Source organism: Zingiber officinale, chromosome 5A, assembly GCF_018446385.1.
Source record: "Zingiber officinale cultivar Zhangliang chromosome 5A, Zo_v1.1, whole genome shotgun sequence".
NCBI classification, from domain to species: Eukaryota; Viridiplantae; Streptophyta; class Magnoliopsida; order Zingiberales; family Zingiberaceae; genus Zingiber; species Zingiber officinale.
Window position 1 is genome coordinate 134,053,070 of NC_055994.1, and position 144,179 is coordinate 134,197,248.

The 144,179-nt window shown below is 40.6% G+C and overlaps 7 protein-coding genes, 1 long non-coding RNA gene and 1 pseudogene across 11 annotated transcripts; 3 read left to right on the plus strand and 6 right to left on the minus strand.

The window, feature by feature from the left end:
• Positions 1 to 4,173: 4,173 nt before the first annotated feature.
• On the minus strand, positions 4,174 to 7,230 carry LOC121981919. The gene is made up of 8 exons (XM_042534703.1): positions 7,085 to 7,230; positions 6,529 to 7,009; positions 6,369 to 6,455; positions 6,058 to 6,276; positions 5,585 to 5,749; positions 5,071 to 5,124; positions 4,848 to 4,994; positions 4,174 to 4,751 (listed from the first exon to the last, which is right to left on the minus strand). Exons 2-8 carry the CDS (start codon positions 6,745 to 6,747, stop codon positions 4,374 to 4,376), a joined length of 1,269 nt encoding a protein of 422 aa, XP_042390637.1. The 5' UTR covers positions 6,748 to 7,009; positions 7,085 to 7,230; the 3' UTR covers positions 4,174 to 4,373.
• A 3,330-nt stretch (positions 7,231 to 10,560) lies between these two features.
• Positions 10,561 to 16,804, minus strand: LOC121981920 (single myb histone 4-like). Its single transcript, XM_042534704.1, has 6 exons — positions 16,495 to 16,804; positions 13,237 to 13,436; positions 12,267 to 12,351; positions 11,450 to 11,533; positions 10,908 to 11,190; positions 10,561 to 10,818 (listed from the first exon to the last, which is right to left on the minus strand). Exons 1-6 carry the CDS (start codon positions 16,642 to 16,644, stop codon positions 10,787 to 10,789), a joined length of 834 nt encoding a protein of 277 aa, XP_042390638.1. The 5' UTR covers positions 16,645 to 16,804; the 3' UTR covers positions 10,561 to 10,786.
• Positions 16,805 to 17,481: 677 nt separating this feature from the next.
• On the minus strand, positions 17,482 to 38,225 carry LOC121981922 (vesicle transport v-SNARE 13-like). Of its 4 annotated transcripts, none has more exons than XM_042534707.1 (7): positions 38,041 to 38,225; positions 37,905 to 37,910; positions 37,696 to 37,820; positions 37,566 to 37,624; positions 37,295 to 37,483; positions 21,662 to 21,832; positions 17,482 to 17,796 (listed from the first exon to the last, which is right to left on the minus strand). In XM_042534707.1, exons 3-7 carry the CDS (start codon positions 37,787 to 37,789, stop codon positions 17,644 to 17,646), a joined length of 666 nt encoding a protein of 221 aa, XP_042390641.1. In that variant the 5' UTR covers positions 37,790 to 37,820; positions 37,905 to 37,910; positions 38,041 to 38,225; the 3' UTR covers positions 17,482 to 17,643. The 4 variants fall into 4 exon arrangements, with proteins under 4 accessions (XP_042390641.1, XP_042390642.1, XP_042390639.1 ...); XM_042534708.1 differs by having other exon boundaries at positions 37,905 to 37,913; XM_042534705.1 differs by having other exon boundaries at positions 37,905 to 37,959.
• Positions 38,226 to 44,951: 6,726 nt separating this feature from the next.
• On the minus strand, positions 44,952 to 65,483 carry LOC121980046 (ferrochelatase-1, chloroplastic-like). The gene is made up of 7 exons (XM_042532017.1): positions 65,412 to 65,483; positions 65,098 to 65,199; positions 64,680 to 64,783; positions 64,427 to 64,553; positions 45,769 to 45,921; positions 45,511 to 45,611; positions 44,952 to 45,383 (listed from the first exon to the last, which is right to left on the minus strand). Exons 1-7 carry the CDS (start codon positions 65,481 to 65,483, stop codon positions 45,053 to 45,055), a joined length of 990 nt encoding a protein of 329 aa, XP_042387951.1. The 3' UTR covers positions 44,952 to 45,052.
• Positions 65,484 to 66,318: 835 nt separating this feature from the next.
• On the minus strand, positions 66,319 to 76,218 carry LOC121980047 (annotated as a pseudogene).
• A 283-nt stretch (positions 76,219 to 76,501) lies between these two features.
• Positions 76,502 to 77,248, plus strand: LOC121983271 (signaling peptide TAXIMIN 1). The gene is made up of 2 exons (XM_042536217.1): positions 76,502 to 76,799; positions 76,935 to 77,248. The coding sequence occupies exons 1-2, from the start codon at positions 76,687 to 76,689 to the stop codon at positions 77,056 to 77,058; spliced, it is 237 nt and encodes a 78-aa protein (XP_042392151.1). The 5' UTR covers positions 76,502 to 76,686; the 3' UTR covers positions 77,059 to 77,248.
• Positions 77,249 to 80,028: 2,780 nt separating this feature from the next.
• On the minus strand, positions 80,029 to 103,951 carry LOC121980048 (protein FAR1-RELATED SEQUENCE 5-like). The gene is made up of 3 exons (XM_042532019.1): positions 103,167 to 103,951; positions 80,259 to 80,316; positions 80,029 to 80,166 (listed from the first exon to the last, which is right to left on the minus strand). The coding sequence occupies exons 1-3, from the start codon at positions 103,949 to 103,951 to the stop codon at positions 80,029 to 80,031; spliced, it is 981 nt and encodes a 326-aa protein (XP_042387953.1).
• An 18,461-nt stretch (positions 103,952 to 122,412) lies between these two features.
• Positions 122,413 to 123,489, plus strand: LOC121983272. The gene is made up of 3 exons (XR_006112444.1): positions 122,413 to 122,986; positions 123,054 to 123,185; positions 123,426 to 123,489. It is a non-coding gene; the product is annotated as an uncharacterized LOC121983272 (long non-coding RNA).
• Positions 123,490 to 138,987: 15,498 nt separating this feature from the next.
• Positions 138,988 to 139,689, plus strand: LOC121980049 (glutathione S-transferase T3-like). The gene has a single exon (XM_042532020.1). It carries the CDS (start codon positions 138,988 to 138,990, stop codon positions 139,687 to 139,689), a length of 702 nt encoding a protein of 233 aa, XP_042387954.1.
• Positions 139,690 to 144,179: the final 4,490 nt, after the last annotated feature.

Below are 144,179 nucleotides of genomic sequence, written 5' to 3' on the forward strand. Positions count from 1 at the left end.
ATTAACTCCTTTCCATGGTAATCATAGGAATTATAAAAATTGCTTTTATCATTAACATTCACTCAATTTTCAATCTTTAATTGCTCCTTAACTCTTTGTCATAAACGGACGGTCAGTTACAAGTTAACTTTATAATTTATATTTCTTCATACAATTTGGGAGCAGTCTGTGAGAAAATATAATCATTTTTTTTACTGAAAAAGTCATAAACTTTATGATAAAATTTATCATTCACTCGTTTTTTTTTTGTTAAACTTCAAGTGAATTTCGTCTTTATTCATCAAATATCTAGTTAAATGATACCTTAGTTGAATTTGCATTGAACATGAACATTAATTTTTTTTCTTATGCTTACCATAGTATAATTAAACCGATATAAATAGAGATTTATCTAGTTTTCGTAGGAAAGAACTTGTTGTTAAATAAGTACTTTTTCACAAATAAATTTAAAATTATCAATCAAATTTAATATTATTGATCAAATTTAATTTTAATAGTAAAAAATTTAATATTATTGACCAAATTTAATTTTTATTAGCAAAAAATTTAAAATTATTGACAAATATAATTTTGATTAGTAAATAATTATGAATTTCGTCTTTATTCATCAAATATCTAGTTAAATAATACCTTAGCTGAATTTGCATTGAACATGAACATTATTTGATTAGTAAATAATTAAATACTATTGTTCAAACTTTAATAGGTAAAAATTAAAATTATTAATAAAATTTAATTTTGATCAGTAAATAATTATAATTACTAATTAAACTTCATTTTGGCATGTATTTTAACATATTTATCGGCTAAACTTATTTTGGATTGAAAAAATTTGCCCATAATCCTATTTTTCCGCTAGTGAGTAAAGTAGCCCGAGAACTCTTTTTAGATAGCAAGGACAATTATCTTTTAAAATTTAGTTGTTTTTTTCTATCATATTACAAAAAACTTATATCTCCCGGCATTATATATATATACTTTTTATTCATTTTTTTAGGTAAAATTTGAAGGATCATTTTTTTTTGTCCGAATGTAAAAGCAGCATTTTATAAAAATATTTTTAAAAATTAATTTGTAACTAATTTTGCTAAAATTATCATATTTCATATTTACATTTCAGTTTCTTTTTTGAAAAAATTAATTTTATTCTAAATTTACAAGTTTTACATCATTTTAATCTCTCTTATTTTTTAACATTATATTTTTCTAAATAATTATATTTTTATTTTTTAACCTGATAACTAGTATTTTTTTTTGTTAAATGCATATCACTATGTTTTCTATTATATACATATATACACCTACTATATTCTGATTTGCATATTAGATCAATTGGCCAACTCATCTATTTGATTTTATATTTAAAACCGACAAGACACTTGGGACTTTTGATATTTTACAAGCAAAAAAAAAAAACTCTTCTAATATTCTAAAAAAAATTGTTCCTTTAATTTCTATTCATTTTCTTTTTATTATCTCGATGAGATTGAGAAGCGGCCATCTTTCTACTGCCGCCCTATAGAAGACGACAAGAGAAATGATTCAAGCTCTCACCTTATTGGACCATGCAATGATTCATTAAAATGTGGATGAGCAACGCCAAATGGAATTCACCCCTGACCATCATCAATCTTGAATCCCCAAAAGTAAACATATCTGCGCGAGGAGTCTTTGGAAATTGAAGAAAAGATGGCAGCCGATCATTTTGCTAAAAGATTAAAAGAGCTACTGGAGAGAGACTGAGAAAAAGCTTCTTGGCTCCACTTTTTCCAGCACTAGTAGTCATTTATCACCTCAATCTCTCCACACTAACCGGTTAATTTCCAGGAATCGATCTACAGTAAATTCTTTTCGGACAATAATACAGGGAAGCCCAGACAAAGATGGCCACAATTTGCATGGAGTCGTTAATTTCATTTCCCTCCGAAAATCCAAGTGTGTGCATATCAAACTGCAAGTAATTGACGGGAAAGCAGGCAGTCATGTTGCCACCGGCTTTGGATAGAAAACAAAAGCTGCATGAGATACTGCAATAGAGGATTCAAAGAACCTTTTCTTTCTCAGGTACACGACTTCCATGGCTTTATGCAGAGAGGAAGAGGAGGAGGCGAAAGGGACCATATATGCACCGTCCGCCTGCATACGGATATGCTTTACACGACACGAGCAGCACTTCACGGATTGGCTCCTGCAGTATTTGCTGCAAAAGGGGAAAAGATAGCTGCAGTGTCCTGTTGGAGTATCTTTGAAACTGGATTACCATTTAGCAAAACTAACTAAGAGCAGTCTTAATTTGTAACCTCAGTCAATATCTTGTATGAGTCCTTGCAACTGAGTGGCGCATGCATTGATGAGTAGTGCGCATGGTCAAAAGCTAGATAGATCAGGTCTCCAGTACTTGTTGGGCTCCTTCGTCCAAACAGAGCAACAGAAATAGGATGGGGATGCGAAAGGAACTACTCAGCTATCATCAAATGGAAAGTGCCTGATCACTTTTTCCCTTGGTTGATTCTCTACCATTCAAACTGATCATAATCCTCCATGTCTTGGAGCAGTTCGTCACACATCATAATTTCTTTTGCTTTTTTTTTTCCTAACTAGCTAGATGACGGCTTCAGTTGTTTCCATGGCTACGGGATGTGTGCTTTTGTAAGAACGAATATTATTTACCGATGCTAGTTACAGTCACACTTCCTATGTCGAAAAAAACCTGCAAGTGAGCCCACAAAGATGCAAAAAGCGTAAAATGCTTTTGTATATTTCGACCGTGAAAATGAAAACGTTGATTTGCTTAAAGAGATAGATAGGAACCTAAAATAATAGCATATGGAAAAAGTGGAATAGCAGAAATGGAGATGGAAGGAGAAAATTGAGGTTATTGGCTTCTGTTTGCTGTTGTAGAGCCAGGCCAAGACAGTAATCAGAGGCTTAATCACAGTAGAAATCAGAGTCTCATGCTTCTATTAGAAAATTTCAAGTTTCGAGTATTTTAGTAGTCATTCGAGGGGACGAAAAAGGCTCCAATAAGCATTTGCTTTACTATTGTAGTTTCAAACAATCAAGTGACTCCATACATCAGAGTAAAAACAATGAAATTCGTTTCTTAAATCTGAATGTATGCCTATTTCAAATGACAAGAACTTCAAAGAGCCGGCTACTTCTAGCCTACATCACCCGCAATTAGAGTCAATTTTCGCAAATGTACTAGAGATGCAAGTGACCGAACAAACAAGATGAACCAAGTAGGTCAAATTAGCAGGAAGAGACAAATGGATCAAACATAGAATGAAACATTTATACCATTCTCAGTCTAGTTTTATTCCATTTCACCATGCCAAATGTGCCATTTGTGAAATATTTTTCATTAGAGTTGTAGAGGATACTAAAAACAATAATTAGAAGTAAGCTCTTAAAGAGAGTGAAAGATCTAAGTCAACAAATAACAAGTGAATAGATTTCTAATTCTAACAAGATACCTGGCTTTAAACAACTGCATAATGAAACACACACACGCACACAAAGAAAATAAATACTACATTACCTATGCTCTTTTCAAAAGAAATAAGGATAGTTCAGTGCAAATTCTTGTTTATGTGGAGTTTTGATTATAAATTTATTGTACACAGCATTATCCTATATTCAAGAAATTATTTCAATGATTTAAATTCCTAACCATTAGGTTACATGTTTTACCGTTTCCCTTTTATCTGTGCTCTTTTCAGATTTTTAATAATGGCAAGCCCAATAAAGTATTAAAGTGATTAGACATATCCAGCCTTTTGAACAATGAGAAAGGTTTTGATGAACTATGCTACTAAAATGTAGGCACCCTCAACAGAACACTAGTTGACCAAATTACATCCACTATTTACAAAAGTCTGCATAACCATTCTTCACGTTCTAGATTTTCTAGTAGGTATCTTCATTGGCATCAAGAAAGTATCCAACATGGTAGAACTGATGAAGCAAATGGTAGGCCTGCCGACGAACTAATCTACATACAAGATATTATCATTTAAATCAACCACTCATTAAAAGGAATTTTAAAAAGTTATGTGGCAGATTGCTCCGCGTAAATTCATCAATTTTCCAAATAAGTTTTAAAAAGATTCGTGTAGAGGCCAAACATGCATGCACAATATCACAGGATTAAGATTAAAACACCTTTAAAAGGATCGATCAAGAAGAATCAAATATACTGATCTCCGGCCGTTTAATTCCTTTTGCATTTACAAAACAGAGCCATCCAAAAATACGCTTCTATGAGCAAAACAAAAAAAAAAAAAGAATGAAAGGAAGAAAATTTTCCTTTTCCAAAAAAAACAAAAACAAAAAACAAAAAATACATTTCCATGTAGAATCAATCATCACCGTTAAGGGCACCTCACGTTCCTTCCTGGTCCTCCGTAGTAGAAATAATTCCCCCACACCCGGTTCACCCCTCCTTGTATACTGTAGCAGTTAGGGTGGTCAGCCAAGAGCCTGAGGTTGGCCAAGGGGATCAAGCTGTTGTCCCAGTCAACCAGTTGCAGGTTGCGGAAGTAAGCAGCTCTCCGGAAGCCTTCTTCCGCGAAATGGCCGCTGCCCATCTGCGTCGACGTGTGGAAACCGGACGACTGCGTGTTCACAATCTCTCCTCCAAACTGCACCATGTTTGCATGCTCCGCCAGGTGACTGAACAAGAACGTCGGCCAGTACCCCACCAGCAATCCTGGCCCAAATTCTAGCCACCAATGCCCGTGCTTTGGATCCTGTAATATATTTTTATTTTTTCCCCATTAATTGTTCATTCAGTATTTGTAAACATTAAATTTAAAAGCAAATTTATCAGGAAAAAGAACAGTTACCTTCCATACAAGAAGATCAATGTCAAATTGGCCAGCGTTTAAGGCTGACGTTGGTGAAATAGCTGCTCCAATGGCTATCTTATTGTTTGTCTGAACAAAGCCTGAGCACAAGAGATTGTAGCAGCCCGTCTCCTGATATGCATCGGTCTGCATAACAAAAGATCTCAGAAGTTGTAATTATATCCCACTGTGTCAAGAACTGTGTTTGGTAGTAATTACTTACAGTCCAGTAAGTGAAAAATCTGGGTCTGCCATCTCCATATAGTTGAGGACTTACCTGAGAATTAATTAAATACATCAAAAATGAGAACATTAATCTATAAAATAAATAGCAAGTACAGGCAATGGTTGCATTTTTTTTTCTTCTAAAATTTCCCAAAGCATCAGCTCACTGTCTTTTTCTGGGGTAATCATATCTAAGTTTGGTCTGTGTGTGTCAGTGCATGGAAATAGATAGATTTGTTTTCCTTTAAACAAAGACGAGAACCAGATGATTAATAAATAATACATTGCTAACGAGGCCAGATGCTTTGGTCTAGAAAATTTTGAATCAAAAGAGGCTCTGTCTATTCATTGGTTGGATGAACTGGACTCACCTGTTTATCCAACCAATGAATGAATAGGGGACCAGGGATGATCCAGGGATTCTGGACCAGAGGATCCCTAAATACTAATTAAGCCGGTGAAAAACTGATGAGGAATTGAGAGTTAAATACTTGTTTCTTTGGGAACGTTACCTGCCATCCAGCTTCAATGGTGTTCAGATCATTGCCAAAGGAGCCAGAGATGACCCAGATCTGCGACAGGCTGAACTCGGAACCAATGGTCACTCTCGGTGCCCAGACACTGAGGCTAGCTTTTGCACCATAGTACTGATCTCCCATGGCGTAGCCAACAGCATGCTACAAATTAATGAGCATGAGGTAGTAGTAATGGATGTTAACATCAATACGAGGTTGACGGAGATATGCCTCGAAGGGACATGGAGATACGTTAATTAGCTCAAGACAGAATAGAGCACTTTTTGAGGCTCCATTTGGCGTGAAATGAATGTAAAAAATGCTATGATCTGGACTTCAATTAATACTTCTGTAGCTGCACATGATTTATCTCTGTTTTTTTTATATGTATAATCTATTTTCAGGAGCTTGGTTCAGTGTGACTAAAAATGGTTGCTTTAACTGAATGGAGCAGGATGAAGGAGAGGAACCTCATGGCCGCTGCTGGTTGAGTCCCGGCGCAGTCGTACACCCGCCGGCTTCCTTCCGAATAGCCGGAGTGAACTGGCTCTCAGAACATCTCCCGGCGTCGTCCTCCTTATCGGCACTGTGCCTTCAGGACATGACTCCCCTGAGATTGTCCATGCTTGCAGTTTCACATCATTTGCTGCACTACTCCTGTTGTAGCCTCTTGGTCTCTCAGGAGGATCCTGAAATTAGTCATCAATATACCAAAAATCCTAGTTTTCCTTTTCCTTTTCCCTTTTTTTTTTAAGGTTGAAACACAAACAAATAAACTTACCAGGGGCTTTTGTCCTCTGAGCTTGGGATGATCAAACGCCGGCTGGAGATGAGAAGGAACGCAGTCTATGACATCACCATCAGGACTCTGCATCCACCACGAAGAAACAAAATTAAGAGGAACACCGCAACATGTTCAGAGGAGAAGCAACAGGAACTGCCTTAATCATCTTCACAGCAGGCTTATTGACCCTCTTCAAATGCGCCGTAATCCACTGATTCCGCGTGCGGTTGACCGCCGGCACCGCCGCCGAGGGAACAGGACAGACAAATGCGAGGAGAAAACACCAAATGGTTATTAGGCTGCAACTAGAAGCCATGGCCGAGGATTTTGGAGCTGAGATCCTCCTCCTTCTAGAGATGTCTGTTTCTGGTGGCATCGGTGTGCTTGTCCTCTTCTTGTATCTTTCATTTGGCCCCTTCAATAAAAAAATTCTCCATCCCTTGGCTCTTTTCTAGTCACTCCCAGTACCAAATAGCACTAGCTCAAAAGCCGAGAAGCCTAAAACAACGAAACTAATACTTTCTTCATGTTTGATGTCTCCTGGCTTTATATTGTATGGCGTCCCCCATTCTGCCTCCCCCGCATCGACTATGTATTGTATCTTCTTCTGACAAGAGAACTTTTTGAGCACGAGCTAGCTGTTAAGAAACCAATCAATGATGCACATTAAGATGAAAGAAGAAAGATTTCAGGCTTTGTCAATAAGCATGCACCTTTTACTTTTCTTCTCTTCTTTTGATTTGAATTGTCGAATGCAATAATAGGGCCATGGCATTGTGGTTCCCGTCGAATGCATCTAGACTTTCTTTCCCGTCTCCCTAGATGTTCTTTGGCCTCTGAAACAATTTTAACCAACTGTAGTCACTGAGCTGTCCTTCGTACCGCACTAAACAAAACAATCTCAGAGAACCAGTGACCTGACATTTTGACTGTAAGATCATGGGCACGTTGGCAGCTGATGCACCAAATCAAAATGTTAGACCGGAGTCAAACCAGCTGGTTTCAAGTTCCATCAGTATTTCATAATTACCTAGAGGGTTGAATTGTTGCCTTGTAATTAATTCAATGAAACACATGGGTGAGGAATTGCCCTTTGCGAGATCAAACACACTGACTGTGTGCAGTGCATGCAAGCGGCAACGTATGGGTCCCTTCCCTTCCCTTCCCTTCCCTCTGCCATGCAACCATGTCTCCCACCTCTCTACCTGTTCCTCCACGACACACCCTTTGTTAATTAAACAAGCACTTATTCACACAGATGGGCCCAAAACTCCACTCATTTATGATCAATCAAAAGTTTGAATCGATTAAGATATCTCCTCCCTCGAGGCAGTGCTGTCCAGCAATAGATTCTATATGTTTGAGTATTTTTTCCTTTTTTAAGAAGAACTCCACTCGTTGTAAAGAAGCAAAGAGAGGCATGGGAAATTAATATACTGTTCAGGTTTCAGCATGTGTTATATACAGATTTATAAATGAGGTTTCAGTCTCTTGCCTCCTGTCTTCTTTGGGTTGGGTTAGTTTCTCCATTTACCAATACAGTAGCAATTGATGAGAAAGATTCTGATTTGATGAAGTATGAGCCAAATCGATAATATATATATTTATTGACGGTGTGCATATACCTATATAGTATTTTAGTCAACTGAATGTTTACTGAAGACAAATAATTCCCCGCTAATTATGGTAATTAATCAGTACTGAGATGGAGTTGGTGATAGTACGATAATGATACTGTGCACATGGGATTTTTTTATTTCTTAATCTTAATTGAATGCATCTAAGCAAAAGTTAATATCCCTTATCCAGTATCAGCTCCATAATAAGATATAGACTAGTAAATCACTAGGACATTTTACCTTAGTATAATAGTTCTTTGTATAAGGGAGATCAAGCATCCAACAAGATATAATTGATCTCAAGATCTATTAAAATAAATATCCATGTAGATACCAACTGTACTAATCGGTAGAGATAATCTTAATGTATCCTAAACTACATAATCCGTGGGATCATTGATCTTTTATCTTATCTTGATGAGGATGCACAAAGTGTATGCTAAACTACATAAACAAACAAGAAAATCAATGCGGATCCGGATTAGTTCAAGAGTAATTCAAACCCAATAGGATCAGCATTTTCAGCTCCAGGACTTGATCAACGCATTCGGATTGAGTCAGCCGACTTATAGTTGAACTCGGATTGAGTCAGCCAACTCATAGCCAAGCTCAAACGCGACAACACTTACAATGGCATGAAGGATAGGTACAATAGTCTCAGTTCTAGAAGGTCACACCTTGAAGAGGAAAGAGATATAACCTTTGGGAATCCAGTGATGACAAATAATTTCCCGCTAATTATGGTAATTAATTAATCACTGACATGGAGTTGGTGATCGTACGATAATGATAATGATGTTGTGCACATGGGATTATTGGATTTCTCAATATTAATGGTACGCGAATGAAGTATGAGATCATTGATCTTTTATCTTGAGGATGTAAAGTGTATTCTAAACTACAAAACAAACAAGCAATTCCATGATGTGGCGGAGACCATGCACGTGGCGGGCGATCAATGTGGATCCGGATCCGTTCGTGACGAATTCAAGTTCAGTCGGACCACCTTTTAATTTTGAGTTCAGCTCCAGTGAATCAGGTCTACGACTTGGTCAATCCACTCAGATCGAGTCAATCAACTTATGATTGAACTTGAATCGATTTAGTGACTCATGGCCGAGCTCAATCCGAGTAAGACCGAGCACATCCGATTTATGTCCAACCCTCCATTGCCCAAGCGTGACATGACAGTTACAAAGGCACGAAGGAACCCGACAATTACAAGAACACCGGTTCCAAAAAGATCACATCCTTAAGTGAAAGGAAAGAGATACAATCTTTGAGAATTTTGTATACCTTTTGACTCCCTATATAACGTAATGGAGGTAGCGTTGAAGGTACATGATATTTTACAACTTTCGTTTTGTCAACTATCTCCAACAAATTTTGACTTGAGCATCATAAGGGTCTTGCCAAGACACGCTTTGACCTCCTTTTTAATCCTTTGTTTTTTTTTCCAATCTTCTGGCATAGTTGCCATGAGCCTCTACCAGATAGAAGTTGATCCAATAGAGGCCAATCTTCCGAAAGAACTTGGACGTGGATACATCAAGGAGTCAATTCATCTCCTAATCTCGGCTCCGATCACTCCATAAAGACCATTTTTTCATAACCTTACTTTAGAAGTATGATTATATATGTTACAATGCATTCAGCTTTTTCTAAAAAGAAAAAGGAAAAAGAGTTTTTGTTCTTTTTCTTTCTATATATCTAATGAATTTAAAATTATATTTCTTTGTTGTTTGAAAAAAAAGTTCTAACATTTAAGCAGTACATCAACTGTTGATAGTGGAGGTTGGAGGCCAGTCTGCTGCACACTTTCGGTGGAACCTGGTGCAGAAAGCATTAACTATATCTACAGTGAGAGGAAAAAATTATCATGAGGAAAGCTCAGCTCAAAACTGGGTTCATTTTCATTATATGTATAGTTAGATTTTACTAATACGGTAGAAATTTTCATTATTAGTGTTTATGTCTGCATAATAATGTTTTTTGCTTTTCTAGATTCGCAAATTCTGTGGACATCTCGTGGAGTACTATGCATTTTTTATAATATTGACGCGAATGGTCCGACGCTGAATGCAACGAACTTGATACCATTTAATCTTTCCATCTTTTTTTTTTAACTTTTTGTTTTTTCTGGTAAAAGTAGAATAAATGGAACTTTGTGGACAGTGAGCTTCGTCGTAAAGTATGGTGGGAGCATAATGTACAAACATGTTCATGCCGGTCTTGATGATTCGCCTTTGGAAATGGAGGTGGAGCAGCACTGCCGCTGCAGGAAATTCCAGGCCTTCGAGCTCACAGGTCTAGAAAGAAGAGGCGTGAATTATAAGAGAAGCATCAGATAGTGGCGAGCACACAGCTATGATTCGATAAGACAAAGCCAATGGTGTGAGAGTGGAACCCATACAGGCAAAATCATATTTCTATTTAGATTTGTTTATGAATCACCAAATTCATGACTCGAACGAATACCATTTTTGCACACCAAGGCAAGTTGCCATCATGCAGGCAGATGGTGAACTCAAAGAACATCCCAAATCAATGTAACTTGGCTCAAACTAGGATTTGAAATTTTTTGTTTCACCCCGTGCAGCTCTAGTGAAAATTGGATGAACAAGTTCGTGTATATACAATGAGCAGTCCAGCATTCATGTTTATTTACTAGTTACAATTTAAAACAATAGCCATAGCTTGCAGCTTTCAGCTTTCAAGCTACACTACAACAGAGCAGTTCAATAGCCAATGATCCCTGGCGAACTGGGAGATACCGTCCTTTTTCACTCATGTTGGTTAAGAAATTGTGACGATCTCACCTCTTGAACCTGTAGCATCAAATGATCAATTGGGCATTTAGTACAAAAGGAAACCGGAGGAAAACACAATTAATGAAATATAAATTATATAAAGTTACATCTCTGGAAGATCTCTTTAGCTAGTAGCAATAGTGCATCAGTCTCTTCAGCCATCTGTGCGATCTTCTCTGCCTCCTTGACAGCTTCGGAAGCTAAAAATGATTTGGCTTCAGAATCTGCTATTTTATAAGCGGCAGTTATTGCAGCTTCCTCTATAAGGTCCATGGATTTCGATGAACTGGAATTCAGAGGTACCCTAGAACGATTTACTTGGTCTTTTGGTTTGGGAATAGGAGTTTTTGTTGCAAATGATGAATCTTTCAGCCTGTATCCGTTTTGAATCTATGACATGAGAAACCGACAAATAACAAAGATCATTTGTACTAGAACAAAAGCAGTATTTCTTTGTTTTATCCAAAAAATCTAAGAAATAAGTTCTCATTCTAATAGACCTAACAACTAGTAAATGCTACATACGAAAAAAGTAATGCATGCCACTTAAACATTTGCTTCATGATACTGACTTTGTTGTTGCAGACATTCAATAGAAAACGTTGGGAGGTTCATCAACCATTTGAGGGTGAGGTTAAAGAAGTGTTACCCTTTCTATTTTGTTCTGTGCGACAAGCCGTCTTAACTTGGAACTAAGCACCCTACGGAAGTTTTGTGCCACTTCTTGTCTTTGCTGCATAAAAAAACGTAGGAATCAACAATCCTTCACTATTGCAAAAATTATATATGGTCAAAGATACAAGCCTACAGGGGATACTAGTGTCAAAAGATTCCATAATAGTATAATACACAACTTTAGTGGAGTAACTTTTAGCAAACATGATCTGATATTCCTCAGTGGTTTCACATAATGCAAGGATTAATTGAAAAACATCCCAAAATGTCAGGAGAACTATTGGATAAGAAATCTTATTTAACACCATATTTTAGTTTACTGTGCTTGGAACAACACCAGAAGCCAAAAAAAGAACATTACCAACAAGTTAACAACAAAGACACCAAATATGAAGTTGAGATCAACGAGACGAAAGCAAAGGAAAGATAAACATAGAAAAACTTGCAATGCCCACATTTAAACATCGATGCAAAACTACACAATGTCTCCTCATTTAGATTTGCTTCAATAAATTTCATAGTTAGGTAGGGCCAAATATTCTCTACACAGATGATGATATAGAGATTAAAATATTTATTAAAAACTAACCATGTAAATCAAAATGCCACTTAACATATGAAATCCTAAGCATACTTCGAAATGCAATTGGCATATCTAAAATTCCGACCATGACAAAAATGGATTAAGAGCATGGATCTTCCAGTCTTGGAAAACCAAAAATAGAAAAGGGACATTTTTTTTTTCAGTTTAACCAAATTCATCCAAGACAACCAAGATTCTAACCACAAACCTCTATAAAATTGAAGATAGCACCAATTTCCACTCCGTTCGGTTCTTGCATTGAAGTAATTGCTTCAATTATTAAAGCAGCGTATCTGACAAACAACAAACAAATGATTGATATAAGAAAAATCTTCTATAAAAGAGACAAAGTGCGGAGAGTTCATAATTAATATCGCATAAGCAGAATGAGAAAAGAAGACAATTAACATTCATGAATCATCGTAAGCTCACAAAAGTCATCCAAATTCAGATTCATCCAAAACAGAATTGGAAATCAGGAAAGAAGGTAGAACATAGAAGTTATTCATCCTAAAATATCAACAAAAAATCAGTTAGAAATAGACTATGTTAATCAGATTTGACACGAGTAAACAATGTGAGAGTGGTTTGTTCCACACCACCCAACTATTTTAGACATTTTTTTTTACATATGATCAATAGGATGTTAGGTTGGATGTGTAGGGAGATGGTAGTTGAAGAGTCCAAAAAACAGATATCCTACACATTTCCTCCATGCCAAAAAAAAAAAAATCAAAGAAGAAAATACAACAGGATAAAATTATATCCATATTTGTGAATTTGATTAAGCAGCAGCACTTAGGCAGATCTAAGATATCTTATCTCAGAAATGAGTTATCAAAATTGAAGCATCACCATGCTACGTATTATTTCGCATCATTTCAATGGCAGGTTAAAACATGGCCCCTCTATATTATATACTAATTCAAGCATATCAAACAAAGCTTCTTCTCAATCAAGATAAACCATTATATTGCTGTATAGAATTTTATAGCTTATGACAATGTGCAAGCCTCATACTCTAAAGTAATTTTTTAGATTGAAAAAATAATCCAGGAAGAAATACTAGATCATGGAGGAAAAACAATTTAGACACAAGAGAAACAAAATTGTAATGGAATATTCAAAAGGATAACAGTAGAACAAAACTATTGTCAACCAAAGATCATGTTCTGTACCGAGGGGGAACTTTTCCATCCTCTGAGTTTTTTGTAGCATCTGCAGTTGTAGGTGCTGCATCTTTATGTGGGAAGGGAGCAGGAGTGACGCTTGGGGAGTTGGATACTGGAATGCATGGAACGTCCTTTGGCTTTGGTGTTCTCATCTTCTCCCTAGAACCTTGGCCACTGGCACTAATGCTCATATTCCTCCATTTGTCCTAATTACATATCTAGTTAGTCAAATATAACTTATACTACAATGATATATGGGAAAATCTAAAAACATATCATACATAAAAGAAGTACATGTAAAATGGTTTGATGAAATAGTTATCTTTCTTCCAAAAGATAAAAAAGTACATGCAAAAATGAAAAGTTTATAAGATGATAAACTTATACTTGATTACAAATTTATCAAGGTAAGCTAAATGCACACATATAAGAAAATTTTGTCAGTACAAATGTTATGACTGTAGCAAGCACACGAGGATAGGAAAAGCACCCCAACTATTGTGATTCCATTCCATGAATGAAAGGATTGAAAATTTATCCTTGATCACAACTTCACTAGAACAAACTAGATTCACCCATGGAAGGAAAATCAATCAGTACAATTGAACACTTTCGCAATTGCAAGAAGTGCGAGAGGAAAGGAAAAGGACTTGAACTAATATGACACACAAGAGGTATGGATTTGATGCAGGAACAATTGAACAGTTTTAATCTTTTTATTATTTTTATCGAGTTTGGTTTTTAAGGTATTTTTGATGATTTCTAACTTTTATATTTTTGGATTTTGAGTCCGTTTAAAATATTTTGAATTTTTAATATGTTTACAATTTTTCCTTTCAGTCAATATTGCTTTCCTTTCTTTGCGTCTTAAGGTTTGGAGTTTATATAAACAATTGTTTGGGTTGATGTAAGGAAGTTTTTTATTATTTGAATTTGCGGCCGCATACGTTAAGTTTGGTTGCTGCAAAATCTACAAGGTTTAGAAGATCGCTTCCAGTATTCGTGTGCGAATCAACGGAACTGATAATTATCCATTGCATCAGTTGGTATCAGAGCAAGGTAGATCTTGTGGAGTTAGTCATCGTCTCCTTCTTCAAGAAGGACGAGTTTTGTTTTTCTATTTCCTGGTATTCGTGCGTGAATCAATAAGGTTTAGAAGATTGCTTCCGATATTCATACGTGAATCAACGAATTCAATAGCTTTCATCACACCAAGAAGACCACAATGGTGATGATATGTCAAGCAATTTGAGGGCGAATTTTCTCCACTATGGGGAAAATGATGCGGGAACAAAAGAACAATTTTAATCTTTTTATTATTTTTATCAACTTTGGTATTTAGGGTATTTTTGATAATTTATGTCTTTTATATTTTTGAATTTTGAGTCCATTTAGAATATTTTAGATTTTTAGTCTTCAGGTTTGGAGGGTTGATGTAAGAGAGTTTTTGATTATTAAGAATTTGCGACCACGCCGTTTCTTTCCAAACGTCGAGTTTGGTTGCCTATCTCCGGGCATTCTGCGGAATCAACAGGATTTAGATGATCGCTTCCGGTATCCATGCACGAATCAATGGAATTGATAGTTATCCGTTGTGTCAGGATATAACATATATCTAGGAAATATAAACAATAACCGTCATCTTAGAGATCACAGTTACCTCAGTATTGTTCAAACCATAGTTGGCAAAATTGTCCGATAAAGATACAAATCATTTGAGTTGGATCAGTATCAGCAACAGACAATTTAATTTTTTCTGACAAATCAAGATTTTTACAAAGATTGGAGAGAAGTTCAGGAAAAAAAAAATCAATGAAGGTAGCCAACTATTAGATTACAATATAAAATTGATGGAATTCACTGAAATTTCATCAAATACTGAGTGAAAATGAATGAAAATAAGTTAAAATTTGATCAAATTGAGGTAACTTTTTTTTTTAAAAAAAGACCCATCTAGCCTTCCTTTTAATCCTAACTTGATTCTTAGATAACTCGCATGGGAAGGAAAGAGAGTCTCCTTATCCCTCTAAAATTTATTGACCAACTCGACATTCGTTGCAAGATCAAAGATTACAAGTGTTCACCCTTGTCATGACTCGTTAGTGTTAATGTCTCATTCATCTTTTACCTTATTCAATATTATTAAGCAGGGTCACTGTGGACTGAGAGAGAGGTTATTAGGGACTGAGAGAATACAATAGTCTCAATCGTCAATAACAATCATGAATCACATTTCCTCCAACTATAACGTAGGTAGTGACTCAATTAGTACTTATGGTATTAAATATTAAATAGTACTCTTTTAGAAAAAAAATATATAGATAGTGTTATTTGGTAACCTATACTAAAATATGAATTTATTGCCGGTTATAATCTATTTTTATTATTTACTAATATCTATACAAATAAATGTGACATTATTTGTATATTGTATTATTAATAATTGAACATATAATGACATAAAATAGATATTCTTTTTAAGATTTTAGAACATCTATTGTAATCTCATATGAAATTATTTTTATATTTATCTTATTTTTTAATTTTCTGATTCCGATTTCACCACAATCTGACAAACGGTTCCTAGGCAATCTAAAGTTCAGACTAATATTGTTATTCAAACATTATGCCCAGTGACACATTTGATTGAAAACCAAGGAACTCCTAAAACAAGTCTATAGTGTAGAATTTAGTTTTACGTTTTATTTAAGGTTTTCCTTCATGGTTCATGTCTTAGAGCAAAGTGCAGAGAAGGACAAAATTTATTGGACAAAATTAGTTTCTGTGTCCTAATTTTCTCTATTTTTTATCATCAAGTATATAGCTAAAGGTCTGATCACCAAAACATTGTAAATCTACAAGGTCAAATCATCAAGGTATCCAAAATATATTTGAAGACGTTTTAAATATCCATTAGCAATACTCGAAAGAAACAATAACGGTAGAAAGATAACAAATAGCGAGACCAAAATATCTCTGGAATAAAGCCTGATTTTTTGGATGAATAAACCTATAGAAAAGCCGAACTTACAAATATATTGATAAAAAAAGATGTTGAATCCTAAACACTGAAAACATATTCTTTGCTAACTGTAGTGATTTTTCACTCTGCATTACCTATTTCTGCTCGAGAATCAGACAAAAAAGATCAAAAAACCATCAACAAGCACTATACCAAGAAACTTACATACAATGGAGAAAAGAAATCAAGACAAACCAGCAAAGCCGAAAACCAACTATATAGCCAAGAAAGTTGAAGCAGACCTTGAGGTCGATGTTCGATCGGGTGGACAGGCAGTGGCTGAACTCGGGATCCTTTTGGATGGTCCTCCATTTCCCGGCACCGTGTTTGTCCACGCCAGCTCGCAGCGCCTCCTCCTCCTCCGAGGTCCACTTCTGCTTCGGGGCTCCCATGGCTATGCTTAGTCTTTCACCACCTCAAAGCGTACTTCGATGACTCGTCAATGTTCTCTCTGCAACAACCCTAATTCTCCTCTTACTCTTCTTCCTCCTCACGATTAGGGCAGGACTGCAGGACATCACCAAGACGAAGAGGGCTCTCAAGCCGAACCCACGTGTTTATAAGGGTGCAAAATTCGGTTTAATTCGGTCGGTCAATTTGAAATTTTATTTTTTTTTAAAAAAGTATCGATTATTTTAATTTAGTTATGAATTTTTAAAATAATTAAATTGATTAATTTTATTTAAATACAAAATAAAAATATTAAGATTTTTTTATAAAAAATATTAAAGTGATTAATTTTTATAAAATTTTTAATAGTTTTTATTTTTTAATCGAATTAACTAAATTTTTATTAGTTTGGTTTGTTAGACTTTAATAATAAAAATTGATCGCTTCGTTGATCTAAAAATAATTAATTAGTTAAAAAACTTATTGAATTAAATTTCTAAATTAATTCCCTTTGATCCGTTATTTCTATCTTTTCGATTGGCATTGCTACAAGCAATAACTCGAAACACGAAACTTGGAAAGCGTTTAAAGTTTGCTCCAGGATTTCATCGTACCTTATCCATTAAAAAAAAGGTTGATTTTTTTTCGGCTTAGGCCGTGTTGTATATGTATCTGGCACAGGACTTGTAGAAGGCTATTACTTGGACATCCTTACAAGCATGTCTGTTTGACATCGTGTTGAAACTGGATGGCTTCACATGAAAAACACATCCCGTGCGAGAAGAATGAAATAGTTTCGTCGTCAAATCTAGTAACTTCCACTCCGAGTAAACAGCGAATTAACAGAAAACAAACACGTAATAACACTATATATCCATCATTACGTAACCTGTTACATGCCTTTCATAATGAATATCAATGTACATGTATGAAGTGATGGTTCACATACGAGAGCATATGATATGCAGCGGAACGATGTGATGAAGTCTTCTTAGCAATTCTTAGTGGGTGAGCTTAAAATACAGAATTAGTAGAATTGCCAAAACCAGAGCAGTAATGATGCAGCCAACTATCCACTTGTTTCGGTCCATTCTTTTTATCATGGCTGCCAAGATCTTTCTACTCTTGCCGATATTATCATCCACGCCGTGAAGCTGCAAACCAATTCAATTTAGAGGGAAACAAGTGCCGTATCAAAATGTGACGAGCAATCCATGACGAATTTCAAGCTCTAGAGAAGCATGAGGGATGAGATGAGAAAAAGGAAGACACACACACAACTACTATTAATTTAAAAAAGCATGCGTTTGTTATTCCAAGTGACAGAAATTGAATGCAGTTATTGCCATATTTTTTAGGAGCTTTATAGTTCTGGGTAAAATTGGTGATAAAGATGTCTTACCTCAAAATCAGAAGTAACAATAATATAACTTGCTAATGTTTTCCCTAGTGAATATTTCCATTATGTCATCTATGCAAACAATTTGTTTAGAGCCAATTACATGTTTAACTTAAGAGGGCAGCATATCTATCCACAAGGGAACAACACTACATCAACTCTCAGTCTACTGACAAAATCAAGATTTTTAAATGCCATAGCTCATTGAAATAGTCATTAGACCATCTCCAACCACAAACACCATATTTGGTATAGTTTTCACACCAAAATGGTGCAATATTAGCACCAAATATTTCAACTCCAACCTACTCACACCAAAAAGGAATATTCATTAAAATATTCTATTTTTTTCTTATTCATAATTTAATTATCAACATACATTTTAATTTATTAACATTTTTATATGATAAATATTATATTTAAAATTAAAACCTCATTGATATTTGATAGGTTAATTTTTTAAAAAAAAATCTGCATCCAACTAATATATATAAAAAATTATCATTTTCATTTTAAATTTTTATTACATAATTGTTCAGGCATAAATATTTTTTAAAAATATTATAAATCACACACAATTAAGATAAAATATTTTAGTAATTTTTATTTAAATCAAACAATGACACTTACTTAAAAATACAATATTATGAGACTTTAACTTTAAGAATTACTATATTGTTCCCATAAATACTGAATTAATACATTTCGAAGGGCAATATGAGCTTCTTTACAAATATGCATAATAAAATTAAAATATGCTACTAAATACACTTAATTTAAATTTATAATAAATAATTAATATTACCATAAGTGACGAGGACAAAGAAAATAATAATTACAAATTAATTTTTTATGATATTTAATAATATATATTACATTTGATTTTATTAATTATATAATATAATAAGATTAAAAAAAAAGGAGGGTCCTCCCCGCACCAAAGATGGTGCGGGAATAGTGCAACACCAATTTCCGCACCTTCTTTGATGAGGGAGTTTGATGTATGGGTTGGAATAGTTTGGTGTTATTTCTACATCATATTTGATGTATTGGTGTATTGGTTGGAGTTGCTCTTAAGGTTATCTTCATCAATTGTTTTATTTATTAAAATGGACAGCATCTAGCCAAGGCATATACTTTCAGAGGTCTGCTTCTTGTTTCCTTTGAGAGAGGGAGGCGAAGAGTTAGCAACATTTTGATGGGCATTAGAAGACAACATAGCATGCAGAATGTACGCAGATTATCTTGGACAATGTTAAGACCGCACCAAAAATCCTTAGTGGCAACCTCCTTCTAAAGAACTATCCACCCAACTATCTTCACTTCAGGGTGAATGTTTTGCATCCAAAGAGTAAGGTTCACACTCCCATCAATGATGCACAATATTTCTTCAATGCAAAGGAGTTTGTTGTGTTTCACTAGTACTGGAAAGAGTTTGTGCCATTTATCTAGGTCAAGGGAAGAGAAACAATGATGTGGTTGAACACACACACACACACGCATGCATGCCCGCCCGCCCACACGCCCGCACAAACAAAATAAGATAAATGATAAAAAATTTATGTTTTTATTAGACTTTATACAGAAAATCGGGTAAAATGGGATGGAGTGGGATTTGTAAATAAGTAGAGGAAGAAAAACTTGAAAGATGATGCATAGTCTCGCATGTCAGGTCTATTGGTCTACTCATAATCTCTCATGTGAGGTTTATTAGTCTATGGAGAAGGAAATGGACATCTAATCTCCCCTTATCAGATAACCAAAGATGGAGACTGTACTCTTACTGGAGATAATTCTAACCCAAGGTTGACAAGCGTAAGGGGAGGCCAAGGACCAATGAGTAGTTGCTGAGGGGAGTAACTCTAGCACCTGCAACCACCATTTAAGTTGTGTCCATTTGAGAGGAAAAGAGATCAAATAGAGGGAATGGCAGAGGAAAAAGCGTCACTTATTTTGCCTACTTTGGTAGAACAAAAGTAACATTATGGAGTTTCTTTTCTCACTTTCAATTCCTTTCAAAAGTGATGGAAGAGGAGAGGAGAGGAAAAAGAATGAAAAAATCAATTATACTATAAAATTCTTGTAAATAACAATATCAGGGTTATTTTTGTCATTTTCCCCCTCATTTTCTCTTCTTTCCTCTCTTTTCAAGCAGAAAAAACAAAGGAAGATTCTCCTCTCCCTTTCTTCCCTCTTCCCTTCCTCGTTGTTGTTCCTTTCCTTGCTCCTCTCCCTCTCCTAAAGTAGATACAGCAATAGGAATGAGAACGGCATTTTGAGCAATGTCACTGAGGCCCAGCCTCTTAACATAGTCATGTGAGAACATAAAACCGTGCATTGAATGCCTCTGGCAATCCAAATCTCACGTTTTTTTTATGATGGGCCAATCTTCCCTGCAAAGTGGATTTGAAGATGCTCGTGAAGTGCGGTGAAATGGTTTTAAATTTTTAATCTAAAATCCTATAGCCAAGTGGAACAACTTGAGAATAGCTCTTTACATAAGTGAAAATGTCATGTTTTAATTAAAGAACCTCCCACACCAAAGGAAGTCTCATGATGACATCATAAAAGCATGTAGCACAGCAGACAAGTGGGTAGGGAGGAGGGAAAGAGGGTTCCCCAAGTGTACACAGCAATAGGAGGTGTTGGAGAACCATCAACAAGTAAGTTCATTGAGTAGAACTATCAACTTTCCCATGTCTATGAGAGAGTGCATTTAAAAACATCATTGCTCACCAAAAATCATAAATCTCACACCCCTCTGAAGAGTTTCCCGTGCATTGAAATCTAACTTGGCAATGACACGATTCAAAGAAAAACATAGCAGTCCACATCCTTGTAAAGATGTAGTCTCATGGGTTCAATCATGAAAGCTTCTCCAATTCACCTGCCTTTCACGTGCAATTTTTAAGACTAAATAAATGATGGCATAATTAACCTTTTCAAGGAGGAGAGTGTAATGGTGGAATTCTAGAAACGATCTTCTCAAGTTCTCCAAATGTCTTAGGATTGGTAATATAACTCAAGTGAGAATTTGTTTGCTCCAAGGGATCTGTTCTCTTCCTAATTGGAAAATGGTGTCTTTATATTTACTCCATGGATAAAAATGTCCCCAAGTCACGAGAAGTGAGAGGAGGGAGGAATTCACATTGATGTTGATTAAAATGGAGTGCCAGGTATCCATAATGGAGATGAAATGGGATAGGAAGACAAATGAGTTCAGCATGCTCCAAGGTTCATGACTTAATGACCTTGCAGTTGCAGGGGGGCATTATTCCACCAGAAGACCCAAACTGCTGAGACATGAAGGTGCTCTAATATTGTATCTATTTCTGTTGAGTGAAAGCTTTGTGATTTACTTCTGACAATGCGAAGTTCTTATCCTCTATTTGCAAACTTATAAGATGCAAGTGTCTAGGGAGCGGAGCAACTTCTAACTGCTGTCATTTTCTTGAGGGAAGGGAATATCAGGAAAGCACTTTATGTAAGCACAAATTATATTTCTCATCTTTTCACACAAAAATAATAGAGAGCTAGAGAGATCAAAGAATTGGGGGAACGTGGAATGTATCTTTCAAGCTATCATAGAAAATGTAAGGATGATCAGAATGAGAACATACTGTGCCATGCGCATGCAACAGAGATTGACGTTGTTGATGTAGGTCTTGCAAAATTGAAACACCGAGTTCTTCTGTTTCCAACATTGTTCTTCTGCTTTCATTTATTCTTTCTGTAGATTGATTCAATCTCTCTGTTGAGAAAGCCAATCTTCCTCTTTGATCAGCAGAGACCTATAAAATAACCTTCCCCATGAGATGCCCATAGAAACTATCAGAAAGGACAAGTTAATAATCATGCGATGGAATCGCAGAATGGATGAACAAAAATCTCCAATAACGCAACAAAAAAAACGATAGTTTAGGTTAAAAACATAGGTTCACTTTGCTGATATTATTGAAAAAAAGGCATCACCAATAGTTCTAAGTGTTGCGAACAAATTCGCAACTACGCTCAGTCAATTTTGCTTGAATTATTATAATATGGAGTTATTCTAAAAGCCTATATGAGAGGCAGTATAACATTGTCTGATGCATTCATTACTAACAAAATTTTCCATGATCCTATTCTCCTTTCTCTCTTCCAATGTGGGTTTGCAAACTGCAGTACACAACTCATTATTATTTCAGTAAGAACACAAATTTTTTGCCTTTTAACTGAAATTTATCAACCAAGAGAAAACAATATTGGTGTTCAAGTTAAAATCATGATTGAAGGCTTGAATGCATAAAAGTAACCAACATAAAATGAGATTTTGGAAATATTTGATTAAATCATGATTTTAATGTATAAACGTATTTCCAATAACAGATTTGAAATTAATATGATCTTTTCTGCATTACCCACACCTTTAAATGTCTCTCTATAATGCACAACACAAGATCAGTAAACAATGATAAGTAAAGTGAGACTGATTATTTCAAACCAAGTTATTAAACATTGTAGAAAGAGATAAAATATTAGTTACGATGTGTTTTAATTAACATACAACAATAACAACATCAACAACCAAATTTTATCCTACTAGGTGGGGTCGGCTATATGGATCCTTTTACGCCATTGAGCTTTATCTCCTACTATATCATCATCCACACTTAAATAAATTTTATCTTGTTTTATTATTGCTAATCAAGTCTTTTTTGGTCTTCCTCGTTTGATATGCATGTTTGTCATAGTTTCACATCACCTAACTGAAGTATTTATTGATCGTCTAAGTACATGTCTGTACCATCTTAAATGTGTCTGTCGGAGTTTTTCCTTAATAGATGCAACTCCGACTTTCTCTCTAATGCTCTCATTTTTTATTCTGTCCATTCTCGTATGTCTACACATCTACCTTAACATCCCTATCTCTACAACTCACATATTTTGCTCATGTGTTCGAGTCATAACCCAACATTCAGCTCCATATAACATAGCAGGTCTAACTACGATTTTGTAAAATTTTCTTTTAAGTTTTAGAGGTACTTTACGATCACGTAAAATACCTGGCGTTCTCCTCCATTTCAACCATTCTGCTTATATTCTATGTAAGACATTTCTCTCAATCCCTCCATCATTTTGTAAAAATAATCCTAAATATCTAAAGCTCTCGGTTCCCGATAACTCGTCATCTCCTATCTTAACAATTGTCTCATTATGTCTAATATTGCTAAACTTAAATTCTATATATTCTGTCTTTATTCTACTAAACCTAAAGCATTTCTCTTCTAGCGTTTACCGCCAAGATTCTAATTTAGCATTTACTACTTCATGTGTTTCATCTATCAAAATGTTAGTATTAGCCCTAGTACCAATTATGAGATGATTGTAAAGGGCTCTGATCCTGTCCGAATCGCCGAACCAAAGGACGCTGGGCACGTGGCGCTCTCCTAGTCGATGACGCAGGCCTCCGAAGCTCCGGCGATCCTGCACAGAAGTCGAGCCGGGCAGGGGTTCCCGGCGGCGATCCTCCGACGCTCAAGTCAGGTAAGTAGTGGAAAAAGGAGCTCCCAAGCTTGTCCAAAAATTGCGTACCTCCGGCGAAGTCTACGGCTCTTTATATAGGGCGCTCTGTCCATAAGCGTCGTCAGCCAAAGGCATTGGCTCCCAAAAGGATGTTGGCACACATCCCTCACCGGATTTGTCGGTCGTTAGTCTGATTGAACTTCCCTAACCTCTTACGAGTACATTAGAGCCGAGCAGCGTGAGTGACTTTGGTTTCAATGCATAGCAGGCTCACCCAACCCTTCTCGAATTCGTCCGGCCGATCGACAAATTCTTCCGGCCTACCGGCTCGAAGTGACTTCCGCTCGGCTAGTCCTTTAGCTGACCACCTCTTGACTTTGACGACCACTAAGCGTTGCACTTCCTTGGAGGTGGGCCCTCCTAGATTATCACTGGATCACATGCCTCCCCTTTAAGTCTAGTCGAAGGAGGTTGTAAGTTCGACTGACTTGACCCCATGTTGTGAAGATGTGATTTCCTGCGAGCGTGTCGGTCACCTTGCCGGTCAAGGAGGCAAAGTCCGACTGACTGGACTGCCGATCTGCCAGAACAACGATCATTGCATTGGGCCGCTCGGCCAGGCCTAATGATGCTCGTCCGTTCGGCGATATCTGATCCGTGCCTTGTGGTCTCTTGAACTCCATGTCCTATGCTCTCCCCTACTGTTCATCACGTGCACTGCGCACGGTAAGGGGAGCTCATTAAATGCGACCAGTATCCCGCTGACACGTGGCGATCATGCGTTTGTCAGCGTATGGCGGTGGCGTCACTTCCGATGGGACAGACGGCTGGATGATGACCTCGTTATCGACGACCTGGATCGGACGGTGGAGGTTGCTCCCGGGCGGCGATATAAAGCCCGCGACTCCGTTTCCGCCGCCTTGTTGCTTCGTCTTCATCCGGCGCTCCTCTGCTCGTTTTTTCTCCGGCGACCTCGCCCCTCGATTCTTCGGCAACCCCCAGGCCCCCGTCGATCATCTTTCTTGCTCGTAAGACCCTCCTTCTCGTTCCCAACGTTTTCTTCTTTCTGTTAATCGTTTCCTTCAGTCGGTTTTCCTCCATTCCTTGCTTGAACCTTCCCTTTTGGTCCCGTATCCTTGCACATCGACCATGACTAGCACCTCATGATCGGCCGGTGCTCAGGTCTTTGGTATTCGACATGGAAAGATGGTTCGACGAAGAGGACGCCTTGCGCTGACCTGCTGACCGACCACCAAATAGTGTTAGCCACACCGCCGATCGGCCTCACGAACCGCCGTCCGAGACTGTTCTTTTCTTCCGAGACCATTTACATGATGCGTTTTCCTCCCCAAGTTTTTCTTAGAAGTTTGCAATTATTTTCATTCCGCTCGGCGGTGGTTCCCAACTCTATTAATTTCTTGGCGGAGTGATAGTTTTATTCAAACTAACGGCATCCCCTTAGAACCAAAAATTTTCCACTACTTTTTTATCCCAGGTCGGGTGGGGTACTTTTGTTTTTCAATCTAGGATAGGTTTTGTACTCTTCGATAACATGCCGAGCTCCAACAAACATTGGAAGGAGCATTTTTCTATATCGTTTTCCGGCGGCCAACTTTTGGACAGTGGCGGGGCGATCAGCTCAGAATTTAGGCGCGGCCTACCTTGCGGCCGAGCGGCTGGTTAGTCGTATTGACAATCTGCTCCTCCGGGAGTAATGCACGTATTCGGCTTGTCCTCTACCACAGCCGCCTGCAGCATGAGTAAGTTCCCTTATCTTCCGTTTGTTTTGTTCTAAGCGGTTTATTTTTGCTACGGTGAAGTCGTGTGGCGCTAAAGCTACGAGAAGCTCAATTGAAGGCTCAATCGAGGCGGTGAACAAGGAGGCCGCGAGCAGGGCCTTTCTCCGGTGATCCAAGCCGGCGAAGAAGGTGAGGGGACACCAATTGTCAAGCCTCAGACGCCCGCCTCTCACGATGAGGCCGCGGGCGACATAGAACCTCCTACCGAGGTGGAGGTGGTTCGACGTGCCGCTACGCACTCGGAAGCGCCGCCGGCCGGAATCCGCATCCGCCTCGACTACACTTGATGAGTCACGGCCCGGCGGGCGCGGATGCCGGTCTGTCGGACGGTTTCCCTCGAGTACCACCCTCGTGGTTCTCAGGGCCCGACTCTGGTGCCGCCGTCCGGCCCTTGAGAACTGCGCCGTGTCGCGCTTGGTGACTTCCTCCTCGTCCACGGTGGGCGTCCGTGGTAAGCCGGCCTTCAAAGCGAGCGGCGGCGGTTAATTAAACCGTTCTGCGCCTTCCCGGAGGCGTACATATTCTTGATCAGCTGTGGTCCCGGCGCAGATTACCTTAGCGAGCCCTCGGCCTGAGCTTGGGTGGACGCCGGCGTCGAATAGCCGGTGACTCGGGCGGCTCGGCGGCAATCTGACAGGCCACCGGGTATGCTCTGTTTCTTTGTTTGCGTATTTAAATTGTGTTTTTAACCTGTCCACATTTGCTAGCGAACTGGGTCGAGCAAATCGCCATTAGCGATCGATTGGCGAACCGGAGGACGAGTTGAAAAAACAAAAAGCTGCGAGGGGCACCGAGCGGTCGACGGCCGCTCTGAGAAGGTCGAAAAACTCTTTGGATCGACGGAAAGGGCTTCCGATTTGGCAGCAAAGTCGTTCGGCGAAGCGATGATCAAGCGAGATAAGGAGATCAGCGGCGACCACTCGGAAGCAGGCCATCAATGATATGGACCGCGTGAAGGTGGAGATCGGTTGGAACAACGCATCAATTTGGGCGCCTGCTAGCTACAGAAAGAGGGCTCGGCTGATCTCAGATTTGATGGAATTTGAAGGATCTTGGATGCCACGCGCTCAAAGAATATCAAGAGGGGAGTCGGCTCCGAAGAAGGGAGGAAGGTGTTCCTCCGCTCGGAAGACTTCGGAGAGAAGTTCTGACAAGATATCCCTCACTTTCGAGGAGGCGATCAAGGCGGTGGGCTATCCCGAAGACCAGGCCACACTGCCGGTGACCATCCGAGGACCTCGCGAGCGTGATGGAGTCCATCCCCGACGCTCTTTTTGATTTTGATGCGTGAGGAGCGTTTTTATGAACTTTTTTGTATTCCCGTCGTTCGGCCCAACTTATCTCTGTAATGACTTGTTTGATTTACCTAATGAGTAATAGATGACCTTCTGCTCCTTTCACTTCTGTTTTAGCAAGGCATTTTTCCCTCGTCACGCCAAAGTGTTCTTTATATCCTTTCCGCTCGGCACAACGGTTCTGTCCGGCTCAATTCGATCCTCTTAATGACATCTATCATGCGACCGCGCAGCCGCTAGGCTTTCGAACGTAACCGCTCGGCATTTCCATGCTAATATCCCTAACTTTCACTGACCAACTTTTTCTTTGTGCCTTACCCCAAAGGGGTTTTCCGTACATTTTTTATGAGCGAGCCGCTCAACCGTATAACCAGGCTATCGTTGATTGCATCATGTGACTGGCCATCCGCTCGGGCGTTTATAGACGCCGGCTCGTCTCTCAATATTTAATGTCGGAGCTCGACGGTCTTCCGCTCGGCGATATTTAACGTCGGAGCTCGACAGCCTTCCGCTCGGACGTTTATAGACGCCGGCTCGTCTCTCGATATTTAACGTCGGAGCTCGACGGCCTTCCGCTCGGACGTTTATAGACGTCGGCTCGTCTCTCGATATTTAACGTCGGAGCTCGACGGCCTTCCGCTCGGACGTTTATAGACGCCGGCTCGTCTCTCGATATTTAACGTCGGAGCTCGACGGTCTTCCGCTCGGACGTTTATAGACGCTGGCTCGTCTCTCGATATTTAACGTCGGAGCTCGACGGCCTTCAAGGCTAATTTTGACGCTGCCGATCGGCATAACCCTTGCCCATCCTTTGAATTAATTTTGCTTCCTGCATTACAAGGACACGAGCTACTAGCATATACACAAAAATGAGTTACATTCGTGCACCTTTCATCCAGCTCGATAAGGCTAGAGATGATTTGCACTCCACGGTCGATCTTGCTGCCGCCCGTCTTCATCCTCCAAATAATATGCGCCCGAGCGGAGCTTTTCAATAACTTTGAAGGGGCCCGCCCACGGTGCCTCCAGTTTGCCGACGTCGCCGACCGGCTTGACTTTCTTCCAGACAAGATCGCCGACTTGGAATGATCGGGGGATTACACGGCGGTTGTAACTTTGTTTCATCCTTTGCCGATACGCCATCAGCCGGACGGACGCCTTGGCTCTTTCTTCTTCGACCAGATCCAGCTCCATGTTCCTCCGCTCGGCATTGTCCTCATCGTAATGTTGGATCCTAGCGGATTCGACGCCGACTTCGACCGGAATGACTGTCTCGCCACCGTACACCAAATGGAACGGCGTGACACCCGTCCCTTCCTTCGGCGTCGTTCGAATGGCCCATAAGACGCCCGGCACTTCATCCGGCCAACTTCCTCCCAAATGGTCGAGGCGAAGAATTTCCCGATTGGTTACTTCGGCTTGACCGTTGCTCTGGGGATAAGCCACGGACGTGAAGTGTTGCTCGATGCCGTAGCTTTTGCACCAATCCTCTAGCATCTTCCCTGTGAATTGCCGCCCATTATCGGAAACCAATCGGCGAGGGATGCCGAACCGACAGATGATGTGTTACCAGATAAATTTTTTGACCATCTGTTCGGTGATCTTGGCTAGCGGCTCGGCCTCCACCCACTTGGAAAAGTAATCCACCGCCACTAGCAGAAATTTCCGTTGCCCGGTCGCCATCGGAAATGGACCGACAATATCCATTCCCCATTGATCGAACGGACATGAAACGGTTGATGCCTTCATTTCCTCTGCCGGTCGGTGGGAGAGGTTGTGATACGGCACGAAGGCACGTGAATCTTGTCCGGCGGCGTGCGCATAAACTTGGCGAAAGTACGGCGAGAGGATCTTCTGACGGCGATCGTCGCCGGATGTCCTCCGCACGATCCTTGATGTACCTCTTGGAGGATGTAAGCCGAGTCTTCCGAGCTCACGCATTTCAACAGCGGGCGTGAGAAAGCCTTTTTGTAAAGCTGATCGCCGATGAGTGTGAACCGACCGGCCCTCCTTCTTAACAGCTGGGTTTCATTCCGGTCGGACGGCGTGGCTCCTGAGCGGAGGAACTCTATGATGGGTGTCCGCCAGTCGCTTGGAAATGTGAGGCCTTCCATCCGGTCTTCGAACGCCCGGTCGCATTCTTCGTCCCAGTGAAATTTTGTAGCCTTGCGTAGGATCTTGAAAAACGGAAGGCTCCGGTCGGCGGTTTTGGAGATGAACCCGGACAGAGCGGTTATCCGACCGGTCAAACGCTGCACTTCCCTTGTATTTCTTGGAGGCGGCATATCTTGTAGAGCTTTCACCTTGCTGGGATTTGCTTCGATTCCCCGCTCGGTCACTATGTACCCCAGAAAACGCCCCCCTTTTGCTCCGAACAGGCACTTCTGGGGATTTAGCTTGACTTCATATTTGCGCAGCGTTCGGAAGGTTTCCTCCATGTCTTTGAAGAGATCTGCCGCTCGGACGGATTTGATGAGAATGTCGTCCACATAAACTTCTAGGTTCCGCCCGATCTGCTCTCTGAATACTTTATTCATTAAACGCGATATGTGACTCCCGTTCTTGATCCGAACGGCATTACATTATAGCAACAAGTGTGTCGGTAGTCACGGTGACTTTTCTTGATCTTCAGGCGCGGTGATATACAGTAGCGTCGGCGTCTGATTAATTCACGGTGGCGTAGAGTCCACCGGTGATCTATCGAGGCGGAGGATAAAAGTCTTTCGGCGAGCTTTGTTGAGATCCCGAAAATCTATCCACTTGCCGCCGGCTTGGAGACTAATACTCGTTAGCCAACCAGCTCGGGAACTGTACCTCGCGGATATGGCGGCCTCGAGAGTTTCTCCACCTCCGCTTGGATGATAGCATTCTGCTCGGCGCTGAATTTTCCTCTGCTTCACGGGCCGTGCGTCCGGTCGGACGTATAGTTCATGCTGCGCTATACTTGGTGAAATTAAGGGCTCGTGTATCGACCAGACGAAGACATCGTGATTTCTTGGAGGCTTTGGATCATTCTTCTTTCTTCTCTTCCGGATCGGACGCTATAAAGGTTATGGCCTCCGATCGGTTGAATCTGCACTTCCTCTTTTCTTCATAAATTAAAGAGGTTGGTTTTCGGTGATGGCGTTTACCTCGATCCGGGCGCCTTCCGAGCGAACAAGCCTCTGCTCGGACCGTCTCGATGTAGCATCGCCGCTAGCTGATCTCCCGTACTTCTCCACTTTGTCCTCTACGGGAACTTGATCCTCTGGTGGAAGGTTGGGGCGACCGCTCGGAATTGGGAGCCGGTCGTCCCAAAATAACGTTGTAGGGCGAGGGAGAATCGACCACCACGAAGTTTGTTGTCTGGTCCTCTGGCGGCTCTTCTCCCAGAGGTAGCCAGTAGGATCTGTCCGACTGGCTGAACTTCATTACCGGTGAACCCGTAGGCGGAGTTGTCGTGGGTATGACTCGGCTCGATCGATTTGCGATCGAATGCTTTCACGAAGATGATGTTGAGGAGCTTCTGTATCTCAAGCGGTGGATAGTATAATTCGCTATTACCGCTTTGATGAGCGAGCATCGTCGTGGGGCACTTGACTCCTTCCAAGTCCCACGGCGATTTCGGTCCGTTCGCGGTTCTTGGGCTGCGACCGGCGTGGATTGGAGGCTGGGGACGCTCGCCTTTCTTGCTCATAGAGTCTCCTCCGGTCGGCCCGCCGGAATAACGTTGATCTCGCCTCGGGAGGTATTGCTTTTATTTTCCTCTTCCGGCGGACGGCCGAGACCGTTCTCTGGGCCTCGGCGATTCTCCGCCTTGAGGAGCGGTGCGGTCGGGAGTCTGCTTTGTCGCTATCATCGCGTTCGATTGGCCATGAATTCTCATCGCTGTCGTGAGGGAGACCGTCGTCCGGCGTTCCGTAGTACGGGATGAGACACGAAGGAAGACTTGACAATCCCTTGTGTTGTGCGTGTCAGATTCGGGGGCGACATCGGAGTCCATTTCTTTTTGGCTTGGGGCGGCTACCTCTTGACGTGGGACTGGCATGGGGATCGGATTGCTTGACCCTTAGTCCTCTGGGCGGTGATGGGTTGCGTGTTGTTTCCGCTCGGGAGGAGCCCGCTCGGTTGAAATTTCTTTTTCGGCGCTTGTGCCTCTTCGCGTTGATGTATTCGTTGCGGTGTAGCGTGTGATCGTAGTCTCGGGCGGCTTTCGGATGGCGATCGGAAGAAATCCCCATCCACCGGGCCTTGTGTGAAGGCATTCGTCATGGTTTCGGGTGGCCGTTGGAATGTCCATCGCTAGTTGGTTGAACCGTTGGATGTAGTCGCATCGATTGAGCTTCTTGCTTGATGGCGAGCAGGCTCACGCTCGTTTTCGGTAGCGTCTGCTGCCATGAAATGGTGGAGGAAGGCCGTTCGAAATCTTTGAAGCTTGTGATGGATCCGTCCTCTCCGAAACCACCGTTGAGTCGAGCCAGGAGGTGGTAAGAAAACTCGGCACTTTACTCCATACGTGTATTGATGGAGAGTAATGACGAATTTCCCGGATGATCATTCGGGTCGGTTGTCCCATTGTACTCATCGATTGTTGGGGGTCGTAGTGCTTGCAGAGGGTCTCGTGGGATAGCCTGCGAAAATTGGCGATTGATCCGCTCGGGCGATGAGTCCGCTGGGGCTTTCCCTTCCTGTCGTCTCGCTAGGCATTTCATCAGAAGAAGATCCCTATCCGGTGGTGCCACGCTTGGGTGCGAGCGAGCAGGTGAAATGCGGCGGTGGCGGTGGTGCCAGCTCGGCCAGCCTGCTTTGCTCCGGCTGCGCCTTCATTTTGCTCCTGACTTGGCGGCCCTTATCTCAATCAGGCGTCGAGTTCCTTAGTTGAAAGTGTCACCGCGTGTTGTCGTCCAGCCTCGTCCATTGTTTCGATCGGATACGGGAGGCGTTCCAGACGGCGCCAATTGATCTGTCGAATCGCCGAACGAAGGGCGTTGGCGCGTGGCGCTCTCTGGTCGATGGCGAGCCTCAAGCTCCGGCGATCCTGAAGTCGGTAGGCGGGGTTCCGGCGACCCTCCGGCTTCAATCGGGTAAGTAGTGGAAAAGGAGCTCCCAAGCTTGTCCAAAAGTGCGTACCTCCGTGAAGTCTCGGCTCTTTATATGGGAAAAAGCTCCTGCGCTATCGAGGCACGTCGTATCCGCATGCCCATGCCTCGGTGTGTGTTTGTCAAAACTTACGGCCGTCTGCAGCGGTCCATCGCACCTTTGATGGGACAAGAACCCCGTTGTCGGACTAGGGTATGGCTTAGTCGTATGACTTGCGGTGTCGGAAGATGTTCTGTTCTCCTTCAGCCGTAGGGACGTCGTCCGGCCATTGGATGGAAACATCGTCGAGCACCCATCCCTTCTCGAATTCGTCCGGCCGATCGACAAATTCTTCCGGCCTACCGGCTCGAAGTGACTTCCGCTCGGCTAGTCATTTCGTTGAACCCGACCCGGTCAGGGCGCCTTTTACTACCGAATGTCCATTGGTCGGCCGATCGGTCTTATCCATTTCTTCCAAGTCCGGTCGGCTCACCCTTCTCCGGCGGCCTCCCTGGCCATTTGACCTCCACGTGACGTTGACCCCTCGTTAGGGGGTCCCGGGCTCTTACCACCGGATCAGGCTCATTTTGTATCATATATCATTATTAATAAAAGACAAAGTTGGTTATTATATTTTTTTCAGTTCAGTGTCAATTGAATAAGTATAATAATGTCCTTGGGTAGTAGGTTCTTATCTACAGCATATCAATTGGTTGAATTGATAGTGAGATATTATAGATATACATAGAATACTACTCTTAACTATTCCTAATCGAGCATTAATATACAAGGACAAAATTAATGTGTTGAGACTAGCATGTAGGTCAACGGATGACTTAATCTCACAAGTCATGGATATGAGATATCAGGTTGACACATGGGTATATATTAGAGAATATATACTGAATGACCCGCCATGAAAATATTTTATGGATCATTATATGAGTGTCATAAACATTCTCATGTGACTATTGGTATGAATAGTCCTTAGACCTGAAGTCGCTACAGTTCTCTACATAAAGAGTTGTGTACTTTGATATCGGCAAACGTCACCCGTAACAAGGTGGACAATAAAGTCGATCACTGGGTATACAATGAATTATGCGGAGGGATATGAATGATGTAGATGAGATCTATCCCTTCCATATGACGTAAGCGATATCTGTGGGCCTCTTGATTAGTAGGACACAAGAAAGCATGGTTATGCGCAAATAAGTCAATATGAGATATTGATCTTATTTGATTAAGTTTGTCTACTTAGAGATCAAGAAACACAAAGGTTGATAAGAGGATGACACGGTCTATGTCTCATTGATCAATCTAGATATCAAGGATAGAGGGGCAAAGTCATACAAGATAATAATCACGGACAGGTTAGGTCGGATCTCGACTTTCTCGTCACTTGGGTAGCAATGATGTCTTGCTAGATGTCACTCATTTCTTATGTATCTAAATATTGATTTGGGTACATTGCCAACGTTATGAGAACCTATTGGGTCACACACAAAGAACAAGTAGATTTGGAGATGAGTTCATATGATGAATCATTGGATTAAATCTTATCCAAATTGGACTTATTGAGTTAGACTCAATTGGATCTAATTGTTGGATTAAGTCCAATTCAAACTAGACTCAAGGAGTCAATTCAAATTAATGAAATGTGATTCATTGAATTTGAAATTGCATGAGATTAATTGAGTAAGACTCGATTGAATTAGACTTGAGTTAGACTCAAGTGAATTAGACTTGAGTTAGACTCAAGTGAGGAGACTCAAGTGAGGATTAATGGAGAGATTTATTGAATTTCGAAGTTCAATGATTCATTTCATTCAATTTTCGAAATTGAATTTGAAATGAGGAGTTTCAAGTGTGATCCTTAATAGAGTGTAAATGCTCATTAAGGCTATTAATGCTAATTAAGTGTTTTCATTGGATGAAAATACTTAAGCAATTTTCTCTTCATTTTTTGAGATACTTCTTCATTCTCCTTGCTCTTCTCATCTCTTGGCCGAAATCCTTTCTCTAGGTTGCTAGCACAACCTATCTCCATTTTGTGAGTTTGTGAGACAAACGAATACTTGTTCGTGTGGATATCGTAAAGGCGCGAACGTGTGATCGTGCTGAGATCCAAGCTGTCTAGAGTCCGTGAGCACGCACTAAAGGTATAACCCTCTTATAATCTTATGAAAAACTTAATATATTTTTATTTCCCTTCGCATGAATCTCCTGGGAGGAACTAGATGGTTTCCATTGCGCATAAGCGTGTTTAGCGCTCTAGTTCCTTACACAAAATAATATCATCTATAAATAACATGCACCACGGTATGCAGTGAATTTGTCAATAATTAGTGTAAAAAAATAGGGCTTAGAGCTGATCCTTGATATAACCCTATCTTTGGAAATGCTTCAGATACTTCGCTTGAAATTTTTACTCTAGTCGTTACATTCTCGTATATATCTTTAATTAGTTCAATATATCTTACGCTGATACCTCTCTTTTCTAGAATTTTTCATATAATTTCTCTTGAGACTCTATCATAAGCTTTTTCCAAGTCAATGAATAGTAGATCTTGTTTTTGCTCATATTTTTCAATTAATTATCTAAGAAGATGTATAACTTCTATTGTCAACCTTCTAGGCACCCAAATTGATTTTCTGTCACTGTGGTCTCCTTTATTAATCTTTTTTCTATTACTTTTTCTCAAAGTTTCATGGATGACTCATTAGTTTAATACCCCTATAGTTTGCATAATTTTGTATGTCTCTTTTGTTCTTATATAAAGGAACTAGAGTACTTATCCTCCATTAATCAAGTATTTTTTTTCGTTTCAATATCATGTTAAATAATTTTGTAAATCATTTGATACCTTATTTCTCTAGGCACTTCCATACCTCTATCGGAATATCATCTAGCTCAATAATTTTTCCATTGTGTATCCTATTTAAAACTTGTTCTACTTCTGAAGTTTGAATTTTACAATAAAAATTTAAATTTCTATACTCATTTGACCTACTTAAATTACCTAAGTTAAGTCAGTCACTTAAACCTTCATTAAAAAGTTATTGAAAATACTTCTTCCACCGCTTTTTTATTTCTCCATTGATAAGATCTCTTGTCTTCCTTTCTCTCACTTTAGCTATTCTATAAATGTCTCTTTCCACTTCTTTTGTATCCAATTTTTGATATAATCGTTCAAAAGTTTCATTCTTTACTTCATTCACTATCCTTTTAGCTTCTTTCTTGGCTATTGTATATTTTTTAAGTTTTCCTCTTCTTACAAATATATAATTTCTTATAAGCTATTCGTTTTTTCTTCACTTTCTATTGTACTTTCTCATTCCACCATCAAGTTTCCTTAGTGGTGCATGTCCCTTTGACTCACCGAGTACACTCTTAGCTACTATTTTCAATTTTGATACCATGTCGTATTAGAATCACTATATATATTTCACCTAATATTTGTATTCCTACCTTCTCCTTAAATATATTTTGTTTCCCATCCTTTAACTTCCACCACTTAATTGTAGGAGTCATATATATTTTTTTTCTATTGATATTATGTTTGAGGCGTATATCCAACACTACTAACCTATGTTGGATAGTTAAGTTTTCTCTAAAGATGACCTTGCAATCTTTACAAATCTTTCTATCCTTCTTCCTAACCATAAGAAAGTCAATTTGTAATTTATTATTCCTACTTTTGAATATAACTAAGTGTGCTTCTCTTTTCTTAAAAAAGGTATTAGCTAATATAAGATCATATGCTATCGCAAAGTCTAATATAGTTTTCCCTTCCTCATTTCTCGTTCTAAACCCATAACCCCCATATACCCTCTCATATTCCTCATTTTTCACTCTGACATGCACATTTAGATCACCTCCTATTAAAATCATTTCATTTAGCGGAATGTTTTATAATATTTCATCTAAATCGCCCAAAAACCTTGATTTGGTAGCTTCATATAATCATACTTACAGTGCATATACACTAATTATATTCATAATTTCTTTCGCCACTATTATCTTAAGGGCTATAATTCTATTTCCTTTTCTAACTACTCCTACAACTTCATCTTTTATCGAACTATCTACAACTATACTCACTCCGTTTCTTGCTTTACTCTCTCCTATGTACCATAACTTAAAACCCGAATTCTCTATCAGTTTTGTCTTCTCGCCTACCCATTTTATCTCTTGTACACACAAAATACTAATTCTTCTCCTAATCATCGTATCTACTACCTTCATTGATTTACCAGTAAATCTTAGATTATTAATTTTTCTATCATATTTGTTCTTATATAACCTATGGTGTGAGAACTCTTGCCTATTTAATACTACATTCAAGTTCTCATGGAGATGTAGTGGTTCTTGCCGATACATTACAGTCAGACCCTACAACACGAACTTTTGCATATTTAGCGCCACATCCGTGGTCTAGAGATGTAGCCGTTCTTGCCGAGATGTTAGACCCTGCAATGTGTTCCTTCCGGGGAACAATCTAGCATTAAGACAATAATTTAATAAATCCATTTATTGAATATTTATCATAGTTTTAACGCTGGCTAGCAACCTAATGCAACCCTCCTCCTTTATCCAGGCTTGGGATCGGTCATGACTCATGACTGGTTTGTCACGGTCAGAGTTGGTTTGAATTAACATATGGTCACATATTCATGCTCAATCTAGACACCAACATGACAAGCTAAAACACAAATGATGTACAATCTTTGATCATTTGAATATTCAACTTCTGGTGAATACAGGTACATTTTGAAATAATTATATTGGAACACTTATGAGAATTTCTCTTTTTTTTGTTTTAGAACTTTTACATTGTATGTCATGATTCCTCCTCTTTCTTTTTTGTTTCAGAACATGTGCATCCAAAAGCACCAACAAATGCAAATCAGGTGCCTACAAAAAACTTGAAACTACATCCTACAATCGAGTGACTAACCATCTGAGCTAGCAGGTTCGAACTCCTCTTTCTGCATTGCTTACATCATCTTTTCTCATTTTTTAAATCAAAGCCGTATTAAGAGGGTAAGGTCATATCAGAACACTTAAGCATAATGGGTTTTTATCATTTCATTTGGATAATAAACAAATGGAAAGTACAAAACTGATAAACAAAATTGCTCTTCCTTTGAATATCAACTACACTTCTGTGAGGGTTGTTCACAATGTCTGAGAATACCTCCTGGTTATTCAGTATTCTCGCTAAACAGAACTAAACATGCTACTTTCCGTGAAGAGAGTAAACTCAGTAAAGGAGTTTATAGGGGGAAAAATCAACTAGGCATGACAAACCTTGCTAAGTGAATTTACATACAAATTATAACACCATCAAGGAAACATACGAGTCCATGACACACATAAGCAGCTAGAAAAACACAATGTTTTGGTTGAACTTACAATTACAGTACAGGAAAAAAAACATATTTTGGTATAAAGTTACGGACTTAGTGAAGTGACAATCAGAAGCATTCAACCACATTAATCAACTAGCAATCAGAACAAATAATTTCTGAAAATGCACACAAGCCTGCCTTGTAAAACAATAAGCATTAAGGAAAAGCAAAGAGCTAGTACCGCAAGTGTATCAGCCATTCCTGATTCCAGCAACTCCTCTCTTGCTGCTTGATTAGAGTTCACAGTAGTAATCCTTTTAAGCCCACCTTTCAGATTATTCAGATCCGACTTGTATTCCCTCAGCTTCACCAATAATCCAGCTTTGACGCTAGGCTGCAGACTTCTTGCCTCAAGGTCCATCTTGCGAATCTGCAAACCGAGGCGTCCAGAGCATTTCGACACTAGAAAGGGCAAACCTAGAAATCCAGTAGAAGGACCAAACGTATCTTACCAGGGACTCAGCATCATCCAAACCAATTTTTATTTCTGATACCTTTTGATTCTTTTGTTCTACGAAAAGAAGACAGATAAGAAGCATGAACTAATAACTCTCGATTACATAAATGGTCCGTACATCCCACCTCCACTGAGAGGTGCAGTAGATGTCAACTTATGCGAGAGAGCTGCCGATATCTCGCAGTATTGGCGCTCGTAGCCTTCAAAAACTTCGCTCATCGTGAAATTTGGCTATTTCACGATTCAATTCCTAAACTTAAAACCAAATTAGCGATCCTCTTTGCAGATACTAACTAAATCCAGCGTATGAAAGAAAAACAGTCTGAAAAGAAACCTTGATCTTCTACCAAAACAAACAATCGTCAGCAAACTGATCGCTCCTAAGCAAGCTTGAAACATAATAGAGGAAAAAAAATAAACTAAATAAACAATAAAAATCAGGAAAACTATTACAGGACTCGACATCGTACCTTACTAATTCCTGCAGAAAACAGCAAAGCAAACGGATTGGAGAAGAAATCGAGAACAATAGAAAGGGGGAGGAAGTAGGAATCGACGAACGCGTCTATTAATTTTTCTTTTATTCAGCAAGAACGAAGTAGAAGAAACGAGTAAGGAACAGAAGATCCTCCGCCCATCAGCGACGGCTCGATCCCACTCGCACATCACTACCGTTCAAGTATGATCCAAGGAGAAATGACACAGCACCCGCCAACTAACCATGGTTACGCTAACCGCAGTTCAAATCTAGAAGAAAACGGTGGAAGAGTTGGTCATCAGTCGTTGTATCATGACGATCCTGATCGTTCATTACAAGATCAGAGGACGAGACAATGATAGATAGGAGAGCAATTGTGGGAGAATACCCTCTGCTTCTTGTCTGTAGGAGAGCAATTGTATTAAAAAAAACGCTCTCTTGTTTTTTATCTTAGGACATTTTGTTTTTAAAATTATTAAAAATATCTCTTAATTATGAAAACAGAAATATTAACAAGGTTGTGCATAAATTATATTTCAAATTTATTTGATAAATAAATCGAGAAAGAAAATCATGAACCTCTAAAATTAATCAACCGATTAAAACAAACACTATCATAGAATCATTATTATTCTTCAAATTTCAAAAGTTTACCTAATTACTTTAAAATGATCGTGAAACTATTTAAGCACAAGGACCCCTTTTAATGTTTTGGATTAATCCATTTGTAATCAAATTAGCCCATTTACAATCCAATTCAAAAAAAAAATGATAAATTGACGAGTTATTTATAAATCTAGCATCTTGTGATGTCTATTTAAAGAAAAATTTTATATAAATATATTAAAATTATGAATTGAGTGGTTTGCAAGGACCAAATCACTCAGAATGATTCAGACTATCAACTTTTTTGCTTGTGCAAGTGAGAATTCTAGAAACTAATAAAAAGAATAAATTAATTATATTATTAAATCCAAAATTGATGATGAGAAATATAAAGTATAAGGAACTCTAAATATAAAAAAAAACCAAATTACTCTAAAAATTATAAACAAATAAATAAATATAATATACTATCCCCCCTCAAACTCACGATGATGCAGCTAGAAGCATTGAGAGTTTATTAGATAAGAAACGAAAGTGTGAAGCAGAATATGGTTTGGTAAACATATCAACAATCTGTAGTTTTAAAGGAACAAAAAATAATGTGATGTTGTCAATCTGAAGATGGTGACGAGTAATGTGACAATCAATTTCAAAATGTTTCGTCCGCTCATGAAAAATTGAATTAGGTGTTATTTGAATAGCACTCTGATTATCACAATATAACGGAGTAGGTTAATGATGAGAAATACTCATATCCATAAGCAACCAATGCAACTAAACTATCTCACAAGTAGTTGAGGTCATGACACGATACTCAACTTCTGTGGAAGATCTAGAAATAGAATCTTGCTTCTTACTCTTCCAAAAAATGAGGGAATCATTAAGAAAATTGTAGAAATCAGTGGTAGATTTACGATCCGTAGGATCACCAGCCCAATATCTGCATTAGAGTATACACGTAGTTCAAGAGAAGAAGTAGAAAGAAATAACAAGCTTTGAAATTGAGTGCCCCGAAGATATCTGTGAATACGAAGAACAACCGCCCAATAAACTATAGTTGGTGCAACAACAAATTGACTAACCACATGAATAGCATACACAATATCTGGATGAATCATAGTGAGATAAACCAAGCTTCTAACAATAGTTCTATACAAACTAGGATCCGACAAAGGTGAGCCATTAGATAGAGAATATCGAGCATTAGTCTCAATAGGAGTATCAACGACTCTATTATCAGTAAGACGAGCACGCTCAAACAGATCATATATATACTTTGACTGGGATAAAATATAACTTTTCGAGGAATAAGCAACCTCAATACCCTGAAAGCAGCGTAGTATACCCAAGTCTTTCATAGCAAAACAATGAGTCAACTCAGACTTCAGGGAAGCAATTCCATCAGAATCATCACCAGTAATGATCATGTCATCAACATATAATGATAAAAGAATACGATCTGCACTCATACATCTAACAAACAATGCTAAATCATGATTATTAGGATGAAAACTAAGCGAAGTAATCACTGTAGAGAACTTCTCAAACCAAGCACGAGGTGCTTGTTTGAGACCATAAAGTACTTTATGAAGTCTGCAAACTTCACCAGGTGGGTGTGAAATACCAGGAGGAGGTGTCATATAAACTTTTTCATGAAGATCACCATTTAGAAATGCATTCTTGACATCCATCTGAGATATTCTCCATTGGCGAACAGAAGCAACAACAATTAGAGTACGAACAGTCGTCATTTTTACAATAGGAGCAAATAATACCTCATAATCCATATCATACTTCTGAGAATAACCTTTAGCAACAAGACGAACTTTGTATCGCTCGATAGATCCATCAGATTTAGTTTTGATCTTATATACCCAACGAGAATTAATAGTGTATTTTCATGGTGGCAACGGAACCAAATCTCATGTATAAGTCTGATGCAAAGCAGTTAGTTCCCTAGCCATAGCACTCTGCCAAAGTGGGTTACAAACAACTTCTCTAAAGGATACAAGCTCAGAAAGATAATGAATAAATACAACAAATGAAGTAAGCAAAATATGGCAGTTTAGAGTTTTATGAACACGAGTGGATTGACGATGGTGGAGAGAAGGATCATCCATAACCTCAGGAGATGATTGGGTAGTAGCAGAATGAGGAGCATGTGGTGCGGATATCTCATGAACCAAAGTACCAGATTCAATTGAGCTACCAGTAGGAGCTGTGGGTGAAATTTCCTCAGTGCCGGTATTGAAATGATCAATACAAAGTAGATCTGACTTTGTCATATTATGCGAACTAGCTAGAATAGAAAAGGATGGAATCTGCTCAAGAAATACAACATGACGAGAGACATATAATTTTTGACTAACAGGATCAAAGCAACGATATCCTTTTTAAGTAATACCATAATCCAAAAAGACACAAAGAGCAGACCGAGAGGCTAATTTATTATGCTCAACATGTGGACGAAGGACAAAGCAAGTACAACAAAAAAACATGCAAAGAGAAATAGAGATGAGCATGCCCATACAATTTTTCAAAATGTGACAAACCTAAATTGTGTGAGGTTGGAATTCTATTTAATCATGTGAAAAGCGGTAAGGATTGCTTTCCCCCCAAAAGGTACTAGGAGCATTGACAGACAATAAAAATGAATGGGTTGTTTCAACAAGATACCTATGTTTTCGTTCAGCCACACCATTCTGTTCAGGAGTATCTGTACAAGAGGTTTGATGAATAGTACCATCAGAAGTAAGTAATTGTGAAAAATGATTCGAAGTGTATTCCCCCCCCCCCCCCCCCCCCCCCTCGCCCCCCAAATCACAACGAAAACATTTTATGACACTAGAATGTTGAGTTTTCACAAGAGCTATGAAATTGTTAAAAATGGTAAGATAATTAGACATGTATTTCATAAGATAGACTCAAGTGCAACGAGTGCAATCATCAATAAACGAAGCATAATACCTTGACCCACCCTTTTGTAGGAATATGAGAGAGTCCCCACACATCAGAATGGATAAGATAAAGCAAAAAAAAAAAGAGAAAGACTTTTAGAAAATGATAAGACAGAAAATTTTGCCAGTTTACAACCACTACAATCAGAAATATCAGAATTTTTTAAAGATCCTAATACTCCTGTAAAAGCTAAAAACTATAAACAAGATGTTGAAACATGACCTAAACGAGAGTGCCACATATAAAAACCAGAAGATAAATGATTCAGATGAAAAGATGATAAATCCACACTTGAAGCTACAACTTCTAGTACTTTGAGTTGATCTAAAACATAGAGTTCTCCTTGCCTACGACTTATCTCAATCAATCTCTGAGATTGCAGGTCTTGAACATAACAATTAGATAAAGAAAAAGAGATTAAGTATCTAGACTCACATAATTGACTAACAGAAATAAGATTTAAACTAAGACTCAGAATATAATAAACATCAGTAAGAGATAAACAAGATGTAACAATTAAATCAACACCTACTACTGACATAGGAGTACCATTAGCAGTCATAATAGATATAGATGAATGAGGAGAAAAAGAAACAAAAGATGATAACTTAGATGACATATGATGGGAGACACCAGAATCCAAAATCCATAAGGATGAAGATATACTTAAAATATTAGACGATGATAAACCTATATGAGAGGAAGCTGACATGGCAGAGGGCTGTGAAGTAAGGAATTGTTGAAACTGCTCCAACATATACGGATCAAATTTCTATGAAGCATCTGCACAACCAGACATGATGACAGAGCGAATAATGTTCAGAATAACCAAACTGTAAGGATACACATCTGTAAAATTCGTAAAAACTGGTGTCAGGATGACCCATGGTCTCACAGAGAGTTTGAAGCCGAAAAAGATGTCAAACATAGAAAATCGACAATACAGGGCGTCAGTGTCGAAATCAGTAGAAAAGGGCGTCAATACTAAAATCGGTAACACAGGGCGTCGGTACCGAAATCGATAAAAAAGAGTGTTCGTGCCGAAATCAGCAGCATAGGACGTCAATGCCGAAATTAGCAGAAAAGAGCGTCGGCATCGAAATCGGCAGAACAGAGCGTCGGCGCCAAAATTGGCAGGGCAAGTCATCAGCGTTAAAATTGATAGGACAGAGCGTCGGCACAAAAATCGACAGCAACAGGAGGAGACGACAACGACAACAGTAAACAATAACAGGGGCAATAGAAAAAATTAGATCATAGAAAGAGAATCTTGTAGGTGCAGTGGAGGCCGACAAGAGGGGGGGAATTGCTTCTGAAAAAATAAAGTATACCCTCCTCGGAGTTTTCAACTCAAAATAAAAGCAATAGTAATAAAATAACTAAAACAATAAAACAAAACAGAAGGACAGAGAAGATCGGGAGTTAACCTAGTTACAACCAAGAAGGTTGTTACTCCAGGGCGATGAGAAGCGCACACTAGAAAAATCTACTTCTCTGAAGGCGGAGAAGCCTTTTACACTTTGGAAGCTTAGAACTATTGCTAGAAAAGACTATACAGTTGATTGCTTGAGTTGTTGAATATTTTCTAGCTCCAGGGACCTTTATATAGCTCCTGAAAAGTCTATCCCGAGGGTCTAAGACGCCTCCAATAAGATTCAAGGCGCCTCTAGCTCGGTCAGCAGATAAAACTTTATCCGCAGTGCAAACGGTCATTTTGACCAATCGGAAGCGCCTCAAACTAGATTGAAGGCGCCTCGAATGTGGAGGTGCCTCCAATGCTGTTTGAGGTGCCTCCAAGGTGGAGGCGCCTCCAGCACTAGTTTAAGGCGTCTTGAGCTTTATTTTCAGCCCACTTTCTCCTTTGTTTTGACTTCCGACGCTCCGATCTTTTGGGTGATTACGGCCAACCAGAATAGAGCTCACCCGAACTCAATTCCCGACCTTCTCCTCGAGCAGTCTTCCTCCCTGGCTTAACGTCCCTCGAATGTCGCGCACGTTCTTCTCTCCCACCGGTGTACTCTTCCGCAGCTCTCTTGTCCTTCGGACGCACCGAGCCCGTCGACTCCCTTCCCGTGTCGTCCTTCTCGCTAGCTGCGTCTTCCACTAGACTTTCTGCGCTCCTAAGCTCCTGCACACTCAGACACAGAGATCAAACACAAAGCAGGACCTAACCAATTTGGTTGATCACATCAAAACTCCACGGGATCTAACAAACCTTACTTTGATACCATGTAGAAATTAAAAAAAAAAAACTAGTTATATTATTGAATCCAAAATTGACGATGAAAAATATAGAGTATAAAATCATTATATAGTTTAGTTAAAAAATCTTAAATTTTAAATATAAAAGGAATAAAATATTTTTAATATATATATATATATATATATATATATATATATATATATATATATATATATATTTATTATATATATATATATATATATATATATATATATATATATATATATATATAATGGAGCGAGAATGAATCATTTGGGCGAAAGTTTTGTTCTGGAATAGGACAGGATATATATATATATATATATATATATATATATAATGGAGCGAGAATGAATCATTTGGGCGAAAGTTTTGTTCTGGAATAGGACAGGTTGAATTTTTTTAATTATATTTTATAATATATTTTCATCATAGTAAAATATGAGTATGCCTAAACGTCCCTTACCCTCCATCTTTATATTATAAGAAAAGAGATACATTAGGGATTAGAGTGACTTTTGACAAGGATGGATGAGAATGAAAGCTTAATTATGGATTTTATTTTCTAATTTTAATGGTGTAAAAAGTCATTTTAGCTTAAAAAAATTCCTTTCTCTGCCAATACTAATAGAGAGGGCATTTTTATTGGATATTATTCATTTACGCGTAATAAATATAACAAAGCAAGGTCATACGGACAATTTTAACTTAGGAGGTCATACGGACAATTTTTTTTTTTTATAATCTCATCTTATTTTTACCTGTTAAATTATTTAATTCCTTTTTATTATCCTGTGTTTGGATTGCTTGATATTTTTGATACATTTTCAGTTAAGTTGCTTAACAAAAGAACACTATAATTTAGTTCCTTGGGATGTTAAATACAAATAAATAAATTTTGTATGGAACAAAATCACAATATCTTCCTAATCATAATCTCGCCATACTCGAAAGTATACGATTAAGAGTTGACGACCAATTCAATATGATGTTTATGCTAAACTAACCCGCAAGTATAAACTAGGTTAATCTCCTAAAGAAAAAGGAAAACACAACATTGAAAAAAACGGAATCAGCCTATAGGGAAGCTTGTTAATTCCATTTACTATTCTCACTTATCCAGCATATTAACGCTGCAGAAGTTTAACAAGGTTTATCATCAACTTCACATATTGAAAGAAGACGGGGTTCACCTCAAAAGCTAAAGAAACGTAGAATGTTAAACCAAAAACCAAGGTTTCAGAAAGTTTCTAGAATGCAGAGAGACTCTGAGCGACAAAAACAGCAAAAATGCAAAGATTAAGCTGAATTGCGAGATAATTGCATAAGGCACAGGATCCGGATCGCCTTCCGCTTCCATGGACGAGTTCCTGTTCGATATCAAAGCAGAGGGTAGGGCTTCAATGACAGCATCAGCTAAATCAGAGATGAACTTAGGGTTGCAGCACAGAGCAGGCACCCTGTCCCAGTGCTCAATGCCTGACTCCAGGGCCAAATTCTTGTACTCCATATCAATCTCTTCTAGTGTTTCAATGTGTTCGCTTACAAAACTGTTAGATAACAGCCAAATAAACTTGTAGTTATGGCTGGCAATACACGAAATCTGAGTGCGTGAGTTAAATATCATTTGCTTGCCACTTGCCAGAAAAACGTGTTTTGATGGATAGAATGTTATACCTTACAGGGACCACGAGGAGGCTTTTCACTGCTTGCTTACCAAGCTCGGCGATCACTTCATCAGTGTAAGGCTTCAACCACTGAACAGGACCAACTCGCCTCTGACAGAAATTTGAAAATTGAAGAACACTTTCAGAAACAGCCATAAGAGGGATGCGAGTTGATCAAAAACTGGGAAATTTATCAAATGAATTTTACGGTCCGACGAAAGTACTGAATTAAAGTTCAGTAAAAAATTTCTATCGAAAACTCAAGTGCCTGATAAGCAAGAGTGTGCTCGTTGTTAATTCCCCTAGATTTTAACTCAGCAGTGATCAAAGAGATGCAGTCCTCCATCTGATCTCGGTATGGGTCTCCTGCGTCTTCAACAAAACTCAGCGGGACACCGTGCGCGCTAAAGAATATCATAACCTAATTTTAAACCATATAGAGTCAGTAATCTGAGAAATGTGCAACCAAAAACACAGCCTTGCTACTACGAGAAACAAAAGATACAAACATGGAGCAGGAATATTGAATCAATAGCATAATGGATCATTTTGCCAGCAGCTACTCAGCCTTCCAAGTCATTTACCAGATCGTCTTCCATCTAATCTTAATTGAATAAGTTGTAAAATTGCACAATAGTGGCAGCAAAAGATGTTCAATTTTTTGATATAGAATCCCAAATCATATGTGTTGTGAGTGGACACAGAGATAATGTGAAATCAATCGTCAAGGTGATGTGATGGTTAAAGTCAAGATGAGATGACAGTCAAAATAAATGTACACATATCTAGATGAACCACTTCTTAGAAGTGAGACCCTCGGTACAAACATGGGTGGACTTTAACCCGATCGGAGACACAGGGCATAGCTCCTTATATCTTATGGGCAAGTCCCTCAGCATAAGGTTGGTCGACCTCATATCCAGTCGGACTCAAGGGACTTAGTTCTCCATTCTTACAATACAACTTTCAGTATATACCCGAACTGACTAAGAGTCGGCCGGATTTATGAGGCTTAGACCCCTCATTCTTCAAACACAAGTCTCTCAGCATACGATCGGTCACTCTCATATCTAGTCGGACTTAAAGGACTTAGTTCCCCATTCTTACAATACAACCCTTAGCATACAATTGATCAACCCCTGAATTGGTCGGACTTTCGAGACATGGTTCATCATTTCTCAGTGCTGAGGTACTCTGCATACGGTCGGTCGGCTATGAAGTCGGTCGAGCATTCGGGGCTCGGTTTCCCACTTCTTATGTACAAGTCTCCTAGCATACAGTCGATTAGTTTCTAGGTTGGTCAAACTGTCTCCAGAGACAATATTGTCAGAGAATCATAACAACCTTTTAGAGAATAACAGCTGCTCAATAGGAAATATTCCGTCACCAAAGCATATACAGGAAATGAAATCTTTCTCCGAGAATGGTCGCATAACTTCCATTTGTTGGTTGATCCTAGGAATATCGTACCGGTTCCACTATACAAAAATTTTGTACAAGTGTCGAACCTTTCCTAACAACCTATTGTGTTCTTTAGAAATTAAATTCGGAATCGCAAACGGAACTTAACATTATTGATTCCAAATTTAACTTATCTGTTATTATTGGTTTAGACGTGGATCGTAAACGATGCTTAACATTATTGATCCAAATCCACCCATGTTACAAATTCAATTAAATATTAATTTCAAAAATCGGCTTCCAGGTTAAACATGGCGAGGCACTAGGCCTTCTTGGATATGGGAGCAACCACCACTTCCTAGACAAAGTCTTTCAATGAAATCTAATATTTAATTTCCTTATATAACCCTAGGTTTAACCAAAAGGAACAATCGAATCACAAATTCGAAAAACAAAAAAAAAACACAAACTCGAATCATAAATTTGAAACCTAGAATTATATGCCTCTTGTGTTTGGAATTCATACAAAGAAAAACTAATATGATGCGGAAAATAATTACTACTTATACCTTTCTTTGTAAGCAATAACCTTTTGATCTTCTACCGTATTTCTCTTCTTATCTCGGAACGTCGTGTGGGCGACGATCTACCGAGATAAGAATCACCCAAGCCCTTCTTCTTCCTTCTTCCAAGTTTCGGCCAAGCAACCTTCTCCAAGAGATTATAAGTCTCGGCCACCAACCAAGCTCCAAGGGAAAACTAGGAAACAAAATCTCCTCCTTCTTCTTCTCCAAGCTAGATTCGGCCACCAAAACAAGCTCCTAGAGATTGAAGAGGTTCGGCCACTAAAGAGGAAGAAAAGGAGGAGATGAGGAGATGATATGGCCGACCACCACCAAGGAAGAGAGGAGAGGAAAATAGAAGAGAGTTGTTGTCAGGTGAAGGCACCTCTACCCCCTCTTTTATATTCCTTGGTCTTGGCAAATAAGGAAATTTAATTATTATTAAAAATCCCTTATATTCTTTGCCTTTGGTTAATAAGGAAATTTTAATTAAAATTTCCTTTAACCCTTTATATGGTCGACCACCTTCAAGAGCTCCAAATAAGAAAAATTTTATACACAAAATTAAACTTCCTTATTTGCTTCCGGAAAATTTTAAAATAAAAATTTCTCTAATAATTTTTCCCTTCATGGTTGGTTATAAAAGGAAACTTTTATAAATTAAAATCTCTCTATTAAAATATGTGGATGATTTACAAAAAAGGAAAGTTTTCTCTAAAATTAAAATCTTCCTTTCAATCTACAAATAAGGAAAGACATCAAATCTTTTCTTAATCTTTTGTAGAAACTATAAAAGGAAATATTTAATTTTAAAACTCTCTTTTAAAATCATGAGGATCGTTTCATAAAAGGAAAGTTTTATAAAAATTAAAATATTCCTTTTAACTATAAATAAGGAAAGATATCAAACTTTCACTTAGTCTTTTGTAGAAAGTTATAAAGGAAAGATTTATAATTTTTAAAACTCTTTTTTAAAACCATGAGAATGGTTACAAAAAAGGAAAGTTTTCTCAAAAATTAAAATCTTCCTTTTAACTACAAATAAGGAAAGATATCAAACCTTTCACTTAATCTTTTGTAGAAAACTATAAAAGGAAAGATTTAATTTTAAACTCTCTTTTAAAACCATGGCTTCCACATATGAAAAGATTTTAAATAAAATCTTTTTTATTCTTTACATGGTCGACCACACCAAGCTAGGGCCAACCACCTTGACTTGGCTCAACCTTTGGCTTGGCCGGCCCAAGCTTGGACTCCAAGCTTGCTTGGCCGGCCACCTAAGGTTGGGTAAGAAAGTGGGTATAAGTGGGTATCACACTTTATAAATAAGAGGCTACGATAGGGACCGAGAGGAGGAATTAGTTTTGGTCTCCCGATGAAATTAAGCTTCCCGTATTCGCCCTGAACACTCAATTTAATTTTATCAATAATAATTCATTCCACTAAAGAATTATTATTGAACTACCACACCAATCCCAAATTACATTTGGGCTCCTTCTTATCATGAGTGTGTTAATCTCCCTGTGTTTAAGATGTCGGATGCCCACTAATTAATTGAGTTACTGACAACTCATTTTAATTAATATCTTAGTCCAAAAGTAGTATCACTCAACCTTATTGTCGTGTCGGACTAAGTCCACCTGCAGGGTTTAACATGAGAATCTTTATGAGCTCCTCTTGGGGACATTATCAACCTAGATTACTAGGACACAGTTTCCTTCTATAATCAACAACACACACTATAAGTAATATCATTTCCCAACTTATCGGACCTATTGATTTATCGAGCTAAATCTCACCCTTTGATAAGTCAAAGAAATAAATACTAAATATATGTGCTTGTTATTATATTAGGATTAAGAACACATACTTCCATAATAACTAAGGTCTTGTTTTTTTTATTAAGTCAGTATAAAAAAAAACTTACCTTAAATGGTCCTGCTCAATACCCCGGTGAGCACGATTCCCCGAGCCCTCATTATGGGCTCCAAGATTCTGCACTTACCATCGGCCGGAGATGCATAATACTCAAGATTATTATCACTACAATCAAGAAAAGCGTCGGGTGGCTAACCAAGGGTTCCACCAGCGCTCGTCGTCTCCCAATCATTGACGTTATCCATGGCCGAACAAACCACCTTGAAGGGACCACTGAGATGCCGAGTGGCGCCGAAGAAAGCCCCAACAACAAGAGAATCGGACCTAGGCCTTGTTCGAGTTGAACCGAAGCATCCCCCAACGCGGCAAGAAGAAAACCACAATAATGTTGCTCGGGGGATATTAGTATGATTGTAGGAGGTTCGACCGACAGAGACTCCAATTGAGCAAGAAAGTCACACGCCCGCCAATTGGAAATCCACTTAGTCGATTGCAACCATGAACAATCACAAGGGCTTGAGATTAGTTTTGGACCTAAGGATTTAGAGGGGGTGGAAATACCCCATGACGATGCTTTAATTATTAAGGTTGTTATAGACAATTATAACATATACCATACCTTTGTTGATATAGGCAGCTCAATCAACATTATCTTCAAGTAGGCGTTAGAGCAATTGTAGATAGAAAAAAATGAGGTTTAACCTATGATGACGCCTTTGTACATATTCACGGGCAATGAGATTCAGCCTCTCGATCATATTAAGCTGGTAATAGCCTTAGGGGAGGAGCTCCTAATGAGGACGTGCCGATCGACCTTCATGGTGGTGAACGCACCCTCAGCATACAATGTAATTTTAGGCCAGCCGACTTTAGATGAGTTCCAGACAGTTGTCTCAACTTTTTGCCAGAAGATTAAATTCCCCGTGGATGATCAAGTTGGGGAAGTCAAAGAAATCTAGTTGGTGGCACGTAAGTGCTATGTTGATATCATGAAGATCGAGGTCAACGCAGCTCAGAAGAGTCAACGAATAGAGGTTAACACAATTCGCGAAGTGCCCCGAACACTGATCTACGAAGAAAAGGAGGAAGTGCATATTTAACTAGGTCTGTCGGAAGCCACCACCCAGATAGCAGCGACATTGCCCCAAAACTTAAAGAGTTCATCACATGTCTCACGTGCAATAATGACGTCTTCGACTAGACGCACAAGCAAATCATGGGCGTATCACCAACGATTATGGAACATGTGCTCCATGTCCACCCGAACACCTGGCCAGTCAAACAAAGGAAGCAAGGCTTTGGGGCCTATAAGAATAAAATCATTCGAGCTGAGGTAGATAAATTGTCGGAGGCTGAATATATTCGCGAAGTACAATTCCCAAGTTAGTTGGCCAATGTAGTCCTGGTGTCTAAGCTTAAATGGAGAGTCTGGATCGACTTCAGGATCTAAATAAGGCATGCCCTAAGGACTATTATCCCTTGCCCCACATTGACAAAGTAGTGGACTCAACCTCCGACTGCGAACTGATATGCATGCTGAATGCGTACCAAGGTTATCATCGGTCTCACTTGTCAAAGACGACTAGGAAAATATTAGCTTCATTACTGCTGAAGGAATCTATTGTTACAATGTTATGTCGTTCGGAATAAAGAATACAGGAACTACTTACCAATAACTCATGAACAAAGTATTTCGAAAGTAGATCGGATGCAATATGGAGATATACGTGGATAACATCCTAATAAAGTCATTCCGGGGGATCAATTTATCCGCCAACATAGATGAAACTTGTTGAACATTACGAGAGTACGAGCTCAAACTCAACCCCAATAAATGTCTATTCGGAGCCAAGAGTAGGCGTTTCCTGGGTTACATAGTTACAGAGCTAGGAATCAAGCTAATCTGAGTAAGGTACAAGCTCTACAAGACATGACTCCCCCGCATAATCTGAGGGGGGTATAATAATTGACCGCATGGATCACAACATTATCTCACTTCATATCAAAATCAATCGATCATAGCTTACCCTTTTTCAAGATACTCCGCCAAGCCATCAAATTTCAATGGGATGCTGTGTGACAAGATGTTTGAGGAGTTAAAAGACTATTTGTCTGCCCTACCTATACTTTCTCAACTAATAGTGGACGAGCCTTTGTGGGTATATTTGTCCACTATGGAGAATGTCATCGGATCAGTATTAGTAAGACAAGAGGAGAAAGAACAACAACCTGTATATTTCTTGAGTCATTTATTAAAGGATGATGAATGTCGCTACACCGCTCTGGAGAAATTGATGTATGGGCTAGTCTTAGCTGCTCGAAGATTGTATCCCTATTTTCTCTCTCATCCAATCATTGTGTTTACTAACAACACCTTGAGCCTAGTGCTTATCAACCTAGAGAGATTGATTAAGTAAACCACTGAACTCGGTGAATATGACATACAATACCAACCCCGAGTAACCATTAAAGCTCATATTTTAGCAGATTTTGTAACTAAAATGTGAAACCTAGAGCCAGAGAAAACTGGAAAATATATATAGATGGGGCACCCATCCGGTAAGGAAGTGGAGTGGGCAATCTTATGATCTCACATAGGGAGGACAGATTGCAATTATCCGTTCGGCTAGATTACCGGGCTACTAATAATGAAGTAGAATATGAGGTACTAATAGTCGGTCTGTAGGATGCAAGGCATATGGACGTTGCTCGAATCTTAATTTACTCAGACTTTCAGTCAATGGCTCAATAACTTTTGGGTAATTTTGAAATCAATAATGAATAACTCAAGTTATATGCGAAGGCATTCCAGAAGTTAAAAGCAGGATTATAAGAAGGTATTTTACAAAAGATTCCTCGATCAGAAAATCATAAGGTAGACGAATTAGTCAAATTGGCTGGCTCCCTAATCCCGTGGACTCTGGATAAGCTTATAGAACAAACGCTATTAATAGCTCACATCAAAAGACAGATCAAGCTGGAGTTACAAACTGATTGGAGAGTATCGTTAATTTCGTTTATCAAGCAAGGAATCTTACCAGTTGATTGGGAACAAGCAAGTATGATCAAGAAAAGGGTCAGCCATTTCACTTTGATTGGGGATCATCTATACAAGAGAGCTTTCTCTTGCCTTTTACTTAAGTGCGTCAGATAGGATAATGTGCAGTACATTCTATAAGAAGTTCATCATGGTTCGTGTGGAAGTCGCTCAAGCATTCAGTTACTTGCTAGAAAAATTTTACTGGTCGGGTACATTTGGCCCACTCTGCAAGCTAACTTAGCTCGATTGGTAGTAACTTTCATATCATGTCAAAAGCATCAAAATATTCCTCACCACCCTACTGAACTGTTGAAGACTTCAATCATTTCCTATCCACTAATAGGGTATGAATATTGTAGGGTCTTTCCCTAAGGCATTCACTCAGAAAAAATTTCTTTTTAGTGGTGGTAGATTATTTTTCCAAGTGGGTGGAAGTCGAACCACTGGCTAAGATAACCGATCGCATGGTCATCAAGTTCCTCTAGCAGAATATTGTTTATCGGTTCGGAATTCCATACAAGTTTGTTTCAAATAATGAAAGACAATTCCAGTCCGGAAGATATATGAATGGTGCGTAAGTTATGACATCTTACAAGGTTTTACATCAGTAGCCTATCCTCAAAGCAACGGTCAGATGAAAGTCACTAATAAAGAAATCATCAGAGAGCTTAATGTTGGAGCAATCCCAATGGTCCGCGGGACCATGTATTTTGGTATTTGGGCAAAGGGTTTAAGTTAGGTTCACCCTTGTATTTGATATGTGTATTTGAGTTGTGCAGGTTTGCAGGATACACATATGACTCAGGTTGATGGCTTCAGATCCGGTGAAGGATAGAGCATCCGAGGGACCGTGGACAAGGCAGCGAGGACAAGGGCCGAGGGAAGCGACTTCGAGGCATACACGAATGATGGCATTGGGGACGAGCCACGGGCTTGAATGCATCCGAGGGACGAGAGCCAAAGGAAGTAGGCTTGAAGGCAAGAGGTCAAAGCTACAAATGAAGTGTCAAATGAGTCGTAAGGGTGAGGGTACGAGTGCATGAGAGATTGTACTCGGAGTAAAATCCTAGTTTTAGGGTTTTACTGTAGCATTACTGTAGCAGTCGACTGCATGTTTTAGCAGTCGACTGGTGTAGTCGACTGGGGCAGTCGACTGACAGCGAACAGAATGTCTCTGTTCGCTCGGTTAGTGTGGAATCGAGCCGTTGGGATGTAACGGTCGAATTTCCACAGAGGGCAGTCGACTGCATGTTTTAGCAGTCGACTGGTAGGCGGGGTTTTCCAACCCGTGGCCTATATAACCATGCCTTGGGAGCTTGGTTGAGGTTGACAAAATAGAGGTGGTTAATCTCTATTAGTAGTCTATTTGTGCCCTAGCGTCAAAAGAGTTCTTGTGAGGGTTGTGGTGAGGTTTCTCCACCCACAAGGAGCTACGCGAGCTAGCCGGAGTTTACCGGGGAGTAATCCACCGAAGGATCGGGATCGTCCACCTTACGAACAGCCGTGGAGTAGGAGCCCTAATCTCCGAACCACGTTAAACGATCGTGTCAATTGGTTTGCTTGTCTTTCTCATTCTTAGTCTTTAGCTTTCGTATTTGTATTTGTATTGTTTGTATTCCGCTGTGCTAACAAATACGTAGGAAGCGAGTATTTGGGGGTGTCGTCTATCCAACCCCCCTTCAAGTCGGCCACCGATCACCCCAACACTTAAGACTAAGTTTGATCATATGGGAGGAAGCTGGGTCGAGGAATTACCTAGTGTATTGTGGGTTTACCATAGCACTCCACGAGAAGCGATATGTATAAATCCTTTTAACCTTGTTTATGGTGGTAAGCTAGTTGTCCCGGTCGAAGTTAGCGTGGAATCCGATCGGAGGCAACTATACGACAAAGGCAATGTCGATCAGTACCTCATGAGCTCGATCTGATAGAGGAGGTCAGAGACAAAAGAGCAACTCCGCTAATGGCATACCATCAACGAATGGAGAAAAATTACAATTAAACATGTATCCCAAGGTTTTTTTAGGTGGGGGACTTGGTTTTGAAGCAGATCAAGCTGGTTGGGGATGTCGGCAAGCCGGAGCCACAGTGGACTGGACTATATAAGGTGTTGCAAAAGCTCGCCTCGAGCTCCTATTACCTGCAGGATGTAGATGGATAGAATTTGGAATGACCTTGGAGCGCAAATCATCTGCAGGAGCATGCTTTCGCGCCTATGCCCCAGACTCGTGCCGTTTGGCCGAATTATAAGCAAGCATGCTTTTGCACTTATGTCCCAAACTCTGGAGTCGTACGACTGAGTTATAAGCGAGCATGCTCTCGTGCCTATATTCTAGACTCTCAAGCCATCCGACTAAGTTATAAGTAAGTATGCTCTCACGCCTATTTTCCAGACTCTCAAGCCATTCAAACGAGTTATAAGTGAGCATGTTCTTATGCCTATATTCCAGATTCTCAAGTTGCTTAGCCGAGTTATAAGCGTATTTTCTCACAGGCCTAATTCCCATAGTCTCAAGCTGCCTAGACAAATTATTTCATCCGGTCGAGTTATAAGTATGATCACTCACGTGCATGATTTCCTGACCTTTTAATCAACCAACATTTTTTATATATATCATCACTCGCTCGGCACACCACATGAAGTGACGTTCACTTATAACTCACAAACCCAATTGCCCAATCAACAGCGGAAAGTATAAAATTAATCAGAAATCAAAGATAATACAGTGATTGTATATACATATTTTATAGCTTCCTACCCTCCCAAATGAGTTTAGGTCACAAGTATTGTTATGTTATTTTATCAATCAAGTTTGGTGAAAAGGTCAGACGAGAGTTCATCTAAAATTCGTTGGCATTTTAAGAAGCATTTTGGTGGATCAACCGATAAGTAGCCCGCCTCGCGGAGTTGTGTGATTGCTCCTTCGGCTCCATATGAAAGCATCTTTCAATGTGCTGGTCGTGTTTCAAGCCAAACTCGCGAGATTAAAGGTACGCTACTCATCTAGCCTCAAATTGTTCATCCTCTTCGACTTTATAAGCTGCTAATTCTGATTGGGAGGTTGACACTTCAAACTCGACAGACTCTAGCTTCACTTGTAGAGAATCTATTTTACTCTCTTGTGTATCCAAGCTCCTCTATTGCTCCAATATCAATGGACCCTTGGCCGATGCTCCTTAGCTCTCTCGACTGACACGGTAGCGTGTGAAGTCTTCAACTCCTCCAACAGAGCAGTCTTTTGTGCCAAATCAGATACTGCTTTAACTCTCAATACAATTTTTGCCTGGAGTTTGACCTCACTATTTTGTAACAGGTTTTCCAGTTTTTTATTTGCTGCCTGATAGTCATCGATTCCCCGTCGAGCCCCAGTATGTGTTGTTTCATCTCTAATAATAGTTTCTTTTGGGTTTCCCCTTATTGGAGTAGTCGGTTTACCTTCAGAATCGTGATCGGAGCGGTGGGGGACTCCAATTCATCCACACAGTCTTTCAAAATTTTATTGGTCCATCCAGGTCCACCGCCAATTGTCTTATGGTCAACCCGGATGTAAGGAACTAAAAGAAACAAGGTTAGAAATCTTACTAAAAGGAATGAAGTTAAAGGTTTGAAACTTAGTGTGGTGTTGTCCTGAGTGAACCCATCTGCAAGATCAGAGACAGCGACTCTTCATTCACCCTGCCATGTTCACCCAAGCTTCTGCCAATAGCTCTTTTAGTTTTACCATCCCATAGGGTGGTTGGGGATCGAGATTCATTCCCTTTCGGGGCATCCTCTGTCTGGAAGGCACATCAAAGGAAAGAGAAAATTGTTGCTCAGGCTCGTGAGACACATTATACCTCGAAGAAGAGGCACCAAGAGCTGGTTCCACTGTTTGGGGTAGGCATGTGGACGATGAAGCCACACAAGTTAAGGCAGCTAGCCGAGGCGGGCACGCAGACAGTTTGGGCATGTAAGCTGGTCAAGTTGGCCTCGAGGGAATAAGCCCAGCCAAGGAAGGATGGTCAGGTCCAAGCAAGGTTTTTCCTCAAATAGAAGGAGCATGAGGTGTATTTGCTCGCTCAGCCCTCGCTTATTCGGGTGGAGCCTGGGCATCTGATCAACGTCTTTTCTGCCAGAACTTAGGAGGCACATTTGAGTCAGGGGACTCAGAGGATGCTTCTGGCACTTGAGGGCAGCTAGACGATGAACTTTCTCAGTCAGCATAGATTACCTTGCCTAGCCAATTCAGCACGACTTTATCCATTTGTGTGGTCTTTGAGGTAAGAGCCTTAGAGAAAGTCTCTGTTGTGTAAACAAAAGGAGGGTCTCAGTTAGAGTAAGGTAGAAATAAAGTTGGAGTTTCTTACCGACGAAGAATTGCAGTCTCATCCGAATGGGGCTCGACCCAAAGATGTAGAGGACCCCCTCCAAAAGGATTTCATGAATGCCAAACTTTAGACCAACCAGGCGTTCTGAAGCTTCACTGAATGTTAGCTCGGTACGGAAGTCACTCAACTTAGGTGTAGGAGGAAGGGACAACTTCCACATGGTCAGCCACGATGCTGGCTTGGGAACTTGAATAAATAAGTATTTGTCCCTCTAGTCAGTGCCCTAATAAGGTATTTTATCGAAAAAGGCAGTCTGTCAATGGGCTTGAAAATGAAAAATGCCTTCGGTTACTTGTTTCGGGTAGTAGAAGTAATGGAACACCCAAGGAGTCAGCGAAACTCTGAACAAGTGAATAAGATGGCAACTCCACATAGGAGGCGAATGAAGTTGGGAACTAATTGCTAAAGAGGAATGTAAAAATACTAACTCACTTCAGTAAAAAAAGGTTGGAAGAGGAAAGTGAAAGCCTGCTACTACTAGGACTTGCTCCTTAAAAAAGGTTATATCACCCGTGGGAGGACGATGGGGAGGATCCTGGTCAGTGGGCATAATCATGTGTAGGGAGTCGGGGACTTCATAAGTAAATCGAATGTAGTCCAGGTTTACCTTGTTAAAATCTGAAGTAATCATAGTATACTATATGCTAGGAACATTCATGAAGGGATTTAGGAGGTAGGATCGAAGAAGAATAGAAGAAAGGCGGTCTACGGGAACTTATGAAAGTAGGGAGTTAGTTGCCATTGCAGATGAAGAAAAAGTAAGGAGACAAAAGGTATGTAAACGAGGGAGACATTAGGGATTCTTAAAATGAAACCCTACAAGCCTCTTCAAAAGTGACCGTTGGATCATTTGGGTAAAGAGGCGGGTTGATTATCATAGCCATTTGATTAGGAGAGAGAGAGGCATGATTTTCTGTATAAAAAACCATGTGTTAGATGCCATATCATCGAAAAGACGGCTGATAGACATATGGCGACAATAGAGAAGAAGCCTTTATAAAGGATATGGCAGGCAAATCGTTATCCAATACACTAGGGCGTGTATCAATATGAATCCTTCTTCCTTCATTTATTGAGTATGACGGGCATCTAAAGCCGGTTAGACCTTTGGGTCCTCGTCTTTTGCGTCTCATGAGCACGATTCACGATATTAGCCCAGTCAGCCTCATAAGTCAAGTTGGAGCTCTAGGGTTCTACCACCTGTACAGGTGCGTCCGGTCTTATGAGTCACTCAGTAAATACATAGATAAAGACTAAGTCATCCCACCACTCAGACATGCAAAATACTTATACACACTTAGAAAAATAACAGCGCAGAGTCATAAGGCAAGTAAAGTTTGAATAAATGCAAATTACATGCATAAGTTCTTTTTTAGCCTACAAGAGGAGTTATAGTACAAGATATATATATCACTTAAAGTTCAGAAAGGCACTTGGTGGGAGCTCATCTAAAAGTTTTTGACAGTTAAAAAATTGAGCAAGAGGTTTCGACACTAGATAGTCGACCTCCCGAAGTTGTTTAATGACTCCATTTGCTCTATAAAGAAATATCTTATTGACAGAGGTACCAAGTTGCATGTTGAAATCGTGGGATTAGAGGTAGGTCAGCTTCATGGCCTCAAAACGCTGGTCTTCTCCCACTCAGTAATTCTCTGGCTTTGCCCGGGAAGCCACCAGTTCAAATGTGGTCCCTGATAACTTAGATTTGGAGGCTGTCAACTCAGATTGTGTAGCATCCACTTTCACCAGTAGAGACTCTAGTTCTGCTCTCTGGTTTAGGGCCTAGGTCATCCAGGCTCTTTTGCTGCTCAGACATCAATAGGGTTTTATTCTGGAGCTTAATTTCTTTGGCCTCTAACTCTGAGGCATAGGAGGTTTCTAGCTCCTTTAATTTGTTGGAGAGACTCTAGGTTTCAAGAATCTTATCTTCTACCAGCTGGGCCCTCTTTGACATTTCCGATAGGAGCTTATTTTCACTAGTTTTCAAGGCGGTCTTCAATTCATATGCCTTCCCCGCCTCAACCCTCGCTAGCTCCTGAGCCTCTTGGATTTTCCTTTCTAGCACGCTCAGTTGATCGGTCGGGGTGGCGGTTAGCAATGACTCCAATTCTGTTACCCACCCCTTCAGCGACTAGTTTTTCCAGGCCAAGTCCACTAGGGCTCGGGTTATATTCATCGTAACTCCCTAAAACTAGAGAAAAATCATTATCAGCATTAGTAATATTTTAGTTAAGAGGAAGTAGGCCAGCAGAAACTTATTATGGTTAAGTCCTGGGTAAACCTATCTGCCATCTGTTTTGTAGTGTTGCCCACTGGCCGGGTCATCACCAATTCCTAGGCTTCTATTAATGACCCCTTCAATAATATTCGATCACAGGCTAGCGATGGATCCGAAGGAAGGATCACACCTTGAGCCACATCATAGGCAACCGAGAACTGATAGCGGCTCTTTGATCTGCTGGATGAAGCCCCCCGTAGACAAGGTGGTCGATGAGAAAAAGGGCAAACGAAGAGTTGGGGTAGCAGGAGATCCGCTCGGGTGGAAGATTGCTTCCTCTCGAACCGGGCTACCAGAAGGAAGGGATGAAGGTGTCCGCTTGGACGATGGAGCTAAGTGCCTTCCCTAGTGGGTGTAGGTGGGTGGGGGGAGGAGGCGTAACAGGAGGAGACCTCCGCCCCGGAGGGGGTTGTGTGATAGGGATGAGGCGACGTCTCTTGTTTCTAAGCATCACTGGTGTTTCTGCTTTGACGGGAGAAATTTCTTCTAGTGTTGTTGGAGAATCGGAGGGTGGGTAGCTGTCCTTCCATAGCTAGAGCCTCACCAACATCACCCGTCTGAATGCTAGATGCCTCTTTAGAAGGATCGGCTAGTTGATGCTCCTGTTCAACTAAAAGAAGTTGCTCTTACCGATCTAACTCGACCTCCTCCAATGGTAAAGATTCGGAAGTTAGAGCCAATAAAAAGGTGTCCACGACATAAAAGAAAAGGGACCCTAGTTAGTGATAACATGAAGGTTAAGTTATTAATCCTTACTAAAAGAAAAGGGAAGTGTTATTCGAACTGGGCTCAATTCGAACAAGTAGAGGAGATTCTCATGCAGTAGTTGGGAAATGTTGAATTGTAAGTCGGTGAAGCAAAAACAAAAGCAAGATCATATTTATAGTCTCCTAGATCAAGAATAGAAGGTTTGACCGTCATTCGGTTGGCCAAGATACGAGATCAGTCATTTAAATGAAAAAGAAATGAGATTTCTATCTCTTATTAGCGAAAGATAGTTTCTTAAATAAAATTGTCTTGGGGTGTGATTGGAACAAAAAGACCCTGGGTTCTGAATTTTGGGGTAAGAAAAATAATGAAAATTATGCTGTGGTCATTCCACACATGGAGCGGAAGGCATTAGGCGCGATTTGTTGGAGAGGAATATTAGAGTAGCGACTTATTTTGAATAGAAAATGGGGGATTGGAAAGCGAAGACCTGCAAGAAGCTGGTCCTTGAAGAAGGTGACATAGCCTAGTGGAGGATGATGAGGACGATCTTGCGGAGTTGGGATACGAATGCGAAAGCTCTTAAGGATTTCTAAGGCTAGGCGAATAGTCTTCAGATTGTCATTGTCGAAGTCAAAACGAGTGAATGTATACCAAGGAGCCAAAGTTTCTTGGGACATGGATGGAAGAAAGAAAAACGATGAAGGATTGGAGAGGGAACTTACTAACATAGGTCGTGAAAAAGGGAGCCTAGTTAGTAGAAATCACCGGAGAAGAAGAAGGAAGAAGATGGACCACAGGTGGTTTATGTAGGATCGAAAAGAATTTAGATATCTCCACAATAGCATGATATTATCCACTTTGGGCCTAGACCCTCATGGCTTTGCTCTTGGGCTCTCCCCAAAAGGCCTCATACCAATGGAAATATCTTTCTCTTTATAAACTCATGATCTTTCCCATGTATTTTCAATGTGGGACTATGTTTGCTACCTTGCAACACCAACGATCCCCCCCTCAAACAAAGGACCACAGGCTTCCCATGTCAGATCCTCGACCCACCAGGTCTTCCTGCCCCTCGGTCCACCCGACCTATTAGGACTTCCTTGCCTAGCCGCAACTAGGACTTCCTGCCTGGTGTCTGGTCCTCTTGATCCGAACATAGGAGCCCCCACTTTCTTTGTTCGAGGTCAATATTGTACCCACATGGCTCAATCAGACCATAGCTCTTGTGCACAGTCGATGGTTAAACCTTCTGACAGTCCGGGCTCTGATACCAATTGTAGGATCGAAAAAAATTTAGATATCTCCACAATGACATGATATTGTCCACTTTGGGCCTAGACCCTCATGGCTTTGCTCTTGGGCTCTCCCCAAAAGGCTCATACCAATGGAAATATCTTTCTCTTTATAAACCCATGATCTTTCCCATGTGTTTTCAATGTGGGACTATGTTTGCTACCTTGCAACACCAACAGTTTATCTTTGAGGCACTTAGAGTTTTTTAAACATGGGTCATAAGAGATTCTTTAAGCTTAATCATTCGATCACAACAGCCTGATTGGTGGTAGCCGTCAGATCATAGTGGAGGGAATTAGCCAGTCTAAAAGTCATGCGTTAGCTGTGATAGTAGTAAATGAGGAGTTCGTAGGACACGTGGAGAGTGCCCAGGAAATGCCATTTATGATGGACAAGACACTTAAATCATTTCAATGAAGAATGTCTTCCCATGTATCATCGATGCACTACCTAGCCCATTCAACATTTGACATGTATTTTTCCAAGAAAGATAAAGTTGATTGTAATACTAATGGCAGAGTATGAAATGTCGTTCCGTGCTGCCCGGCACGGACAATTTTTACCGTTCCGTCGGGAGGTCGAAACCGCCACGAGGGCGTCCCCGTCTCGGCGGCACCGGAGGAGACGCGGGACGCCTCCGTCGGCACCGGAGGAGATGTGGGGCGACTCCGGCGGCATCCCGCGATGCCTTCGGCACCGAAGGCGTCATGAGCGATGCCTTCTGCGGCGCCGAAAATGTCCGACAGGGTCACCGGACGCTTCCTGTGACCCTTCCGGTGTTGCTGGACGCCCCCCGCGGGATCGCCCGCGATGATCGCGGGCGATCTCGCAGACGCAGGTTTTTTTAATAATTATTTATTTTATTTAATTAATTTAAACAATTCCTAAAGAGGATGTGTAATATTTCGAAGAGGCTTTTATAAACTCTAATTAAATTATTCTAATAAAATATATATTTAAAATTAAAATAAATTAAATAAATTTTATTAATTAATATTCTAGAAAAATAATGTTTTAAATTTCATTTAAAAATTTTAAAAAATATATAATAATTCTTATTTATATTCTAATATTTTTTATTATTTTAAATTTCATTTAAATTTTTAAAAAAATCTAAATTTTTTTTAAAAAAATCTAATAAATTATATTTATATTCTGATATTTTTTAAAATTTTTTTACTTGATATTTTTACTATTTAAAATATATATTATTTAATTAATAATTAATTAAATGAATAAATAGTTAATTTATAGAATTATTATTAATATAAGGTAATATCTTGTGTTAATTTATATTATTATTATTATTATTATTATAGATACTTCCATTTTAATTTGAATTATTGATATATCAATTTTATTTAAATAAAACTATTTTTTAATTATTTTTTCTAACAATATTAAATTATTCAATAATTAAGAACTTATAATAGATCAATATACAACTTATTTTTATATACACAATAAATATATTTATCTTATAATTACTATAGATAAATAAAAAATACCGAAACTGTAGCGGCACGACATGATACGATACCGAAACCGTATCGTTCTGGTCTGAGACCGAAACCTCGGCACGGGTCGAAATTTTAAACCTTGGCTAATGGACAATTAAGAGCATGGCTAACTGGTCAGACCAGCCGATCAGACGATCAGGTGGAAATAAGACTTGGGTCTAGTCAGTCGGCCACAAACCTCCTTCGACTAGACTTGAAGGGGAGGCCAGTTATACAGTGTGTTGTGAGTAAACCCAGATATAATATGAAATTGATGGTCAAGATGATGTGGCAGTTAAAGTTAAGATGAGATGGTGGTCAACGTAATGTGCACTTATTCGGATGAACCATCTCTCAGAAGCGAGGCCCCCAATACAAACTCGGGCGGAGTTTAACTTGACCAGGGCCACGGGGCGCAGCTCCTTATATCTTATGGGCACCCTTAACATACGATCGGTCGACCTCATATTCGGTCAGACATAAGGGATTTAGTTCCCTATTCTTACCATACAACTCTCAGTATATACCCATGCAGACTAAGAGTTGGTTGGATTTATGGGGTTTAGCCCCCATTCTTCAATCACCAGTCCCTTAGTATACGGTCAGTCAGCCTCATATTCGGTCGGACTTAAAGGACTTAGCTCTCCATTCTTACGAAACAACTCTCAGCATACAGTCGGTTGACCCTAGAGCCGATCGAACTTCCGGGACGTGGTTCCCCATCTCTTTGTGCCAAGACACTCTGCATATAACCGATTGGCTATGAAGTCAGTTGGGCCTTCGGCGCTCAGTTTCTTACTTTTCATGTATAAGCCTCCTAGCATATAGTTGGTCAGTTACTAGTTCGGTTGGACTACCTCCAGGAGACAATATTGTCAAGGAATCATAACAATCTGTCAGAGAATAGCAGTTACTCAACAGGGAATATTCCGCCACCAAAGCATATACAGGAAATAGAACCTTTCTCCTTTCTCCGAGAATGGTCGTACAACTTCCATTGTCTGGCGTTACTTGACATAGTCTGACATTAAACATTGTCAACCATTTCATTAATATAGGAGTTACAAAAGATAGCTCATGTGCATTAAACGGAACCTTCCTCGAAAGATAGTCGTACATATTCTATTACTCGACATATTTAGACACCAACCATATTCTGACACCACATAATTTGAGGGTCAGTATCAAAGGGGTTCTCTCTGTTGGTCAAGTATGTCCTCACACTCTGAAAATACGCACACATCTACTGTTCATTTTCTTCTCCACTTTTCGCTCAGCTACTATACTGACCTAAGCATTAGAGTGCTTGCGCTCGGACCCCCTCCCTAGTTCTTGCTCTAACGCTCTCCTTTGCTCTCTTTGCAATGTACGCAAGAAAGAGGGTAAGGTGTCATCTCTTCTCTATATCGGAGTCTTCTCTTAGTCAACGATAGAGTCATCTGCCCAACGTGTCATGTCTATCACTTTCAAACAGGATCAATAAACTAACGCAGGACCTTAGTGTTACGCTAAACATCAGCAAATCCTTTAAGGCGGTTTTGAAGGTCAGATCTATATGTACTTTGTTACATAATCTAGTCTTGATTCAACATCCAATTCGCTGTATCTCTTCATTTACAATGTCAAAAGCTTTGCCAAAATCATGTTTGGATAAATTTTGTTCACATCTACCAATAGCATCACATCAAATGCTCCCTAGAGTCTAGTTAAATTCAGTTAATTTCGTTCATGCATACATAATATTGAGATAGAGATACTTTGCCAACATGTTGAGATAGAGATAAAAATTTAATTTTACAAAATGAAATTGCCACCTCTAGCATACATAATATTAGAAGATGAACACTCCATAAAACAAAAGATGCATCAAACATGTTAATGTCAATATGGAGTACCTCCTCAGGCTTGGAGAATCTTTGCAGCTTTTTTTCTATTGAGTCTGCCATTGACTTGATATAGCCTTCCCGATGATACCATGACTCAATGATAGAAATGGGCAACCTTGCAAAATAAGCATCTTCCCTGAAGTATAGTTAATGCCCAATAAGCTTTTCTAACACAAGCCAAAATATTCTTTAACAGATTGAAGATTGATGCAAAAATGGATAAGAAATCAAAAGGTACCCATAAATAAATAAGAATTGCTACCTGATGATGTTATGAATGACATGGATGCTTGAACCACTAGTAGATATAGAGAATTGAGGATAAAGTGGAAGCACAACAAGTTTTGTTATTTTATCCTTTTTTATCTGCAATATAAATACTAGTCAGAATGGAATAACCAGTAGCAGAACTAACGGAGTACACTAAAACAAACACAATAGTATATGCACCAAAGGAGACATAAACACTATTTATTATAAGGAATTCTACAATGCACAATTAGGGTTTGCAGAATGCATGATTATCACAAAAGAATCAACAATAACGAAATTCTTTGCTATAAAGATAGGAGATAATTTCGAAAGTTTAACATTTACTGGTCGACACTTTAGCTAGAATCATTACATAAGAAAAACTAGGCATTTTTCAATTTACAAGCTTGCAAATTGCAATTACAAACCTGATTAAGAGCCTCCTCTGTGAAAGGATGCCAGTATCGCATTCCAACATATACATTAGCATCAAGATCCTTATCATTGAGGGCAAGTTTTAATGCTCGTGCCTGAAAAATTTTCCATTTAATCAGCTTTCTATTGGAGGATTCTTCGAGGAAAAATGAGTCGTTTAGATTCCTGATACATAAAACACTTCCAAGGAAACTGGCTCGAGTAGATTTGAAGATCATAGTGCCTTCAAAAACAAAGGGAAACCAACAACCCTTGAACTGGAGACCATCTTTTATTCCTCTCTTGAACAGGACCAAACTGAACTAACAAGTTTAGATCGAATCGGGCCACATATGAGATAGTCTGTGATACTGGAAGAGAACCTCCCGACGTCGTCCATCTTCACGTTCCATAATAGGTGAAGAAGATTCCCACAAACAGCGCTAAATTGATCTTGTCCGGAATCTGAGTCAGATGAACCGTCAAGTGAGGTGGATGGAATGATGACCGAATCGCGATGTCCCGGAGGGGGAAGGGGGTATGCTGAGATGGCTTCTATGTTGACCAAGTCGTCAGAAGTCCTCTAATCAACGCTACCTGCAGTCACCGACCGGGTTGCCCCGGTCCCTGGTACCCCGATGCTCAAGGTAGATCCAACGAATATATAAGTAATAGACTAAGACATAAAATAATGAAATGTGTATATGATAAGAATGGAGAACGTACTCTGGCCCAGGGGGCGCTGTCGAGTGGATCGGTGAACTGGTTGGGACGCTGCTCGAGTTGTCGTGACCCGGAAGTGTAGATAACTCTAAACAAGATGCAGAGCTGGATTTGACGACGCGAACCCGAACACGGTGGCATGAAACCGGATGCGACCTCGGCACGCAGGCCGGGATATGACATTGGCACGTAGGCTGAGATATGCCATCGGCACGTAGGCCGAGATAGGGCATTGGCAAGCAGGTCGAGATAGGATATCGGCGTGCAAATCAGGATAGGACTTTGGCACGTAGACCAAGATGTAACAACATGAAGGCTACACACGAAGCACACAGTCCGAAATACAACCGAGGCTCGCAAGCCGAAACATAATAAACCTCAGGGAGCTGGATCGGCGGTTGGATACCGTATATAGGATGATGACAACTAGCTGTGGCAAGAAGTCGACGACCCAGAGTGCAAAGGCAGCAACCCTGGCGCTGGATAGAGTCGAGATTGACCGGCAACAATCGCTAGAGGACGACGTCGGCAATCAGAGGCGCCAACAACAGAGGTGAGGAGGTGGCAGTGTTCGTGGCGAAGGCCTGATCTGCAACGAGAGATGTGAGGTTGGTCGACGGAGAGCGCATTGCGAAGGAGATGACGGAGAGCACCGGTGGCCGACCGTTGACGATCGAGAGAAAACCAACGGGCAGCTGAAGACGCCAAAAAGGAGGGGGACCAGGCTGGGTGGCGCCAGCGCAGAGAGGAAGAGGTGGCACGATGGCCCCGTTGAGGATTGGCTGCTGCAGCGAGGAAGAAAGGAGAACGACGGAAGGAGCCGATCGTGGCCGGCGACGTGCGTGGCTGCAGTGTGAAAGCCACGGAGTGCGACGACAACACCCTTGCCACTAGAGCAGATTGTAGGTGGCCAGCGGATGGCCAACGAAGGCAACGTCGCTGGAGGGAACGACGTCTCGCGAGAGAGAGAGAAGAGGAGAGACCGATATGGCGCCCGACGGTGGGCTACGTGAGGAGGGCGGTACCGACATGAGTCAGGCGGCGAAGACAACGAAGAAGCTGGAGAAGAGGAGGCTATCGCAGTCCCTCCCTCCTGTGATGCGGTGGCGGCGATGAAGAAAAAACGAAGCCAAAAAATCCCCTCAAAAGCCGTAGCGAGCAATTAACCAAAATGTCCCTCCTCTTCCCCTAATTCCTTTAGGTCCTAAGACATATCTACCTCAGTAGCCATTGCCTGTATGCAAGTAGATGAGATCCTTGTCTAATAACAGTTTGACCGTATGTTCCTTCTCCCTGTAAGCTTTTTGGGCTGACGTGTCAGCTTTCCTGGCTCGTGTTTGGGCATGTCGAAGTGCTTCCAGCAGCTGAGTTCTCTTAGGGTCAGGCTTCTCAGTTGTCTGATTGCTTTCAGGTTATCTATTTTCTGCACAGCCTCCGTGGTAACTGCATAAGACCACAGAATCTTACTACTAGCGTGCATCAATCCGAAGCTTATAAAACTGCCTAAAGTTAACAAAATCGTACACACGACCAATAAAATAAGGTCGAGTCTTTTCTTTGGATGTAAAACCAATCATTACATAGATATGTTGTGATGGTAACAAACTAGTTAAACCTACTGTTCAAAAGCTTCTCGAGGCACAAATAGTTCTAATGAATTTCATGATGAGCATGGTAATATGCAGTGGTCAAACGAATTGTATAGTACGTATGCGTGTTCTTTGTGATACCATAATTTGTATTCTAAAAGAAGGATCCAAGATGTTGCGTATGGTTGGATTTAATTTTAAAAATTAGCACTTGGACTGCAAAGGAATTTGAGTGCCTAGAAATGAAAAAACAAAGCTTGGAAAGATTTCTATAGATTCTAGTTTTGCTCCTTGAGACACAGGGCATACTTACAACTCAACTAAAATCAAAGAATTGATTCATTAACTTGATTAATCACTAATCTAAGATGTCTAAATATTAACAGCTTGCTCCTTGAAGCAAATATTGTAGCCCTAATGTTATATGTCCAAATCTAACCAATAGAATCTTTTTCATATTCTTGGTCACAAATCTATATAAACTAGTGTTGTTCTCGGTATCTCCCGGAGTGCGCAAACTGATACTGATCGTCGAGGCTAGTGTTCAACACTATCTCCGTAAACGATATTGCTCGCCTACGGTGCTAACGGATAGCAGCAATTCGTTCCCAAGATACAACGACGAACGTCTCGGAATCGTAGCACTCCGAATTCCGAGACTAGCGAACCTTATCGTAGGCTTTTTGGACTCTTAAATGCACAAGATGAGATGAATACTCAAGAGAGAGTAAAATAGATGAATTCGATGATTCGATTGATCTTTCCAGCATCTGGAGGGTTTTATTTATACCAAATGAAGAGGTTGAATGCCCTTTGGGTGAGAGGATGTGTTCTTTGGGTTGAATCGATCTGGATCGTCCATTCTGAAGAGTTATAACCCTTCACATATCCCACTTTAATCTCATCCATCAGATCTGAAGAGTTGTGACCCTCTGATCTCGCCTTTTGTCATTAGCCATCGGATCTGGATCTACTGATCCATTTGATCTGACGCTTCAGATCAAGTCTCATCCCAACGGTCAGATCGTGACTCTTCACGATTCAACGCTCTAGATCGCATCACAAGCGATCCATCACACCTCTTTGATCAACGGTTGCCATTCGTTTGCCCAATCAACAGTCCATTCATCTCTTCTTGCCCACGTGGATGCCACATAGGTATTGCCATGTCAGATACGAGCTTGATACGTCACCCGAGTGCCACGTAGGTACTGCAATGTTCTCTGGAGCATAAATTTAAGCTTCTCGCGTACGTGCGAAGTGCAAAGTGCACCTACAAAGCGCCCATTGCGCACGTGGCGGGTGGCAGGCTCACAGGTGCGAGCACCTGCTCGCCCCTGAGAAGAGAGCACCTGGTCTTTTGTTTCTGAGTTAACTCCATTAACACAACATCATTAATAAGCAAAGAATGCACATCAAAAATTTCCGATGTGGGACTATTCTCCCATGCATTTCCTTATATATATCATTAATGAATAATTAATGTTTATTTGGGCCGACTTTAAATAATTAATTTCTCATTCACCTTTAATCGGTTTTGAGCAAATTAATAGTCTAAATTTATCTACGCGAAACGTAGATTTCAATTTTGAAGTCAATTACGACTTTTATCTATTGATGGCATTCCGATTTTTCCACAAACCCGTATTGGTCCATTAAGGCCCCAATATCCAACAATCCCCCACATGAATGGAAATTAATGCAATGCGTGTATGCATGCTGACACTTTACAAGAGTTTAATCGATAAGTCACTACATCGGGAGAGGTAGCTTGTGGCTTTGAACCTTCCGTAGTGGAATGCTATCGAGTATACTAGGCTGCGCAGTGAACGTGATGTCTTGAACTGCTCAGCTGTTGGTGTATACTAAGACAATAATACCCACACAGAGACCTATCTCACCTACTTTAGGTTCTCATGGTTGGTTCCGTTTCGGCCATGGACACCATCTTAGATTCATGAGTGTTTCATTGAAGCGGTCTGTCTACACACTTATATAGGTGACACTTCTATCAGGAGTATCCTACCATACTCCACCTTATAAGGTATAAAAGTCACTAAAAGCATAAGCTTAACCTCACTGCATGAGGTAGGACAACACAAATTCATCCTAGGATTGGGATAGAGATAAAATATCTCATGCGCTATAACACAACTTCTGTAACTTCGTTATCCCATTGAACCAAGATCTTGGGATCTCCAGTCAACAAGGTTGGATTACCGCTACAGTCATTTTTTAGTTGTAGATTTTTAATCTCATTCCTCTTGATGAGCAGTATACTTGATCTCGACTCAACCCTTTCGTAAGAGGATCTGCCAAATTATCTTTGGACTTAACATAGTCGATTGCAATCACTCCATTCGAGATCAACTACCTAATGGTATTATGTCTATGACGTATATGTCGTGACTTCCCATTGTACATATTACTCTGTGCCCTTCCAATTGCTGATTGACTATCACAGTGGATCAATACGGCAGACACAGGTTTCGTCCAGCTCGGAATATCTTCCAAGAAATTCCGCAGCCATTCAGCTTCCTCAGCTGCTTCGCCTAGTGCTATAACTCGGATTCCATAGTTGGCCGAGCAATGCACGTCTGCTTAGTGGATTTCCAAGATACTACTCCCCCACCGATCGTGAAAACATATCCACTAGTGGATTTGGAGTCTTTTGTATATGATATCCAATTAGCATCACAATATCCCTCCAGCACAGCAGGATATTTTCCATAATGTAATCATAGTTCATAGTATATTTCAAATATCTAAGAACTCGCATCAATCCTTTCCAATGAGTGTCGTTTGGATTACTCGTAAAACGACTCAGCTTGTTGACCGCACAGGCAATATTCGGACGTGTGCAGTTTATGAGATACATCAAACTGCATATTATCCGAGAATATTCCAACTGCGATAAGGTCTCACCATGGTTTTTCACTAAGTGTTGACTTAGATCCATAGGTGTTTTTACTGTAGAAAGATCGTACACATTGAATCTTTTCAATACTGACTCTACATAATGGGATTGTGTCAGAACTATCCCTTCTGATGTCCTGAGAATTTTAATTCCCAACATAACATCTGCTTGACCCATATCTTTCATATCAAAATTTTTTGTCAACATTTTCTTTGTAGTCATGATTATATCATGATTACTGCCCATTATTAGCATGACATCTACGTATCGACAGACGATTACATAACCTTTAGGTGTGTCTTTGACATAAATACATTTGTCACATTTATTTATTTTGAATTTGTTTGACAGCATTACTTTGTCAAATTTTTCGTGTCATTGTTTAGGCGCTTGCTTAAGTCCATATAATGACTTAACAAGTCGACACACCTTTTTCTCATTTCCTGGAGCCACGAACCCCTCGGGTTGTTCCATATAAATTTTTTCTTCCAACTCACCATTTAAGAACGTAGTCTTAACATCCATTTGATGTATTTCAAGGTCATACAGTGTTGCAATGACTATTAGCACTCGTATGGACGTAATTCTTGTCACTGGTGAGTAGGTATCGAAGTAATCAAGGTCTTCCTCTTGCTTGTACCCCTTGGCTACAAGTCTGGCCTTATACTTGTCAATTGATCCATCAGCTTTATACTTGCGTTTTAGTATCCACTTACAACCTAATGGTTTATTACCAGAAGGAAGGTCTACTAATTCCCAAGTATGATTATTCATGATGGATTCGATTTCACTGTTGACAGCTTCTTTCCACATTGGAGCATTGGGACTAGAGAGAGCTTCACTTAATGTTCTTGGGTCCATTTCCCACATGAAAATCATGAAATCTGGCCCGAACGATTTCTCAGCTCTAGCCCGTTTGCTAAGACGTGGCCTTTCGCTTTGATCGTCAATAGTCCTTTTATAACAGTTAAGTTCGGTAATGTCATTTTCGTTTGAACTTCCGTTGTTATCATTTACAACGTTTTCCTTCTTATTTGGGAATTTGTTTTCAAAGAATATCGCATTTCGAGATTCTAAGGTTGTTCCTACATGAATATTAGGAATGTCTGATTTGTGAACTAGGAAACGATATGCACTACTATTATGGGCATATCCGACAAATACCGCATCGAACGTTTTAGGTCCGATCTTTACTTGCTTTGGTTTAGGTATTTCGACCTTTGCCAAGCACCCTCACACTTTTAGGTATTTGTATGATGACTTGCGGCCTTTCCATAGTTCGTATGAAGTTTTATCACTTTTCTTATGAGTGATTTTGTTGAGAACGTGATTTGCCGATAATATTACTTCCCCCCACAAGTTTTGAGGTAAGCCTGAATTTATCAACAAGGCATTCATCATCTCTTTTAGTGTTCGATTTTTATGTTCAGCAACGCCATTCGATTGAGGTGAGTAAGGCGCCGTTGTTTGATGGATAATGTCAGAATCTGAACAAAATTCATCAAACGGTGCACCATATTCTCCACCTCTATCGCTATGAATTATTTTAATTCGTTTGTCAAGTTGATTTTCAATTTCTGTTTTATAGGTTATGAACGTCTCTAAGGCTTCGTCTTTACTTCTTAAAAAAAAGACATAACAGAACCTCGTGCAGTCATCGATAAAAGTAATGAAATACTTTTTACCTCCTCTAGTTTGCACAAATTTCAAGTCATATAGATCACTATGTATTAACTCTAGAGGAGTCGTTGACCTTTCCACCGAATGAAAAGGTAGTTTCGTCATTTTAGCTTCCACACACACTTCACATTTGTGTGTTTCGTCAACATTGACGTTCGGTAATAAATTTAGTTTGACGAGACGTTTCACAGTATTATTATGCACATGTCCGAGTCGATCATGCCACAAATTAAAACACTCAACCACATACCTGGAAGCAATTATTTTATTACCATCAAATTTTCGGAGTACAGTCATTACAACCATTTTGAATAGACTTTGTTCTAAGTACCCCTTTCCTACGAAGACATCATTCTTCGTAAGGACAAAGTTGTTGGACTGGAACACTAGTCTAAACCCGGCCTTAACAAGTGCCGATCCAGAAACTAGGTTCTTTCTGATGTCGGGAACATGGAGCACATCAATCAGAGTTAGCTCATTTCCAGACATCTTCAGAACAACTTTTCCGAGTCCGACGACCGGAGATGTCGTGGAATTGCCCATATAGAGCTTCCTTCCATTTATCAGAGTATACTTGGAGAACATCGCCTTATCTGAACAGATATGACGAGTTGCTCCAGTATCGATCCTCCACTGTATTGGATTCAAACACGACCGCAGTGAGATCCAAGTCCGCAAGAGAGGTTGCGACGTGGTTTGCAGCATCTTTTGGCCCCTTGGTTGGCTTCTTCGGGTGTCTGCAGTTCTTTGACATGTGTCCTGACTTTCCACAGTTGTAGCAAGAGCCCTTGAACTTCTTTGCTTGAGACTTCTTCTTGAACTGCTTCGGCTTTTTGGCGTTTGGCTCGACTAGGTTGGACATTTCGTCAATAGTCCGCTTGGTTCCTCTAGAGTCGGATAATTTTTGATTATCCTCCTCTATTCATAGCCTCAGGATCAGGTCTTCCAGTCTCATCTCCTTTTGCTTGTGCTTGAGGTAATTCTTGAAGTCCTTCCACGACGGAGGGAGCTTCTCAATTACCGCAGCTAGTGCGAATGACTCGTTCAGCTTCATGCCTTCGGTGTCCAGATCATGCAGTATTAATTACATATATTGGACTTGAGCTGAGATGCTCTTAGAGTCCACCATCTTGAAATCCAGAAATCGGCCGACGATGAATTTCTTCAATCCGGCATTTTCGGTCTTGTATTTCTTCTCAAGTGATTCCCACAAAGATTTCGCCGTCTCCAATGAACAATACACGTTATACAGCATGTTGTCCAAGGCATTGAGAATATAGTTGCGGCACAGGAAATCTCCGTGTGACCACGCATCGCAAGTAGCCTTACTACCTTCCGTAGCGGCTGGCGGGTTTTCCTGCAAAAACCGTACAAGGTTTAGCGTCGTTAGATAAAACAGTATTTTCTGCTACCATCTTTTGAAGTCGGCTCCGCTAAATTTCTCCGGCTTTTCTCCGTGCGGAATTGATGTTGGCGGAATGGCGGTCGGAACATCGTTGGAAGTAGTCATATCAGTTTGCACAATATCGTTTACGACTGTTTTTCCCGATATCTCCCGGAGTGCGCAAACTGATACTGATCGTCAAGGCTAGTGTTCAAAACTATCTCCGTAAACGATATTGCTCCGCTACGGTGCTAACGGATTGCAACAATTCGTTCCCAAGATACAACGACGAACGTCTCGGAATCGTAGCACTCCGAATTCCGAGACCAGCGAACCTTCTCGTAGGCTTTTTGGACTCTTAAATGCACAAGATGAGATGAATGCTCAAGAGAGAGTAGAATAGATGAATGCCCTTTTGGGTGAGAGGATGTGTTCTTTGGGCTGGATTGATCTGGATCGTCCATTCTGAAGAGTTATAACCCTTCACATATCCTACTTTAATCTCATCAATCAGATCTGAAGAGTTGTGACCCTTAGATCTCGCCTTTTGTCATCAGCCATCGAATCTGGATCTATTGATCCATTTGATCTGGCGCTTCAGATCAAGTCTCATCCCAAGTGGTCAGATCGTGACTCTTCGCGATCCAACGCTCTAGATCGCATCACAAGCGATCCATCACACGTCTTTGATCAACGATTGCCATTCGTTTGCCCAATCAACAGTTCATTCATCTCTTCTTGCCCATGTGGATGTCACATAGGCATTGCCATGTCATATACGAGCCTGATACGTCACCCGAGTGCCACGTAGGTACTGCAATGTCCTCTGGAGAATAAATTTAAGCTCCTCAATGCGTACATGTGAAGTGCAAAGTGCGCCTACAAAGCGCCCATTGCGCACGTGGCGGGCTCACAAGTGCGAGCACCTACTCACCCCTGAGAAGAGAGCACATGATCTTTTGTTTCTGAGTTAACTCCATTAACACAGCATCATTAATAAACAAAAAATGCACATCGAAATTTTCGATGTGGGACTATTCTCCCATGCATTTCCTTATATATATCATTAATGAATAATTAATGTTTATTTGGGCCGACTTTAAACAATTAATTTCTCATTCATCTTTAATCAGTTTTGAGCAAATTAATAGTCTAAATTTATCTACGCGAAACGTAGATTTCAATTTTGAAGTCAATTATGACTTTTATCTATTGATGACATTCCGATTTTTCCACAAAACCGTATTGGTCCATTAAGGCCCCAATATCCAACAATTAGAACATTGTCTCCTTAATCTTGATTTTATCCATCAGGTAAGTCAATGGTATTAGAAACTGATACCATCACACAAAACTCAAAGTTGGAGTAGAAATAAGCTAAGCAATCTGATATAAGAACCATGGAGTTTTACTAATCGAGAAAGGAGTTGTGCATCCTATTAAAATCGAGGTTAGTTCAGGTATAAATGCGCTAAGCAATCTACTAAAACAATCAGACTTTCATTTATTAAAAAAGGAGTTGAAAAGAACCCTTGCCTATACAATTTCCTTGAATCGTGCTCCCCGTAGCATCTCTGACGAGGTGGTATATCCTTGTTGTTGAGTCTCCCAGAACTAGGAGTATCATGTGAATACTCATTGGCATCACACATGCCTGTTGTAGGATTTCTATCAAGTGATGATTGAAAAACTCCATTGTCATCTGCTTGTTTATTAATACCAATTATCTGTGTGGGTTTAGGCAGATCACAATTCTCAATGCGAAGCAATGATTTTTGGGCTACCAACAAATACAGATCATCTTTATCCGTAGAACGCCACCATGGCTCAGACTTGTTAATGGTAGCCCAAGGTGACCCAAGTTCCGACGTCTTGTCTATTCTTCTAGATGGCAATTGCTCATCCAGCTTCAAAACTAAAAGTTCTTCTTTCTTGTAAGCAAAGTTCATGTCTGCCTTCCGTTTTAGAGGTTGTTGAGGATAGTTGGTTGTCATCGATATCTCTTTCACCAAAGTTTTGGAATTGTCCTTCATGAGATCTGTCCATACCATCCGAGGAGATTCCAGAAAAGACTCCTCCTTTTAAGAGCATCATCAATAGAGTCAAATGGCAAAGGTTTCCCATCGAACTTTGATGCTGGTGATATAGTTTTCAAACTCTTCTCGTCAGTTTCATGTTCTATGGAGCTTAGATGACTGAAATTAATGTCTTTCAAGCACTCAATGTTGGGTTGCAGCTGAAGACACCATTTTGTTTCAAATGAATTGTTACAAGGAATGACCTCTGGGACAGAAGTTGTATCGGCACCACTTGAATCATGTTTTTCGGTAGATGACGGAGAAGAAGCCAAAGTAGCATCTTCCTGGACTGGACAATGGTTTGCAGTGCGGTGCCAAAGAACCCTTGCTTCGATAGCCGCCATTAATGGCTCATCTTCTCAAAATAGTTGCTTTGTTATCAAACTACCAAACAGAACAAGAAAACAAACTACTTAGAGACTTTTTCTGATATAAAAAACTCTAGACTAAAGGATTATGACCATCATGAGGGAGAATACAGACGATATGATGATTGTTCGACCAAATCTTGTAGTTGAAACAAGAAATGAAGTTAGAGAAAACATAAGCCATGGAGATGATTAAGAAATTGTTAGAGAAGAACATGAGCCACAGTGTATAAAACAAATACGAAAAATATTTTCTCAGACGCGAATTACTATATGTGATCAGAGGTAATCAACCGAATGTAGAGCCACTCATGAGACCTTCATCTAAATAAAGCCACCACTTCCTTTCTAACAAGGAACAGTCGTTGATATGTTGGACTTGGTTCAGCTCACCTGTCGTAATCAATTTAGGGAACAGGCTGTTCAATGCACGGGTGTCCAGTCCAACTTGGTGTGGTTTAGACACGTGCCATTTCTCGGAGGACAGCACATCGTCGACGGTCATTGTACGTGCATCGCCGTGGCAAGTCTTGATTAATTGATGATTTCATTGGTTTTTTTTGTTTTTTGTTTTTTATTTTTTATTTTTACAATCCAGCTATCAATCTAAAAATTTTCCATCCACACGAGGAAAAATCGGCAAAGCTCGACTAAACGACAATGGCGACGCTTCGTTTTCGTCTTTGACTTCGCCGCCAACTCACGCACACAGAAGTTTACTTTTGATTCCTTTCTCTTCCAATCTCAACCATCCTCATCCTCATCCTCCACTACAAATCCCATTCTACACTCGTTGATTACCAGTCTGCTGTTTCCGCCAGAATTAGGATCAAAGCGTCGGAGATCGAGGGAGAAAGAAGAAGGATGTGCTGCGACTGCGACTGCGAGTGCCGGCCGCTGGGTTGGCTGCTCGGCCTCCCCTTCGCCTTCCTCTCCCTCCTCCTCTCCATCGTCGGCGTCCTCATCTGGATCGTCGGGTAAGTACCTTAGTCGAAAAAACCCTAACCACCACCTTTCCTTCGACATTCCTTTAGTTTAGATCCGTGTTTTTGGGAATTCGATCTAAAACAGCCAATTGAATGTAAGGGCTTCTGGATTGAAACTGGTTGCAGGTTGCTGCTCTCGTGCATCTGCCCCTGCTGCCTCTGCGTCACCATCCTGGTGGAATTGGCAATCGAACTCATCAAGGCACCTCTCCATGTCATGAGGTGGTTCACCTCCCAGATCCCTTGCTAGTCTTGTTAGATCCATCAAGGCGCCGTTCCACGCCATGAGGGATGGTTCACCTCCAAGATCCCTTGTTAGTCTTGTCAGATCCATAGCTATAATATCATGGAGGTGGATTGTGTTCTGGCGTTATGATCGTTGATTCATGTCGAAACGATGTTTTTATTTTTATTTTTACTTTTATTTTTATTTTTTGATCTGTGCGATGATTCTTATCTTCCTTTCTGCTATGATCGAATTCCTTCATTCTTGCAAGCGATTCAAAGCATCTCCTCTATTGTGAATTTTGTTCTTTAGTGACGTGTTTGGAGTGTAGTATCAGAAACTCCCTGTCCAAAATTTACTCCTGTAGGTCTGAAACTTATAGCAATCTGTACCACAAATCTAGAAAGCATCCTTGATTTTTATTATTTTTTTTTTAGAAAACTTTACCCACTATATATATATATATATAGTTTTGATATGCTGGGCGATGATTTATGCGTGATTGTGAGCAATGCGCAGACGTGACATCGCCAGTTCGGTTTCATTACAAATAAAATAATCCATGGAATATATATATATATATATAGTTTTGATATGCTGGGCGATGTTTTATGCGTGAGCGACGCGCAGATGTGACGTCGCCAGTTCGGTTTCACTACAAATAAAATAATCCATTAATCCATGGAAGTTACTCTCTCCCTTTCTCGCCTTTGTTCAAAATTTCGACGGCGCTTATTACCAAAAATAAAATGTCCCTCGCCACTTTCTCTCTCCCTCCCTCCCTCTCCCTCCCCGCTCTCTCTCTCTCACTCCCGGTCTCCTCCGGCGTCCGTCCTCCGGGCGACCTGACGCTTCCCCGGAAAGTTCAAAATTTTTGGTCTAGCTCGCCGCTCCCCCCCCCCCTCGATCCCTCCGTCGAAACTTGTCCCTCGCGCTCCCGGTCAGAAAGTTGCTCCGGCGTCTTCAATCGCAGGTCTACTGTGAGATCCTACCACCTCACTCCAATTTAATTTCTTAATCCACATTGTTATTACCTTGTGAAATCGGTATAAAAAAAGCTGTAATAATTGTATAAAGATGAATCGCGGCTTTGCTCCCATTTCTAACCGTTGCATCAACTACTACGACTGATGAAACCGTGCTTGTAGGATATGACTTGGATTCGTCGTGGTAAAAGGTCGGAAGGACTTATGCTACGACCTGGATGGTCGACGGCTCCAACAACCGCCTGCTCTCCGGTGGACTTTCATTTGTTGCTACAAGGTGTAGCAGCTTCATGGGGAGGAAGCTGCTACAACGTGTAGCAGTTAACTGTGCATGAAGCTGCCACACCTTGTAAAAGCTACCTTGTCATTTTCTAGCAGAGATTAACGTATTCGGTACCCATAGTTTTCATATTGTCTTTATCAACCCGATTCAAAAATTATTTTCAAAAATTTTTTTCATAGCTTCCGCGCCTTTCCTGCTACAGATTGATTGGAATTCTCCCTCCTTCGCTCCCTCCGTCTCCCTCGTCTTCGTCGAAGGTCGTCCGGCTGACCACTTGGGCCCCTGCCAGGAAAGTGAAAGGTCGGCTGCACCAACCGCCTGCTATCCGGTGGACTTTGATTTGCAACTACAAGGTGTTGCAGCTTCATGGAGACGAAGCTGCTACAACGTGTAGCAGTTAACTGTGCATGAAGCTGCCACACCTTGTAGCAGCTACCTTGTCATTTTCTAGCAGAGATTAACGTACTCGGTACCCATAGTTTTCATATTGTCTTTATCAACCCGATTCAAAAATTATTTTAAAAAATTTTTTTCACTGCTTTAGCGCCTTTCCTACTACAGATTGATTGGAATTCTCTCTCCTTCGCTCTCTCCGTCTCCCTCGTCTTCATCGAAGGTCGTCCGGCTGACCACTTGGGCTCCTGCCGGGAAAGTGAAAGGTCAGTTGCACCAACCGCCTGCTATCCGGTGAACTTTGATTTGCAGCTACAAGGTGTTGCAGTTTCATGGAGACGAAGCTGCTACAACGTGTAGTAGTTAAATCTGCGTGAAGCTGCCACACCTTGTAGCAGCTAACTTGGTTAGTCGGATTTCTAGCCCCTCTATTTTCTAGCATAGATTAACACTACACTTTAGCCATAGTTTTCATATTGTGTATATCAACTTAATTGAAAAATTATTTTTGATGCATGACTTTTCGCTCTTTCAGCGTCTTTCCTGCTACAGGATGATTGGAACATGTATATACATTTGATTTAAAATTTTTTAAAATTTTTTATGCTTCTGCAGGGCCATGTGTTTAGGTTTGCTGCTACACGGTGTAGCAGCTTCCTAGACTAATAACTTGTTACACCTGTTTGTAGTTGTATATCATATTGCTTAAAGGCGCTGAAAAAAGTGATATGTGATGCTGCATTGGCTTTGCTTTGGTTTGCAAAGCGTTGTAGCAGCTACTATGACTAATAACTACCACACATTGTAGCATTTACATATACATGTAGCTTCCACAACTTGTTGCATTTACCCAAATTTGTATTTCTTTGTTATTGTTTTATTTACCTTTAAAAAGTTTGTAAGTAACTTCCATGTTTCAGTAATTATAATCTAGTGGATGTATGTATGTAGTGCTTACCGCTAGTAAAACTGTCAAACGTTGTAGCAGCATGCTACCTCGTGTAGCCACTCTTAATGAGTATAAATATATTTGGTATTAATACGTGTGACCGGTGTGGCCTTAGCAGATCACGTCACGTCACCGAATTAGATTCTACATCGTATATCAGCTAATCCTCACTAATTGCCATATAGTGTAGCAGCTAATATGCGTTATGTGGAAATGATGGATCAGTGATATGTGCAACAATAACTTAATCCGGTGTTTACAAATAGAGTAATATATGGTAGTTGCCGCTACAAAATGTAGAAGCTACTTAGTACGAGGATAACACGTTATAGCACTCATACATTTCACTAATATAATTACCTGAGAAAGTAATGTCAAAACATTTACATTTCGAGGGCATGTTCAGATATATTTTGCACAATGTTCAATACCTCTAGGATCGCCTGTATTACTCTCTTCAACTTAGAGACTAGAGAGTGGTAGTATCTATCCTCAGAACGGAAAGGGCAATGTGTTAGACCCTACAAGATTAGTGCAAAAATTATAAGATAAATATGCGTTCAGATTGAGTCATATAGGTACACAAAAACATGATTGTACCAGCTATAGATGCCAAATCTTCTTCATACGATTCGTCGCCGTTGGTATTATCCTTCTCTGTAGCATTTAATCTGGAAATCGTATAGTTATTTACTATATTGTTTTTGGATGATATAAATTGATATGCGTAGCTAAATATGTATGATCTAAGGGGATAACTAATGGACGCATACCTCTGCTGCAGTAAAGGACAATTGCGCTTGTCGTGTGAGACACCTCGGTGACCGCATCCACGACATAGCCTCGCTTTTGAGGTTGTTGTCTCTTTTGACGTTTTCAATCGTTTTCCACACCCCTTTGCCCTGACCAAAGAAGGGTCAACAATAGAGGGTCCCCCATCGATGCCTTGGTTTCTTTGACTTTGGTTGTCATTTTTACTGCTAATGTTAAGCTCTTGAAGTTTACTGTATATACAATCGAATTGATCATCCAACATGTTTGCCCCCTCATCAGTTAAAGATGCAACATCAATAACTACTGAAGCTTTATAGGATAGCCTAGAGTGTCTTGCCATCAACTTCGAATCTGGAGTGTCATGGAAGTTTGCGCACCAAAGTCATAGGTTGCCCCCACCTTGGTATTTCTTGTCCATCGGTTGAGTATGTACTTATCAGACAGTAGAAACACTTAGTTGATACGGAAAAATGCTAACATATGCCTACATGGAATACCCTCAAATTCAAATTTACTACAACTACACGATATGTAGTCTGCAAGTTTGTCATGTGTGAGGACCCTTGGCTTTGCAGATGAACCACTTTGAAAATTCATGACATGGTAACCCACTAAATCACCAACCATAGATGCTTGTTGCACATAATAACCATGACTCACACTCATTTCACTTTGAAAGTCCAACCATTTTTTTTGGGTGTACACCTTGACCATTTGATATTCCATAGGCCAGTTTGTCTTAATCTTAGGTTGCTCGACCATATCAATATGGTCGGCAACTAACTCATTGTGTCGTTGGTCTCGAAATGCTCTATTAAAACGTGTAATAAAATCCATCAATGAGTTCTTATGTGATACATACTTCTTGAAAAATGAATGTGAGCTTTCAGATCGCTGACTGCTTGACATTCCAGCAGAAAAAACATGGTTAAAAAATAATGGGACCCAGCTTTGTCTTATTTCATACATCAATGTTAACCAATCATTGTTCTCCAATCCAAAACACCTGATAACTTCTTCCCATGTCTTATCAAATTCGGCTGGGCATGAGGAGTTAACAATTACATCATTTATCGTTTGATAGTAGTTGCGAAAAGTCAAGGGGGGTAATTTATCTTGAAATTTATTGAGTATGTGCCACAAACAATACCGATGCACTGTTTGAGGTAAAACCTGGCCAATGGCCTTCGTCAACGCTGGATCTTGATCGGTGATAATCACAGTTGGTGGACCTTTAGGCATTGCTTCAATGAACTTTGTAAGCAACCAAACAAACGACTCAGTTTTCTCATTACTTAAAAAGGCACAACCGAATACGATGCTCTGATGATGATGATTAACTCTTATGAAGGGTGCGAAAATCAACCCATATTTGTGTTGGAGTGTATACTAAAAGCCTAGCTTTTGTAAACATTTATTTGTTAAAATAAAAGAATCACATTGGTCAATATATGCATTTATTAAATGTAATTGTTCAATTAATTTATATAGTAGACAACATGGAGTGTGGTGTCACACTCAGAAGATCATGTTGTCGGTTCTATATAAATTATAAACAGTTGCTCGCGACTAAGATAGAAAGGAACAAACTATCAGTATAGTCGTAATGTAATTAAGTATTAGTTTATCTTGACTAATAAATTACACTAATACACTTTAAGTGTATTGAGTAGGATCATTTAGGTATGTTCTTTTGTACTGACTTAGTAAAAGAACTAAACCTTAGTTATTATGGAAGTGTGTGCTCTTAATCCTAATATAATAACAAGCACATATATTTAATATTTATTTCTTTGATTTATCAAAGGGTGAGGTTTAGCTCGATAAATCAATATGCCCGATAAGCTGGGAAATGATATTACTTATAGTGTGTGTTGTTGATTATAGAAGGAATCTGTATCCTAGTTATCTAGGTTGAGAATGTCCCCAAGAGGAGCTCATAAGGATTGTCATGTTAAACCCTGCAGGTGGACCTAGTCCGACATGACAATAAAGTTGAGTGGTACTACTCTTGGAGCTAGATATTAATTAAGTGAGTTGTCAGTAACTTACTTAATTAGTGGACATTCATAATCTTAAACACAGGGAGATTAACACACTCATGATAAGAAAGAGCCCATAATGTAATTTGGGATTGGTGCGGTAGTGCAGTAATAACTCTCTAGTGGAATGAGTTATTATCGATGAACTTGAGTTGTGTGTTCGGAGCGAACACGGGATACTCAAGCTCATCGGAAGGCCAAAACCAATTTCTCCTCTAGGTCCCTGTCGTAGCCTCATTATAGCCTCAAGTCCATCCAAATGTAAGACTTCTTGGTGTCCAAGAAGGGGGCCGGACCATTGCTTAGTGACCAAGCAATGGCCGGCCACATCCTCTTGAAAGGGGCCGACCCTATAGCTCGGTGACCAAGCTTGTAGGGACCGGCCATAATAATTCAAAAAGGGAGGGTTGTTTTGAATTTTTAAAATTTTCTCTTTGTAGAAAACTATAAGTTTTAAAAGAGAGATTTTAATTTTTAAAACTTTCCTTATTTGAATTAGGCCATGATCCTGTCCGAACGCTGAACCAACGGACGTTGGGCACGTGGCGCTCTCCTCGTTGCTGACGTAGATCCCCGACCGGTCACACGGAGCTCCGGCGAACCTTCAAAGAAGTCGGGCCGGGAAGGGGTTCCCAGCGACGACCCTCCGACGCTCAAGTTAGGCAAGTGGACAACAAAGAAGTGGCTCCGAATATCGTAGAATGCCTACCTCCAATGAAGTGTGAGGCCCTTTATATAGAGCTGCGAAGAGGCTCATGCACACATACCGAGGTGAATACGTGTAGTCAGCCCATACCTCGGTATGTGCTTGTCAGACAAGCTTACCTGACACCATTCTGCTACAGTCCGAGCACGTCTCTGATGGGACAACAGAACCCTCTGTCATAAGATCCTGCGTATGGCCTGGTCGTTGAACATACCCGCTGTCAGATGGTGTTCCCTTGTCCTCTTCTTACCCCTTGCCGAGTGTTTGGCCGGTCGGAAGTCCCCTCACGTCCGGCCGAACACATGTGTTGGTCCGCTCGGGAGTTTCCCGGTGGTATGCTCTGTTGATTGTTCTCAATATCGCTGTTTTCTGCATCGGCCGAACGGGCTACTTGATCGGCCCGGCGACCTTGTTCCTCATGAGCATCGGAGACCCGACTTCCTGTCGGGTTATTTTTGATTCCGCTAAAACCCCATTCGACCGACCAGCCTTCCCTCTCGGCCGACCGGCCTTCCCTCCGGTCGGCCTTTTGACCCTTTGACTCCCACGTGGCGATGACCTCCCCCAGATGGGGTCCCTGTTCTTATCGCCGGATCACTTGCCTCCCCTTTAAGTCTAGTCGAAGGAGGCGATTAGTTCGACTGACTGGACCATTAGTTGGGCCGAGCGACATTACCATCCGCTCGAAAACAAGGGGCAGCCAAAACGCCAGTCAACTCCAACATTACTCAGCATCTCTTCGAAGTTTCCGCCAATCTCCATCATTAAGGTCGAGCACGCACTCATTAAATACGTTCTAGTGGCTGAATGCCACGTGGCTGTGCTGGCGTCATTGTACGGCGGCGGCGTGGTGTTCTGATGGGATCGAGGCGGTTCGAAATGAACGGCGCGATGCGTGCTCCGATTCTCGTGACCTGGATCCGACGGTGGAGGCCGCTCGGGCTCCACCCTATAAAAACTTCTCTTCTTCCCTTCGCCTCAGTACTACTGTCGCGTGCTCACCGCTTCTTCTAGCGTTCCATCTTTCCGGCGATCTCGCACTTCTGTTTTCGGTGATCTCCGGTGCTCTTCCCTCGATCCTTTTCTTTGTTGTAAGGTTCTCCTTCTTTCTCTCTTTAGTTCTGGCATTTTCTTTGCATTTCTTTCCCAAGTTTTCGTCCTCGGGCTACTGTTTCGTTGCCATCTTCTTCTTTTATCCTCTTTCATTTTCTTTTGATTTCGTTCGTTCAGACAATGTCCCATTCCTCTCAACTTGAAGACCAAACCCTCGGCCCATGGTACGCTACCATGGAGTCGCGCTTCGATCGGCGCGACGCCGATATTTTGATCAATAGTTTCGACATACCCTCCGACATTGAAATCATTCTACCCACAGATTCCGCTCAGCCACACAAACCGTTGCGCGGAGCTTTTTGTGTTTTCCGCGACCAGTTTACAGTCGGTCTGCGATTTCCGATCCATCCCTTCTTTGTGGAAGTTTACAACTTTTTCGGCATTCCTCTTAGAAGCCTAGTCCCCAATACCTTCCGCCTCCTATGCGGCGTTGTCGTCTTATTCAAGATCCATAACATTCCCCTCCGACCGGAGGTCTTCTATTATTTCTATTACCCTAAGCAGTCCGAGCCGGGCACTTACATGTTCCAGGCTCGGCCCGGCTTAGTTTTCTTCAATAAACTTCCTTCTTCCAATAAGCATTGGAAAGAATTCTACTTCTATATTCGTCTTCCCGAGCGGGCTCCCTTCCGAACCCAATGGTAGGTCGGCCATCCTCTCTCCCCAGAACTCAAAAGGTTCAAGACCCGGCCGGATTATCTCCACGCCGCCAACATGCTTGCCGGTCTGCGGTTTGATATCAACAAATTTCTTCCAGAAGGTGTTATGTACAAATTCGGGCTGAGTCCGATCAGACCCTCTTGAGGTCGTTCCCGTCAGCGTCCTTCCGCCCGCTCCCCACCGAGTCCAGCGTTCAACAATTTTATCTCAATTTTCGGCGCCGACCTCCGATCCTCTTCCATCCTCCGCTCGGACGACCCCCGGTCATGGCTGCACTGTTAGGGTCACCCTGCATCTCCCCACCGAGGAGCTTTTACCCGAGTCCGAGCGGCCAACTGCGCCTGAGCACACAATCACTCTGAAGGGGCCCCTAGCCGAGATGTGGGCGGACGCTCGGGCGAGCGTCGCGATGATCCCCCTTCGCAATTTGGCCAACAGCCACATGCAAGAGGCTATCGGGGTAAGTGTATTTTCTTTTAGGCCTTTTATGCGATATTTCCGATCGGCTTATTAATGATTTTGTTAATTGCAGAGATGGGTAGAAGAGATAGCTGTCTCCAACCGCCTGGCGATGGTGGACGAAGAATTAAGTGTTGGATCGAGAAGCGCTAGAGGGGGGGGGGGTGAATAGCGCTCGTGGCTATTTCGTTCGATTATCGGAAAACTATCGGAGTTAAAACGTGCAGCGGAATAAGCGGAAATAAAATAAAGAGACAACACAAAGAGACAGGTCGATTTTACTTCGTTCGGAGCCTAAGTCGACTCCTACTCGAAGGCCCGCGATCCTTGATCGCTTCCGGTGGGCAACAACTATAAGCTCGTTAAAAGATTACAATTATGAGTACAAATAAAAGCTATAAAAAATTATACCGACAACAAGAAATGCTAATTCTGAAGCTTCGGGTCGTCGGGCACTTGTAGTAGCACTTCGGAGCGTCTTTTGGAGCAGCGTGTAGATGAAAGATTACTTAGAATTCGTTGTATTGAAGCTGCTCCCTCGACCCTCTTTATATATGATATTCCGGGCGCCTGGATCTCTTCCGGGCGCCTGGAGTGTGACGTGGCCAACCAACCAGGATGCTCCACGTGGCGAAGTCGCGGCAGGGATAAAGTTTGGTCCCGGGCGCCCGGATCCATCCCGGGCGCCCGGACCACCTTTTTCCAGGAGCTCCTTCTCCTGCAAAACAAGGTTAGTCCGAGCAATTGCATACCCTGCAAGACAACGTTAGAAACTGATATTCCATACTACAAAAAGAGCTGACAGTCTTCGAACTGTCCAAGTCTGACTTCGGATTTCCAACCGGAAACCCTAGGTCGACCCGACGCCTACTGTTCCGGGCGTACAGCGTCCTCACCTACTCCACTCAGGAGATTTACCTATTGCCAGTGCGATCCTCCAGATCGACTGGACTTTTGCTCAGCACTCGATGCTTCCGGACTTTCTGCTGGACATCCGCTTCCCGGCTAATCCAGACTTTCACCTGGTTCGCGACACCAGGACTTTCCACCTAGGGTTACCACCCCCTAGGACTTTTGCCTGAAGCCATCGACCTGCCAAGACTTTTCGCATAGGGTTACCACCCCCTATGACCTAGGGTTACCACCCCCTAGGGTTTTCCTCTAGCTAGGGTTACCACCCCCTAGGACCTAGGGTTACCACCTCCTAGGGTTTTCCATTTGCCTAACCGCAGCTAGGACTTATGCCTAAGTACCACTTAGGACTTTCCTGCAAACTTGTTCAACATATTAGAAAACAACAACCCTTAACTTTGAATCCTTTGCCATTATCAAAACTCAGGTTCGATCGTCGGATGCTTCCCGCACCAACAATCTCCCCCTTTTTGATTATGGCAACCCAAATTCAAAGTTAAGTAAAAACAATGCATAAGTATATTAAAAAGTTTTAAGTGAGCAAGCTTAAGTATATAAATTCAAATGAATGCCTAACTTAAGCTAACACTTACTTTTGTGAAGCTCCCCCTTAACACAGGGTTTCCTTTTTGAATAAAGTTTTACTTTTGTATTACCTACTCTCCCCCTTAATAAAACACTTTTTACTTTTGATTTTTACTTTTGATTTTGAATTAATGATTTTTTGAATTTCCTACTCTCCCCCTTTGCCATATATCAAAAAATAAGCTAGTTGGAAAGCATGTTTTAAGCTTTATAGAAAAAGTAGTTTTAGACTTTGGAAAAATGCTTGTGAAACACTTAGCTATTAACTGAAAAATTTGTTAGTTATTTTTCTCCTAAGTTAAAAAGGCTAATTTATGGATGACTTGAAGGATGACTTTAGCCTCTTTGTAAACTTAGTTGGTTTTAGAGGAAAAGAGGAAAAAATATGTACCTAAGTTTGAAAGTTGCTATATGAGTCACTTAGCTAAGCCTTTTGCAAACATTAAATTTTGAAAATGTAGCTTAAGTGAAAAAGGGACTTAGCTTAATAATACTTATTTTTGAAAACGAACTTGTTAATTTTTAAGTTGAAGAGAGAGAGTTGCTAAAATTTTAATTTAGGTTATTTATTCAATTGGTCCTTAAGTCCAAGCATAAGTCAAGTTATATAGCAATTAAATTATCTAATTGGTGTTGATCAGGTATCAGAGCCCTAAAGATCAAACATGCTTAACCTGAATATTTGCATTTCCTTTAGTTTGAGATATACTTTTAGCTGAGATAATTTTAACTTTAAAGTTAAGTTAAAAATAACCTGAATTTTTGAAGATAAGTAAAAATTAGTTTTTAATTTTGAGGTCAAGTTAAAATTTTATTTTAAAGAAAAATTAATTTTAAAACCGACTCAAAATCACTCCCCCTTAATTAATGCCTTCATAAATTTTTGAGTTCAGGAGTTCAAGCATGAGAGGTTAAAAAATTATTTTCCTAATTTTCCACCTCACTCATTCTAGATTAACAAGCATATTTAGCATATGAGTGAGTGTGAGATGGAGTTTACTTTAATTTACAACATTGAAAATATCAGTTAGAATTCCAAATAAGTGACCATTATTTTGAAGATTTAAAACTTAATTGAGTTTAGAATTTCAAAGAAGTTAATAACTTCTGAGAAGGGTTTTGAAATTAATTTTTCAGAGGATATTTCAAATGATTTTTCAAATAATTTTTAAAAGAATTTTGAAATTAAGTTTTAAAATAATTTTGAAAAGATTTTTCAAATAATTTTTAAAAGAATTTTGAAATTAAGTTTTAAAATGATTTTGAAAAGATTTTTCAAATAATTTTATTTTAAAAAGAATTTTGAAATTAAGTTTTAAAATGATTTTGAAAAGATTTTTCAAATAATTAAGTTTTAAAATGATTTTGAAAAGATTTTGAAAAGATTTTTCAAATAATTTTTAAAATAATTTTGAAATTAAGTTTTAAAATGATTTTGAAAAGATTTTTAAAATGATTTTGAAAATATTTTTCAAATAATTTTTAAAAGAATTTTGAAATTAAGTTTTGAAATGATTTTGAAATGATTTTGAAAAGATTTTTCAAATAATTTTTAAAAGAATTTTGAAATTAAGTTTTAAAATGATTTTGAAATGATTTTGAAAAGATTTTTAAAATGATTTTGAAAAGATTTTGAAATGATTTTTCAAATAATTTTTAAAATAATTTTGAAATTAAGTTTTAAAATGATTTTGAAAAGATTTTGAAATGATTTTGAAAAGATTTTTAAAATGATTTTGAAAAGATTTTTCAAATAATTTTTAAAAGAATTTGGAAATTAAGTTTTAAAATGATTTTGAAATGATTTTGAAAAGATTTTTAAAATGATTTTGAAAAGATTTTTAAAATAATTTTGAAAAGATTTTTCAAATAATTTTTCAAATAATTTTGAAATTAAGTTTTAAAATGATTTTGAAATGATTTTGAAAATATTTTTCAAATTAAGTTTTGAAAAGATTTTTCAAATTAAGTTTTGAAAAGATTTTTCAAATGATTTTTGAAAAGATTTTTAAAATGATTTTGAAAAGATTTTTCAAATAATTTTTAAAAGAATTTTGAAATTAAGTTTTAAAATGATTTTGAAAAGATTTTTCAAATAATTTTGAAATTAAGTTTTAAAATGATTTTGAAATGATTTTGAAAAGATTTTGAAATGATTTTTGAAAAGATTTTTAAAATGATTTTTGAAATTAAATTTTGAAAAGATTTTGAAATTAATTTGAATTTGGATTAATTATCAGTTTGTTTTTAATTACTTAGTCATCTCACCCGATCTGAATTTTCAATCACGGAATCCTATAATTTTTGTGAGATGAATTGAGGTTCAATTTAAGGGTTTGGTTTAACTTTGTGTTAGATTCAGATTTAGTTTTGGGTTCAACATGTAAGCATTCTTTGGATAAACTTCTGCGCTATGGTGAGTCACAAGGAACTCATTAAAGTAACCATGCCTTCGAGGTTTTCCAAATAGTCCTACCCACTGAACTTAATACTAAACCTTAGTCTAACTAGTTAGGATCCATTTAAGGGTAGCGTCGGTCAGTTCCACTTGGCCAAATGCACCAGGTCGAAGCCATATCTTCCTAGACATGCGATGCCCAAGCTTCCCTAACGTACTATCATCCAAAAACTTCACTAGTACTGTGGGTCAAGTTAAACCTAGTCCGTTTTAATCTAACCTTAATTACTCTGCCGAGTAATCTACTCTTGTTTTACCCATTTCGGGTAGATTAGGTTCAGTTACCCTGTCGGGTAGTTCAGTTGGAGGTGCCAGCTAGTTTGGATCCTCCATCTATTTTTCTTTGATTTAAATTGAATTTTTGAATGAATTTCAAATTTTTAATAATTGATTTTGAATTTAAATTTTGAATAATTAATTTTGAATCGTGAATTAATTTTGAATTGAATTTTGAATAATTAATTTTGAATTTGAATTGTTAATTTTGAATTTAAATTTGAATTTGAATTTTATTTTTGAATTTTAATTGTTAATCTTAATTGTTTTAGCTCCCCCTGGATCATAGCCTCGATAAGGTCTATTGAGGTAATGTATTTGATCCTTAGGGACCCAATATTGACCAAGTCCAACTTGATTGACCAATTTGGACTTGGCAACCCATGCTTGGACTACCTTTTTATTATCTCTATTTACTAAAGATAAATACGATTTGTATTTTCTTTCAGTTTTAAATCCAAGTCCGGATTTGTTGTAAACGGCTAGCTGTTTTCCAAGAATCAGATCCAGATTCTTGGAACCCAAGGTGAACCGTTCCAACGTGTCCTTGAGTTCTTTAATTTGAGTTTTCAAATTGGAATTTTCTTCCTTAAGTTGTTGGACTTGAGTCGAACTTCCAATTTGAACTGGCTCAGTTAAAGCACTTAAGTCAGTCGCTTCCTTAAGGGATGTTACCTCCTTTTGGAGCGACTTAACCCGGGCGTTGGATTTAGCCAACTTCTTTAATAAGTAAGGAATTAAATTTTCTGAATCATCTAAGCTAATACTTGAAATTAGAGCACTTACAGTGAGTTTGGGTCCTTCGGAAACGGATACGGATCCGTGGCTTCGCTCGGACTCAGTATCTGACTCGTTCTCGGTTTCGGATTCGAACTCGGACTCGGTTTCGGCCACGAATGCTAGTACTGGTAGAGCAAGGAAACTCGTCTACTCTTCTGCGTCAGATTCGGATTCGTCTGATGACTCAGACCATGTTGCCTTCATCTTTCTAGCTTCCTGTGTTATGCTTGTACCTGCAACCAACGCAATACCTTCCTCGGCCAGAGTAGTATCAGTCTGCTCATGTAATTCAAATAATTTATCATGCTTACTTGTGTCTGACATACCTTCGTGTAACTGAATCAGATTCTCCCATAGCTCCTTGGCGCTTGAGAACGTGCCGGCGCGATTCAGCTCCTTATTCGTTAAGCCGCACTGAATTGTATACGTTGCTTTTGCGTTTGCCTCTACCTTTTTGATAAGGTTCGCGTCCCAGTTCTCGTACGGTAGTGGTATGCCGACGTCGTCAGTTGGTATTTCAAGCCCGGTCTTGGTGATCATCCAGACATCGAACTCGGTTTGTAGGTACGACTCCATTCGGCCTTTCCAGTAGCCGAAGTCTTCACCAGAGAAGAGCGGTGGTCGAGTGGTGCTATAGCCTTCTTGGAGAGCCATTGAATCTTGCACAAAAAGTGAGCAAAAACTTGTCCCAGGATTTAATCCTGGATTAGTAGTGTGGTAGAAAGATAGAAATAAAAATTTACGAGTTTCTAGAACAAATGATAAAATAATAATAAAATATTGTTAAAAAATATTTAAAAAAGATTATTTCAAAATTTTCCAAATTCGATATTTCGTTAATCCCAATCAATTGTGAAAAGATGAAAATAATTTTTTTTTTTGAAAAAATTTTGGAGGGAAAAAAAAACGAAAGGCGTAAATAGACGAAAAAGCCACAAAAGAAATGCTTGAATGGTGGTTTCACCTATTCGAAGCGACCCCGCTCTGATACCAATTGTTGGATCGAGAAGCGCTAGAGGGGGGGGGGGGGTGAATAGCGCTCGTGGCTATTTCGTTCGATTATCGGAAAACTATCGGAGTTAAAACGTGCAGCGGAATAAGCGGAAATAAAATAAAGAGACAACACAAAGAGACAGGTCGATTTTACTTCGTTCGGAGCCTAAGTCGACTCCTACTCGAAGGCCCGCGATCCTTGATCGCTTCCAGTGGGCAACAACTATAAGCTTGTTAAAAGATTACAATTATGAGTACAAATAAAAGCTATCAAAAATTATACCGACAACAAGAAATGCTAATTCCGAAGCTTCGGGTCGTCGGGCACTTGTAGTAGCACTTCGGAGCGTCTTTTGGAGCAGCGTGTAGATGAAAGATTACTTAGAATTCGTTGTATTGAAGCTGCTCCCTCGACCCTCTTTATATATGATATTCCGGGTGCCTGGATCCCTTCCGGGCGCCTGGAGTGTGACGTGGCCAACCAACCAGGATACTCCACGTGGTGAAGTCGCGGCAGGGATAAAGTTTGGTCCCGGGCGCCCGGACCTCCGGGCGCCCGGATCCATCCCGGGCGCCCGGACCACCTTTTTCCAGGAACTCCTTCTCCTGCAAAACAAGGTTAGTCCGAGCAATTGCATACCCTGCAAGACAACGTTAGAAACTGATATTCCATACTAAAGAATAAAGAGCCTGACTTCGGGTTTCCAACCGAAACCCTAGGTCGACCGACGCCTCTTGTTCCCTCTACGGGAACGCGTCCTCACCTACTCCACTCGGAGATTTACTGTTGCCAGTGCGATCCTCCGGATCGATGGACTTTGCTCAAGACTTTCTGCTTCCGGACTTTCTGCTGGACATCCGCTTCCCGGCTAGTCCAGACTTTCACTCGGTTACGACACCGGGACTAAGGGTTACCACCCCCTAGGACTTTTGCCTGAAGCCATTGACCTGCCAAGACTTTCCGCATAGGGTTACCACCCCCTATGACCTAGGGTTACCACCCCCTAGGGTTTTCCTCTACCTAGGGTTACCACCCCCTAGGGCTTAGGGTTACCACCCCCTAGGGTTTTCCATTTGCCTAACCGCAGCTAGGACTTATGCCTAAGTACCACTTCGGATTTTCCTGCAAACTTGTTCAACATATTAGAAAACAACAACCCTTAACTTTGAATCCTTTGCCATTATCAAAACTCAGGTTCGATCGTCGGATGCTTCCCGCACCAACATTAAGAAAACTGAAGGCTGCAGGCGGTCCGTCCGACTCTCAAGGACCTTCTTACTCTGAGCTGCAGAAAGAGCTCAAGAAGGCTCAAGATTTGTTGGAGGCCGAGCAGAAGAAGACGGCCGACCAGGCTCACACTTTGACCGAACTTGATCGCGTGAATAAATCACTAGATCGCAAGATAAGCCTGGCGACCAAGCGAAAGAACACGGCTATCTCCGATCTGGAGAAGAAGAATGTAGAGGCTCGGGGGCTGGAGCAAAAAGTAAAGGAGTTGATGGAGCAACTCGCCAATGAGAAGGTTGCCCGAACGGATGAGGTGGCGAAGCTCGAGGCTGCTTTACAAGAACACCAGACAGCAGCCGACGCTTCCCGAGCGGCCCTTAAAGAATATCAAGAGGCCGAACCAAACCGGGTCGCTGCCCTAAGACAAAATTACATTCGTTCGGCCGAATTTTCGGAGAAGGTCTGCGAGCGGATGTACATGGCCTTCGAGCTTGCCATGAATGCCACGACGGAATATTTGAAGTCCAAGGGACAACTTCCCGAGTCCGCCGTCATCCCGGCTAAGGACCAGGCGACACTTCTCAACAACATCCTGACGACTCTTTATGATTATTTAGAATAAGAGTCTATATGTAATCCGCCGCTCGGCTAAAAACTATCCCTTTTTGTAATTTGGCCGCTCGGCCTTAGTTTTCTTAATATGATATCCTTTTGCTTGCTTTGTCCTTTTACTAGTCAATATGTGTGCTGTCCGCTCGCCTCTTATCACACCTCTCGTGTTCGAAAGGGATTTTGACGAAGTATTTTGTGTAACTTTTCCGCTCGGCCGAATATGTCCTGCTTCGACAGAAGAGGTTGTTCATTGGATGTTGATGAAGTACCTTTGGGTACTGGGCCGAGCGGAACATAGAGGCGGTCGAACGATATTGACGGTGAATACCTTTGGGTACTTGCTCACAAGTCCTCTTTATTGTTCATCCGCTCGGAGGGTTTATAGTCGCCGGCTCGACTCTCGATTTTTAACGTCGGAGATCGACGGTCTTCCGCTCGGAGGGTTTATAGTCGCTGGCTCGACTCTCGATTTTTAATGTCGGAGCTCGACGGTCTTCCGCTCGAAAGGTTTATAGTCGTCGGTTCAACTCTCGATTTTTAACGTCGGAGCTCGACGGTCTTCCGCTCGGAAGGTTTATAGTCGCCGGCTCAACTCTCGATTTTTAACGTCGGAGCTCGACGGTCTTCCGCTCGGAGGGTTTATAGTCGCCGGCTCGACTCTCGATTTTTAACGTCGGAGCTCGACGGTCTTCCGCTCGGAGGGTTTATAGTCGCCGGCTCGACTCTCGATTTTTAACGTCGGAGCTCGACGGTCTTCCGCTCGGAGGGTTTATAGTCGCCGGCTCGACTCTCGATTTTTAACGTCGGAGCTCGACGGTCTTCCGCTCGGAGGGTTTATAGTCGTAGGCTCGACTCTCGATTTTAACGTCGGAGCTCGACGGTCTTTCGCTCGGAGGGTTTATAGTCGCTGGCTCGACTCTCGATTTTTAACGTCGGAGCTCGACGGTCTTCCGCTCGGAGGGTTTATAGTCGCCGGCTCGACTCTCGATTTTTAACGTCGGAGCTCGACGGTCTTCCGCTCGGAGGGTTTATAGTCACCGGCACGACTCTCGATTTTTAACGTCGGAGCTCGACGGTCTTCCGCTCGGAGGGTTTATAGTCGCCAGCTCGACTCTCGATTTTTAACGTCGGAGCTCGACGGTCTTCCGCTCGGAGGGTTTATAGTCGCCGGCTCGACTCTCGATTTTTAACGTCGGAGCTCGACGGTCTTCCGCTCGGAGGGTTTATAGTCGCTGGCTCGACTCTCGATTTTTAACGTTGGAGCTCGACGGTCTTCCGCTCGGAAGGTTTATAGTCGTCGGCTCGACTCTTGATTTTTAACGTCGGAGCTCGACGGTCTTCCGCTTCGGTTTATAGTGCCGGCTCGACTCTCGATTTTAACGTCGGAGCTCGAGGGTCTTCCGCTCGGAGGGTTTATAGTCGCGGCGACTCTCGATTTTAACATCGGAGCTCGGCGGTCTTCCGCTCGGAAGGTTTATAGTCGCCGCTCGACTCTCGATTTTAACGTCGGAGCTCGGCGGTCTTCCTCTCGGAGGGTTTATAGTCGCTTGCTCGACTCTCGATTTTAACGTCGGAGCTCGGCGGTCTTCCGCTTGGAAGGTTTATAGTCGCGGCTCGACTCTCGATTTTTAACGTTGGAGCTCGGCGGTCTTCGCTCGGAAGGTTTATAGTCGCCGGCTCAACTCTCGATTTTTAACGTCGGAGCTCGACGGTCTTCCACTCGGAGGGTTTATAGTCGCCGGCTCGACTCTCGATTTTTAACGTCGGAGCTCGACGGCCTTCCGCTCGGAGGGTTTATAGTCGCCGGCTCGACTCTCGATTTTTAATGTCGAAGCTCGACGACCTTCGTCTTCCGCTCGGAGGGTTTATAGTCGCCGGCTCGACTCTCGATTTTTAACGTCGGAGCTCGACGGCCTTCGTCTTCCGCTCAGAGGGTTTATAGTCGCCGGCTCGACTCTCGATTTTTAACGTCGGAGCTTGACGGTCTTCTGCTCGGAGGGTTTATAGTCGCCGGCTCGACTCTTGATTTTTAACGTCGGAGCTCGACGGTCTTCCGCTCGGAGGGTTTATAGTCGCCTGCTCGACTCTCGATTTTTAACGTCGGAGCTCGACGGTCTTCCGCTCGGAGGGTTTATAGTCGCCGGCTCGACTCTCGATTTTTAACGTCGGAGCTCGACGGTCTTTCGCTCGGAGGGTTTATAGTCACCGGCTCGACTCTCGATTTTTAACTCGGAGCTCGACGCTCTTCCGCTCGGATTGTTTATAGTCGCCGGCTCGACTCGATTTTTAACGTCGGAGCTCGACCATCTTCCGCTCGGAGGGTTTATAGTCGCCGGCTCGACTCTTGATTTTTAACGTCGGAGCTCGACGGTCTTCCGCTCGGAAGGTTTATAGTCGCCGGCTCGACTCTCGATTTTTAACGTCGGAGCTCGACGACCTTTAAGGCTAATTTTAACACTGCCAATCGGCGAAGCTATTTGCCATCCTTTTATCATTTTGCTTGCTGCATTACAAGGACATAGGCGACCAAAACATATGTAAAATTACATCAGCGCACCTCTCACCAAGCTCGGTATGGCTGGAGATGATTCGCGCTCCATGGTCGATCCAATCGCCGCCCGTCTTCATCCTCCAGATAATAAGCACCCAAGCGGAGCTTTTCGATGACTTTGAAGGGGCCCGCCCAAGGAGCCTCCAGCTTGCCAACGTCGCCGACCGACTTTACTTTTTTCCAGACAAGGTCGCCGACTTGGAATGCTCTGGGATTATGCGCCGGTTGTAGTTTTGCTTCATCCGCTGTCGGTACGCCATCAGCCGGACGACCGCCTTGTCTCGGTCTTCATCGATCACGTCCAGCTCCATGTTCCTCCTCTCGGCGTTATCATCATCATAATTCCGGATCCGAACGGACTCGACGCCGACTTCAATTGGGATAACTGCTTCGCCACCGTACACCAAATGAAATGGAGTGACGCCCATTCCTTCCTTTGGGGTCGTGCGGATGGCCCATAAGATGCCCGGCAGCTCGTCCACCCAGCTCCCTCCCATGTGATCAAGCCGAGCCCGAAGAATGCGAAGAATCTCCCGATTGGTTACTTTCGCTTGGCCGTTGCTCTGGGGATACGCCACGGAAGTAAAGTGTTGCTCGATGCCATAACTTTCGCACCATTCTTCGAGCTGCTTCCCTATGAACTGTCGTCCGTTATCAGATACGAGCCGGCGAGGGATGCCGAACCGACAGATTATATGTTGCCAGATAAACTTCTTGACCATCTGCTCGGTGATCTTGGCTAGTGGCTCGGCCTCCACCCATTTGGAAAAATAGTTGATCGCCACTAGTAGAAACTTTCGCTGTCCGGTCGCCATAGGAAACGGACCCATAATATCCATTCCCCATTGGTCGAACGGACAAGACACAGTAGCTGCTTTCATTTCCTCCGCCGGTCGGTGGGAGAAGTTGTGATACTTCTGGCAGGAAAGGCACGTCGCGACGGTCCGAGAGACGTTTGCTTGCAGGGTTGGCCAGAAGTATCCGGCCAGCAGGATCTTCTTAGCCAGCGATCATCCGCTCGGATGCCCCCCGCACGATCCTTGATGCACTTCTTAGAGGATGTATGCCACGTCTTCCGAGCTTACACATTTCAAAAGCGAACAGGAGAAAGCCTTCTTGTAGAGTTGGTCTCCAATGAGCGTGAACCGACCGGCTCTCCTCCTTAATTGCTGGGCTGCTTCCCGATCGGATGGTGTTGCTTCTGACCGAAGAAATTCTATGATGGCTGTCCTCCAATCGCTCGGAAACGCGAGGCCCTCCATCCGATTGACGTGTACCACCAAAGATACTTGTTCAATTGGCTGCTGGATGACGACCGGCGTTATTGAACTTGCGAGTTTGGCTAACTCATTCGCTGCCTGGTTTTCCGCTCATGGTATCTTCTGGATAATGACTTCTCTAAAGTTGGCCTTGAGCCTTTCGAAGGCTTCAGCATAGAGTTTGAGCCAAGTGTTGTTAATCTCAAAAGTGCTAGAGAGTTGCTAAGCAGCCAGCTGAGAATCTGAATGGAGCGTCACCCGACCGGCCCCCACATGCCGGGCGGCCTGCAAGCCGGCTATAAGGGCCTCATACTCTGCTTCGTTATTTGTAGCTCTATAATCTAGCTGGACGGATAAGTGCATCTTTTCTTCTTGAGGAGAGAGTAATAGTATGCCAATCCCTCTTCCGAGCCGAGTGGACGATCCGTCCACAAATATTTTCCACATAGCTTCGGGCTCTGGCCTTTGCACTTCGGTGATAAAATCTTCCAAGGACTGCGCCTTTATCGCCGAGCGGGGTTGATACTGAATATCAAATTCGCTCAACTTCGTTGTCCATTTGATGAGCCGACCGGACGCTTCTGGGTTCAACAACACTCTTCCCAAAGGGCTGTTCGTCCGGACGATGATAGTATGAGCCAAGAAATAGGGACGGAGGCGCCGAGCAGTGAGGACCAAAGCAAAAGCCAGCTTCTCGAGCCCGGTGTAGCGAGATTCTGCGTCCTTTAAAATATGACTTAAGAAATACACGGGTTCTTCTCCGCTCGCCCTTACTAATGCCGAGCCCACTGCTTGCTCGGTCGAAGATAAGTAAATACAGAGCGGCTCACCCACAGTTGGCTTGGCTAACACAGGCAAAGAATTAAGATATGCCTTCAGTTCTTCAAACGTCCGATCGCATTCTTCATCCCAATGGAACTTGGTAGCCTTGCGCAAAATTTTAAAAAACGGGAGACTCTGATTGGCCGTCTTCGAGATGAATCTGGACAATGTTGTTATCCGACCGGTCAAGCGCTGTACTTCCCTCAGATTTCTTGGAGGCGGCATATCTTGTAATGCTTTCACCTTGCTGGGATTTGCCTCGATGCCCTGCTCGGTCACTATGTAGCCCAAGAAACGCCCGCCTTTTGCTCCGAACAGACACTTCTGAGGGTTCAACTTAACTCCATACCTCCTCAGCGTTCGGAAAGTCTCCTCCATGTCTTTAAAGAGATCTGCCGATCGGACGGATTTGATGAGAATATCGTCCACGTACACTTCCAAATTTCGTCCGATCTGCTCCTTGAACACTTTATTCATCAAGCGCTGGTAGGTTGCCCCTGCGTTCTTCAGTCCGAACGGAATCACAGTGTAGCAGTATGTGCCGTCGGCTGTAACGAAGCTAACCTTCTCTTGATCTTCTCGGGCGAGCGGCACTTGATGGTAGCCCTGATAAACGTCGAGCATACATATCAACTCGCAGCCGGCCGTGGAGTCCACCAGTTGATCGATCCAGGGTAGCGGATAAAAATCCTTTGGGCATGCTTTGTTGAGATCCCGAAAATCGATGCAAACTCTCCACTTGTTGCCCGGCTTGGAGACTAGTACCACGTTCGCCAGCCAGCTCGGGAATTGGACCTCGCGTATGTGGCCGGCCTCCAGGAGCTTCTCGATCTCCGCTCGGATGATGGCATTTTGTTCGGCGCTGAAGTCCCTCTTTCTTTGCTTCACCGGCCGAGCGTCCGGTCGGACGTGGAGCTCGTGCTGCGCTATAATTGGCAAAATTCCGGGCAGCTCATGCGTAGACCAAACAAAGACATCACAGTTTCTCTGGAGGCATTTGATCACTTCCTCTTTCTGGCTTGCCTCCAGATCGGCTGCAATGAATGTGGTGGCCTCCGATCGGGTTGGGTGAATCTGCACTTCCTCTTTTTCTTCATAAACCAAAGTGGGTGGTTTTTCGGTTATAGCGTTCACCTCGATCCGCGGCGTCTTCCGGGCGGCATTAGCTTCAGCTCGGATCATCTCGACGTAGCATCTCCGAGCCGCCAGCTGGTCTCCTCGTACTTCTCCCACTTTATCTTCCACCGGGAACTTGATTTTCTGGTGGAAGGTGGAGACTGCCGCTCGGAACTCGCTGAGCGCCGGTCGTCCCAGAATGACGTTGTATGCTGAAGGAGAGTCAACGATGATGAGCCAGTCGGACCTGTCCGACCGGCAGAACTTCATTGCCCGTAAACCCGTAGAGGGGGGTTGTCATGGGCAGCAGCTCGGCTCGATCAATTTGTAGTTGGTCGAAGGCCTTTTTGAATATGATGTTGACCGAGCTTCCTGTATCAATGAAAATGCGGTGAATACTATAGTTAGCTATTACCACTTTGATGAGGAGAGCGTCGTCATGTGGCACTTCGACTCCCTCCAAGTCCCTGGGCCCGAAGCTGATTTCGGGACCGCTCGCCCGTTCTTGGCTACATCCGACCGCATGGATCTGAAGCTGTCTGACGCTCGCCTTTCTGGCTATGTTGGAGTCGCCTCCGGTCGGCCCGCCAGCAATAATATTGATTTCGCCTCGGGAAGTGTTACTTATATTTTCTTCTTCCCGAGCGGACGACCTAGGCTGCTCCCTAGACCTCCGGGGGTTGTCCTCACGCCTCGGAGTATGATGCCGCTCGGGAGTCTATCTCTGCCGCCTATCGGATATCATCCGATCGGCTTCATGAGGGCGTTGTCGCCTGTCGGATGATGGCGATCGACGGTGGCCAACCCGGGGCATGGGGTGGGCAATCAGGGGAAGGCTCCGGCAGTCTCTTGTATTATGAGTGTTTGTCCGGTGAAATGAGCAAAACATTGGGGTCCATACCTTCTTTTTAGGCTTGGGCCGCTCGGCAGACACTTCTTAAATGGCGTGGGATCTTGCATGTTGCTGGGGGCAAGCTGCTTCAGCTCGCGGTCCTCTAGGCGGCTGATGAGCAGTGTGCGGCTTCCGCTCGGCAGTGGGCATCCGCTCGGTTGGAGTTTCCTTCCTTCGGGCCGCTTGGGCTTCCTCCACATTGATGTATTCATTGGCCCGGTGTAACATATGATCGTAGTCTCGGGGCGGCTTCCGAATGAGCTAACGGAAGAAGTCCCCATCCACGAGGCCTTGCGTAAATGCGTTCATCATTGTCTCAGAGGTGGCCGTTGGAATGTCCATGGCCACCCGGTTGAATCCCTGGATATAAGCTCTGAGCGACTCTCTGAGCTCTTGCTTGATGGCGAATAGGCTGACGCTAGTCTTCTGGTAGCGCCGACTGCTTGCAAAATGGTGGAGGAAGGCCGTGCGGAAGTCTTTGAAACTTGTGGTGGATCCGTCCGGCAGCCTCCGAAACCACCGTTGAGCCGATCCTGAGAGTGTGGTAAGGAAAACCCGACACTTCACTCCATCTGTGTACTGATGAAGGGTAGCTGTGTTGTCGAATTTACCCAAATGATCGTCCGGGTCGGTGGTTCCGTTGTATTCACCGATCGCCGGGGGCACATAGTGCTTTGGCAGAGGGTCCCGCAGGATGGCCTCTGAGAATTGATGATTGACCCGCTCGAGGGAGGTGTCCGCTCGGGGGGCCTTGCTTTTTCTGTTGTCTCATATTGGCACTTCATCTGACGAAGATCCTCGGTCACGATTCACTGCTGCGGCTTTAGGAGACGTGCGGAATAGGGCCCGATGAAATGGAACCGTGGCATGAGGTGCTTCCGCTCGGCCCCCTGATGCTGATGTTGCTTGCTGCTCAATCTGCTCGGCTTGCGACTTTTAACTCTGTTCCACAAGCTTAGCCACTCTTGTCTCGATCAAAGCGTTGAGCTCCTCTGTGGAGAGCATCACCGAGTGCAGTCGTCTAGCTTCGTCCATTGCTTCCGATCGGATGCAGGAGCGTTCTCACAGACGGCGCCAAATTGATCCTGTCCGAACGCTGAACCAACGGACGCTGGGCACGTGGCGCTCTCCTCGTTGCTGACGTCGATCCCCGACCGGTCACACGGAGCTCCGGCGAACCTTCAAAGAAGTTGGGCCGGGAAGGGGTTCCCGGCGACGACCCTTCGACGCTCAAGTCAGGCAAGTGGACAACAAAGAAGTGGCTCCAAATATCATAGAATGCCTACCTCTAATGAAGTGTGAGGCCCTTTATATAGAGCTGCGAAGAGGCTCATGCACACATACCGAGGCGAATACATGTCCTCAGCCCATACCTCGGTATGTGCTTGTCAGACAAGCTTACTTGACACAATTCTGCTACAGTCCGAGCACGTCTCTGATGGGACAACGGAACCCTCTGTCATAAGATCCTGCGTATGGCCTGGTCGTTGAACATACCCGCTGTCAGATGGTGTTCCCTTGTCCTCTTCTTACCCCTTGCCGAGCGTTCGGCCGGTCGGAAGTCCCCTCACGTCCGGCCGGACGCATGTGTTGGTCCGCTCGGGAGTTTCTCGGTGGTATGCTTTGTTGACTGTTCTCAATATCGTTGTTTTCTGCATCGGCCGAACAGGCTACCCAATCGGCCCGGCGACCTTGTTCCTCATGAGCATCGGAGACCCGACTTCCTGTCGGGTTGTTTTTGATTCCGCTGAGACCCCATTCGGCCGACCGGCCTTCCCTCTCGGCCGACCGACCTTCCCTCCGGTCGACCTTTTGACCCTTTGACTCCCACGTGGCGATGACCTCCCCTAGATGGGGGTCCCTGTTCTTACCGCCGGATCAGGCCACATGTTTAAATAGAGAGTTTAAAAGATTTTAAAACTTTCCTTTTTTAACCATCCTTATGGTTTAGGAAAAAAAAAGGAAAAGAAGTTTTAAAATTTAAATTTTCTATCACCATGTTAAAAAAGGAAATTTTATAAGAGAGTTTTTAAATTTTAAAACATGATTTTAATTTTTAGAAACTTTCCTTTTTTTAACTCATACTTTAGGAAAGAGAGCTTGTAAATTTTATAAGAGGATTTCTTCTTATAAAATTTTTAAAAAATTATTTTTCCTTTCCTTTTAATTGTGGCCGGCCACCTTGCTTGGTGCCCAAGCAAGGGCCGACCAATAGGATTAAACCAAATTCAATCCTAAACCAAATAGGATTGATCATAACCATTGATTGGTGATTGATTCAATCAAGAGGAAAGAAAAGGAAAATTAAAAAGGGAAAAGGAAAAACTCTTGGATGATTTTATTTTTTGTAAAAGGTTTTTCCTTATTTGCCTTGGGCAAGTAATATAAAAGAAGGGGTGAGGGGGCTTCATGAGACACAACTTTTATTCTTTTGCTTGGGTGATCTCTTGGTGTGGCCGGCCCTCTCCCTTCTTCCTCTCCCTTTGCTCTCTTCTCCTTGGTGGTGGTGGTGGCCGGATTTTAGAAGAAGGAGGAAGCTTTTGGGTGGTGTTCACCTTGGAGGATCGTCGCCCACACGACGCCCAAGGAGAGGCGAGGAATACGGCAGAAGATCTCGAGGTCATTAGCTTACAAAGAGAAGGTATAACTAGTATTTTTCTTCCGCATCATACAAGAGAGGATCGTCGCCCACACGACGTCCAAGGCGAGGCGAGGAATACGACAGAAGATCTCGAGGTCATTAGCTTACAAAGAGAAGGTATAACTAGTATTTTTCTTCCTCAGCATACTAGTTATTTTTCTTTGTATGAATTCTAAATACAAGAGGCAATTAGATCAAGTTTATCGAATTTATTTTTTTATTTTGTGTTTTCTTCTTTTTCGAATTTGTGATTTGATTGTTCCTTTTGGTTAACCTAGAGTTATTTAAGGAAATAAATATTAGCTTTCCTTAAAAGGCTTTGCCTAGGCGGTGGTGGTTGCTCCCATATCCAAGAAGGTCATGTGCCTCGCCATGCAGTCCTGGAAGCCAATTTTAGAAATTAATATTTATGGAATTAATAACCTAGGTAGATTTGAATCAATAGTGTTAAGTTCCGCTTGTGATTCAAATCTAAACCATTAAGAACAGATAAGTTAAATTTGGAATCAATGATGTTAAGTTCCGTCTGTGATTCCTTATTTAACTTCTAAAGAACACAATAGGTTATTTAAGGAAAGGTTCGACACTTGTACACAAATTTTTGTACAGTGGAACCGGTACATTTTCCTAGGTTTAACCAACAATTTGTTGGTGTTATAGGTAGTATCAAATACAACAGCATCACCAAAGACGCTGTATGCCCTCCTTGATACATGATCCGCCCAGAAACACCTAGTGAATCTTCCTGTTGAATTAATCTCATAAGCATAGACAAAGGCGGAATTCTTCTCTTTCTCAGTCGCAAAAAACTCAATCAGTGTTTCAGCGTCAATTCCCTTTTGTTCATCTCTTAACTCTCTCTCAAAGTTTCTAATATCCCGTTCCGTGCAACCTAGAAACTCAGGGCCTCCGGAATCTATCTCCAATAATCGGACTTGTTGACAAGTTGGGATATTAGCTTCTGCAAACTGCTGCGTCAAAACTTTCTTGGCTTCAGAAACATGGCGATATGAGCAGAGCAAATGCACCTTCGAAGGTGTTGAGAGTGGATGATTATGACTTTCCAAGAATTTAGTGACAATCCAATTTGTCCCGGTCTGTTCTTTAACAAGTAATAGTTTTGCCCTACATCCAGTCCTTACTTCCCCACGTGCTCTTTCCTTTACACTATCAACTTGAGCAACTTTTTTCCGTTTTTCATCTATATGTCCTTCTTTAAAGCATACAAATTGTTTCCATCCAACTTCATTTGTCCGCTTATTCTTCTTACTGTTGCCTAATCTTGCACTAAAGCCGGATTCACGTGCATAGTGATTATAGAATGCGAAGGCCTCCTCCAATGATGGAAATTCCATCCCAATTTGTGGTTTTCGATCTTCCCCCACTTGGGGATTGTATAGGTGAGGACCCTCAGAGGTGTTTGCCATTGCTAGAGGATGACATATTTAGGACCGATTGTAGGTATGAATTACAATCAATGATGATGACTAATTATGTTAAAATATTAGATTGTGGAAATGGTTATATGATCGAAGATATAAGTACGATAATCTAAAAGGCGAAAATATTCCATCTGAACCCTTACCGTCGTAACCCTATTCCCAAAGTGAAGAGTCAAAATAACTTACAAAAGTCGAAGAATCGAAGGCGGAAACAAGATGTCGCAGTGAGGTTGGGGGGAGCTGCGATGGTCCCGATGGTCGAACTTAAGATGGGAGAAGCAGTTTCTATAGATTAGCTGATACACTCAGTAGCAGTTTCTATAGATTAGCTGCTACACATTTTCAGAGAAGGCACCGACCGTGAGCTGCTTATTTCTTTAGCATTTAATTCGAATTAGTTTCTAGACATTGTAGCAGCTACCCCCTATATGGAGATGCAACTCGTGTATTGGTTACTGTCGATTCAGATTCTCTTTGTAGCATCTACTACATAATATATACAAGGAAACAATTAGTATGTTTTTCGCCTTTCCCAGATACCTCACAGAAATCAGAGTAATGACATCAGCTAGTTGGCAGTACTTGTAACTTGTTACAACCGTAACTGCTACAACAATAAGTTATAAGTTTTTTGTCAGCCGTAACTGCTATATCATCACCTTAAGTATATTTACATTTCTCCGGCCCCATCCGTTGCTACATTGGTGTAGCAGCTATAATGTTGTAGCTGCTACAACATGGACCCAATAGCTGCTACACTTTCTGCCTTCTGGTAGCTTGTTAAGAGGTGATGCGACACTATGTCGCAGTTCCGGCCTAATAGCTGCTACACTTTGAAGTAGCCAACGGTTGAACAAACTATTTCGTACAATTAACATCTTAGAAATATAGCTTGGAAATAAATTTTTACAAACCTTGACACCTCCAATAAATATACAGACGGACGTGGTCTGTGTTGGTTTAGTTACAGACCAGTAACTGCTACACCTTAATGTACGTTAAAATTATTATCACCGACTCCTCCCGGAGGTGTTAATATTGGAAGGGTAATTAAGTTCCTACAATGATGTTTCTGTCTGCCACAACGTAGCTGCTCCAGTGTGGACGTCAGTTCCAGAGGTCGCGTGCTTGTTCAAGTATGCATTAGTCCACTTGAATATATCAGTTCATGCTTCTACGATACACTTACGACACAAAATGAGAATAATAAAATAAAAAAAATCATGTGGTTAACAATATATTGTAGTAACTGCTACATAATATAGTAAATACTTAGTACTTGGATAACAATGTATAGCACCCACACATTGAATTATTACAAAGACAAGAACTAATAATGTTAATACATTTACATTTCCATTGCATCAGTGGTCATATATTGACCAGTGTTTAAAACCTCCAACAACACCTACTGCTCTCATACCAGCAACGTCATATTCATATAGGCCAAATATCATCCACATTCATCTCCATTCGGAAACACCCTTCATCAACCGTACAGAGTGTTGTGACCAGTAAAGTGATTGTATTATTTTCCACATGCCTCGCATCCTTTGTGACTGGCTGGGAAAACTTATTCGAGGCCATCATCCTCTCCCTAATGTACTCCAGCAGCCAAACCTCATCAACATACACGCATCAGGGCTTGACGATGGTGTTTGGAATGAGGAACTAATTTTACGAGTATGGAACCATAATCTAGACCGTGGAAGGATACATGACCGCTTTGTCTTGGCCAAAATGGGAGCTTGATACACCTCACATCACTTGGTCGTGGATGGTCCAAGTTCGAGGAGGAGAGAATCACAAAGAATGTGCTCCATGACGTTTCCTCAGGGTGATGAAGAAGCACTTTGTTGCGCACATATGATTTAAGACAGAAGTGAGAAATTTGCATGACCATCTGCCTATCATCCACGTATGTTGATGAGAGCTAGACGATGATGATTGTATTAAGGAAATAGGATTTAACATATGGAACTGTACTCTAGAGTGTAGAAGGCTAGTTGACCGCTTTGCCTTTTCTGATTTGGGAGTTTCATGCACCTCCAGCTTTATATAGGAAGGCATGGATGGATTGACGGAGGTGGTGCCGAGAAAATGTAGGCAACCGATGAAATTGCTACTCATTACCCTTTGCTACATTCATGAACGTTGCAACCCTCAATTATAAAGAGAAATCAGGTGCAGGCACGAGCCCAAACAAACCTGACTGACAAAGCTACTTAGAAGAAAATGAGGCAGGGGTCATTAATTATGACAGCTATGTATAGTCATATGGGTGATGGGTCTACTTTGAGTGGTCATTCTAGGGTCAATGCCTGCTATGAGTGGTCATTCAATAGACCCTCAAAGATTTATGCTACGATTACAAATTTTTAGAGCATCTACAACGGGCGTTAATGCCTAAGCATTAACGCCAACGTGGCACCTTTTTTTTTACTTATGCAGAGATACGTGGCGTTTTTTTATTTACTGTAGCATTAACACGTTCAAACTTATGAACGCGTTAATGCTGCAGATGGTAAAAAAAAATAATTAAAAAATACACAATAATGCTTCACGCGTTACGCTATTTAAGCAGCTAGGACCCTAACATCCTACAATGTGGAGTAGAGGCGAGTTATGTGTGGATATTTTGCTGCTACAACGTGTAGCAGCTAATTGAAAGGTATACTGGTACAATGTAGAGCATTTACTTGATAGGTCATAATGTCATATCATTTTAAGTTTTGTCTCCAATCTTATGCTACCATATTTGTTGTGGCCATGAATATAAAGGGTAGTTGGTTCTGTTGGCGCTATACTTTAATCCTCACAAAGGACACTTCATATAATAAGACATTTTAGACCATTCAATGAAGAAAATCCAGCTACTGCATCACTGGTACTAAGCTGAAAATCCTCAGTCTTTAAATTACCTATATAAATTTATATAATCTTGGTTGTGTTAGGTTATTATATTTCTTTGGATAAACATAATCATTTAAACATAAAACTAATAAAAAAGTAAAAAAAAATTACTAATATATATATAAATTTTGATGAAAAAATTATATAATAAATTAAATAAAAAATAATAATAAATTAAAAATCTTCAAAATTAAAAAAATATACATTAAATAAAATCAAACAAAAAGGAAAAATAAGGATACAACTGTCATTTGACAGTGAGAGAGACGACGGAAGAAGGGTGTGCTATGAAAGCGGGAGGGGGCAAAATCAATCTACTTCACACATCCAACTGGCGGTCTGAAAAAGTAAGATTCGGATTTCCTTTCACTAGTCGTGGTTTATGACAGGTATTGCTTGTCACACCTCCCATAACTGACAGGTATGAGTGGTCATTTATGGATGTGACGGATGAATGGAAAGATGTCGTAGGTCACCTATACTCTATTTGATAAGTCTGCATACAAATGTATTTATGCAATAGACAGTGAGGTTTGTTAGTTACTTCAGCATTAACGACTACATCTTCTTGGATCTCACAAAATAGGATTAGTTCCTACACGTTGTAGCAGCTAATTCAAATTAACTACCACACAATGTGGCAGCCAATCCGTAGTAACTGCAGCACATTGCAGGAACATCTCTTTACAAGGTGGCAAAAAGGGAATACGTTCGCCCCCAACGCTCCCCCCAACCCCTCCCAGGGCCATCATGGAGAACGCTTCATAATAACATAAGACAAACAATATCTTAACAAAGAGTTTATTCAAACATTAGTGTGTAATTCATTCCCTTTATAGCAGTCACTAATGATACATTACAAAGACATAGGTATCGTCCTCCTTGGACATATACAGTTGTACTCTTTTCTCCCGCTGAAAGGCAGCATCCCAAATGCCCCATTGACTTGGGATAGTTTGTGAGGCAGACCTTCACAAAGAGTGATATTTTACTCATTATTTTGAATTGCGGCCTCCTCTAATGCCCCATTGACTTGGGATAGTTTACGTCATAGATGCACAATTTCTGTCTGGTTCTTTTTCTCTCGAAAAAGGGCAGCTTCTAACTCCTTCCTCGCCTGGTCCCGTTGTTCTGTGAGAATCTTAAGATAGCCACAAACTACATGATGTTCCATGGATAAACTGAGATACCTGTCACGAATATGTTGGAAAAATCGAGATTCAAAATAAATAAAGATATATATAAAGAACAACACGATGAAATAATACAAACCTGAAAGCATACGGATCCAGTGATACAGATGATCTTTCTGGTGAAGAAGAGGCACAACTTGAATCCTCTTCCAAAGGGGGGTCTTTAACCCCACCCATAGTAGGTTTCGTCTTTCTGCTAAAGATAGACATGATCATGAAAGAGATGTAATGGGGACCAAATGCAAGGCAAGTTGGATGAGTCTGTCCAGTGAATCGTGTAATTATAGGAAAAAGCCCCTACCAAACCCTACCGCTTCCTATAGAGAAGTCAAACGGACGCGTCTTTTCAAGTAAATGGGCCATTGAAACTCTCACTACACCCCATTACGAGCTGGAAAAAGATAGGACTATCTTACATATAGTAAATACAAGGATTAATGAACCCTCGGGTATGAATTCCTACCGTGCATGTATTGTCTAACGACTCCTGCAACAGGTCGCATCTAAAAATATTTAAATCGTACAATTAATTAGACATACGTTCCATACACACTATCTAGCTGCGCCAACGTTCAGAATTTTATGCTACAAGGACAGATAACACAACAAAAGGATAGCAATTTAACATGTAGCAGTTAATGGCGATAAGCTGCTACATGGGGTTGCAGATTATTTGGATTAACTGCCACACCGTTTAGCATTGACTCTATTTGTATACTTTATGATCTAGCTGCTACAACATCTAGCAACTACTGCAATAACTAGGACCACAAATGTACTAGCTAGGGGTGATTAAATTTTTTTCACATTTTTTTTCATTTAAAAATAACCTAGTATTAATATTTTTATCAGCTGTAGATGTGGTGCTACAAGTTGGACTAGCCAACTTCACAAGACATTTAAAACTTAAATTGTTACACCCCATTTAATTTAACTACAATTATAAAGACACAGCGAATCAAAGACGCTGCTTGTGTGAAAGTAATAAATTTATAGAGACACACCAAATAAATAACTGTAACATACCACATTAAGGTTCATTCATCTGTCACGTCCATGGAATGACCACTCATAGATGTTTTTATGAAAGCTATGACAACTCATAACTGTCATAAATCTTGACTAATGAAGACTCACAAAATCGGGCTTGTCAGAAGCACAGCTGTGGCCGCGTAATGGCAAGGCAACTATTCCCATACCAAATAGAAAGCGACTCTGATTTTCTATATAACACCGGCAGGGAGGCTACTTACATGACCATCTGATTCCAAGATGAGTAGTTCAACTTGGATTTACACCATTTTCACGACACCACCGTCCTCTTTTCTTTCATTGCAACTAGGCAACATATTCAAGTGTTTCTTTCATGCAGTAATGAGGCTCCATATGATTCTTGTGACGACGAACTTCTCCCAACCTTGACCAAATAACGTGGATAAGCTAAGGCGGTCTATCATCGCCCAACACTCTTGTGTTCGCAATGAAGACCCTTAGAGTTCACTGAGGAAATCATAATGGAGTAACCCTACGAATCGTGACTCCACGAACTTCTCCCACGTCTCCCACCGGCAAGGAATTTTAGTTTTGCGAAGACCACTATCAAAGGATCACCGTTCGTTCCTGCGTTATGGCCTGTAAGGGAGTGGTCTGACTTTTGTACAATCTTCCGTTTGTGCACCACAGAGCCTCAGTCATTCCCTCAGGAATTCTCTTTGATTTACAAATACATTATGGCGTCAGCGAGTTTACAGTTACTATGGAATATCTGTAGCAGCTACTAATTAATGTATTAGTCCAATTATATTTCATTGGCATGTGGGGATATGTTTAATCGGTAAAATAAAATGGATTCATTATTCTATATCATTGTCAATAACTAGGAGCATGGTATTGGTAAATCTGGTACACGTTGTAGCAGCTACAATATTATAGCTGCTACACCAAAGTAGCAACGGGCGGGGTCTGTGATATGGTAATATTCACAAGGAGTTGATATTGTTCATGTAATAAATTTAATATTGTAAATAAAGCTAATAACGTAACACAAACAAGATTCTCTTGTAATTTGATGCTGCATATTGTAGCAACTTACCGACAGTCAACTGCCACACTTTGTAGCAGCTAGTATTTGTTTACTTCTATCTGGCTTTGCATCATCCCCTTTTCCCAGGTGTAATAAAATATAAGTTATAAACAATTTAAGCTGCGACATGGTGTAGCAGCTTTTGTACATTAATTGCAGGTAGGAATTCAATACATGGTGTAGTAGCTTTTGTGCAACAAGTCCTCGAAAAGAGTCGACCTTTTGACTCGTCAATAACATGCGCTGGGTTTGCCTATAATTACTCACGTAACCTAATTTATAGGTTTAACGTAGTCACGTATCGTATTGGTGTTATATCTTGTTATCCTAGTACTGAGTAGATACTACATTATGTAGCATCTACTGCAAGATGATTATAGACACCGGATAACCATAGTTTTGCACTTGTAGCTGAACCTTCATTTCCATATTACACATTAATTGTAACCGAAGGGGTCGGTCATATAAAATAATACTTTTATCAATAAACAGGTGTAAAGTGATACAAATTTCAGTAGCTTATCAAGATTAGCTGCTACACTAAGTAGCAGTTAGTGCGGATTAGCTGCTACAGCTTATAGCAATATAGCTTAACTGTAGTTGTTGCACTTTGTAGCAGCTACCTAGGATTATCTGCTACAACGTGTAGCAGTTATGCTAGTGTTATAATTTATGATGTATCTACCACCACGCGCGGCCACTAGTGCATTGCATGCCAAAACGTTATCGTAGCAACTGCTGAGTAGAAGTATTTCACATTTTTTTTTCAACTTATTATACATACCAACATTGTAGCAGTTTTTTCTCCTCCATTCCATAAACCGTATTAATGGCAACCTGATGGGGTGGTAAAAATTTAGTATAATTTATCATGCTACATTTTTAAAGTTATCTCCTAAAAATTACAGCAGCATCTCATTAGTAGATGCAACAATCTGTAGCAGTTATTACGGGTAAGCATCTTCAAAATTTTTTAAGCTTCTCACGATTAGCAGCAACAAGTTGTAGTATCTACTTCCTATCAGAAAAATATACAATTGTCTTTTGCCACATTTAATATACATAATCTTTAGCTGCTATACAATGTATTATCTTCGCAAGGCATTGACAACAGTATTACAAATAAATTAACACCACGAAGCCTAATTTTTTGACTCTAATTAGTTTCACAATGCGTTGACAATCAGATTATCAATACCTTTACACCCCCACCTTGTCTTTAATCCAGTGTTTGCTATTAAAAATTTTATGACCAACATGAAAACTAAATTCTCTCATTCCATCTTGTCCAAAATTTATTGGCTTCGATACATTAAACTCTCAGCGTATCGCATCACAAAAATTGCACAATCTAGCCTGCAAGATAGAGTTAATATCACACTGTCAATAACATAATTAGTAGCAGAGGATTGGACATGTATCAAATTTATGATTAAGCATATCTACTTACGATTTAACTTGTGTTGGCCCCGGGATCATAGAAACCTCAAATTTTCTTGACATTAAGGAATGTAGCCCTGGATACCACATTTCGTAGTAAGGTGGGTCAATATTTTAAAAAAAATCAACCTGCACGAGTTTGAAGTTTGTAACCAATGCACACATACATCCATTACAATATAATTTACTCAACATGGAAGTTACTTACAAACTTTCGAAACTTAGATGTGTATAGTTGTGAGGATCCAAGTGAGTTGTAATGCAAATATTGAGCTTCTTGGAGGTCTATGATCAGTAGGTGCCAGTGATCATCTGCATTATTTAATGGACAGAATATATACCTAAGTGGTTTTTCGGTGTCAGTGCTTGCTGCTAGGTCAAATGCCTCATATGATATCATTGCAAACAAATCTTGTGTATGTAGACAAACATTGTTGGAGGCATATATTGAAAATAAAAACTAGATAGGAGTAGTTGTTGTCATCCTTACATCAAAACCAACAGGACAAAATATAGATGGCCAATAAGGGATGCCGGAAGTTTTAGCTTCCTCTGCAATTACTGCAAAATATGCATTTATGCAATCACCATCTCTATAGCCAGTCCAATCAAAGATACCCATGAAAGATGTCAAACCTAATGATATAGTTCCATTGGACCATATTGGTTTTGTTGTAACCCAACAAAAAACAATAAAAAAAAACCTTTACATTAATTTTGTTTACATCACCCCTCCCAATAGCTGCTACACTTAAAGCAGTTGCCTAAATTATATGTGTTATATAAACTTTAATATCAGGTGCAAGAGTAGATTTGCTTAAACACAATGAAATGTTTGATTCACTATTAATTAAGCAAAACCACTTCCAAGATAAATAATCTTGTGTTCACAATCAAATGGTATATAACTCAAGAAACTTCCAACTCACGTTAGCTGCCTCAGTTTCAACAACGTCTCTGCCACAACAGCATCTTTATTTTTCTTAAAATATGACTTCGATTGTTGAAACAAAATATATAGGCAAGGTTTCAATGTGAGTATTCAAATGTGAATTAAGAGTAATAGAAGACATATTTAACCAGCCTAACCCGTACCTTAAGTATTTTGGATTTAAGTTGGGTAAGGGTAGACAAATTTTCATTCGATGAAGATGTGGCAGCTACATCAGTAGATGGTACATGGCCTTCTTGTACTTTAACAGGAGCCTCCCCAACTGCCTCTCCTTTGCCCTTGGCCTTCTCTACCTCATGCTCATCTTCAAAAATTACTCTTTTACTCCTTTTGGCCAAGTGCAATCCCTTAATCTCTTTGCCAGTTGGGGGTTTCCTTCTCTTTGTAGCACAAGTCTTTGTCCTGGGTACTGGCCGCGTGGCAGGTAATGGGTGAATAACCTTGGCAAGCAACTGACTTTCAAGCTCTTTGATTTTCCTCTCTTATTCTGCTATATTTTGCTCTTTTACCTTTATACTTCTGTCCTTCTCATCTATTATTTTATCCTTGGAAGCTAATGATTTTTCTGCATCACTGGCCAAAAAAATTTTCTCCTGATTTAGCTCACTTATTATGCGCTCCATCTGGGCAATGACATGATCCTTGCCCTCAACCACAGACTCCAGTCGAGATTTTTCTGCCTCCCAGGCTTGACATTTTGTACAAGCCTCTTTTTCCTCAACATATTCTACACAAAATGGCTCTGGACCTCGATACGGATTTTCCATACATTCTGCTGTCTATACAGGAACTTGGTGGGGAATACCCTGAGCATCGACTGCCTCTGCAATTTGTTGATCTATATGCTCAACAATATCTTCTAGGGGATCGTTTGAGAGCAGGTGTGTCTCTAGGTCCGAAGGTTGCAAATCAACAATTATTTGTGCATGAGGTAATTCAGCGATCCTCGACTTTATTGTCTCCACGCGGGAGCCTGACCACTTCCATCTGCATATTCTTGGAAGGGCATGCTGTCTGTAAGGATCCATTATTCTGGCATGTTCACACATCCAGACCTGCAATACAATAAAAACTGTCAAAATTTGATACATTTTGGATTTATCTTATGAGACTATCATTATATTTAGAGACTTACAGCAAGGAGATGTGCGAACCCTCTGAGCATGGGAGCTTGCAGTACCGCAAGGCCCTCAGGTTTCACCCTCAATGAAAGCATCGAACCAATGGCCCCCAGCTGCGGGCTGATATAGTCATTTACAGCCTTACACCAATTATACCTACCTAAATTGGCAAAATCATCTACGCAGTCTATTAGTGATTGTACTGGTAATCTAGATATGTTGCTAGTAGTAGTAAATAAAACACTAACAAAGAAATACAATATTAATAATTGACAAAACAGAGTATCGGTTTCAGCAGAGGGAGGTTGGTTGCTGAGGTTTATCATCTTCTTCTCCAGCTCCTTCTGTGTACACTCCACATTATGGAAGTGTTGTAGAAATAGTGGGGTGGTAGCTGCATGCTGTTGCAAAATAACTTCAGCGCCATGGTTTGGAAGTCTAAGTATTAATGAGACGTCTTTCCTGGTGAAGCTAATCTCCTTGTTATGAAAGATGAAGCATCTGGCTTGCACGTCCCAATTGTCAAACATATTTTGAATAAGACTACGAATATTTGCAATTTCATGCATGGATAATGCCCAAGCAAATGGGCTTCCATTGATCATCTCCAGCTGACGGTCGGTTAAGTGGAGTGATGATATAAACCCCTTGAAGTGAGGGTATTTACTTTTCCAGTGCACTTTCTTGCGATATGCACGGGAAGCTGCAGTTCTCTGGCTCGCCATTTAGTTCTGTCAAACACAAACATAAGCTCATAATGCTACTCACTTCCCTTATGTGTAATCTCTATATTATAAACCATAATATAAACCCCGATACTGTTATTAGTAAGTAGTAACCAGACCCTAATACATTACCATGTCTATAATCTCTATATTATCAACCATAATATGAAACCTGAGACTGTTATAAGTAACCATAATCTAATACATTACAAGTTCTATAATCTCTCCTATATAAAACAATGTGACTAGTTGTGCTTAACATGAGTACTCTACACGTTGTAGTAGTTAGTGTCAAGTAGCTGCAACATTTGTAAGAAGATAATGGAGACTGTAGTGTTTAAGCGAGTTGTTTTATTTTGTAGCAGCTCAACGACAAGAGCTGCACCACGAAAGATATATATTTTTGTTTTAAACTGATTGTTCCCTCAAAGTAAACCATCTTTGGTGAGCGACCTAAAAACATTAAACCCCTAGCAGCTAGGAGACGGTTCTCAACCCTAAATATTCAAAATATCCAAGTAGCCGAAGCTTCGGAACATAAACCCTAACATATTACTTACAATGAAGGCGAAGCTTCGAATGACAAAAAGAACGTCGCAGAGCAGATAGGTTGATTGATGAAGACTCCGTGGGCCACCGAACAACTATCGAAGAAATTCCTTCGAAATATTTGTCACACGACGAGTTTAGGGTTAAAAACTTTGATCTATGAGGGTAAAAATGTATTTGAACATTATAAATATATATTATCACAATAATTGAAAAACTAACCAAAGAAGCTCAGGCAGAGGAGATAATTTTAAAAACTTTTTTTTTCATGTTGATAATCTGTGTACAATAAGAAAATCATGGCTACCAACAATAGGACTTACGAATTTAGCTGGCACATGTTTTGCCAGCTACATGTAGATGTAGCTGCTACAAGGTGTTGCAGTTATTAGCCGAGGTAGCTGCTACACCGCGTCGCAGCAAAGCAAATAAAATCAAAGGCGCTGAAGCATCTGAAATATTTTTAAATCAATTATTAAGAAATTTTAATTAAAGATATGACCAGTAAATATTTTTAGGGTTAATCTTTTTACAAAAATACTGCTACTAAAAATGGAATTTACCGCATTAGCTGCAACAAGTTGTGGCAGCTACATGTTGAGGTAACTGCTACAATGTGAAGTGCTTATTAGCCGAGTACGTTAATGTCTGCTAGAAAATGACAAGGTAGCTGCTACAAGGTGTGGCAGCTTCATGCACAGTTAACTGCTACACGTTGCAGAAGCTTCCTCCCCATGAAGCTGCTACACCTTGTAGCAGCAAATGAAAGTCCACCGGAGAGCAGGCGGTTGGTGTAGCCGACCTTTCACTTTCCCGACAGGGGCCCAAGTGGTCAGCCGGACGACCTTCAACGAAGACGAGGGAGACAGAGGGAGCGAAGGAGAGAGAATTCCAATCAATCTGTAGCAGGAAAGGCGCTGAAGCAGTGAAAAAAATTTTTAAAAATAATTTTTGAATCGGGTTGAAAAAGACAATATGAAAACTATGGGTACCGAGTACATGAATCTCTGCTAGAAAATGACAAGGTAGCTGCTACAAGGTGTGGCAGCTTCATGCACAGTTAACTGCTACACGTTGTAGCAGCTTCCTCCCCATGAAGTTGCTACACCTTGTAGTAGCAAATAAAAGTCCACCGGAGAGCAGGCGGTTGGTGCAGCTGACTTTTCACTTTCCCGGTAGGGGCCCAAGTGGTCAGTCGGACGACCTTCGACAAAAATGAGGGAGACGGAGGGAGCGAAGGAGAGAGAATTCTAATCAATCTGTAGTAGGAAAGGCGCTGAAGCAGTGAAAAAAATTTTTAAAAATAAATTTTGAATCGGGTTGATAAAGACAATATGAAAACTATGGGTACCGAGTACATTAATATCTGCTAGAAAATGACAAGGTAGCTGCTATAAGGTGTGGCAGCTTCATGCATAGTTAACTGCTACACGTTGTAGCAACTTCCTCCCCATGAAACTGCTACACCTTGTAGCAGCAAATGAAAGTCCACCGAAGAGCAGGTGGTTGGTGCAGCCGACCTTTCACTTTCCCGGCAGGGGCCCAAGTGGTCAGCCGGACGACCTTCGACGAAGACGAGGGAGACGGAGGGAGCGAATGAGAGAGAATTCCAATCAATCTGTAGCAGGAAAGGCGCTGAAGCAGTGAAAAATTTTTTAAAAATAATTTTTGAATCGGGTTGATAAAGACAATATGAAAACTATGGGTACCGAGTATGTTAATCTCTGCTAGAAAATGACAATGTAGCTTCTACAAGATGTGGCAGCTTCATGCACAGTTAACTGTTACACGTTGTAGCAGCTTCCTCCCCATGAAGCTGCTACACCTTGTAGCAGCAAATCAAAGTCCACCGGAGAGCAGGCGGTTGTTGGAGCCGTCGACCATCCAGGTCGTAGCATAAGTCCTTCCGACCTTCTACTACGACCAATCCAAGTCATATCCTACAAGCACGGTTTCAGCAGTCGTAGTAGTTGAAGCAACGGTTAGAAATGGGAGCAAAGCCGCGGTGCATCTTTATACAATTATTACAGCTATTTTTATACCGATTTCACAAGGTAATAACGGTGTGGATTAAGAAATTAAATTGGAGTGAGGTGGTAGGATCTCACAGTAGACCTGCGATTGAAGACGCCGGAGCAACTTTCCGGCCGGGAGCGCGAGGGACGAGTTTGGACGGAGGGATCGAGGGAAGGGGGGGGGGGGTGGGGAGCTGCGAGCCAGACCAAAAATATTGAACTTTCAGGGGAAGCGTCAGGTCGCCCGGAGGACGGACGCCGGAGGGGACCGGGATCGAGGGAGAGAGAGCGGGGAGGGAGAGGGAGGGAGAGAGAGAGAGCGGTGAGAGAGATTTATTTTTGGTAATAAGCGCCGCCGAAATTTTGAACAAAGGCGAGAAAGGGAGAGAGTAACTTCCATGGATTATTTTATTTGTAGTAAAACCGAGCTGGCAGTGCCACATCTGCGCGTCGCTCACAGTCACGCACAAAGCGTCGCCCAGCATATCAAAACTCTATATATATATATATATATTATATACAATGGTGATATCCTGCGGGACTTCATTCCCGCACTTGTGCGCGACTGCAGAAAAGCCAAGTCGACGTGGCTTATTTCCTGCTTTTCCTTAGCCATTACATGTCTTTAATTGTTTCTTTTATTTGTTTGACGTTTCTTTTATTTTTCGTCGCGAAGCTTCGCGGCCGAGAGAACAGCTTCGCGGCGAGGACGACGTGCCCTAGCTTCTTTCCTTAGGTTTGTCGAAGAGAGTTGTGCGCGACGTTCTGTGAAAAAGCAAAGCCAAGTAAAAGTCAAATAAAAGAAACATCAAACAAATAAAAGAAACAAATAAAGCCACGTAATGGCTAAGGAAAAGCGGGAAATAAGCCAAGTCGACGTGGCTTATTTCCTGCTTTTCCTTAGCCATTACGTGGCTTTATTTGTTTCTTTTATTTGTTTGATGTTTCTTTTATTTGACTTTTACTTGGCTTTGCTTTTTCACAGAACGTCGCGCACAACTCTCTTCGACAAACCAAAGGAAAGAAGCTAGGGCACGCCGTCCTCGCCACGAAGCTTCGCAACGGCCTCTTCCCTCGACGCTTGCCGCATCCTCTCACAGCGAAGCTTTCCCTTCCTGTGCGGTGTCCTCTTCCCTCGACGGGGAAGCTTCACAGCGAAGCTAGGGTAGCGAGGCGACTCTCTCTAAGCTCAGCAAACTCTGGGCCGCGAAGCTTTGCGACGCTCTCTGTGCTCAGCAACTCTCACAGCGACGAAGCAGATCGAGCTCTCTTCGCCCAACCAAAGGGACGAAGAGCTAGGGCACGCCGGCCTCGCCGATGCGGAGCTAGGGCACGAAGCTAGGGCGATCTCTGTCGACAAACCTCCGACGCGAAGCTAGGGCACGAAACTTCCAGATCGAGCTCGTCACCGCCTCGCGCATACGAGGACACCTCTATGTAAGGCTAAATGATCTTTGTGGTCAGTTTGTTATCTCGAAAGCTTTATTTGTTTAAAAAATCTTCTAACTTGATGATAGATTGAGAAAGGTAGGTTGTTGTCCCATACATCTTGTCTTGTTTTTTCTTGGAGTACCTTTGCCTTTTATTTGTTGCAGCTATAATAACCACTAGTATTTCCAAGAAAATCAACATGGATCTTTGTATATAATTACATTTTTCTAATGGCACTAGTATTTTTGTTGCGTATATTTTAACCATTAATAATTTGGTCACAATATACTGATTTAATTTGATTAGTTAAAACATACAATACAATGGTCACATGTTAGAGATCTAATATTTATAGTTTATTTACATGAACAAATTATAACATCTTTATTAATTTATTTTTATCTTCCAAAAATGAAGTGTTATAAATATGGTTCCTTAGTCAAATGAAGTGTTATGAATAAAATTTAGTTAATAATAGCGAAATGTTAAATTGAAAATTTATGTTTTGTCTATCGGTTGCATCAATATTATACCAATCAGTTATACAATGGTATTTCTCTACCGTTGACATGTCTTATTTGGATTTCAATATTTTTTCTTTGATAACTTATATTCTTTTGGTTCTAGATTTTACAATAAACTTGCAAAACTTCGACTATTTATATCCAATCCATGGTAATCATTTCATTTAAGTTCTAATATATTGTCTTTATAAGATTCTAAATGTTGTTTTAAATGTAGGGAAAAACATATGTTGTTTTTGTTGGACGTGAACCGGAAATTTATGAAACATGGGCAGAAGCTTCTGATCAAGTTATTCGCTTTAAGGGCGCTATACACAAATCTTTCAAAAGTAGAGAGGAGGCAAAAAAAAACTTTTGAGGCATACGTAGATAAAAAATCTGCACAAACTTCCTTTGCACCAAGTCGAAATGAAATATCATGTGCAACTTCAAGTTCAAGTTGAAGTTCAAGTTCAAATTTAAAGAGAAAACTTTCAAAAAGTGAAAAAATTATTAAGTTGAAAGATGCATTGAAAGAGCTAGAACATCAGTTGGATTCTCTTATGATCAGTGATGATAATGATGATGATTAGGCATGTTGTTTCAAGTCGTTATATGAGTTGAATTTCAAACACTAATTTTATTTTGAGTAGTTGCAAGTGTTGTATTGAAATCAAAATGATACTTTAAGCTAAATTGGTTTCATGATGTGGTTTGTTGCTATGGTAGAGTTGCTATGCACCTTGAGAATTAATGATTTGCATCAAAATATTGTTAATGCTAATAGTTTTAGCATACTGTATGTTTGCTTGATGGTTATAATCGTCTCTTGCAATTGAAAATGTTATCTGGAAATATTATCTGGATTGCAATTGGAAATGTTATCTGGAAATAGTTTTAGCCATCGCAGCTTTTATTTACTTCAGATTGTGGCCTGGTATCATTCATATTAATGCAACTAACGACATGGTTTTCTTTACCATGGTATGTTGCTTTACCATGGTTTTCAAAGAACCCGTACAAGAACCAGCCTTAGAGACCACACTGGGCATCGAGTTTGAACGAGAGTCAAGGAGCAATTTTATGAAAAAAGGAATTAGTTTAAATGGTCGAGGATTATGTGAACCGAAGAAAGTTATAAGGGAGCCACTTTTTACAGAGGAACGACTGTAGGCTGTTAGCGCCGTGCAACAAAATTACACCACGGAGAAGTAGAAATCTCTGCCCTCTGAAACTGCAGATGAGATTGACTGGTTGACAAGCCTTTAATTTTTCATTCTTGTTTTCCTTTTCGGTATATATCTCCTGGAATTGTTCTGCGAGAAGTTTTCATCTTAGTTTTTGATAAAGCAGCATCTTTGTTATTGTTTATGTGGATTAGTTGGATAGCTGCCATTCTAACTCATGATAAGTTCAAAAATTAGATGATTTGAACTACAGAAATCAATCAGATCTTAAATGTCATTTATTTTCTAGAGTGAACATATTTTTATATATGTCACGTAACATATCCTTGCAACACACATTACATTACATAGAGAAAAACAAACATAGAAATTAAAGAACACACCCAATTAATTATTATAAAGCTTTACGCTACTGCATTGCGTCGATTGTATTCTCATCGCATCATCCCATCTTGCTTTGTTGGTGGTCGCGTCATTCTGACCATTCCACCTGCCTGCTAATTTCTTTCCATGTTAAGATGTCATCCTGCATCCATTAATTATATGTATCAATTAACTCAGCAATTAAACTAACTAACTTAATGGGTTGCTCATAATTAATAAATAATAAGGTTACCGATGGTCATGTCGAAGCCACGGGCCGCATGCCTTGAGCTCTCGGTATTCCTGTCACAAGGTGCAGGATTCTCACTAGAAATGAACGCAGCAGTCGCAACACGATGACTCCGGCAAATTGTACTGCTCCCTCAGCTTTGATCAGTAAAAGCACGAGTATATCCACTGGCACCCGGTCACTGCCGCAATCAGAGTGTACAGTGCCCCGCTAGCTCCACATGCTGCACCAATCGTATTCATTTCATCATTGCTATCACCATTGCCATTCTAACTAGCCTACAGATTGTGGCCTGCTTCAGAACCTCTGGACTTTGATCTACATCATTTGTTTTGAACTTGGACAAAGACCTCTTATGAGCTGAAGAAGAGAATGAGAGAAAAATGATTATGTGATTTAGCATGTTCTGATTCTAATGATTTGCTAGACATGATGGTGCTAACTCGAATACGGCATCCCCAAATTGGATCAACCTTTCAAATGGACAAATAAGAAAATTAAGAACATAACATAATATATTTTACCGTTCATCGTAGAAATCAAGAAGCATTAAACCTGCTGAATGTCATTCCAAGAATTCACATTTTGCTTTTCTATGTTCTGTAATTGTGTGCATTGTTCATCCAAATCTTGTGAAAACCGGCTTGCTTGCTCAGATGACATCTGTATAATAAATTGTTTAGCTCATAACCTACTAGAACAAAGCTTTAGATAGGAATAGCTAAAATAGAATGATAAAAGATAAGTTGCCACCTTATACTAAACGCCAATTATAGAAAAATGAAGCAAATGAAAATCAGCACACTTGAAGAAACGGGGAAGACAGAGAAATGAAAATCAGCATCCAGCAAAGACATCATAATCAAGCAAATGAAGCATAAAAGAAATTTGAATTACCTTAAGAGGTGGGCTGAGACATTTAAGGTGATAAGTTTGAGGGCAACTATCACAACAAAGCAAATTGCCTCCTAGATCGCACACAGCGCATTCATAGTAATGCTACAAGAATACAGAGAAAAAGGAAAAGAAGTGTGAAAATGATGAAAGCATTGGACAAGTATATAATGATTCTAATGACTTGGATGGCAGTGAGGCGAGGCAAAAATAATTGAACCGTGTCCACTTGGATGGAAATAATAGAAGGAGAGAAAAATGAATTTACCAACATCTTCGATTGACTTGGATGGCAGTGAGGCGAGGGAAAAATTGGCAGCCTTTGGATCACCTTGAATGATAGTGAAGAAGCATAACAAAGCAACAGATATGCTTCGAGACATGGACAAAGCAGAGACCAACAAAAGTATGCATTTGGAAGAGAAAATGAATCATACCTGCCAGCACAACATTGTCATTGTTAATCAGTGACAAATTCAGCTACTATAGATCTCAAAAACTTTTAATCAATGTAATTCATACCTGCCAGCACAGCAGTCTGCACAGAGCATTTTCTAAGTCCCTCAGGGTACAGATAGAGTTACCTTTTGCTATTAATCTACTAGTCTCAAAATAAATTTGTAAAATACCGAAAATAGGCGAATATTAATAAAAGAATTTTCTGGAATTTTTGGAAATTTTTCGGGAATTTTTCGGAGCTCGTATGGACGAGTTAACGGGGATAAAAATAGGGCCCGGGAAAAGCCTATTTGGATTACCCTGTTTTAGCGAGGAAATGTTTATTTATTTTTCCTTTTTCTTATTCTTCTCCTCCCGTTACTGTGCCGTGTCCCTTTCTTTTTCCCCGCGCGCTCGACGCCGCCCATTCTTCGCAGTCCGATGGTTTCATCTTCACAAAACCGTCGGCGCAGGTTCTTCCTATTTCTTCTCACCAATCTCTTCCTTTTCCCTACCCAAGCCCTAAACTCTCCACGCCAGCGCCGACGACCTCTTTCTCCTGTGCCCTAAAATCCTGTCGCTGATTTTTTTCCCCTTCCTTCGCATCGTTGTGCCCTAGATCTACAGCGACGCCGGCCACCTTCTCCTTCTTCCGACATCTGAGCCCTAGCACCGCCGCCGACACCTGAGCACGAGCCGACGACAGTGCCGATCTTTCTATTTCCCTTGATGCTCACCATCGCTGTGCCTTAGCACAGTCACTGATTTTGTCTCCTTCCCTCCAGTGGTCGATAATTGGGAGGTAGGTACGTTGCCTTGTGATTCAGGTGATATATTGGTTTTTCTTTGTGTAATCTTCTTCCGGTGATGGACTATGAGGGGATGTGTCGGATCAATTTCTTGTTGTATTCCCTGATCAGTTCTTGTTCTTCTTCCTTGTTGCTGACCAAGGCCCCTGTTGAGGTAAGATTAGGTTATTGTCGTTGCATTTGTGATCTCCATCTTGATTTCACATTGAATTGAACCGTAGGGAAGGATTGCAGCAGGGTGTTATGTACTGTGCATCAATAATCAGGGGGTGGTGAGGGAGAGGAAAGCTCTGCCGTGAAGTACTCCAATAGCAAACCCCGAGTTCCAACACAAAGCACGGCTGCGAATTGAGGTAAGGGGTAGAAATTTTGATATATGTGTTGAATTGGGGCTAAATCGGGTGAGAGGTTATGATTGATTATTCTAATTGCAAGCCCTAATTCAAATGTATTAGTTAGAATCGATTGAGTAGTTAGATGATCCAATTAGGGTTTATAATTGGATCTGGATTTATGTTAGCTTCTCTAGGATTTGATTTGGCTAATTAATTTATACGTAATTAGCTAAATCTATATATATCATGTTGTTACAGGACTGTGATTCGAGACGGACATCTCGACATCGGAATTAGTTCGATTCGATCTACATTGGAGGCGGGTACCTCTTGACTTATCTTTATGATATTGTCTATTGGATATGCATAGTATTTTATAGCTGCAAGCAATGATCATGTTTGCCTTGGTATGTCACGGTTTGATACCCATAGCATGATCTGTTGGCCGTTTGTTATGTATCCATGTTTACGTTTCAGGATTATTGCCATGAGTACCTTGGTTCCTAGAGTAAGTGGCATACCATTCCTACTGAGGTTCGGACTAGGTTCTGGATTTTATTTTCTGGCATGTGTATCTAAATTATCTGATACCTAGGTTTTTATACCATACCTGACTTGTGTACCTCTATTTTGTATATCATATCTGATTTGTGTACCTAGACCCTTTTTCTTTGATCTGTGCATATTGTTGGTACATATGCTATGGAAGGGGGATATGTTTAGGATCTAGGTTGTTATACCATAGAGTACCTGTATACCCTAGATCTGTGGATTTGACATACTGATACTGTGGTACCCATATTATGTATATATGGATTTTTTCTTTATGCTGATCGGGACATTCCATACTTATTATGTTCAGGACATAGGTTTTTGATATTCTATCTGACCTGTGTACTCTAGATCTTGGTATGTCTCCATCGATTTTAGCGTACTCATTTTATACATATGGATACGTTATGTTAATCAGCTTTTTTGATCGTAGTGACATGCATCACGATGCGATTATCGGCCCACTATGGTTGATCCCATCGCCAGTTATGTATCGCACACACCCCACTCATGGTTTAGTGGTATATCGAGCGCAGTGTGTGGCGGTTCATTGTTTAGCTCCGGTCGAGGACTCGTGGTATCTGATTCTACTCTGTTTCGCTCTACGGCATTTAGTATAAGAGTATTGGCGTGACGGTGGACTCGCTTGCTCCGTTGGTCGTGACTCGGTAGTGGCCGTAGAGATGTCCTCCGCCATCGCATGTCGGGAGACGAGAGCATTGAGCTCCCATTTATGATTTGGGGTCGCAGAGTACTCCGACAAGATCCCGTCCACTTCGGCCACCATCAGAGCAAAGGACGACAGAGTGCAGTTGTCGCTACCCACTTCGGCCTCGCCTTTTTGTGTGAGAGGATGGCGATCGGGGGTGACCAGACGCATCATTACCATCATACGATGATGTATTTATATTCTTATGATTGTGTTTCACGTTTGGTTCGCGATTTGGTTGACGACATTGACCTGCATCAGTGATTATCGACACTTCGGTTTGCGACCCTTTTATGCGGATAGAGTTCTGGTGAGCTGACTTCTCGGCTACCTTTCGGTTTCAGATATTCCTATTTATGATTAGAAGTCGATTCCATGTTTATTCTTGTTAGAAATATCTTACTACTCACGTCCATTATTCACTGAGTTGTTGAACTCACCCCCGTTGACACTATTTTTTTCAGGTAGCAGGTTGTTTATGGAGTCGCTTGGAGTATCCTGACTGCCGGTCCCCACATCACATTAGAAGACTAGTCTTCGCATTTTGTTTATGTTTATCGTGGTGTATGGTATGTGTATAGTTGACTTTGTGTTCCGATTTTGTTTCCGGAGTATTGTGATGTTGTGTGGTGTAAGCCTAGCCGGCTAGCATCATGTATTTCGATTTCTATCGTTTTTCTGCTGTGTTTTATATTTTGTTCCAGCCAGTGGGCTGATGTATATATATATATATATATATATATATATATATGTAAATTTCTTCGGACAGAGACTCCTCCGGGGCGTAACAATTTAGTGGTATCAGAGCAGGTATACGATACTTGCTATGTGTTCTGGATTTTCGAGATTTATCTGATATCAATTTATTTGGTATCAGAGATCGACTTACGTGTCTTATTTTTCCGGTGTTTCGGATTTCGTGTTTTGGTCTTCTCGATGTGACTTTTTGGATTTTGGGACCTGGCAGCAGCAGGACATCTCTAAGCTATAGGAGGTATGTTGGTATACTGTTATCCTACTATTTAGTTAGAGTATGCATTGTTGAATGTGATAGTTATGACACTTTGTATCTAGTATCTGTCTGATGTTGTACCCATATTACATGTGAGGGATTACAGTTTCTGGTGATTTTTCATATCATACACCAGTAGTTTTAGTTTCTGTTATTACTAGTTGGATAATGGATTGAGGTATATACCAGTCTCTGCTATTATTAGTTGGGTAATGGATAGTATCTATATATTCATGTTGACTTAGCCGTAGAATACCATGTTATCTTAGTTAATTTTATCAGCAGATAATTAGTTTACTTTTGTTAGATCGGTCAGTAGAAGACTGATCTACGTTTGTTGACTTGGGTAGTCGTGATCGATTTACCTTAGATGCTTGTAGAGGCTTTATTTATTCTTGATTAGTTAGTATATGATCGATTAGTTGTGTTGATCCGATCAGTAGCAGATTAACCTACTTTACTTCTAGATGTCTGAATCTTTGGGTTGTATGTGCTTAATTGATATCTAGAGCACATTTGAGAACAAGTTTTGTACTGACGTGGAAAAGACGGAGTTGATCGTATACTATTGTCGGTTTGGTCAGTTGATAGAGGATCGATGTATCCTATTCCATGGGTACTGTAATTTTAGACTGTATGTACCTAATTGGATAACTTAGAAGATGACATAGGGTTTGTGTGATAGATTGGATTAAATATGCTGATTATGCATATCTATGAAGTGTACATATGATTGTTATGAGTTGAAGGAGTTCTATAATGGATAGTTCATTTGTGGATAGTGTGGGTATTCCCATCTAGATATGGTTATGGTAGGTTTCTTGTGGATTATAGCTATTTAGTTAGCTGTACGTGCCTGATTGACATATTGGAGGTATCTTATCGATTTAAATCTGTGTCGTGGTATGTGCACATGGGTGTGAATGTCATGTTGGAAGTATCTTGTCGACTACATCGGTGTTGTGGTATGTACATATGTGTTTGGTGTGGTATTTGAGGTATCTTGTTGATTTTGTGTGATTTGTGAATGCACCTGGGTTTTAGTATGCCTTATTGGAAGTATACGTTGATTATACTCTTGGCATATGTGTATATATGTCAAGTGAGTGTTGTTTGAGGTGTATTGTCGATTATACCTATATTGATATGTGTACACGGGTTCGATATGCATTGTTGGAGGTATCACGGTGATTTATACCTATGATGTGAGTATTTTTGGTGTGTACTAATCGGAGGATTATGTCGATCATACATATGTTGTGTGTGCACGTGTGTCAGATGTATGGTTGGTAGCATCATGATAATTCTACCTATGTTAAATGTAGAATATTAAATGTCTACATTATGATATTGGTCGTTTTACCTTGTCAACTAATTCTCCCATTAGTGGGTGACCGACCCAATAGGAGGATGATAGAGTTGACTATTGATTTGATTTGCTTACTGGGTGGTTATACCCTAGGCTACCCACAGTGATCTGTGGTAGAGAGATCTTGTGCAGTCTCTAGCTAGATAGTTAGGTACTTTGGGCACTTTTGTATTGTTGTGGTAGAGCGTAGCTCCCACATGTTATGGATCGTTTGTGGTAGAGCGTAGCTCCCACATATTCTGGATTCCCACATATTTTGGGATTGTTTTGTAGTGGAGCGTTGCTCCTACATATTGCGGATTGTTTGTAGTGGAGCATTGCTTCCATATTTATTGTGGATATATATATTCTGGATTATTTGTGGTGGAGCGTTGCTCCCACATATGGAGGATTTCTTGTGGTAGAGCGTTGCTCCCACATATGTGGTATTTCGTGTGATAGAGCATTGCTCTCACACTGGAGGTTCTATTCTTTGGTGATTATATATCGTTGGTGATTAGATCTGTTTATTGTTGAGGATCTTATTGTTAGGAATGTCTGTGATACGGACATTATGTGTCTTGGTTTTACCATTAGTGCTTGCGGTGCCCTAGATGTTGTCATGGACTCGATGATTTGGGTATCCCTAGAATGTTTGGATCGGTTTCCATTGTCTTTGTTGACGATATTGTGATTTATTACGGATCTGAGGTGAGTCAAGTACACCACCTTCGCATAGTTCTAGAGATGTTTCGACGAGAACATCTATATGTGAAGATCAGTAGTGTGTATTTTGGTTGTCTTCTGTGAGATATTTGAGACACACGGTCACCAGTAGGAGTATACCATGGTTACACAGGAGATAGAGGATGTTACTGTTGGGAGTAGACGGAGTCTATAGAAGAGGCTCGCAACTTCCTTTGTTTGGCTGATATTTCCGGAGATGCGTTGAGGATTTCTCACGGATTGTTATGCTATTGACACTTGACCAGGAAAAGCGTGAAGTTTACGTGGTTCGAGGACTACAAGACCAGCTTCTAGGAGCTAAAGCGGAGACCAGTGTCGGCTCCGATTTTGGTTTTACCTTCGGGAGAGGACGGATATGTCCTCTACACCGACGCATCTACTCAGGGTTTGAGCGCTGTTCTGATGCAGCACGATAGAGTAGTCTCCTATGCTTCTCGACAGTTGAAGGAGCATGAGGAGAACTACCAGTACATAACTTGTGGCTGACCGCCATTATTTTTCCTTGAAGATTTGGCAGCAGCATCTATTCGGTATTACATTTGAGATTCTCACTGGTCATAAGAGTCTCAAATAGTTGTTCACTTAGAAAGAAACTTAATCTCTGACTGAAGAGAAGGATGAAATTCTTGAAAGATTACGAATTGTACCATTAGCTATCACCCAGAGAGAGCTAATGTGGTTGCCGATGCACTTAGCCGAAAGTATAGAGGGACTGTAGCTTACCACCGAGTTGTGGTCACAGACTTGATTCAGGGTTTCTCCGAGACCTTGAGGAGCAGGGACAGACAGAATAGAGTATTCTTGTTACCATAGTTGCTCAGTCATTGATCAGGACGAGGATCCGAGAGACCCAGGTTGGTGATCAGCATTTGCAATTTATTAGCAGCCAGATAGCTCTGGGCAGCAGACCGAGTTCACACGAGACGAGGAGAGTATTATATACTCCCGAGGCAGATTGTGCGTACCTCAGTCTCATCCGGCCTTACAGGGGCTACTTCAGGAGACTCATCACTTTCGATTTGCGATCCACCCAGGCGGTACCCGTATGTACCGAGATTTGAGACGTTCTTATTGGTGGAACGGTATGATGAAAGACATCGCGGAATTTTGTAGTTAGATGTCTTGTCTGTCAGCAAGTGAAGGCTGAGCACCAGAGACCTGCCGGTTTATTTCAGCGGATTCCTATTTCCGAGTGGAAATGGGAACATATTACTATGGACTTTGTGGTGAGTTTGCCGAGGACATGACGAGACCATGACGCGATTTGGGTAATCGTTGATCAATTAACCAAATCTGCGCACTTCTTAGCGATCCGGAGGACTGATTCCCTCGATCGATTGGTAGATCTGTTTTGCCGGGAGATCATCAAATCACGGGGTGTCTCATTGACTATTATTTCGAATAGAGACTCCCGGTTCACGTCTCATTTTTTTGACAGAGTCTGCAACAGGCCTTGGGCACGCAGCTCTGTTTCAGTACAACTTTCTATTCGCAGACAGATGGACAGTAGAGTGGACCATTTAGACTCTAGAGGACTTGTTGAGGCTTGTGTATTGGATTTTGGAGGCAGTTGGGAGGATCATTGGCCATTGGTAGAGTTCGCCTACATCAACGGGTCGCATTCGACTATCCTAATGTCACCGTTGAAGTGTTGTATGGTAGGCCTTGTCGGACACCCACCCTCTGGATGAGGTTGGGGAGGCCCAGTTATCGGGATCTCATAGAGCTCCGCATGAGGCAGAGATGATCCGTATTATCAGACGGAGGATGTCAGAGGCGCAGGACCGCCAGAAGAGTTATACTGATCGGAGACGGAGACTTTTGGAGTTCTCTATTGGTGATCATGTATTTCTGCGGGTTTCACCCACGAAAGGGGTGAAGAGATTTGGCCCCAGAGGCAAGCAAGCTCCTCGATACTTTGGACCTTTCCAGATCTTGGGAAGGGTTGGAGCGGTAGCTTATTGTTTAGTGCTACCACCAGCTTTGGCGGGTGTTCACGACGTATTCCATGTGTCTATGCTGATGAGGTATATATCCGACTCGACACATGTACTGACAGATATCACAGCGTCGTTTAGCCTGACGTCACTTATGAGGAGATTCCGGTACAGATTTTAGACCGGAAAGAGCATCAGTTGTGGAACAAGACTATCCGACTGGTTAAAGTCAGATGACAGTATCATTTGGATGAGGAGGCTAACTGGGAGCTCGAGGATACGATCCGAGCTCGATACCCCATCTTTTCACTTGAGGTATGTGCTTTAATCTACCGTTCAACATTTATACTTTCTATATCTGTTGTTAGTATTTGCTGATGGTTAATACTGAAATTTGGGGACCAAATTTTTATTAGTGGGGGAGAATGTAAAATACCGAAAATAGGAGAATATTAATAAAAGAATTTTCTGGAATTTTTGGAAATTTTCCGGGAATTTTTCGGAGCTCGTATGGACGAGTTAACGAGGATAAAAATAGGGCCCGGGAAAAGCCTGTTTGGATTACCCTGTTTTAGCGAGGAAATGTTTATTTATTTTTCCTTTTTCTTATTCTTCTCCTCCCGTTACTGTGTCGTGTCCCTTTCTTTTTCCCCGCGCGCTCGACGCCGTCCATTCTTCGCAGTCCGATGGTTTCATCTTCACAAAACCGTCGGCGCAGGTTCTTCCTATTTCTTCTCACCAATCTCTTCCTTTTCCCTACCCAAGCCCTAAACTCTCCACGCCAGCGCCGACGACCTCTTTCTCCTGTGCCCTAAAATCCTGTCGCTGATTTTTTCCCCTTCCTTCGCATCGTTGTGCCCTAGATCTACAGCGACGCCGGCCACCTTCTCCTTCTTCCGACATCTGAGCCCTAGCACCGCCGCCGACACCTGAGCACGAGCCGACGACAGTGCCGATCTTTCTATTTCCCTTGATGCTCACCATCGCTGTGCCTTAGCACAGAAACCGATTTTGTCTCCTTCCCTCCAGTGGTCGATAATTGGGAGGTAGGTACGTTGCCTTGTGATTCAGGTGATATATTGGTTTTTCTTTGTGTAATCTTCTTCCGGTGATGGACTATGAGGGGATGTGTCGGATCAATTTCTTGTTGTATTCCCTGATCAGTTCTTGTTCTTCTTCCTTGCTGCTGACCAAGGCCCCTGTTGAGGTAAGATTAGGTTATTGTCGTTGCATTTGTGATCTCCATCTTGATTTCACATTGAATTGAACCGTAGGGAAGGATTGCAGCAGGGTGTTATGTACTGTGCATCAATAATCAGGGGGTGGTGAGGGAGAGGAAAGCTCTGTCGTGAAGTACTCCAATAGCAAACCCTGAGTTCCAACACAAAGCACGGCTGCGAATTGAGGTAAGGGGTAGAAATTTTGATATATGTGTTGAATTGGGGCTAAATCGGGTGAGAGGTTATGATTGATTATTCTAATTGCAAGCCCTAATTCAAATGTATTAGTTAGAATTGATTGAGGAGTTAGATGATCCAATTAGGGTTTATAATTGGATCTGGATTTATGTTAGCTTGTCTAGGATTTGATTTGGCTAATTAATTTATACGTAATTAGCTAAATCTATATATATCATGTTGTTACAGGACTGTGATTCGAGACGGACATCTCGACATCGGAATTAGTTCGATTCGATCTACATTGGAGGCGGGTACCTCTTGACTTATCTTTATGATATTGTCTATTGGATATGCATAGTATTTTATAGCTGCAAGCAATGATCATGTTTGCCTTGGTATGTCACGGTTTGATACCCATAGCATGATCTGTTGGCCGTTTGTTATGTATCCATGTTTACGTTTCAGGATTATTGCCATGAGTACCTTGGTTCCTAGAGTAACTACCGAGGTTCGGACTAGGTTCGGATTTTATTTTCGCATGTGTATCTAAATTATCCGATACCTAGGTTTTATACCATACCGACTTGTGTACCTCTATTTGTATATCATATCCGATTTGTGTACCTAGACCCTTTTCTTGATCCGTGCATATTGTTGGTACATATGCTATGGAAGGGGATATGTTTAGGATCTAGGTTGTTATACCACCAGTATACCCTAGATCCGTGGATTTGACATACCGATACTGTGGTACCCATATTATGTATATATGGATTTTTTCTTTATGCTGATCGGGACATTCCATACTTATTATGTTCAGGACATAGGTTTTTGATATTCTATCTGACCTGTGTACTCTAGATCTTGGTATGTCTCCATCGATTTTAGCGTACTCATTTTATACATATGGATATGGTTATGTTGATCAGTTTTTTTGCTATGCATAGTGACATGCATCATGATTGCATGCGGTGCGATTGTCGGCTCCACTATGGTTGAGCCCATCGCCAGTTACATGTACCCCCACTCATGGTTTAGTGGTATATCGAGCGGTGTGTGGCGGTTTTGTTTAGCTCCGTTGGTCCGAGGACTCGCGTGGTAGCCAGACGAGTTCCTTCTGTTTAGCTCTGGCATTTAGTGTAGCAGTAATGGCCGTGAGCAGTGGACTCTGTTGGCTCGTTGGTCGGTGACTCGGCGTGGTAGCCGGCAGAGATGTCCTCCCCGTCATCGTGTATGAGATGAGAGCTGAGCTCCCCATTTATGATTTGGGGTCACGGGACAGGAGTACTCCGACAGCCACTCGGTCACTCATCAGGAGAGCGATGACAGAGTGCACGGTTGTCCTACCCACTCGGTCTCGCCTTTTTGTGTGTGAGAGGAGGGGTGACCAGACCCATCATTACCATCATACGATTGATGTATTTATATTCTTATGATTGTGTTTCTGCGTTTGGTTCTGCGTTTTGGTTGATCATACTTTTGACTGCATACTGATTATCGACACTTCGGTTTGCGACCCTTTTATGCGGATAGGAGTTCCTGGTGAGTACAGCTTCCTCAGTTACCTTTCAGTTTTGCATATTCCCTATTTATAATTAGGAAGCTGTATTCCATGTTTGTTGCTGTTAGATATATCTTACTACTCATGTCCATTGGTATTCGCTGAGTTGTTGAACTCACCCCCGTTGACACTATTTTTTTCAGGTAGCAGGTTGTTTATGGAGTCGCTTGGAGTATCCTGACTGTCGGTCCCCACATCACATTAGAAGACTAGTCTTCGCATTTTGTTTATGTTTATCGTGGTGTATGGTATGTGTATAGTTGACTTTGTGTTCCGGTTTTGTTTCCCGGAGTATTGTGATGTTGTGTGGTGTAAGCCTAGCCGGCTAGCAGTCATGTATTTGGATTTCTATCGTTTTTCTGTTGTGTTTTATATTTTGTTCCAGCCGCCTGTGGCTGATGTATATTGTGTATGTAGAAAGTTTCAGATTGTCCGCCGTACAGGGGAGGTGCTGCCGAAATTTCTTCGGACAGAGACTCCTCCGGGGCGTGACAAAATTTGTAAAGACTGACAACAGATGGAGCAATTTTTGTTGAAATTTACATTGACAAATTTAAATAGCAACACCCAATTTCCATACAGAAATGCTTAAAGAGTTCACAATAGTCTAATCAAAGGTGAAAAGTATGACGCTTGTTTAAATAGATACAGAAATAAGAAATAAGTAAAGAGTTCAAAACAGCCTACTCAAATGTTTCTATTTCTGCATCACCAACTCAAGCTTGTTTCTGTTTCTGCATCAATCAATCAACAATTAATTATGCCAAATATAAATAATGTCAAATATTTAATCCTTGTAAAAAACATCATGGACAAACCAATTGTACCAATTGTAGAATGATGCCTACCTGCTTTCTTATTTGCTAACGAATATTGTTAGAACCTACAATAATAAAGACAATTATTAATTTTAATATCTCAATCAATCAACCACTAACTTTAAATTAAACTTTGATAGTACTTGCCTGCTATAGATGTCAATTCTTCTTCATATGTGTCATCATCGTTGTTATGATGATTATCCAAAGTTGATCTGACAATCAACACCATGTCAAATATACACATTTAATAAAAGATGATTTGCAAATAAAATTATCATACAAATGGAGAATTAATCGACACATACCCTTGCTGTAAAATGGGACAATTGCACTTGTCATGTAACACACCTCGATGCCCACATCCACGACATAACCGGGACTTTGAGGTTGACTTCTCCTTTGATGATTTCAATCTCTTCCCACATCCCTTTGTTCTTACTAAAGAAGGATCAAAAATATTAGGGGACTCATCCATAGATTTCTTCCTTTGACCTCTATTGTCACATGTTTTACTAATATTCATCTCTTTAATTTTATTGTAAATACAATCCAATTGCTCATCCAAGAAGTTTGCCCCCTCATCTGTCAAAGATGCATCATCAATTAATACTGAAGCTTTATAAGATAACCTTGAGTGCCTTGACATCAAAACCCTATCTGGATCATCAATAAAATTTTGCACCCCCAAAGCATATATTGCTCCAACCTTTGCATCTCGTGTCCATCGTTTGAGTATATACTTATCAGGCAAATGAAACACCTGGTTGATACATAAAAAAGCTAGCATATGCCTGCATGGAATGCCATCAAACTCAAATCTCCTATAGCTACAGGATATGTTATCCCTCTGTTTGTCATGCATGAGAACCCTTGGTTTGGAGGAAGAACAACTTTGAAAATTCATCACATGATAAACAACTGAGTCAACTCCCATAGATACTTGTTGCACATAATAACCATGACTCTCACTCATTTCACTTTGAAACTCCACCCATTTTTTTTTCGTATACAACTTAACGATTTGAGATTCCATTGGCCAGTTTGTCTTAATCCTAGGATGCTCATTCATATCAATATGATCTGCAACTAACTCATTGTGTCTTTGGTGTCTCAGTGCCCTATTGGAACGGGTGATAAAGTCCATCAATGAGTTTTTATTTGAGACATATCTCTTGAAAAATGCATGGGAGCCTTCAGATCTCTGACTACTTGACATTCCAGCACAAAATACATGACTAAAATAAGCTGGCACCCACTTATGTCGCAATTGATACATCAAAGATAACCAATCATTTTTCTCTAAGTTAGCACACTTGATAACCTCTTCCCATGAATTCTCAAATTCATCAGGCGTTGTAGAATTTCTAATAACATTATTTATACTTTGATAGTAGTCACGAAAAGTCAAAGGATGCAATTTTTCTGGAAATTTGTTCAGTATGTGCCACAAACAATATCGATGCACTATTTGAGGGAAAACTTGGGCAATGGCTTTTGTCATAGCAGGATCATGATCAGTGATAATCACATTTGGTGCACCTTTAGGCATGACTTCTATGAACTTGTTAAGCAGCCACACAAAAGATTCAGTCTTCTCATCACTTATAAAGCCACAACCAAAAATAATTGTCTGGTGATGATGATTCACTCCTACAAATGGTGCAAAAATCAACCCATATTTATTGGTGTTATATGTTGTATCAAATACAACCACATCACCGAATACACTATATGCCGTTCTTGATACATGATCAGCCCAAAAACATCTACTGAATCTGTTATCTGAATCACTCTGGTATTCAAAGAAAAAAGCTGGATTTTTCTCTTTCTCAGATGCAAATAGCTCGATTAGTGTTTCAGCATCGATACCTTTTTGTTCATCCCTTAGCCCTTTCTCAAAATTTCTAATATCTCTTTCTGTACATCCTACTTGCTCGGGCCCTCCATATTCTATCTCTAATAATCGCATTTGTTGGCAAGTTGGCACATTGGCTTTTGAAAACCGTTGAGTCAATGCTTTTTTTGCTGCTGAAACAGTACGATGTGAGCGTAGCAAATGCACCTTTGAAAGAGTCCATAGTGGATGATTATGACCTTCTGTGAAATTAGTGACAACCCATGCAGATCTAGTTTGTTTCTTGACAAGTGAAATCTTTGACTTACAACCAGTTCTAACTTCACCACGTGTTCTTTCCCTTGTCCGTTGATCACCCTTTGCTTGTTTATTCCATTGATCATCCATATGCCCTTCTTTAAAGCATACAAATGTTTTCCACACAACCTCATTTGTTATCTTATTTTTCTTGCTACTATTTATCCTTGCACTAAATCCGGATTCGCGTGCATATTGGTTATAGAATAAAAAAGCCTCATCTATTGACGAGAATTCCATCCCATATTTTGACTTTCGATCATCTGCAACTTGAGGAATGTATAGCTGATCTTCACCATGATTTTCACCCATTGCTAAGAAATTTCAGATGTAGATGAAATGAAATTCTGCATATCATTATCAAATAGCCAGAAAAAACATTGTAAGAGTGATACTTCAAGCTCATGCATGCAACCCGAACCAAAACACAAAGATAACAATAAGACATCCAAAAAAACACAATCAGTTCCTAAAAATGCATGCAGATGTGAATTTTTATATAACGAATACAAATTGATGTAAGGACTCTTATTAAGGAAAAAGAAATATTATAAAAATGCACATTTCCCCAATTATAAGTCGCTAAAAATCTCAATTGAATCGTTAACCAAAATCAATTGTTAACCACCGGCTTGCCCAAACTCATCTTGAATCTTACTATTAATTATCTGCCATGGTGATTAGCTGTCAAGTTGCTAAACATAAACATAAAGTTTAATATTAAGCTTTGAATCATTTCATTTAAGAATGGGTAAGAAAAATGGATCTTCTAAAGTCGCATGAAAATAGAAACAGTGTGATCCTTTAGATACATGTCAAGAAAAACGAATTGCAAATAGAAATGAGGTATAGGAGTCTCACATAGAGGGGCGAAACTAGGGCTAGAAGTCGGTAGAAAACCCTATATGCCTGGAGAGGAGACGACGGTGAGCACAGGCGAGAGGAACAATGACGAAGAAACTTTGCTGCCCAAGCCTCGCTACCCTAGCTTCGCTGCGAAGCTTCCCCGTTGAGGGAAGAGGACACCGCACAGGGAGGGAAAGCTTCGCTATGAGAGGATGCGGCGAGCGTCGGGGCGAGAATGTAGAGCACAGAGATCGTCGTTGTGAGAGTTACTGAGCACAGAGAGTGTCGCGAAGCTTCGCGGCCCAGAGTTTGCTGAGCACAGAGAGCGTCGCCTCGCTACCCTAGCTTCGCTGCGAAGCTTCCCCGTCGAGGGAAGAGGACACCGCATAGGGAGGGAAAGCTTCGCTGTGAGAGGATGCGGCGAGCGTCGAGGGAAGAGGTCGTCGCGAAGCTTCGCGGCCGAGAGAACAGCTTCGCGGCGAGGACGGCGTGCCCTAGATTCTTTCCTTTGGTTTGTCGAAGAGAGTTGTGCGCGACGTTCTGTGAAAAAGCAAAGGCAAGTAAAAGTCAAATAAAAGAAACATCAAACAAATAAAAGAAACAAATAAAGCCACGTAATGGCTAAGGAAAAGCAGGAAATAAGCCACGTCGACTTGGCTTTTCTGTAGTCGCGCACAAGTGCGGAAATGAAGTCCTGCAGGATATCACCATTGTATATATATATATATATATATACGAACCATTATTTAGGATTAGTGCGGACTATCTCCATGTATTTTTTTATTTTTTAAATATAAATTGTTCTCAGTTGTGTTTCTTCATTCTTGTCGAGGCTGCTCGTCGTGCTCACCGCGCCTCCTCGCCCGCCGATCATTCGACCATCATCGGTGGCCTCTGGCCGCCTGGACCCATCCCAATTATAACATGTAGGGAAGGTGAACCCTAAGGGGATAGGTGCTACTCTCGCCGATCACTGAATCCGGTCATAATCTTGTCAAAGCTTGATCACGGCTGGAATCTGGCGCGATCGTGACCTCGGTCGGTTCGCGGTTGGATTGCAACCGGAATCCAGCCGAAATCTAGCCACCATGTTGGCGACTGACGTGTGAACTGCATATCTCGTTGAAGCTTAATCGCACCCGGAATCTGGGGCCATCGCGGTCGGAATCCGGCGCCATCGTGGCCAGAATCCGGTGGCTACTAGACCCTAGCCGGTTCGTGGCTGGATTTCAACCGGAATCCGGTAGAAATCCGGCCGTGATTTGGCCACCACGCTAGCGACCGCGATCACGATCGAATTTCGACTGTGATTCTGGCTGTCGGCGGGTGGTCGGCAGATGGTGGGTGGCCGGAGGTGAGGCGACCAGTGGATAGCGATCGGTCGGCCAGAGGCGAGGAGGTGAGGCTGGTATGATTGACACACAACGACGACAAGAGAGGAGAACGAGGATGGTTAAAAAAATATAAATATATAAAAAAAATCAAATTCTGTGGGTCGTGGACGAATCCGCAAGCCCAGGTCCGTATTTTAACAAATTCGTGTGTGTATATATATATATATATATATATAGAGAGAGAGAGAGAGAGAGAGAGAGAGAGAGAGAGAGAGAGAGAGTGTGAGTGAGTGTGTGAGTGTGAGTGTGTGTTTAGAATTTAAAATTTAGGATATATAATATTAGGTTAAAGAAAGTGAAAATAATAATAAAAGAAACATTAATACTAGATGCTGACAGTGCGGATGGATATGCAATTTGTTCATGAGGTGCCCATTTTTTTTTTTTCATAGGTTGCCATCATCACATGGGACGAATGTATTGAGCATCTCTTTTTATCATATTTGGAATATTAATTTAATTTCACTCATATTAAGTCAGCTTTATTTCACCTTAATAATATTTTTCAAATTATATTTTCTGAATTATTATTAAAAAAATTACTTGAATTGCTTTAGGAATATAAATTCATTGTTTTTAAATATATAATTTTGTTCAAAATATAATTTGAATTTTAAAACTTTTGCAAAATATGGCTGAAATTTGTTAATTTTTGTCCATAAAAATGATTTTATTAATAGATTGAATATAGCAATTTATGAGTAGATTAAAAATATCAGTTATATTAAATTGCTACACATTGTAACTTTAGATATATTAGAGCATCCGAAAGGTCGCGTTAAAGCTGTGTTATAACAGCACTATAACTTTAATGCGGTGTTGTAAGTTCTCGCGTTAAAATTAATCACTTGAACACGTTCAGTGTTATGAACATGTTCAAGTTGCATGGGGTGGGCCAGGGCGGGTCCACCCCATGTGTAAATTTTTTTTTTTTTAATAACAGTTAGTTTTAAATGAAACGGCTTTTTTTAATAAAAAATTGTTAAATAATGACTTTTTTAATAATGGCTTTTTAAAATGTAAATTTTTAAATTAAAAATTAAATAACGGCTAATTATTTAACGGTTACTTTTTAACGGTTAGTTCGAAATTTCATCTATAAATAATCATCAATATGCACACATATTTTCATTCCAACTCACTACTCTTTCAATTCTACTCTCTAGATTCTCTCCCCATCTATTTTTTTCAAGTTCCTACCATCTTATTTTCTATCCGAAATGGATAAAAATAATAAGGCATTTTTTACAAATTTCTTGAATTCTACAAACAACTCACAAGACATCTTTCCAAAATCCACAAATTCCACCAAATTATCAATACCTACATCCATTTCCCAATATGTCGTTTCCTCCACAAAATCTTCAAAATTTTCAAGGTTTTGGAAATTTTATGAATCATCTGAATTATGCCCCTCGAGGTCCACATCAACTGCTTCCAGCCGAATATTGGCAAAATATGAGCCATCCGTATTTCACGCCGTCGGTTGTTCATGGATATGGTACCCCGCACACAACTGGTATGTCTTTCACTCCTTCGATGTCGAATGAACCTGCAACTCCGACTTTTATTCCGGAGACTCAACTTTCCAACCGTGAATCCTCAATTGAGGTGGTTAATTTAGAAAAGGCGATTTCAAATGCTAAGAGTACAAGAAAGCGTTCAAGTTGGGCAAAGGTTGAAAACGAGGTCTTAGCGAGAAGTTTTATCACTATCAGTGATGATCCAATAATCGGCAATGATCAAAAGGCGGATGCTTTTTGGGGACGAGTTGCAAGCTACTACAATGAGAATCTTCTCCTAGGTTCAAACACCAGAAGTGCAAATGTTATACGGTCGCATTGGCACAATACAATCCAAAAGAAGGTATATCGATTCAACGCAAATTACAATAGTATTTATAGTTCATATCGAAGTGGTCACAGTGATGAAGATATATTGAGGTTTGCATATGAAAAATATCTATCCGAAAACAATGGTGTTGCATTCAATCTCGAACATGTGTGGAGAATTGTCAAAGACCGTCCAATGTTTACTCCATAGTCCGCTGATCACTTTGTGGCGACAAAGAAGACGAGGACCTCAGAGTCAGGAGCAACAACACCTCCTCCAACCAAGATGTGAGTATAGACCTGGATTATGAAGATACTCGTCCAATGGGGCAAAAGACAGTAAAAAGAAAGGGAAAAGACAAAGTAAAATCGACCATGGAGGACCTGACAGTAAACTATAATAATATTATCACAAAGTTCACTAAGTACACAAGCGTGAAGAAGTCCGAAGTCGATTTGAAACAAAAACAACTCGAAGTAGAGGAGATTAAGGCAAAAGCTGCATTGTCCAAATCTGAAGCTAAGAATCGTCACTTGAAGTTGAAGGAGTACGACATATTGAACAAAGACACCTCGCAGATGACAAAGGAGCAGCTTATCATACATGAATGCCTATGTAAGGATATTAGATCAAGATGGAATATCTAAATTATTTACTTAACGTTCATTTTCTAGTATTATTATATTTTCGAGTGATTGTAATTTTTAATTATTGTATTTCTCATTTAGATTAATGTATTGTAATTTTTAATCATTTTCTAGCAGCTTATTGTAATTTTTAATTATTGTATTTAAAAATTAATATTATTTTTGAAAAATAATATAATTATATTTTTAAATGTAATATTATTATTAAAAATAATAATAATAATTTAAATATTTTAAAACATATTTATTTAATATGGTATAATGTTAAAATAAGTGAGTGGACGGTGGGGCCCATGAATAATGAGTATTAACGTTAAAAGGAATATGGGTAAAGAAGGATATTGTTATAATGAGTATGTGGCAGTGGATCCCACGCTTTTTGATGAGATGGTGTGTGTTATAACACTAGAGCATTATGGATGCTCTTACAACATTAGAGTAATTTTGACCACATAATTAATTTTAACTAAGTTAAAATCATATTTTAATATAATAATATTTCACATGTAATATTTTTTTATTTAATTAAAACTGCTACAATGCCAAAAAGAAATATTTTAAAAATAAAAAATAAAATGGACTGTCAATTTAATTATTTTTTACTACAATCAAACTATAAAAAAAAAATACTCTTTTAACTTTTACCGTAAGTATTCTTATTACTATTATTTTAAAAATTATTTGTTCGATTTTATTTTATTTTTAATCCGCATTATTTAATAATAGATATTTTATTTAGGATAATAACTAAAAGGTTGTTTTTTATATATTAAAAGGTGGAGTGCTCAAAACCTATAATTTCTTCAAGCAGCTTGATGCTAAAAAATCTGGGGAGTGGACGGTGTGAAGTTCTGCGTTCAGCTTAATCAATGTTGTTACGTTTTGTATGTTGAAACATAGGTGTGTTTCAACTAGAGATAAGTAAGATGATCTGGACGATAGACAGAATATTTTTTATAAGTAAGTGTTGATGTAGTTAGTAATAATGTTTAAATTTGAGTTTTAATAAATGATAAATAGGTTAAAGTTAGACGTGTTATTATCTAATATTGTTATCGAGTGTACAGGGTTGACTAATCTCAATCGGGATATTCGATTCCCGACAGGTTAAAGTTCAGATATAAGATTCTAATAAGAGTCAGGATGTGCGATTTCCGATAAATGAAGTCTGGATGTGTGATTCCGGCAAGTTGGAATGTTTGATTCTCAACAGATTGAAGTCCAGATGTGAAATTCTGGCAAGGATCGGAACGTGTGATTTCCGATTGGAGAAGACTGGATGTGCGATTCTAGTAAGACGGGATATTTGATTCCTGAACTCCAAATGTGTGATTCCGGAAAATAACTCTACACCTAGTAAGTAGAAGTAAGTCACTGAAGGAAAATGACCAAGTGAGGACGAGTCCCCGTTCGAAGAGATAGTAGGCGTCGATCCAATTTAGATCCATTTCGAAAATCTAAATTTAAACTCTGACTAGATCCTGGTCTCAAGGAGACAGAATCTAATTACTACTTTGTATTATTGTGCTAACATTATCTTGCAGATTATTAGACTAACACTTTTTGCAGGGTAAAAAAAGCACAAAAGGTCTCGGGTGAAAGTGCTTGAGGCACCTTCCATGCTATGGAAGGCGTCTTCATACTGTTCATGGAAGACGCCTTCAGTGCCATGGAAAGCACCTTTCAAGAGATAAAATCCAGACTATGTCACCGATAAGGAGCGGACTGTTCAGGATTAGATCTCTCACATTGAAGGCGCCTTCAAGATTATGAAATGCACTTTCAAGACTATGTAAGGCGTCTTCCATGCACAATAAAAGGATGCTTCACCCCCGGCTTCAAACATAACTTTGATGCGAACTTCTACGCATTCGATTGGATTTCCAGCTGCTTCGGCTTGCTGTTGCTGGCCTACTGTGACTCTACTACGTCCGATTGTCGCCGAGAAGCCGCCTAAACACCGAGCTTGAGTTGACCGACTACAAACAAGTGTTTAGTAAAAAGTTAATTACTGTACTTACTTTCTGCAAACAAAAAGTGTAGCATGTTATACTTCTCCAACTCTCTTTGTATTCGATTACTCTTCTGGCGGTTCCGGAAGAGGATTTAGTAGATTACCCATCGATAGGTCCGTGAGACCTAGTTCTTAGAGTACGAGATTCCGAAGACTCTAAACCAAGTAAAAATCGAATCGTGTTTTTTCTTATTTGTTTATTTCACTTTCTTACTTAATTCTTCATTGTGCATTTTATTTTTCAAAATAAAAAAAGTTAATTTTCTAAAACCACATGATTCCCCCCCCCCCCCCCCTCTCTCACGTGCATTTTGATCCAATAATATATACTAGATATACAGGAACATCTATTCTTTTGATGCCCACCTATCGCGAATTTATAGAGGAGGATCATAGATTGACTATGCATGGGATAGGAAATATCCATTTATAGACAGATACTTCAGATTTATACTATACATGGGATAGGAAATATCCATTTATCAATGGATATTTCAGATTTATGAACGATACTATAGAAGTAGATGACTACTAACAAAGGGGAGATATCTTGCTATGTCTTATGTGATCCACCTTGAATGGAGAGGCACATAATACTAATGTTTTTTTGGGCAATTGAATTGTGAAAGGATTTATAGGAGTGAACAAATCTATATATAGAGGACATTAAAAGTGTATTCTATCTAATACTTTTATAGAAAACTAATAAATAGAGAAAAGAAATAGAATAGAGAATAATTTTTTTATCTTATTACTAATGTCAATAATTTATTTATACAAGTTATCCAAATAATAATGGAAAGATTAAATATGACATACAATTATAAGCATAGTAATGAATATAATATATTTAAAAATATTATATTTACAATTTAATTCAGGTCGATCTTGATTGTGATGTCAAATATAATAAATCTCAATTGATTGAAATCAATTCGAGATTATTTTTCATTATTATCATTACTCCAATAAACTCAACGGGAGTGCTTAAACATTGAGTTTGAGTGCTAACTTGGTGAAACGTTGCCTAAATAATGGCTAGATAAATATATTAACAATTTAATCTTCAGTAGAGATGTAAGAAACTGAAAGTTGTTGAGTCTCCACACACTCGTGAATAAAATAAAAATCAATCTCTATATGTTTAGTACGAGCATGAAAAATAGGATTTGCCTAAGATAAGTTGTACCAATATTATCATACCAGATTTTGGGCGTAGCAGTTGGGAAAAAGTGTAATTCTGAAAAAAAATGTTGTAGCCAAATATTTTCTAATGTCATGTTAGCTATATCTTTATATTCAGTTTCAGTACTTGAGTGAGAGACTATAGGTTTCTTCTGTTGGGTCACTTCAGAGCTAGAGGGAATAGTTCGCTCGCTTCACTTCGATGATGATGTTGCAGTGGTAAACTCGAAGCAACTCTCCCAATGCTAACATAAGGATTTACTTAATATTCACCTCAAGAAGAGGTGACTAATCCAAGGATTCACACTGTGAACACTCTCCACTATGAAATATACTCCTTTTCAGAACAATCCGGAAGTGGAGAAATCTTATACAATTCAAGAACAAGAAAATACAACTTGAAATAAGGAAATAAATGTAAATACAAATCGAAAATGACTTAACACTTTGAGCCTTGAATCTCTTAGCTTTTCTTGCTTTGAATGCCTCTTAGAGGTGGGAAATGCAGTAGCACTTTGTCTCCCAAACTTCCAAGAACTGGCGAGCCAAAATGGAGAAGAGCTTTTGTTGAAACAGTGCCGAGAAAACCCTTTTTAGGGTTATCGTTGGCGCCTTAATCAATTAAGCATCCTCTTGATCGATTACCACGTCAGTAACCTTGATAAACAGTTATATTTTCAACTTTAATCGACTACTCTAGTCGATTAAGTCTTTTTGTATTGATTAGCCAGATCGATTCAGTAATATTCTGTTCGATCGCGAGTAATAGCTTAAACAATTAACCTAATCGCTTAAACTTCGAACAGAAACATTCTGTTCGAAGCAAAAGGCACTGTAATTTATTACCCTAATTG

Bases quoted from the DNA above. Each gene is read 5' to 3' on its own strand.
- LOC121981919 (XM_042534703.1), bottom strand. From the start codon at position 6,747: ATGCCACCAGAAACAGACATCTCTAGAAGGAGGAGGATCTCAGCTCCA. The intron at 5,750-6,057 runs GTTCCTCTCCTT...ATTAATTTGTAG, and splicing joins CAACCAGCAGCGGCCATGAG to CATGCTGTTGGCTACGCCAT. The intron at 4,995-5,070 runs GTAAGTAATTAC...TTTGTTATGCAG, and splicing joins GATTTTTCACTTACTGGACT to ACCGATGCATATCAGGAGAC.
- LOC121981920 (XM_042534704.1), bottom strand. From the start codon at position 16,644: ATGGGAGCCCCGAAGCAGAAGTGGACCTCGGAGGAGGAGGAGGCGCTG. The intron at 12,352-13,236 runs GTACAGAACATG...GTTGTTTGTCAG, and splicing joins GATGGAAAAGTTCCCCCTCG to ATACGCTGCTTTAATAATTG. The intron at 10,819-10,907 runs GTAACTTTATAT...TTGATGCTACAG, and splicing joins TAAAGAGATCTTCCAGAGAT to GTTCAAGAGGTGAGATCGTC.
- LOC121981922 (XM_042534706.1), bottom strand. From the start codon at position 37,789: ATGAGCGAAGTTTTTGAAGGCTACGAGCGCCAATACTGCGAGATATCG. The intron at 37,625-37,695 runs GTGGGATGTACG...TTCTTTTCGTAG, and splicing joins TACTGCACCTCTCAGTGGAG to AACAAAAGAATCAAAAGGTA. The intron at 21,833-37,294 runs GTACTAGCTCTT...GTTATTTTATAG, and splicing joins GAATGGCTGATACACTTGCG to GTCTCTGCTGATCAAAGAGG.
- LOC121980046 (XM_042532017.1), bottom strand. From the start codon at position 65,483: ATGGACGACGTCGGGAGGTTCTCTTCCAGTATCACAGACTATCTCATA. The intron at 65,200-65,411 runs GTTAGTTCAGTT...AAAATTTTTCAG, and splicing joins GCCCGATTCGATCTAAACTT to GCACGAGCATTAAAACTTGC. The intron at 64,784-65,097 runs GTTTGTAATTGC...TTTATATTGCAG, and splicing joins CAGAGGAGGCTCTTAATCAG to ATAAAAAAGGATAAAATAAC.
- LOC121983271 (XM_042536217.1), top strand. From the start codon at position 76,687: ATGTGCTGCGACTGCGACTGCGAGTGCCGGCCGCTGGGTTGGCTGCTC. The intron at 76,800-76,934 runs GTAAGTACCTTA...AACTGGTTGCAG, and splicing joins GTCCTCATCTGGATCGTCGG to GTTGCTGCTCTCGTGCATCT.
- LOC121980048 (XM_042532019.1), bottom strand. From the start codon at position 103,951: ATGGCAAACACCTCTGAGGGTCCTCACCTATACAATCCCCAAGTGGGG. The intron at 80,317-103,166 runs GTTGGTTAAACC...TACGATTTCCAG, and splicing joins ACCTATAACACCAACAAATT to ATTAAATGCTACAGAGAAGG. The intron at 80,167-80,258 runs GCATCTATAGCT...CTAATCTTGTAG, and splicing joins AATCGTATGAAGAAGATTTG to GGTCTAACACATTGCCCTTT.
- LOC121980049 (XM_042532020.1), top strand. From the start codon at position 138,988: ATGTCGTTTCCTCCACAAAATCTTCAAAATTTTCAAGGTTTTGGAAAT.